The 107,761-nt window shown below is 38.6% G+C and overlaps 1 protein-coding gene across 1 annotated transcript; it reads right to left on the bottom strand.

The window, feature by feature from the left end:
* Nucleotides 1-24,833: 24,833 nt before the first annotated feature.
* Nucleotides 24,834-69,930, bottom strand: npy2rl (neuropeptide Y receptor Y2, like). The gene is made up of 6 exons (XM_067523153.1): nucleotides 69,360-69,930; nucleotides 46,925-47,147; nucleotides 46,536-46,668; nucleotides 36,167-36,332; nucleotides 31,480-31,633; nucleotides 24,834-29,516 (listed from the first exon to the last, which is right to left on the bottom strand). The coding sequence occupies exons 2-6, from the start codon at nucleotides 47,090-47,092 to the stop codon at nucleotides 28,923-28,925; spliced, it is 1,215 nt and encodes a 404-aa protein (XP_067379254.1). The 5' UTR covers nucleotides 47,093-47,147; nucleotides 69,360-69,930; the 3' UTR covers nucleotides 24,834-28,922.
* Between the last annotated feature and the right edge of the window lie 37,831 nt (nucleotides 69,931-107,761).

Raw genomic sequence — 107,761 nt, 5'->3', positions numbered from 1 at the left:
TATGCAATTCCCTGAAGTTCTGCACAAAAATAGGGAAAGTGTTTTACACCACAAATAATATTGTCATAAAACAAACAAAAGTCAGCGGTTGACAGCTTTCTACACAGCTATTTCTGCAATTCACAATTCTTTTCAAAATTTGCAGCAATTTTGTCCTGCAATAACCCCAAAAGAAAAAACCATAGAGGACATGGTTGTAGGTTATCTGTGTGCTGTGGTGAACTGAAACAAGTCGCACAGTTATGGAATATTCAGGCTTTTATCTGAGAACAACAAATGAAACTAGAGAAGCTCTTTCCAAGAAGCTTTTAAGATAAAAAAAATTAAATACTTTTATACATTAAAAGGACGCAATAATATCCATAAATTCAAGTTTGCACCGAATGTAATGAAATTACCTTCAGGCATTTCTGACATGTAGTGTTGACAAGAATAGGATGGATGTAAGTTCGCAGTGATTTAGACCATCAATCCTCGACCACCAGTCTGTTTATCCTTTATAACTGGTTGATGCTTGTGCTAAACTCAAAGAAACTTAATCAAGGTTCCTGTGATATTGCGTTCACAAGAAACTAAGTACATGAGGTCACAGTGACCTTGACCTTTGACCACAAAAGCCTGAGTAGGTCATCTTCAAGTCCAAGTAGATGCTTGTTGTTCATTGAATATCTTGTTCACAGGAATCTCCCGGAGTACTGTACAATCTATCATCCAAAAATGGAAAGAGTGTGGCACAACTGCAAACCTACCAAAACATGGCCGTCCACCCAAACTGATAAGCTGGGCAAGGAGAGGATTTACTCAGAGAAGCAGCCAAGAGGCCCATGGTCACTCTGTAAGTGCTGCAGAGATTTAGAGCTCAGGTGGGAGAATCTGTCCACAGCATAACTATTAGTCGTGCACTATACAAATCTGGCCTTTATGAAAGAGTTGCAAGAACAAAGCCATTGTTGAAAGAAAGCCATAGGAAGTCCCCACAAGCCATGTGGGGGAAACAGCAAACATGTGGAAGAAGGTGCTCTGGTCAAATGGACCAATATTAAACATTTTGGCCTAAATGGAAAATGCTTTCTGTGGCTAAAACCTAACATTGCACATCACCCTGAACACATCATCCCTATCTGGAAACGTGGTGGTGGTGGCAGCATCATTTTTGGGGGTTGCTTTCCTTCAGCAGACACAGGGAAGCTGGTCAGAGTTGATGCGAAGATGGATAGAGCCAAATACAGGGCAATCTTAGAAAAAAACCTGTTAGAGTCTGCAAAAGACTTGAGACTGGGGAGGATGTTCACGTTCCAAGCTAAAATGGAACGGTTTAGATCAAGGCCTATTCATGTGTTAGCATGGCCCAGTCAGAATGGCTCCAAAGTCCAGACCTAAATCCCATTGAGGATCTGTGGCAAGATTAGAAAATTGGTGTTCACAGATGATCTCCATCCAATCTGACTGAGCTTGAACTATTTTGCAAAGAAGAAAGGGCAAAAGTTTCATTCTTTAGATTTGCAAAGTTGGTAGAGACATACACCTCCTAAGACTTACAGTTATAATTGAAGCATTGTTTTTGCAAAGTACTGACTCAGGGGGGCTGAAGACAAATGCACTCCACACTTTTCAAATATTTATTTCTAAAAAAGACAACCATTTTGTGTTAGTCTATCACATAAAATCCGAAGGGTAAGAATACTTTTGCAATGCATTTTGCATACATTTTTATGTACAGAAAGACCACCCGAGGCCTCACAGCTAAGGCTGTCATGGGCACAAAGGCATTGTAAAAAAAAGAGTATGAGTCTGTTATTGCCACTCTTTTCTGAGCCACTTGGAGCTGCTTCTATATGATTAAAACAAAAACACTTTTCATTGCATAGCTTCAAGGCTCCAAGGTGATAAGCTGAGATGCAGAACACCAAGGCAACAGAGTTTTCTTTTTTTTTTTAAATCCTAAATGTCTGTTTGCTGCTTGTTAGAACGGCTGTCATCCGTAGAGGCCAACGGGCAAACTGTGAGCTTTCTAATTGGCTGGGGGAATGTGTGTGTCCAGTGATCTCTGTCTGGCCTTTGAAAGTCTAGAGCCTGTCTCTGCCACAGGGAGGTAATTAGTTTCACCATGAGAGCACAAGGTCAGTATCTGTATTATGATAAATTAACCAGGAAACACTGATAACGATGTGTGAGTGTGTGTGAGAATAACTGTGGTGTAGAATTGAGCTTACGCCGTGACATAAGGTCAATTTATTAAAGATTAACTGCTGCTGCGACACTTAAATTATGTTTTATACACCACACAAAAAATCATTACTGATGTAATTCTAGATTTTTATTTTATTAGTTACATTTTAACGTTGTGAAGTGGGAGGACAGGAAGTCAAATTCCTAATCATCCTTCCCATAGACACAATCATTGCCACAGCATGGACTGGTGAGAATCAGCAGAATAAAAAAAAAAGAAAGAGCTGCATTAGAAACTACCTGCTGCTGGCAGGAGAAAGTTAATTACAATTTGCCAGGTGCCAATCACAGAGTTTAATATCCTGTTATGTGTTCCGCAAACGGCAGGCGAAAAATAAGGATTACAGTGTTGAGAATACTAACAGAGTCATTTAAAGTTAAAATTGGCTAAACTCTGCATGGGGCCCTGGGAAGTGAATATCCAGCGAAAAGACCACAAGAGTCAAAATAACCCAAAAAATATTAAAATCACCACAACTGAACAAAATGATAGAAAAAGTTACTTAAATACACAAAACATTACTTCAACACACTACTGCAAACAACCATAAAATTAACAAAAATAGACAAAGAAACAGAAAGTAAAAAAAAAAATTAAACATAGACAAAACATTACTAAAGTGGCATAACATAACCAAAAAGAGACAAAACACAACTAAATGTAGACTCAAAATGATGCCAGGTATTGGGAGATAACTTGACGGCCTCATTTGCATTTTTTATTTTTTTATTTTTTTGTGTCCCTTTCGGACTAACGTATAAAATAAGATAAGACAAACCTTGATTCATCCCACTGTGGGGAAATATCTATGTTACAGCAGCAAAATGTGCAAATGTGAGGAAAAGTTATCGTGCAGTATGATAACAAAAACAGCTATATAAAGACATCTATAATAAGAAAATCACCAATGCAAAGAAGTACAATTATACAATACAAAAAAGTGTACAATCAAACAAACAATTGCATTGATTATTTTATATTAAGGAAAACACGGAAAACATAGAAAAACAGTTGTGTGTGTGTCTCATCACACTTTGATTCCCTCTTTTTATATAAAAAAGATTTATCTTTCTCATTGTCGAGCAGTGTGGGTGGGACTGTGACATCACCTGCTGTTGATTTTCTGTTGATACATTTTGAGATCTTGAACCTGGCGCCATCTTTGTTAATCTTTTTATCTATGACAGCTATCACTGATCATGCCCAGGAAACTTTTTTGTCCTGAACTAATCCCAATGTTGCAATTGGCCGTCCCTAAATCCAACTACAAAATCTATTATGTGATCACCGGAGGCGGAAGCTTGCATTCATGCTAAATCCTGCTTTGTGTATATGTCACAAACTTCTTCCTTGACAGAAATAAACCATGGAGGGCTTAGTGGGGCCCATCGTTAAACCATTGTTTGTGTACATACACCCTAAATCCAACCGTGGTATAAAACCTTAGTCAGCATCTTTGAATGCAAACAATCGATGATTGAACTTTCAACTTGTCCATAAGGGTCAGGAAATGTGTCCCGTAAACGGAATGAACTGAATACTTGCAATCCACTTCTCATGCCCACTCATACCACAACCCCCATGAAACTTGTTCCAGAGTGTCCACAAACACTGTCCCTGACCTCTACAGACCACTGACAAGGTAAATCAACACAACGATAGCCAGAGTTTTCAGCATCCAACTCATGTAACTGCTAGAGACATGGTCAAGAGTTAAAGGTTCCTTAAAATGCTTCTTCCACCTCCTGATGGTGTCTTCACTTGAAGTCAACCAATAAAGTTTGATCTAAACCAACTAAAATAAAATAAGTTGGATGACAGACAGTGCAGTGCAGGGTGTTTAATTCTAAATAGAAGGCTGATGAAAGTTGCTTTGGGAAGAGAGTCAGAAGTAAAAGATGAGAAAAGTTTGAATGTATTAACTTCAGGAGTGGAAACATCAGCGTCTGAAACGGAACAATTACTCACATCAGATGGGAGAGAGACCGACGGAGATAAATGTCAGATGGAAAAAAAGAATCGGAGAGAAATGACGACAGGGAGAGAAAAAGAAAATTACACATGGGTGATAGAAAGATGTAGAATAGAAAAACAGAAACGAGAGAAAGGGGTTTGGGGGAGTAGAAGTGAAAGATTAAGATGAATAGAGACCCTGAAGAACGGTGACTCAAGTGTGTTCAATTTAAACCAAGCTGTGGTTTCACTTTCTCTGTTGTGCGTCTGTGTGGGTATATTGTTTTTTTTTTTGATGGATGGTGGAAAGTTGTTTGTCTTTGAGAGTAAAAAAAAAAGAAAGTGTTTATTTAAAGCAGGCATCATAGATGTGCACATCACAAAAAACTTGTTCCTTCAAAATCATGATTCCTACACACGATTGTACCTGATTAGAAAACACTTTGAACCTTATTTGAACCCTTACAAGAAGAAATGAGAAGCTCACTCTGCTTTGCACAGACTCCAGGGAATAGTCATTAGTTACACTCAAAAGTCCGACATGGAGAAAACTTTTGACTTTCCTCCTCCTGTACTTGCCTTATATAAAATAACTAACGTCATACTACCTTAAATGGTTAGTTTTGTGACTAAGTTTAGTTTTAAGCAGAGCAGTAGGACGTAAAGTTTTACTGTGGCCATGTCTGATATCACCCCCTACTCACTATAGATCAACGGCTTTCGACTTGTCCCTTTAGTGGTGGTTTGATTGGGCATGAGCCCTCCCATTTTATCCAGGCTGCCCACCGGCACCAAGGTGGCCCTTGATGTCTGGGCAGGGCACTTTATACTGTGTTCGCCATTTTGTAGTAGCCTCAGTATGTTGAGTGTGTAAATCTATCCACTATACACTGTATTCAAAGTCTCCCACAATGCAACACTAAAAGTACTGGACATTGGTTTGTACACAACTTTCTGACAATACAATGCTCCTCATTTTAGAGGTGAGAAAAGGACCTTTGTGCGACTTCAACAGCTGTTAGTGATGATGCAACGTGTCAATGGTTAGTAACAATTGACTGCTGATGATGCCAGTACTCGCACCGACTCCCTCGACATCTCCCACACATGCTGAACTGCAGCGTACAGGCTGAGGCTTTGCAGCTCGATTTGTAAACTCAAAGCGCCTTTATCCTGCCAACCTACAGTATTTGCTCCTTGATTCCTGTTGGCAGCAGACTTTAGAAGGACCTGCTTTTTGGTGACATTTGGCACAACTTTATGTGCCTATTGGTGTTAATACAACATAAAAATCAACTTGCAGAGATGTAAACTTATTTGAGAAAACTTTTTTATATAATTTAATTTTATATATATTTTATGTATATTTTATTTTTATTTTTAAAGACAGTATTTGTCTTTAAAAAATGTATATATATATATATATATATATATATAGGACAAGGCAAACATAAATGTGGTGAGTAATGAGCAGCAACAACGAGGCGAAGCAGCCACACAGCTGATTAGCAAGTGTGAAATAAAGATTCATTGATTTCTTAATGCTGATTAAGCGCTGCTGGCATTGTCTCTGAAGGTCTCTGGGTTTATTTAAACTCATCTTCCAGTTCTGGTTTTTTTTTTTTTTTTGCTGTGAAATCTGAACTTTTCAACTCGTGCACGGAGCAAGTCAAAGTCCACAGAGATGACGGAGGGGGAGAGACAGCGGAGACAGAGAGGAATGAGATAACATGAAATAGGAGACAAAACATAAATGAAGGAAATGATGAAAGATGAGGGCTCGAAGAGGTTTGGGGTCATTTTTTGGGAAGAACAGAAAGAATGATTGATGCCAATCATTCTGTCCATTGTTCATTGTTCCATCCATTCATGTGTGTGTGTGTGGGACATGTGAGGGTTTTTTCATGTCTTTAATCATTTAAACTGTGAGTATGGCCCTTTTTTGCAATTGAGAGATTTTACTCTTTCCTATTTACTTTTCCTTCTTTTTTGACTCTTTTCTTGTTTGGATACAGTTTTTCTTTTTCTCGTGGGAAAAAAATCTCAGCCACTGAAACTACACTTTTCATCTGTTACCTGACAGTGTCTGATGTTGTCAGTCTGAGATTTCTTCATTATGTTAGAAAAACAAAACTGATTGGTGACTACTTTTGTTGTTTGACGCTCTTGTAACAAACCATGAATCTGAGCTGTCACACAGTATGTAGTCACTTACTTAAGTAACACACATTTCAACACCATGTACACATTAGGTTTGTCAGTGCAATTCGACTGAAATGCCAAAACCTTTACTGTTCTGAGTTAACTACCTTGAAAGCACAAACTGCGTTTATCCATTCGACTCAAAGTCAATAAATTCGGATCTAATTTGTTTTTACATCTACATTGTTGTTTCGGCTTTACACAGCTCGCCCACTGACATAAGCTCAATAACCAACAGGGGAAGGCAGCTCTTTAACTGTCATCTCTGCAACACTCGCTGACATTGACAAGCTATTAAGTTCAGGAAATTGATTTGGAATGTGAAATTGTATTTACAGTAGATTTATAAAAGCTTGCGGGTGAATTAAACGACCTTTAAAAGTAGTGAGTGCTGAGGTCGAAACTTTTTATTTAGTGCAAAATCAATGTGAACACTAAAAGTCAGCGACGTACTTCCTAGAACTCGAAGTGTTCAGATCCATATCATAAATAAAATCTCAGACTAGCCACTTTACTGTAATAATCATTAATCAGTTCCTTCAGGAATTCGCGATGCTGTGATCGCAACAATAAATGCAAATTCAGCCAATGCTTTGATTTTCTGCAAAATCTCCCAATTTTGTACAATGACAGCAACATTTTTGAAAAGATGGCCAACACCCTCCACAGACCCTGAGTGTATGTTGCATCGCAGCTGCTGATGACAGTTATCACACAATGTTTTTTCCTAAAGTGAAACCAGAACATGAACAGAGCAGAAAGAGAGATGTTTGAATTGCAGAAAGTTGAGGTCCCCGCCAATATTAAGGTCCACATCCTCGATTTAGTAATTCCTGACTCTATACCCATCTCTAACCTCCAAGTATATGACCTGGACGACCTGGGTGGGTCCTTGAGCATCGCTTTTGTTCAACCAACTTAACCATTCATAAAATAGCCTAACATCAAAAATACTACTCCAGAGCATTTGCCACTGCCAGATTACAATAATACTCAAATATAATCAATCAAACAGACCTGGCAACTCAAAACAACTTTTTTCCATAATAAATCATCTACTCAAACCTCAAACCCACACTGGCAGCAATCACACAGAGGAGCAGTGCAATAGTTTCATTGCACATTTCACCACCAAGGTGGACACCATCCGCTCATCACTGTCTGTCTCAAACACAGGATGAGACCCTCAACGTGCACCTTGGACCCTCTCCCCACACGCTTGGTAAAAGCTAATGTCTCAGACATAAGCCCCCTCATCACCAGCATCATTTATTACTCCCTCCAGAGTGGCACAGTCCCAACATCATTGAAAACCGCAATAATTACACAATCTAAAAAAAACCCTCCCTGGATCCTGAAGTTATGGCAAACTATCATCCAATCTTAAATCTTCCATTCCTATCGAAGGTCCTGGAAAAAGCTGTCTTAACCCAACTTCAGGATCACCTTAAAATTCCGAAGCGTCAATATCTGACACTGTGGGATATTGTTTTTAAAAGATATTACTAGTAGTTATTACAGTAGGCATTAATAAACACATTAAAAGTAAGTGGAATGTAATAATTTGGCAAAATATATGTTGTTTCTCACTTTAAGCCTGTGGCTGTTTGGAGAATCTCAAAACTGTGGGAGAAAGTGTTAATTGACTTGTGAAATGATTAAAAAAAACTATGATAGCTGTGTGTAGGTAAATTATAGGTAGAAGATGTTTTCCTAAACAAAGTTTGTCTCCTTAATTTGGCCTCAGGTGTTAATTTACAAGATGCGCTAAAACTAAAATGCCAAGTAAAATCAGCCTCCTGAGGGAAAGTTTGTCCTGTTTACACCAAAGATTCATCAAAAATTGCTCAACTCTCTGCCTTTTGTGTCTGTATGTGTGTGTGTGGAAAGTAATTAAAAAAGAAGCAGCGTTCAGTCTGAGGAATGATTCATCTTTTTGTCAGAGCCACACGAAAGCTCAGGGGTAATTCAGCCTTCACTTAGCAATTAAAGAAGAGAAAGCAGCACTTTTGCCTCAACGACTTTTCTCTTTGACAACAACGAGTGGATACAACAGGTGAACAGGTGAAATGGGGAGTCGTTCAGTCTTATTTGGAGAATATGGTTTAAGAGTTTAGACTTTCTGAAACAAAAGCAGAATTGTCCTAAACTAATTCCACGTGAAGGACATGTGAGAATATAAAGTTAAAAATCTGTCTGTGTTTCATGAACCTTTCCTTCATGGCCAGAACACACAAACATTTGTAACAAACATACAATTTTATCAATCTCCAACAGGGCACACATGTAGAAATATGTGATGAGGTTACATCTCTGAGTCGTCAGTGTATTTTTAAACCGGCTTCTTGGCAGCTCCAGCTGATGAACAAAGCCTTCACAGTGGGTCACTCCACAATGAACACTGAGCATTTTCTGTTTCTTCAAATCCCAAACACCCACTTCTGCATTGCCACTGTATGTTCTGCGCCAACATCCTGTTTCAGCTGGAACAAAGTCGAATCCCTTCCCGACACCACTGACATGCTCATTTGCCGTGTCTTAAAAACTAAATATTACTTTTCCCTCACTGGTTTCACTATGAAAACAATCTCATCCTAGAAATTGTTTTCAAAGTGAAATTCACACACACACACAGAAAAACCTTTGGGAAATGATCAGCAAAAAAGCACAAGTTGTTAATAAGGAGCTGAAAACACCAATGTTTATTATTTTGAAACAGTTGAAATATTCAAACTGTCGATGAGTGAAAGTGAGGCCTGAATGTGTCTCTGAAAACTGCAGAGGAGAGTGTGAATCACCCAGGAGTCACAGACAAGGTGGTTAAAAGTGAATCCAAGCGACAGCGGTGCCAAAGTCGCTTGGAGCTTGCGGGGAAAACCTCCCAATGCAACAGTGGCCAACAAAATCCTCTAATTAAGCAATCAGCTGAACAGCAGGGGACTGAGACTCAGGACAGAGCAGGAGCTGGCAGAGCTCACAGACAGACGGAGCCTAAAAGCAGCAATGCTTGGGATGCTGTCTCCTTTTGTTAGAATGAAAAACAAAACACCTCCAGTTCCAGTCGCTTTAACTGAGGATGATGGGCGTTTGTGCTTTGTCAAACGTACATTGTCTGTGGCTTAAACACATGAAACAACATAATTCAAGTCAGACAGGACTGAGTCATAATGCCATGTTCAGGTATCCCAAACCTGAGGGTCCACTGAGGACAGACACACTAAACTCCAAAGCAAAAAGCATGAAATCTCCTTAGTTCATAAGCGATTAGATACTGGTTATTATAATTCATTTGACTCCCTAATTTATTGATTTGCGAAACTTTCAAACTAATAATCTGACAAGAACTGTAATTTATGTGTTTGTAGCACAGGCCCAAGAATGTGTCATATTATTTCCATACGGCCTCCGAGACATGTGCAAGGCCCATCCATATTTTTAATGCCTGCAGCATGTACATTTTTTAACCTCTTGCAACAACAACGTATGCTGTTTGTCCATGCCCTCCTGAAAAATACCTATTTCATGATAATGGTTTGTGACAGTGTCTTCCCACACTGCTACAAACAACTGTAAAAAAAAAAAAAAATGTGTTTTTTGTCCTGAAAACAACACAGATTGTAGGTTTATGTCATGTTTGGTGTATGAGGCAACAGCAATAAAGATTTAAATGCAGACACCCAAGGCAAGTAGATTTAGTAGTTTTCTTGGAAATAATAAACCGTATATTTATAAGCTAATAGTGTGTTTATAGAGTGTTTGTTCAGTGTCAGAAATGTTAAATAAATTACTTATCTACCGTTTTTAATTCCATATACTCACAAATGAATGACATAAAACATTTCAGAAAAAAATCCTTTTCTATCTGGTTGCATTTTCTAGAAAAATTCTATTGTGACAAAGTATGTGAAGTCACATTTACACAGTAATAAAATTATAACTATTTATAACGATAGTAATTTAAGCCTCATATTTGGTCAGTTCTCTCTGAGCTAAACGTTCTACAGGTACCCACCACCTTGTTACTCTGGAAGGGGGTGGCCAGTCCAATTTTGTCACCCTCTGAACTAGGGTTGCATCAGTAGGGTTTACTTTAGAGATACTACAAAAAAGAATTCTTGGCAATGTTGGACAAGGGCCCTTTTACAGAATACAAATTATTCAGATGAACTGTAAGGTTCCCACCTGTAGTACTGTTTGCTGTACACTGAAGCCATTTAGGTTTAGGATCAAAAGAGGATTAAGAAACAAAGTCCAGAATTTCAGATTTTATTTCCTTGTATTTACTCATATACTGTATGTGAGACAACATGACGCATAGCACAGATTGTAGCATTGAAATTGTGCTGTCTTATTCCTTACTATTGTGACCATCTGTGTCTAACAATAAGCATTAAAGAGAACAATGTCCCACACTAGAGTCGAAACCCTGGTCTCCTGTGGAAAAGTCCTCTGTCTTATCTTAAGTCTCCCTATCCACTTCCCTATTAGGTTTCTCATTTACTTTCTCTTTCCCGAGGCCTTAAAAAATACCACACGTGGTTACTATGTTAAGGAAGTAAGTGTGTGCCATTGTCACTGATTCTAGCATTTCTTTTTATTGTTTTATGTATTTGTTGTTGTAATTTTTTATCAAATTTATCTTACGCAGAAGTTTTTGTTTCTGTCCTGAAGCATCAATATCTGATGGTGTGGGATGAGAATGTATTGTTTTATATATATAAAACAACTGACTGACATGTGTTCCTTGTTAACCAGGGGGGTCCTGTGAGATTAGCCTTAGGTTCTGCATGTTAAGATTGCATTTGTGTTTTAAAATGAGAAAATTATCATGGAATATGGAATATATATCAGAGACATTGCACAAACATTGGGCAAAGTCAATACAACAACATGGAAAAATCATGGAAAATTAAAGAAACCACTGGCGTACTGAGCCACATAAACGGAACAGGTCTGTGAAGCAAACCACTGATGATGAAAGCGTTGTGAGAGCTGTAAAGAAAAACACACCAATGAACACAGATCAGAGGTGAAGGTATCACAATCCACCATTTGAAGAAGGCTTCACAAGCAGAAATACAGGCTACACCACAAGGTGCAAACTCTATTAGTGGAGTGGATTAAGCATTAAAAGCAGCGACATGGCAGGCACAGCATAGCAGCCAGCAGCACCTCCTGGTGAGGATCATTTTATGGAGGAAGACTTGGTTTTCATTGGTTTTTTCTTAAAAATGGATTCAGCATCATTACAGAAAGTAACCACTCATTTACACTCGGTGTGATCATTGCCTGGGTAATTTGAATAATTTTCTGCACTCTGCTAAAGTGGTTGAATTTATTTACAGCTGCAATTAGCTGCCTCACACCCGCACTGCCCCTCAGACAGGACCTGGCACACACACTTAAGAAGTCATTAGACATCAATGGGATACACACACACACACACTTAAGGCTGAAATTGAGCTAAAATTATCACCATACTAGTCCACAAATTAAAACTTTTTTTGGTGTTAATGTTACTTAGAGGCAACACATAGAAATGTGTCTATCACACTATGTACATTATGTTGGCATGAAAATACAGGATATGTCAAGTAGATTTTGGTTTGTTCGTCTAGAGTTTATTTCCAAAAAAGAGAAATTGTAAGGCAACATATATTATGATGAAGTATTTAATGCAGCAATTTTCTTTAAATATTGTATAAACGATTTGTGCATTTCCTGTCCATGCACTAAGCTGTGATCTCAGTGCCACCCACTGCCTTTGGAAAAGAGCTTGAATGTTGACCGTGAGCCAGACGTTATTCACTAACAGGCTCCTGTAGCTAAATGGGAGTGAATCCCTGCAACCAGGGTCAACCTGAAACCAGTAGATTGGAAGATGATTCTTCAACTGCACAGTGAATTCTGATGGATGTTATATATGGTTGTAATTTTTCTCCATTTAATGCAAACGCTACGATGTTTACAGCAGTAAATGTCAGACAGGAAGTCAATTAGATTTTTACCATTGCGGGGGAATAAAATTGGGAGGCACCTGAGCCAGAATTTTCCGGTTTTCTTTAGTTGAACTTCCACAATACACCTGTAAAATATTTAAAGCTTTTCACCGAGTCAGCGAAAGAGAACGGCTGTCACCTTGAACTGTTCCGTATACTGTCATATATGGTTTGCACTTAAATAGCTTTTTCTACCTTCTCGGTACCCAGAGCACTTCACACTGTGTCCAGGAGCGTCACTTTACAATGTTTCTCCAAATTCACCCAGTCACATACCAATCAGCTGTCGTGCGTGGCGTCGAACCGATCAGTCAGGACAAACACATGAAAGACGGAGGCTAGTTTCACACTCGTTTCTTGCTCTAAATACTCAAAATCATGGGATTTAAAATGTGCAAATGCAGCGGTTTGGTTTGGATTAGAAATAAAATACCAAACTTTAATTTCCTGTATGAAAGTCCTGTGTTTTGTTACTCACTGCCCATCCGTATCATACCGCATCGTATCACATCATGGCGTATTGTATCATATGGAATCAAATCATATTTTATTCAGTGGGCACAAAGGTAATAAATTAATAACTAAGCAGCATGTATTTATATTCCAGCAGAATTCTGTCATCAGAGTGTTTGCTTTCTTCCTCCTCCCTTTCTTTATTAATCATTAGTTCTAGTGTCTCTTTGTAGTATCTCTCTATTCTGTAATATCTTTCTTTAGGCTTAATGCCACTATTTTTGGAAAGGCACTGTTCTGTTGTCCTGGACTCCCAAGCATTAGCATTTTATTACCAAATTTGCATACTTGTCTAAACTGATTACGGGAGTGCAGTAAAACTATGTGCATGTTTCAGAGCGGTGAGGGCTTTAATATTGTTTTAAAGAGTATAACATTTGCTCTAATCATATTTTATGCCAACAACAATCATTTTAATTTAACACCAAATTTCAGAATTCCAGCTCGAAACAAGCTGTTTCACACAGTAGTTTGTGATGCCCCTGGAACATTAAGCTCACATACATTGTGATTTCTATGGTCCAATAAGAGGCAAACACAGCTGCTCTAAAACGGAAGAGAATTCACAGTGATGGAAAACCGTCAGTAGAGGAGCAGATTTATTAGTAAAAGTCTTAATTTATGGTGAACCCCGCCGGTATGAGTTCTGTCCTCAAGAGAATGATTCATGAATAATAATATTAAACAACAAAGATTGTCTGTGTGTGTTCGACGGTGCTGAAGATGCAGTCATCTGTCTCTTTATCGGCATAAAGGATTAATTAAACAGTTGAGCTGATGCAGGTAAAACCACTTCTTTAAATGCCAGGGAATTGGAATTTCTTGACCCCCGTGGAGGTGTGGCGAAAGGACATAAACAATTATATTTGCTATGAAGTGCCAGCTTTAGCGCTATTCTTAGCACAGCAGGAATGTGTCCCTGGGCCGTCTTAACATGCTGAATTTACCAGCTGGTTATTAACTAAAGATGCTGGAAGCAGCCTCGGTGAATTCAGCATGGATTGGCCCCTGGGGCACATTCAGGGAATATTTCATATTTCTCTAAAGTAAATTATGAACACTGTCTCCATGCAGATTGAAAATAATTGTTGTATTTCTTTGGATCAGTGACAATGTGGAGGACAAAGACTAAAACTGAAAACTAGAAACTAAAACAATAATGTGAGAGACGAATGAATGGACAGAAAGAAACCATTGTGCAACAGCTTAGTCGAGGACCTGCAGCTTCTACGAGTTCAAAAGTTGGCGCTTCTCTGCTGCCCAAACCATCTTGTGCAAAATTGATTCAGCAGCTCAGAGCTTTTATATGAGAAATCTTACAATCAGCAAAGTTGTGTCTTTGTCAACTGATGTTACCAGGTTTATGAGCTAAATTGAATTTCTGAGAATTATTTAAAGATGTTGATGCAAAAAAAAAAAAAAAACCCACTGAGACCACCATAAAGATACAGCAGAACACTACTATCTCACTGTAATGATGTTTAGCATCATGGCTTATATTCTCAAGCTGAACACAGTAAACATTAATTTAAACAAAATGTGAGTGAATCAGCAGAAACTGTTCAGCAATGGCTGTCACAGAATGTTAGTATTACAAATATACTATAATAAATACATGTAAAAAATACAGGATGAACAAGGTATTAGTGATAACAACTAGACTAAAATGATTTTAGTATTTGTTGGTTGAAACTATGTTTTCCTTGTGTACTTGTATTCAGAAAACTTTGGTACCGCACCTGAAAAGGTGTTTCTGTGGGTAGCAGCTGTTCTGACAATTTAGTATGACAAAAGTAAAGCTGACTGCTAAAGTTTCAAAAGCCTCAAGTTTCTCCAGATAATATCAAACGTGTAATATTTGTGACTGACACCTGCGACAACGGAGGGAGTTCAGCAGTAACCACAGCTTAACTAAGGTTTGTTTTACAAGGTTACATGTTTAAGTTAAGGTTTCGTTTTTTAAAGAAATAGTTGCTTCCTTTAAGAAACACTGGTCGACGCCATTTTGTTTTTGTCACGCAAACACGCAAGAATTCCTGAAAACTTGCAGGATTTCTGGGTTGCTTACCTCAGAGCTTTCAGTTGTTAGGTGTGTGCTCCTTCTAAAATTTCAGAGACAAAAAAATAAGAACTGTCTAGTCTCTGTTTTAAAGTCTGTTGCCATTTCTATTTGGACCCGCAGTGTCTCTCATCAGCTTAACTGTGCAGTGTATTGAAAAAGATTTGACATTCCAGCAACTCATAGAACTTCAGAAGCATCACAGTTTAGTATTGGTACTTGGAATCAGCAAGTACTCAGATATAAGTACTTGTTCGGAGTCTGGGTAAAAGTGGCATCTGGAACATCGCTATTTGACTAAACCCAATTTACAATTTTGTGAAAAGCTGGTGCTGCTAAAAAGCTGCTAAATTAACACTGCCAACACCTGAAGGACTCTATTGTACGTCCAGTCTGTATGTTCTCTGACAGTTTAGCAAAAGAAAAATAATTTCCAGCTTAAGTTAGAAAACTCTGCTAAACACATATTTACAGCATATTCACTGAACTTGCTTCACTTCTACCCTGATGCACAGAAAGAAAAATCCCCTCTCCAGAACTCAATGTCTGTTCTTGAGGTTCCAATTTAATCTGCGAAGAATCATTTTCTCCATTGACCTAATTTAAAGCACATCTGGATGTGAAACTTGATCAGGTGAATCCTCCATATCACTACAATCTCAGGCTTTTGCTCCTACTGAGGAATGAAAACCAGATGAGTCAGTCGCTGCAAACTATTATCCATAGTTATGTACCAACAGACTACACATTACACATTACATACTGTGTAGTGTTAAAACACAACACCAGGGCAAAACCACATGAAGCAGACAAGCAACAAGTAAACAAGCAGCTCGAGCAGCTGTAACTGTGAGGAAATAAAAAGTGTGACGCGTTTTTGTGTGTGTGTGTGTGTGTGTGTGTGTGTGTGTGTGTGTGTGTGTGTGTGTGTGTGTGTGTGTGAGCTGCAGTTGTACAACATGCTACATTTCTCCACCGGTCTTTAAAAAGACAGTTACAACTTTGTGGGTGATTCTTTTTTACACATCTTAATTTAAAGGTCAGTCAGTGTCAGTGTCCAGCTCGTACTGACTGGTGTCTGTACAGAGCAAATGAACTGCGGCACAATGTGTTAGGTGCCCTGACAGAGTGTGTGGGTTTCTGTACATTTCTGTGTGAAATTGTGTGTATGTTTGTGTGTTTGGTGACAAACTATTGATGTCTTCTTGTCTGCTCCAGCCTGGGACTGACTTTTCCTACTGAGCTGAGCCTGAGGGGACAGTTGTTGGGCCTCAAATCAGACAGACACAAGCCAGCAGAGAAAAAAAACCCACAAGAAAACTGACAGGAGTCGGGTACAAACAGCAGCAGCAGAAATGAAGTGAAAGTTCAATCACAGAGACACTGTCCTTAAACAACCATCACTTATTCGCACCACCTGTCTCTTTCAGCTGGATGGGGGTGATTCACTGCTGAAGCTGAAGCTGATTGGTTATCAGCAATTTAGCTGATTGGTTATCAGCTTCAGCCACAGTCCTCGTGAGCCTATTCTCTTATAGCTGTCCGCTTTTAAACCTTTTCCTCTCCGTGCTGCTAACTGTCAGTTCAGCATAGTGTCAAAGTTACCCTCCTCCACCCCATTCACCGTCACATCAGCATTCCTTAATCCATCACCAGCTCTTCAGACTCCTGCTCCATCCACATCAGTGGTCCACAACAGTGTCTAGACACCATTGACAACGCTGTCTCCTAAAAATGACGTTTCTATACAACTAAACTGCTGAACGATTAGGTTTTTGTAGCAAACGTAATGAGTTAATCATTATGTTAGAGTAAGATCATGGATGTTTTTAAAAGTGACAAATCATTTTTGGGGTAAAATGACTGTTACATTTTATTCTATTACAGCAGCTCTTGATATTTCTCTGAACCAGCTCCTGTACCTGCCGAATCACAACCAGAAAATGCTTTAATAACGCCGTAGTCAAACAAAGTTCACAGGAAAAGTAATGTGGTTGAAATTCAGTTTCCCGGGAAAACGTGATCACGTTTGCAGTTTAGTTGTATAGGAATGTAACTTCTAGGACACAGAGTTTCCCTCGGGGGGATATTCTATGTTTTTTAATTTCCACCCCCAGAAACATTGCAGAAGTGACAAGTGTCATTGTTTCTAAGGGGACAAAAAAAAATTGACAGCATGTGCTTGTTGTTGCTATGGCAACACAATGGCGTTGGAAAATTAGTTAACATGATTTAGATACATAATGTTTAGTTGTTCTTTGGAAATATATGTAAAGCATTTTTTGTTGTGTCACCTCAGTTCCCTTGTCTCTTATCTATTTGCATGTTCCCGTAAGTGCATTTGTAAATATTAGACATGTCGTCATGAACTTATGTTGACACGTTTCTCTGAAGATGAGTCAACCAGTGCTCCTGAGAACATTCAGAGCTTTAAATTGGTTAATTCTCTCCTCCGGATCTTTTTCTCCCCTCAAAATATTATCACAAAGCTCTACAGAGAGTTCTTTGGACTTTATGGCTTAATTTTGTGTCACTTCTGGGCTTTTTATACGCAGCAAAGTGACACGCAAAGTGACATTTTAAACCATTTCCAGTTAAGCCACAGGTGGATTGAGGAAACACAAACCGGATGAAGCTCATTGTGGAGTGCCACATAAAAGCATGTCAATGATTTCAAACAGGACGGATTTAAGCTTTTGTTTTGTAAATATATTTTCACTTTGCTATCAAGTAAATCAACATCAGAGTAAAGTCATTATATATTGTTATAATTTTTACGTTTTTTGAACATTAGTCTGATTTGATGTCAAGGTCATCGACTACAATAACACACGTGTTTCCGCAACAGCGTCTGACAGAAATGGCATCCATCCATGTGGTGCCGAGGGAGACAGGCATTACGGGTTCCGTGGTGGTGATGGATAACAGGAAACAGATGGATGACAGCTGAAGGCTAAATCATGGAACACCAGCACGCAGCCTCGGATTCAAATCACAGCTGCAGGCCAAGGTTGTCACTGTGGCCGAGCTGCCGACATATATTCATCATGGACTTATACTGGATCGGAGCTGGGATGGAAAATGAGCTGGAAGTCCTCCGTCCTGCTCCATTTCCCCATTTATTCCACAGTGAAATATCGAATAGCGATTTGAAGTTTACATGATGGCCAGATAAGCCGTGATCGCACAGATCGTAGCAGATCAGTGGTTATCACGGCTATAGTTAGGGTTTAGTGAGCCACCTACAACCTGCCAGTGGCTGCTAGTTTTATTATCATTAACTCACGTGGTAGTTTAGGGAGATTTACCAGCCATTGTAATGGAAGCAGACTGACATTTAGTGACTTCGGATTACTTTGATCCAAGCCATGACCTGTTCCTGTGTAACAAATGTGTAGCTCCATTTTAATTATTCTAACCGATAAGTATTCAAATACAGTAACTACCTACTGTGCCGAACAGCAAGTACAGTAGTATAGTAGAAGTAGGTCTTTAAAGCTTTTGATAGCAATCATCCCTGTGTTAATCAATTATACTCTTTATGTTTTAACCTATTAACAACATTAGCTATATCATCCTGTAATATAATATAACTTATAATAGCTGGAAAAGCACTGGTGTAGTTTATTTTATTAATAAAATACTCTTAAAATAGCAGCTGTCATTAATTATGTCTATCTGAATACCTGCTGTTACGATGCCTGTGTGTGGCTTAATTGGATTTTAATGTCTTTTTAAGCTTATTTTATTTTGATGACTGATTCCTTTTAGTGGTGTTTTACTGGATCTGGTAAAAGGTGTATTTACTGCTGAAATAAATTACATTCCTTTGCTTCAGCTCACAGATTTTGTTCCTCCATTTTCTAGGTTGGCTGCTAATTGTCCGCCCTTCGATGAGTTGTGTTTGGACTGGCAGATTTCCTGATTGTTGTACAGTCAGAGAAAAAGGAAGTGACTGGACTTTTTAGTAGATTTCACACTGGCAGTCACATAATGACACACTTGTTCCAGATTGTACAGTGTATTTAGCAGCGCTGTGTGTCTGCATGTAGGAGCCAGCAGACACTGTGCCAATTAAGAAAAGAATGATTACAGATGGGCAGACACGCTTTGTTTTTTGCAGACACTTTCTGCTCAACACTCAATACCAAGATCTGCCACGTTACCTAACAAAGTACTTTTTGGTCCGTAATCGAAGCAATTCTTAACAATGCTGTCACATCATGAAACACATTCACTTTTAACAGTGCTTTATTATACAGGGCTTTGGCAATATTTACGCTGTGATGCATCCTTTTCAATCTTCTGTGTTTATCTCAGAAGACCATCTTATACAGACACTGGCAGTGATTTCTTTTGTTATAAAAGCGGAGAAAAAGAGGAGAACAGCAGTGAGCTATGTATGTCCTAAGAGAGTCGGTGGGCAAGACTATATACTGTGTATACTGTGGACATAGAAGTTTGTTTATGCGTTGATGATGCTCGTATGTAGGAGTGTCACGATAATTTTTGGAAGGTCCCAAGAAAGTTTCTGGGAGCATTGGAAATCCTCTGGAATGCCTCACAAAGGAGTCAACAGAGCAGACAGAGCCACAAGATTTAGTTTTTTTGTGAGATTTCTGTCACATCCACTCCGCTCATGTTAAAAGAGCTCTTTTAATATAGTCTTAATACAGGTTTTGACAAATTAAGCTTCTCATGACAACTGCAAGAGAACACGCAAAAAGACCAAACACAACACGGTGACATTTTAAAACCAAAGGAAACAGACATAAGTACCTTGTCAATTTTAGTTTTTATTCCATGTTGTTCTTTATTAGTCACGATGTTAATGTTAAATATTTTTTTTATCTGCATGTTATCTGACCTGCAAGAATTCACACTTTAAATCATTAGTAATTTAACCGTATTTCAACCATTACTTCAACCAAACCAATGTTCTGTGCTGATTCTTTTTCACATTCTTTGATATTTCTCAAGGTTTATCCTCTTTTAAACCAAATCATGAAAAGAGGAACAGAACAGATGCCTCAAGGAAGAAGCTAGCACTATACACAGGGAACTAAACCAATAAGAAGACAGAAGTGTTATTGTAGCACAAGTGTTAATAGATTTTTATCCTTCTGAACTGTACATCATTACCTTCAGCAACAGTGGGTTGGTATGAACAATAACAAACAAGGAAGAGATACAGGATTATGTGCACATTTTTTCTGATTTCTGCTTTTCTAAAAACAATATAACAAAACTGATGCATGTAGCAATGTCTTAAATTGTAAGGTCATGCAGAATTCAAAGGGGGAGGGGGGTGTGATTAAAGTCATTGTTGTGATTGCAACATCTGGAGAGACTGGAAAGGACATGCATCACAGCTTTTTTTAATGGTTTTTCCCCCTCATTGACTGGCTTAGACTGTGTTCTGTTTAAACAGAAGCACTGAAGAGTGTGAGTCCAGGAGCTGGAATGAGCACCAGGTGAGCCAACGGTCAATCATCGGCTACACTGCAGCCATCAAAAGCTTCTATTCAGTGTAAATCTAATAAACTGAGCTATAAAGTACATCACAAACCTCAAGTATAATTAATATATAACCTGAATAACTGATTGGAAAAAAAATTCAGACTTTTCCAGAGAAACACTGACACTTGAGATGTCTTTGCCTTCAGCCTTCTGCTGTGATAGTTGCCACCTTGAGCTGACTCAGCACAGGCTGGTGGTAGTATTTATAGAGTCTTACAAACACCTTTTATATCTCCATTAGCTCCTGGAACTTGTGCACCCACACTGGATTTTAACATGCCACTCAAAAGGCATTGGCTCTAGTCACCACCAAGCAAGATTATGTCCTGCAGTGTATTTTGATTTAGAAACAAACAAAAAAGCCCCCCCACACTTTAAGTGGAAATATCAGTAGGTTGAAGTTAGTGCTGTGCTTTGTCCTCCACCCATCTGCCCCGACCACCTCCCTACACAGATTGTGCCTGTTTTAAGTTACATCACTGACTGTGATAACTCTGTTGGGATAGGGGCTCTACAACAGACCCGTGGGCTGTCAGACGTGGTAAAAAAGAAACAGAAGATAAAGGGAACATAGACATAATGAACTACACTGCGTTATTCCAGTGTGAAAAGTGTCATCTGAAAAATCTTAATGCCAGCATCAGCCAGCGTGCATGAAACCAGAGTAAGATAAGAAACATACATTCTCTCTACGACACAATAAAATAAACTAGGTGGACGCACGCATGCTCATCCTTGCACAGAAAGAGGATGTGATGAAATATTCACTTTGCTAAAATGTAATGATTGGTTCTCTCAAGCCACAAGTCCTCTATTTCCTTCTTCACTTAATTAAGCATGGACTCGAGGGGGAATCGTGTGGCATTGCCATAATATCCACCTTAATACAGCCAAACCCAACCAGTCCAGTTCTGCAGCCTGTAATTGACTCCTGTTAGACACCGGACAGACTCATTATGCATCAGAATGAAATTGGAAACCAGGGTTGGGTTATAAGGGTCAAACTCACAGACTCTGTCCCCTAAAAACCCAATATTATCCCATCAATTCTAGACTGAAATAAGCTATCACTCTGTCTTCCCTGCCTCCCGTCCTTCTACTGTAGTCAAGGTTTCCACTGACCCTGCAAACACCTTTATTTCATGTACTGTACTGTTTGTAATTCAGTGACATTTTCAAACCATATGAAATCATATATCTAGTTACAAAGTTTGTTTGTTGCATGCAGCAGTTTTTTTTTTTTTTGTTTGTTTTTGTTTTTGTTCCTGCCTTATGAGTTCTGTCTGTTTTTAAGCTAATTCTGCCTTTCTGAAAAACCAAAGAGCATCTTGACAGTTAGAGAAGCTTTACACCAAAAAGCATCTACTCAGAATCTAGTCCTGACATGTTGGAGCTTGAACTAGAAGAAAAGAACTCATTCTCCATTAGCTTTGTTTGCAACTCGGGCCCGAGGCACTGAAGTGGAAATGCTGGATAAGTGTGCTGTATCAACAAGAAAAACACACTTAAAGGAATAGTTCAGAATATTTGCACCTACTCTTATTATAATATTATTGTGCTCTGTCTATGTTGCTGTAGGTTTTGGCCACTAAAACTGCCTCTTTTTGTTTGTGTCAAATTTCATCCTGAATGCGACTTCATAGTTCATCTTATTAGCTCTATCATATCCTCAGTTAATTCTTCGCTCTTATGTGCTGTGGAGATGCAGGGAAACATGTTGTGGGTGAGAGTGCATGACGAAAAACTGTTGCCGGATGAGTCATTGAGTGTGTGTGTGTTAGTCTGTGCACATATGGATGCAGTGAGTCATTCAGTGACTCAGCTTATTAAAGTGAAGAATGACTCCCCGCGTGTTGGAGTTTTTCTAAGTGGACATCAGATGTCGATCCCTGAATTCACAAATGAAGCTGCTTCGTCAGGAACCTGCAGACATGTCGATGAATTCCCACAGTTTAATGAACTCTTCTAGCTGCAGAGAGTTTTATAATGACCTTGATAATATTTAACTAAGCACCCACACACATCATTCTGCTTCTCATATATACATCAATCTACACATGGCACTGGTGAGGGTGACCACAATTTTGCTCCGTCAGCCTTTTGAGCAACTTGCCGAAGGGCAAAGGAGTTGCTATGCAGTTGCTCATTCACTTTCCCAGATCATTTTCCATGAATGTCAATTAATAACCGTCTGGTGTACGGAAGTCCCAAATTGATGATATTAGACTCTGGACTAATTCACTTTGTTAAAATGTAATTATATTTGGGGACGGGGCCACGGCTTTCAATGGTGGGTTGTACCCACTGAATCGGCTGAAAGGAAAATTTCCATTTAACAACACATTTCTGATAAAACCTCGAGGACAAACTGTTCAGAGCGTTCATAGATGCAAATTAGTGTCCTGCTAAACAGGATATTTGCCCAGTGTGCTCATTCAGACACACACATGAATCTAAGTTCATACCTGCAGATGGACATTTGCAATGCTGATAATAAACAACTGCTGAAATTTTGACAGAAATAAGGACGAATGTAATGTGGCAATTTCCTGTGTATAAAATTTCTGCTCACACTGGCCACTGCTCAAAATTTACATGGTCAAATTCAAAAGCCAAAGTTTAATTTTGGATTTATAATTTAAAGCAGCAAAGTGCATAAATATTAATTTATGCATAATTTGATAAAAGAGCAAACTTGGTCAGTTTAGAAACAGACAATATCAGATTTGAGACTAAAGCTCTTGTCAGATAGATTAAAACAATTAACATAACTACTTTTACTACTTTTATTTACTAAAGTAACATAATTGAGAATAATAAAAAAATATGCTGATCATATATAATCAGCATTTTTTATATACAGCTTAATATGCTGTTTTTACTCGTGACAAAATACAAGTTATATAATGACTATTAAATACTGTCACACTAGACTTTTATATCATATTCCACAAGAAGTTTTAATGACCTTTTATAACTAATTCTAATGATAAAATAATCTGTAGCAGCCTGTTTGTTTCCCCACTGTTTCCATTTATTTTAAATGTCTCATTAGTCTCCTTGTGGTAATGATTACTGTTAGAGCTGAACTTTCCCAAAGCTCATGTTTTGGGCTTTTAGTTCAAATTAAATAGGGCCTCACGGGACAATCTGGGAATGTATAACATAAATTAGAACTCCAAATGCCTACATTTATCTCATACTAAGACTCTCAAACAACACTGCTCATGTTTCTGCTTAACTGGATCGCATCCAGAGCAGCCAGATGGGATCCAGCACCAATGTTTTGTGCCGACTATTTATATTTGTGTCAGTTGTTCCTGACAGTATCATGTGTGAAGTTGTTAATGTTCAGTGAAGCCAGAGGTGCTTTATCATGTCTGTTAAAAACGCTAGAACGTGGAAAGAATGGTTTTGCAGCTGGGATCCTCCTCCCAGTTGACATGAGAGCTAAATGTGAAATTTGGAAACAAAGTTTCATCCTCATGGAATCTCATACCGTCAAAACATTAGATAAATGGATGTGAAATTTGTGAATGACTGAAAGAACAGAGGATTTCTGAAACTGCCATTATCAATAACTCTTACAGAAATTGTGTTTCACATTTGAGATTATCAAGTAATAAAATAATAATGAGATGTTTTGGAGTTAATAATGCAAACACAAAACAGCTGAATCTGTATTCAGCCCCTGCTTCACTTGGGAAACAAACAAAAGATTGGGTTTGTTTGATCCAAGATTCATATCAAGTTTGAAAATTCTCCAAAACTCCAGTCACTGCGGAGACCTATGTACTCTCACTGACAGCTAATTGGGGTCTGTGGAGAATAAACTAATTAGATGTGAAATGGAACAATGACCATGCAAATAAACCCCTGAAAACTCAGTCTCACACATAGAAAAACACACATACCCAGGCTTGCACAGACATTATTCTCGTTAGGAAGCTCATCCTTACCCGAAGCTTATCCAATGGAACCTTTCCTAAACCTAAAGCTACATAATTATGATATTGGTCCTGAACTTGGTCCAGAAAATAATATAAAGACATGAACAATCAACATTTACAGACAATGAAATTGCTATTGAGTTTTTCAGCAGTGATACATCTTTAGCTTTCAATTTTAAATTCATGTCAGAACAAAGGTTGTTTTTCTCATAAGTCAACAACTCTAAACAAGCTAATGCTACGCTGGCCCTCTAGAAAAGACACGCAAATAGACAAAACACAAGCCGAAAATGTCTCTGGGAGCAACTAGAATACATCTACAGATTTAAATGTAACTTGGTAAACTTTTTGTTATTCATGGTCTATTATCTACCACCATACACACACACACACAAACACACAATAGAAAAAAGGCCAGACGCATTTTTGTGCTTGAGAGTAATACATCTGTTGTTGGAGAAAGGCAAAGGCCAACAGTTTGTGCTTGGTTACAGTCTTTCACACAGTCAATATTTACACAGAATTATACAATATTACAACATTACAGCCATGATACAAATTAGTTTACATCCATGTTTAATAAAAGGTCGAGCAGCATCTTCGTCCCAGCAAACCTCATCTGAGTACATCACAACACAATCAGCTTGTTACTGAATGCAAACATGCTAAAAGGTTTAGCGCTGTCAACAGAAAGCTGGATGTCATCTAGTTTGCTTTCAGTTTCTCCTATAGAGCTCTTATTTCCGATAGAAAGAAAGCGCCGACAGGTAGATGTCGTGATCGCACAAGTGAGCTCACTTAGTTGTTGCTGGATAACATACAATGTAAAAGAACCAATTTGCAGCAAAGCGTGGATGTGTGAAATTCAAAATAATGGCAGGTTTTTCTGTTTTCTAGTGCGTGATGGGTTTGCAAAGGTAAAAAAAAAAAAGATACATGCAGCATTATATAGATGGAAAATTTAATTACTTCGAATTCAACCATAGTGTAAAAATGGGTAAAGTACATTATTACAGTCAAGTTAGTGATTTGATAATATTTTAAAAAATGCATCTTAGGAGTTGTAGTTGACATAAATCTTGTTTTCATCCCAACAGTTTATAGAACAATCAGATATTTTCTGACAGGTTGTTTTGTACTGATGGTTCAACCACGATAGTTTAATGTAAGTCAAAGCCTTGAAGTTTCAATGTATTACCCAAAATACACACTTTCCAACACTACTAGCAACATTGTGGCCTTACACTGCGTTATGGGAAAGCTTTTGTGAAGTAGAGCAAACCAGATGACATTAAACTGTCTCCCTGAACCCCCATCGGACCATTTTGTTCACCTGTAAAAAGTTAAATTCATGGATTTTAATTCAAACTACCGTAACTGAACTAAAGCACATTATGGTTTATTACTAAAAGTACTTTAAAATTATTTAAATCAATAATATTATATCTGAGGTGGATGATGTGAAGAAGTAACATTTCCAATGTTTTAAATTGTTTTTTGTTTTCCAGAGAGTTTTATGACCCTGCACACAGTCATGCCAAAATTAAACTGACACCTCTTACTGTTATATTTCATTGGTTCCATAGGGGAAGATACTGGAGGAACTGAAACAAGGGCAGGGTTAAAAAGCTACACAGGTTCAGTAAGAAGGAACAGAGGGATTGTGGGTCGGGGGCGATACAGTAACACGGCTCACAGAGAGAGAATCCCCTGATTGAACGATTGAAAGACTAAAGGAAACACAACTATACTGATGCTATATAGTCATTTGCACAAGCAGCCAAATGACAAAAATTTAATTTTGCGCCAAGTGTGAACGCTAATCCTAACCACGTTTATTTAGTGCCTAAACCCAAACAAACCGCTATGTTTGCACAGTTTTAATCTAGAACTTTTGACCCCTGCCTCCCTACATGGGGCTGTAGAAGTCCAGATTCAAAAATTAATCAAACTATCAAAAGGAGAAAAAAGGAAAAAAGTTGTGAGGTGAATTATTCATAATACTTCATAATTTATTTGTTTATTGGACGTAACTAAAGCTATAACATACACTTAAAGGAGTAAATGAAGTGAAGGTGTAATGGAGTAAATGTAAACATTGCCTAAAATGGAAATACTCCAGTAAAGTACAAGTACTGTAAAACTGTCTCTGAGTAAGTACAAGTAAGCAAGTACAGGACTTGAGTAAATATGCTCACTTACATACTACCTCTGCTCTTCAGTGTTGAGCAAGTTTGTACTTGTTAGTTCAAACTTCCCACTGATATCACACCCAAGTAAACTTAATTTCTCTAAAGGTACTTGTGTCACTGGACTGTCAGGCTAAATGATCCCTTCAGTTTCATGAATGGCGCTCGCTGATCGTGTTTACGCACAACACTCACACTCTTTTAACTAATGGTTTGTAGGAAGACGAATTAAGGAATTTATCTGCAGAGGTGTCGGATCCACTCTTGCAACGCAAGTCTGTCGGTTTGCTCAATAGTTCAACTAATAATTCCTGTCACACTGTGCTCGTGTACTCAGCTCAGTGTGTTTACACAAAACTGATATGCTGACACAGCTCCTGCCACAGGGAAACAGAGAGTTGTAATTACAATTAGGCAATTAAAGTTTAAACAAGTGAAGGAAATATTCTTTGGTAATCTTACTGTGAACAATTAATTTAATTTGCAAAAAAAAGGCGATGATCCGAGAGCAGTGGGGACTTTCCCCCACATGTTGATCTCTTATACTGTCAATCAGTTCAGACTGTTAAGATGGCAGGTGTCAGGGCAGAAACACACTATTCATTTCTACAAGGAGCTGTGAAGAAAAATGATCAGGGAGTGAAACTGGACAGATGGTCTTTGTAAAAGTTAAAATAAAGGGTGAAAATCATCACAATATTGCCTGACATCACTGTATCATTTGGAAATAAAGGTTATCTGGGTCTGTTTTTTTTTTTTTTTAATTAATATGGTTGAAATGAAGTTTATTTCACTCTGAACAATTAGTGAAGTTTAACTTTAAAGCATAACTCAAAATGTGTGCAGAAGAAGTTTCATATCACTCGTCTGCGATGACGACTCTGTCGTCCTGTGGTTTTGACAAGCTCGTCTCATGTCACGCCAAGATGTTTGGAGATGCGATCTGACTTGATCTTGTTGTGAGCCTGACAGCTGGAAAACGATGGGAGTGTCTAATGTGCCAAAACCAACAAAAAAAGGAAAAAAAACTGAAGAAAGAAATCAGTTGAGTTTTTTTTTTCATGAAACATTCATCTGTCTGCTTTTAAGTAAAGATCTTTTCTGTGGTGTTTCACACTTAATTGAAGCCTGTTCTATTTGAAATCTCTTGCATGGACAAGCTGTCTTTTTTTTCTCCCCTCATTATCGTACGTCACCCTTTTCCTTCCTCCCACTGATCTTCTTATCGCTTTTTCCCCAACTCCCCCGTTTCTCCGTTTCCTTCCCTATCTGTCTAAATAAATAAAAATCAGTCTGCTTTTTAATCTCAGTCATTTGTCTTACTGAATGTACTCCCCCACTCTTTAAGCCATTGTGTCTCACATCTTCAATTTGTCCACCTCTATCTTCCCTGTTACCCACTCCCACATCTGGCTTTCTTTGTTGGATAATCCAAATTAACCACACATTTTCATTATGCAACAGTGTCTGAGATTGCAACAAGCTTGCATCATGCATCCATGTCCTTTTTCTGCTTCATCTGAAATCAAGAATGTATTTGTTTGGTTTTTCTTTATCCGGACAAAATCTCTTTGCACAGTTCCTATGGGCTTCTGACGTACGATCAATGCATATCCCTTCTTCGTAAATCTTTGCTGAAAATAATGCTGCTGCTACAGAAAAGTTGCAATCACATCATTGTAAGCCACTCTGGGTTCAGTGTCCAGGCGAAATGCTTCACACGTAGAATGAAGCTGGAGTAAAGCCCTATTTTCACAAGATTTGCGTTAGAGTTTTTACCTCATTGTCGAGGATACAAAGCTTTTTGAAAAAGTACGTTTCTCGTTAAATGTCTGCCAAAAACCAAAGCTCTCTTAAATTTGGCTTCTCTTACAACTAATCTTTTTACTCGTCCAGTGTCACAAAGCAGAATTGCAGTTGAAGAACCCCCCATGAAAACCATAGACTAAACGCTAGCGACACGATGAGGTCACATCCTTCACAGCGGAGGTGCTCTGATTGGCCGAGAAAGCCTTGAGTCATTCGGCAGCTATTCTCTTGTCATTCTTCGTCTTCTAATCCCTTCCTGTCTATGCCTCCTCTATGTCAAGGATTCCAAAAAACCCTTTAATCCTCCCATCGGATTCCCATCACTCCACTGTTTCTATTTTCTCTCACTTGTTTATCTCCCCTTTTTCCATCTCCATGTGAATCTTATTTTCTTCTCGAGTCTATTGTCTTCTGGGGAACAGAAGCTTTCCTGATAATTATTTTCTTCTCTGCCCGGCCTCTCATCTCTTCCCCTCCCTCCCCACCTCCCCAAGGCTCTCAAACATCAGTGGCATTCAGGCGAGTGGACACTGTATTCTGGGTTTTAAGCACTATTTTCTTTGCTCTTCCCCCTTCTCCTCCTCCCCCTCCTCCTCCTCCCCCAACGGGGTGAATACTGTCCAGCCGGCCACCCCTCGCCCTCTCCCCTCCCCTGCGACACTTGAATACGGCAAGGAAGGCAGCACGGTAGTTACGGTTCATCCATCCGTATAGCAGCGGGTTGGCAAAGGTGGAGCACATGGCAACCACGTGGAAGAGGGTGTAAAGCAGGCGGAAGTCGCGCATGTCCAACACCGTGCTGTCAATGTCGGTGGCCAGTTGAAAGGCGTGAAATGGCAGCCAGCTGACAGCAAACACCACCACCATGGTCACCAGCATTTTGGTCGTTTTGCGACGCCGGCGGTGGCGCTCAGAGCCGGAGTTACTGTTGCCGCCGGTTTCTGCGGGGCTGACGTGGCCACGCAGTTTGGACCAGATCCGGGCGTAGGCGAAGGAAATTATGGACAATGGCAGAAAGTACTGCAGGATCAGCATGGAAATGCTGTAGATGGTGCCATCTGTGCTTTTACCAGGCCACTTCTCCGTGCAGACCTGGAACAAGAAGGAACGGATTATTTAAGAAGACTGTTGACTAGTTCAATTAGAATAAATTACTTTGGCCTAAAAGACCAGTGTGCAACTTACACTAGTGCTATTGTGAGACTCAGAATCAGTCCTCTCTGCTCTGCCCAACCCTCCCTCTCCCTGCTTTACTGAGCTCTTTAAACACTACACAGTGAACAGCCCTTCATTTAATCGTAGTTATAAAAATTACAATGATTAGAGATGTAAGAAAAATTACTAAACAAGCAGATATCGTTGCTTTTTTCTGATTGGTTAGTAGGGCGAGCGTCGCTAAAACACAAACACCTCTGTACCGCTACCAGAACTGTCTGGTATGTGAAATATGTAAAACAAAATGTTTCAAACTGTGACTTTAAAATAGTTTAATTTATTGTAGTTGATTGTTTATTTTAGTTTAGTTTATGAGATATATTTGTTTTAATCAGTATTTTGTATATAAACAATAAATCAAATTGGGCATCCTTGGCTCAGTTAGCAGTCGATCATAAACCTCAGGGTTGGTGTTTCAATTCCCCGTTCCTCTTGACCACCTGTTAAATTGTCTTTGGATCTTGACCGTTCCATGTATGTGATGCCATTTACATTAACTGTCAAAATATCCTCATATTGTGATGATCATCATGGGACGTCATGGAAAACTCAATGACAACAGCTAAATGGACCAAAAACTTGTTTGTCACCTACATTTGACTTACTTAGGTTAAATAATTAGATGAGTAAATACACACACACACACACACACACACACACACACACAGATCCCAGCTAAGGTAAAACAAAGGTAGACAATTCTTTCACTGTATCATTATACACAAATACAACTGTGAGTAAAAACCCAATGAAAGTACTTAATAAAACACCAGTCAAATCAAAGATGGCAAAGTCAGCTCTGTTCACAGTAATCTGTCTATTTGTTATGTAACCATTTTAGCCTTTTAGTTTCACTATGAATTCCTAGTAGCTTTTTTGAGGCTAATTTCATTTGGATTCATTACTTAAGTTTTGCATACTATGTGTCTATATCTTAAGTTAAGATTAATTTTGTCAATATTAGTTTAAATTAGATGTGTTCTATTCACTTGTTTTTATTGTAATAATTTAGTTTAGATAAAAATTGGTTGGTTTTAATTAAATGTAAATATTTTATATGCATTGATGGTCAAGGTCTCTGAAATCTCACTTCATATTTTGGAGTTTAGAAATTATAGAAACACAGTCAAAAGACACAAAATAACAATGAAGAGATGCACAGCAACCACAAAAAGGTAAAAAAAAATTATTCAAAAATGATAAACAATAAGGGCTACAAAATTACCAAAAACATACACAAGATCTCAAAAAACAAAAATGACCGCAAAGCGACAAATGGCCAGAAGAAAGGATGGAGGACCCTTCCTTTTTTGATTGTCCATGTAAATATGTGACAGTCTTTGCATTAGATCCAAGCGCAACATTTGATGTCCTTTATATTACACTATATTCAATAAGGAAAAGACAAATGATTATTAAATATTAAGAATCCAGATGTGAGCAAGATAATGGGTGAAAGAAATCTTTTAGAATTTAGATGGAAAAATGAAAGCAGGTATAGCTTAAGTTTAGGAAACATGATAAGGATTTTGAAATAGAAATTAGTAAAGACAGAGTACAATGTGTAACCATTGAGAAAAATTGTATTGTATTGAAATATTAACCAACAGGAAAGGAAAGAAAGAAAGAGGGAGTGATGAAAGCAGAGAAGAAAGGAAGAGAGAGGAGGGACAAAGGGCAAAGAGATGTGAGGCAGCGACGGAGAAGAAGCAGCTGGGAACAAGGGAACAAAGAGAAAAATCTAAAATGTATGAAAGCGGCTGGACTGGACTGGAGTGTATGGGGGTTTGGTTTTGAGAGATAGTGTTTTTTTTTTTTGTGTGTGTGTGTGTGTGTGTACCTGTATGGTGTTTCCAGGCTCCAGAGTGAAGGACCCGTACTCTCTGAAGATGGCCAGAGGACTCGCAAGCACAGCGCTCAGCACCCACGTTAACGCTATTACCCCAAAGCACACATCCTTACGCATCCTGGTTTCCAAGTGGTAAACAATACACCTGAAACACACAGCAGCGCACGTGTTACAGTTAAAATGTGTTCCTCAGAAATGTGGAGGAATAGAAGTAAAAACAGACATTGTGTTATTCAAGAAGGCAGCAGAAGACCCATGACGATTTATAGTATCTGTGCACATTTATTGTATTTTTCTGAAATCCACGTTTCTCAAGTAAACTATTAATGAAATGACTTTGGCTGTTTTTCTTTTTCAGCATGGTGCACGTAGACAATTTGGTGTGTTGAGCTACCAGCTAAGATCAGCATGGTAATGTTCACAATTATAACGTTGTTTCAATTCCTCTAATAGTTTGTGAGCATGTACAGGTTAAATGAAAGAGGTCCAAGAATGAAAACCTGAGAGATGGTGATGGGCGAGGGGGTGGGCGGGTTGGTTGCATGTATGCTATGACTACGGTAGTTAAACTGGTCGAGGACTGAGGGGACAGATTACTGACTCAGGAACTGGTAAGGTGGTTGGGAGAGAACAGGCCTGTGATTAGACAATGGAAAACATGTTAGGTAAGTGTGGGGCTCAGGTGACTGGGGACAGAGGGCAAGAAGAGTCTGGGCATATTTGTGGGGAAGGGGATTGAAAACACAATGGACAGAAGACAAGAATGAACTGTGACAGCCTCATCTAGTAGATGTCTGTGCTTAACCTCTGTCATTTCAATCTGGTTTTCTTGCTCTGAAAGGCTTTATTCATTTTACTAAGCAAGTACCTCGTCTGTGTCTCAAAGTAAAAGGTCTTGGCTGCAGCTGATTCAGCACAAGTGTCGACAAGCAGGAGAAAAATTGAACTCATTACACTGGATCAGTTTGTTGTAGATTCCTCCATTAAGCATTGAAATTAACTCTTAAAACTCAGCTTTAAAGCTGGAAATGGGCTGGCAGCACATTGTGCCTATGCTTGGGTCTCTAGATACAGGCCAATTTGGGTCTCTGTGGTCTTCCGACAGCCGTCTGTTCGTTGTTGTGCAGATTGGATCAAAAGCTGAGGAAGCTGCTTTTAGCTTTTACAGTCCCTAATGATCCTTAACCCTGAGAGAAAACCTGAGCTGCGACCAGAATCTAACCTCTTTAAAAGTTAGATGCTGAAGTTTCGATCCTCTAAAGTAATGGACATAGCTTGTGTTCGAATTCGTGGGAGCAGATTTTACTTTGTATATTGCTGCAGTGAAGGCAGCTTCCAGATTAATTATTCTTTCCATACATCATCTATTTGTTTTAACCATAGTTTTGCTTCATCTGGCATCATTCTACAGAACAGCTGGCACTGCAGCAAGGACACAACAAAACACTGATTAAACTCTGGAATACATGCAATAATGAAGTTGTACAGACAGTACATCAGTTTTAGTTCAGCTTGCTTCTTATGGTTGTAGTTTGAGTAGTGCATGTACTTCCCATTGATTTCTCTACATCAAAATCTCTCCTTTTACTTGAAATATGCCTCCGCACGACATCACTGGGAGGAACCTTCATTTCAGATTATGTCATCTTGTTTCTCACACTATGGACTTTGTAATCACGGTCAACCTGCTTTTTCAGAGCTTCCCGAGATGCCATTATCTGAACTCCTAATGGGGAAAAACTCCTGATGTCTAGTGGGGGAGATTTTCCTCTAGAAACAGATACATTTTTAATATAGAGAAGTCAGAGATGATTAAAAGCATTAATGTACATTTACACCCCAAAATAAACCCATAGAAAGCAAGATAAAATTTGGTGAAGTCACCCTTTATCAAGAGCTCAACTAATTTTGTTTCTCAAAGTGGTAAAAGTACAGAGAATTATCATCAAACTCGCCTGCTCTGCAAATCATTTTAGCTTCTTTGTTCTCTTATTATCTTAAGTCAATTGCTTTTGTCAAGCTAGTTCCTCAGTTTTTTTTTTTTTTTTGTCTTTAGAGATAATGTTCAAAGTTTATTTTTACATTATTACATGTTCTAATTGTGTTCATAAAAAAACGTAATGTGGGTGCAGTTAAGTTGTATTCTAAAGTAATTTAGGGCGACAGGGTTTAGGGTCCAGTGAGGTTATAACGTTTTGTGTCCAGTATTTTTTATCATTGGGTAAATTGGCATTTAAAACTATGCTGCAATATTAACTGTACATGGTTTCTATGCACGAACTGATTTACAGATTATCACAGGTTTAATTGGACACTGGAAACTAAAGAAAAAAAACAAAAAACAAAACACTTTTAAACTTGACGATTCTCTGCCAAATTCTGCAGTTGTGAGAAAATCGTTATAGCCAATTACGGACAATTTTTATAATGGACATTACAAAAAAGATAATGATGCAATTATTGTTCCACAGTATAATGAATAAACAACTAGACAAATTATAATTGTTGTGATTCGAGATGATTATGATCATTGTTATTTTATTATGATGATTATTACAAACACTGACATGTAAAAAGCAGCCAAATTTACTGATTACTCGTATTATAGCCTGGTCCTTCTATTTTAGCAGTTTTGTTCACCACTCTGGGTGTTTATTTTTCCTTTACATTGTTCACAGTAACACGTTTTTAACTTAGTGTTGTATTTATGTCAGAAAAGTAGTAATTAAAGTACACTCAGCATGTCTGTAGGTAGACTAAACTATCTGGATTTTTCTTGGGCACTATTCTCCCACAATACCTAAAAAACAAAAAACAAAGAGGAAGACAGATGCTCACACTGAAATAAAGAGTTTTTATGTATTTGTTAAGAACCATCTGCCAAAAACATCTATTCCAAACAGTGATAGAGATGCTTTGTACCTGATTACCATCTGCAGTCCCTGGGCAGGTGGTGGCGGCAACAAAGAACAGAAATAATCATAACAGATTGTAGACGCTTGTGAGAGCTCCAGGATCTTCTCAGAGGACCAAATATGTATTAAAACAAGTGTTAAAAGTTTGGTGTTTTGTCAGAAAGTGTGATCCCTTAATCATGCAAGTAAACTTTTAATGCATGAGAAGAACTTGGTGTAATTCATTGATGTCCTGTGTTGAAAAGTTTCTTCACACGAGTGAGACGAGTCCAATAACTTTAAATGAGCTCTGCAAGGTTCAAATTATGTAAATAAGCCATTGTCCATCAAGTCCTCACTGCACTACTTCTCTTAACACCCACACTCCAACTGCCAAAACAGGGACAGCAATAGCCTGACGGTGCTGAAAGAAGTGCAGCGAGGGTATCAAAGTGGGCTCCATTTGCATGTAAAACTCTATTGTAATCCTCCTTACCCGAGAAAACTATGGTTATGGTAAGTATTACTTTTAGATACAACCTTTTTTGGAATTTAGAGGATAATCGGCAGACGGTGAACGAGCAGGTACAGGTTCTGTTGGCGAACACAAACTGATTAAACTACTGATCTTGTGAAGCTTTACATCCACCATACATTTGCTCACACATTTTTCAATTATTGCCAAACTGTACGCTGGAAAAAGCCTGATTGAATACTCACATCTACACTAAACTGGCTGCTGCAGAAGAGTCAACTCCGCAATAAATTAACTCTTCTGAGCAATTTTCAGGCCAGTGTAAATTGATTTTAGCCACATACCAAAATAAAATAAAACACATCATAATAGAAACTAAACTTAAATTGTGCAATATTCTATGTTATGACCATGAGTAAGACACACTACTCAGTAAGACACAAAGATCTTTCTCCATGTGGAAAGACAAGATGAAAAACAACTCACCGTATTTTGCCCGTGTGTGCGACCACCATCAAACTGAGCAAATACTAAACCCAACCTCACAGCCTCTACGTCTGCAACCTTTTAGATTAGATTATTTGTATGTGTCATAGACCTCCGCCAATAAAAAAACAAGCTCAAATTGCAGACTCACAGACATTATGCAAAAGTAAAAGCAAGTCATCATTGGTTTTTCTGTAATTGTGGGGATTGTTTTAGATACAATTGATTCAGAGAAAGACTTTCGGCTTGTCCGCACATTGATTTTTGCATGTGTTTTTACACCGGATGCCCTTCCGGTCGCAGCCCTACCATTTTTCTATCCGGGCTCTGGCCATTGTTCCCATGACCTTCTGGTGACCTTAGGAAATGCCAGCAGAGGGAGTTCTAGTTATAGAAAAAACATCAATGACCAACTGCACCAGGACCCTATTAATACTTGAAATGTGTGAAATGTGTTTTTCTAGGCACCGTTTTCTGAAATACTGCCTCCCACTGGTTGGTAGTGGCAATGTTACCTGGCTTTTTAAAGGCAATTGGTTTGCATGGTTTGCAATGGGTTGCTGTTAGATTGCTGTTTAAGTAAAGTAAATGTCACACTAGTTGCTTTGACTTAAATAAGTGTAAATAAGGGCGTTTTACTTAAAATTATCATGTATTAATTAGTCCGTGTCTGAAATGAGGGATCTGTTGTTTAACATAAATCTGCTACAACCATTTGCAAACATGAGGTCTGCTGTAACAGCAATAAAAAAAAGGGGGGGGCAAGTCTTAGGGAACAGCCTATTAGCCATTTGACCACCACCCAGCTTTAAGCTACACTCACCTGTGGCGGTCCAGGGCGATGACATTGAGCGTCACCGTGGAGACATGCACAGCGAGCCCCTGGGCGTAGGGCAGCAGGAAGCAGAGGGTGCTGCCGAACTTCCACTCCCCCTGCAGCGTGTAGACGAGGGTGAAGGGGAGGCACAGCGTGTTCACCAGCAGGTCGGCTGGAGACGAAGAAGAGAGAGAGTTCAGTCGGAACTGGAAATATGACCGATATGAAAGTGGAAGTTATGTTTTTTGGGAAATCGATACTGAAGAAAGAGGAGGGAAGAAGCAGCTTTTAATAACATGATGTACTTTTCCATCTCAGCCATAAGAAGAGAAAAATCACATCAGATAACAGATGTCTGACAGCCTTATATCTGCCGGTCAACTGCTTCGCTCATCATTTAAAAACTCTTCAATTTTTCATTTATTTTGAAATGTGTGTAATTTCAGCCTCTTGTAGAGCTATTGTCTTTCTCCTTTCCAATATAGACAGAAAATCAGTGACAGTCCGTGAAACACAATTTTGAATTCATGTCGTCCACAGGTCAAAACCTTCAAACTGCAGCAGTCATTTTGCATCCACCTGTAGTTGTTTTGGGTTTCTTAGTGGTTGGTTTGTGTTCTTTTGAGTAACTTTGCAGATTAAGCTAAAAACCCATTTTGGCTGTTTTCTGTAATTGTGCAGTCATTTCTGACTGAAACATTGTTGTAAAAGACATTTATGTATTATTTTAAAGCATTAAGCTTCTTCACATATTACATGCATTTCCATGTCACAAGTGTTAACAGATGAAGCAACTGCACAAGTGAGCTGTTCAGCTGGGGTTGACTCATCTGAGAACACACTCCCAACTCACAACAACTGGTGAGGGCTGGAGCCACTCTCAGTCATCCCAGCAAGGGGCAGTAGTGCAGACTAGACAACTGAATAGCCCGATCGGTGCAATTAAATCTCTGTATGCGTGAGCGTCAACATCTGCTGCTGCTGACCATCAATCAACAGCTAAACGTCTGTCACAGTCAGGAAACACTGGCAGGACAGACTGATATTCTGTTATGTAAAGTTTCCTCTTTCAATGGGAACACAGAAATGTTTACGTATTAAAAGATACCTGCTAAATGTTCCAGTCATTGCTATAGACATGCATCTGTTACGAGTGACTTCAAATTATTTAATATTGCAGACATTTTTAAAACATAATAAAAATAACAATTTTATTTTAGGGAAAAGATGATCCTCATGTTCAAGCACAAAATTCAAACAGTAATTTTCTTTAAATAGAACTCACTGCACGACTTGTGCTCCATTTCAGTTTTGTTAGTTGGTGACAAGGTGACTGACCTCATTGGGTGTTGCCCATGTTCTTAAAATGTGTAGTTAAATGGGAAAAAAAAAAAAAAAAAGTTAAATAAAAAAAAATACATAAATGAAAATTAATGGTCATAACCAGTATGTTGAGTTCACATTATTCACATTTTCTGTCAGGATTATGTATAAAGAGAGTCCCAAGTGAGGAGAGAGCGAGGGGAGGCACAATGGTCATAATTGGCATGAACATGGGGCAAAAAAAAAAAAAAAACACTCCGAAGGGAGGACTGGAAAACGAAAGCTAAAGGAGGCAACAGACTAAGCCAGAAATGTAATACAAAAAGAAATATAACACATAAAAAATAATGTCAGGTTGCTAAATGGGATTAAAATGGAGTCTGCAAAAAGAAGTGAACTTTACAAGGACACAACAATTAACCAAAGGGGGCTGTGCATATATGATAAACAGTCAGGACCAGGGCTGAACAAACTAAAGAGGGCACACATACAGGGATCTACTGGGGGCAGATATAAAGAGTAGAACAAAGAGTGGGGAACCAGAGAAAAGTCATAATTTGGTGTAGTTAAATAACCAAAAGGTGTCCGCATACAAAGAGCAATCAGAGTCCAAAAAACTAAACAGGACAACAAGGGTGGGAATAAATAATCAACCAAAAAAATGAATCGAGCACTAAAACAAAGGCCAACAGAGAGAGACAAACAAAAACCAAACCTCCGAAAAAAATAAATAAATGGAAACGTAGTCGAAACTCAGAAGACAGGCAGGAAGTCATCCATCCAAACACCAGGAAACAAACTGGCAGTGGATTGTTGGGGAGAGCTGCATTTAAACAGACAAAAGAGCAGGAACAGGTGAAACTAATCAGAGTTGATGATGACTGGTGAAGCTGTCGAGACTATGAGAACCGGACACAGGGTAGAGTGGCTAGAAAATAAAAGTCAAAGACAGGAAATGAAACTGGTGAAACAAAAGACAATGAAATCCAAGGCTGGGACATTTTTAGGTCTATATTTTTTCTGTGAACTATTTAAGTTCTCAAAAAAACCTATAAATCATCTTATGCTGTGCATGTATTTATTCTTCTTCCCCTCTTTGCTAAACTGCTCATTAGGCGCCTGTCTCTTTAAGAACCTCACCTCTTTTTTGATTGGCCAGCTTGTAGATCACCAAACGTTTCTTGCTGTAATGTAAAAGTAAAAATCTAAAAATATAATGTGTGTAGTTGTTACTGCCTTTGCTGAGTCAATTCTTTTGCTTCGAAGCTTCTAGGGGCGTGTTTGCAGTTCAACCCTTTACCTGAGGAAGGACAAACAAGCGACAGATGCCGGACTGCGCTGCTAGACTTAGAGACTTAATCCTGCTCCGACTGAACCACCTGTTCTTCAGATCGATCAACTATTGTTCATCATATGTTGAACAAAAACTGCAGCTGTTTTAATCTAATCTTCCATTAGACGTCCAATTAGACGTGACTGTCTGTCACGTCTAATTGGACGTCTACAGGGCCCGGCAGGAGTTTGAACTGTTTTCCCTGGAGGAGGGCAGGGCCAGACTGTGACCCTCTGAACCATGTCAGTGTGTGATGATTACATTTCTGAAAACAGCACAATGCCACATTTTGTTAGACTACAATGGAAGTTGTGTAGGGTATTATTGAGCCTGGACTTCTGCATCCTGTGAAGCTAAAGGGCAGAGGGACGGAGGAAGAAAGGCAGACGAAGATCAGAAGCGAGAGACAAAAAGAGTAAAAGAGAAGGTGAAGGGAGAAGGAAACAGAGAAATGTGAATAAGCAAAGAACTGGGCTGTTCTCTTGGAGCTCATTGCTGATTAATGGCAAAAATAATAATAATAATAATAATAATTCCACTGCCAAAAATGGCACATCAAAGACATGAGTCATCTATGGCCTTGAGAATTTAACACTATTCGCAAGAAACATCTTCTTGTTTCCTGATTAAAACTGAAACTCAGTCTTATGCTAGAAATTTATTTCAGCATTCCCTAAATCTACCTAAGTATTTCTTGTGGCTAATGCTGCTATGCTCCAGAATTATTGTTTGACCTTGTCGACCCGGTATGGACAGTGGTAATGGCCTGTTGAACTGACCAGGAGGTTCAGGTAAATGGATTTAAAAAAAAAACAAAAAAACACTTAAGTCCTGTTGCCACTTTGACTTGAGGTTTGGTGAGTCTGGCTGATGGTTGTAATTGATTTTGGACAACAAATTTCACGGAACACAGACAAACAAGCTGAGGACAAACAAGTAAAGGAGGTGGTTTTATGTAATGGTTTTAATGGCTCATCGTTGAAAATACGATTAATTTCCAGCAAACAAAAAGTTAATATTTAATAACAATTTCAATTCAGGCATTTAATTTTTTATCATTTTAAGATGATGACACAATAAAGTAAAGACTATACAAATATGTAGAGAAAACCCAACAAATCCCCCTTGAGCAAGCTCTAGGCAACAGTGGAGTAGAATCCTCCAGCAGAACCAGGCTCAGGGTGGGCGGCCTGCTTTCCCTGACTGGTTGGGGTGAGCGCTGTTTGTTGTTTTCTTAAAAAACCCAAAAAGGTGGACGGTCATCATTGTTGGGTTGGCAAAAAAATTGCTGCATTTTAAATTACATTTTAGTTGACAAAATAAAAAAAAATCCCCCTGAAACAGTTGCTGTTAAAACCCAAGAATAAAAATTAAACACAACCCAAACCGGGAAAGAGCCATTGAGCTTCTGACCTAATCCACTTTTTCTTTTTGTTGCTTGCTTGTCTGCCCACTCATTTATTAGATTTGGGGATATGAACCGACGACTGCCAGGCTGCCGTCGTTCTAGCTTCCTGCACATTTCACATCACATCAATCATAATGCTCCTTCTCTGATCCTCCTGGTCTTGATGTTTCTCTCTGCTGCACCACTGGTTTGTATCACATCAGTAACACAACGAATATGATGGAAATCCTCATAATCCATATATTAATGTTCCCAACCAGCCAATTTTCTTCACTTACGCAAACAAATGTTACACTTTCAGCTCAATGCCTCGAACCAATATTTATCACTTTGGTTTGTTGTTTAAGTTTCACTTCGTAAAAAAAGCAGTGCAGCAATGTCACAGAAAACTAATTCATTTCTCTGTTTTTGGTTCAGACTCTTGCTTTAGTCTGATTTTTGTTTTCTCTTAAATGTATAAATGTTCAGCCTCTTTCCATTTTCTCTATCTCCACTATATTTCACTTAGGAATGCATGATCCATTTGTCTCAAAAGGAGCAGGTTATTTTCTGTTCCACTGCCAAACACTTTTCATTCCCTGTCTTCGCACTACAGCAACTGTTTGAACCTTTAATTTACCATGAAAAGCACTCAGATCCCCACTGTGCATTTCTTACACTTATATTCATGAATTAATATCTTATGGGTCCCCGCTCCTCTCCAGAATACATAATAGTTTCTCATGTTGTGTTTATTATAGAGATAGCTCTATCGGTTCCTTTAGTTAAGCCCTTGTAAACACAAACAATGAAGCGTTAAACCCGTGGATGGATTAGCAAACAGGGCTTAGCTGGCACAGGCCTGGGGGCCCGAGAGGTGCAGGGGAGGCTCAAAATCCAGTTTGTGTTAATATTTCTGGCTTGTAACTGACAGATCAGGTAAATATTTTGGCCCAAAAAAGAGGAAAATAACTACAAAGATTTAAATATTGAGATTAAAAAGGACAAATAGGTCACATAACATTATGCAACACGACCTCAACAAAAGTAAATATGGAAGCAACACACCGTCTGATGCAGACGAACCTAAAATTGCTAACAAAATTAATTGAACAAACTTTAACTGAGTTTCACAAATAAACCTCCACCACTTGCAAAAGTCAAAAAGAAGTTAATGCAATCACAGTGTGTGTTTTGAGTATGGGTTTGTGTTTTAATTAAAGATAGCTGGCGGGCAATTTTTACTTTGCATCCAATTTTCTTTACACTTCTCAGAAGATCCAACACTCAAGGCTAAATAAAGACATTTGTGCACATATACACACTTTGTACTCCATCTAATTACTCATTTCTTCCGATCTATTAACACATTTGTTTGTGTCTTTTCTTATGTTGCAATAGCTGGAGAGGAGATATAGAGAGGCAACAAATAAGGCAGAAGAAGGATTTTAATTTGAATCCCTCCTGCTCAGAGTGATTACTGCTCCTCAGACATCTCTGCTCACATTCAACCGGAGGCATTTTGGTCAGTGAATCATAGTTGAGGGGACTTTCTGCTTCTTTCTTTCTGCCAATAAACAATTTTCCAACAGCAGACTTGGTTAAAGTGGAAAGATAATGTACACAACGATCCTGGCCATTTTAAACTGTTGCAGATATTAACTAAATGGTAGTAAATAGATGAGGTTATTGGCCACTGAAGCAGAACATACTGTACAATTTAGACAGCAAATAGGATTAGTATTTTTTTAATTCAGAGGTGCTCAATCATACATCTCCATGGTAGTTAACGCTGCATGCACAGCCATTTTATTTAGCCTCTAGAAGAAAAATGTTCTGGTATTTCTTTGCAAAAGGGCAAATGATGTCATGCATGTCATGTTTGAGTTCATTACTTATGTTTTGTATTTTGACCCTAATCATCATTTTTTTCTGACCCTACTTGTACTTTTTGTCTCTTAACCAAATTGCAGCACATCATATTTTATAGCTAATGCACCTATCAGCATGTGGTGCAGGAAGCCATTGGTTCAAATCTGAAAGGTGTGAGAGCATCTCTTTGAGATTAAGTGGCATGGCTTTATGACATGAGGACTTAGAGAGGCACTTTCAAAAGAAAACTGGTTAATAGAAAGTGAATAAATAAAAATCAGTTTCTCATTCTGCATTCTTCTCTGTACTTATCTTCAGACGGACTTGAAGTACTGTTCCAATTCAAAGTTTGCACCTAACGCATCTAAATTATCAAAGTGTTTTATTAAAGATGCTTTGGGAGCTGACCTGTGTGGACTTGCAGTAGCCAGTTATTCCAGAATATATTGCGTGCCAACCAGTGGTCTTGGTAAAAATTTTAGTTAAGCTTAGAGCATCTGATAGTTCATCCTAGTACTACTTTAACGCCACTTTATGAAGTTTTGATATTTTTCATGAGGGAAGTTCCCTTTTGACTCATAACATGATCTAAATTAGAGTTTGTAAATTTGATTGGACGTTTTTGAATGTATATAATGTCCACCGTCATCCTGAGGGACAACAGACTTATCTCAAAAAGGCAATAGTCTTCCTATTAGCTTTGTTCTCTGTAGTACTGTTACATTTGATTTGGAAGATAAACACAGTTTAGAGTTGTAACATGTTGCCACACATTTTATTGGACTCAAATCAATATAGAAGAACATACATGTGTATAAATGCTGTATAAATGACAATTAACAGAAGTGTAAATTTGATATTTTATGATACGTAGGCCTACATACAGCCTGCAAGCTTAGACTTCATCACAATCACTTTAAGGTTGGTTTCGTCTTTCTGAAAAAGCCAGATGGTGTAACAGTTGAGTTTGTCCTTGTTCAACTACTGTACAGTAATGTTTGAATGTAATCATCAGCTGAGCTAAGCTGCCGCTGCCCCAATTGTAAATAATCCTTCCAGCCTCAGAATCCGGAGTCCAAATTCAGAGGTCCGAACTTGGTGTACTCTGTATTGAGAAATGTCTACTGAATGATTTATAAACCATCTGCAAAATAGTCAAGAAACCCAAAGGGAAATTTGCCCCATGGACTTGTGTAGCATCCACAACCAGCTAATACTTAGATTTTTTTTCCTTCCTTATTGCAAAAATGTTAAAATCGACTAAACAACAAACAAACCCACAGACTATGGCAGAGATTTACACACAAACAAATTTGGAACATATTAACTGATGATGTCTCTGTGGTGACTTTCCTGTTTTGTGTCTCTGTCCGTGGTCCTGCAGGCTCTTGAAGAGTCTGTCGCTCTCCATGGTTCTGACATCTCAACATGTAGAAAGATATTTCATATTTCTATCCATCCCTCCATGTTTCCTTAGTCGTACTTATTTACTATTCCATTTGCTTTGCCGTAGGTGTGTGTTTTTATTACCATGTATTATTCTGTGCCAGAATAATTCAGGCCGCAAAACCTCACACAGCAAAGGTTGTTGGTGCGTCTTTATATCTGATTGTGTGCTGATGTTAAGTAATTCCACTATGTGTTTATTTTGTTTTCATGTTAATTTGGTGTTAAGTTGTGTCTAATGTGTTTGCTCATTTATTTAGCATAGAATACTGAGTGCTTCACGCTTTAATGGATCTTTTTCACACTATGTATTTTCAATAGGCTGAATTATTAAATGCTGAATTAGAGTCTGTGTGTCGTTTTAAACACCTACGCTACCTCTGAAGCAAAGATGATCCAGGTGCTAAAAGTATGATTAACCACGCAGCAGCATGTTGAGTGTCACATTATAGGTAGGGGGTCTCGCCTCTTCACACTCATTAAAAATAAAGAGTCAAGGTGACATCATTTACTGTGAACTGTGCCCAAGCTGTTACAAAATATATATATATTCATGCCTCAGCTCTGAACAGATGGTGGTTAAGTGCTGGTTGTGACTCCTGTTATTCTTTACTTCATATTTAAATCTTGTGTGATGTTTTTTGGGGTCAAAGTCAAATTTTCTTTAGTTTATTAAAAAGAATGCAAGAGCTATCAGCATAAATCCTTTACACAGAAAGTGCTGAAAGCTCCCACCGATCAAACTTTATGTTTTTATAGCATGTTTCTTACAGGCTCATGCAATACAAAGCACTTTACAGGTGACTGAAAGAAAGAAGGAATGTGAAATATTAAAGCAATTTCAAAATATGGTTAGAATATAATAACTGCCTCACCTTTTGTTTTGCCTAATGCTATTGTCATCAAGAATGTTTTTTGTGCCATAAAATAACGACATAATATCACATGATAACGACCTACTGAAGCTACTAGCATGTGTAGCAGGGACCTACTGCCCCAAAGCTATGGTGATGATAACAACACATAATAGCCATCAGTTCCAATAATAATATCTGAAGGTGTCAGATTTTATGGAAAAAATGAAATTGAAATTTGGGAGGGGGAGGTTCTTACATATTTAACACATGATTGGATGTGTGCTATTAGAGTGGCCTGGTGGATTAGTGGTAGAGCTTTGGGTTGGGAGGCAGAAGGCCAAGGGTTCGAATCCCACCCCACCAGGTGTGGCCCCGCCCAGCCTCCCAGGGCAATCTTGGTGCTGGTACAGGGCCCAGATAAAATGTGAGGGTGGGGGCAGGGAGGTCATCCGGCGTAAAAACTCATGCCAAATCAACATGCGGCACATGTTCCGCTGTGGTGACCAATGAAGGGACAAGCCAAAAGCCTTTGATTGGATAAAACAATGTTTTTCAGAAAATGGTTGAATACATTTTGATATTTTATGATTATTTTTCAAATGAATGTATGAACAACATTCTGATCCTAACCATTTCAGCTATGACATTTGTTTTTTCAAAAGTAACTACACCTCCGCAGAGGCAACAGCAGTCTCCTGTTTGCCTTTCATCTCGCTCTTGTCGTCTCCTTTATTTTTAACATAAAATATGCATCTTCCTTCCAAAAATTGGAAATATGAACAACGGAAATAATTTCTCGGTGCCTATGGGAATTCCTGTAATCAGGTCCTGTTTCTCTGTTAACTGTAAGAAAACACAAACAGTATTTGTGCACAAATCACCTTCAATAACACTGATTTCTCCTTGTATGATGAGTGAATGTTAAATGCTAAGAATAAGTCTTTTTTCATCTTTCTGTCTCTCTCCAATGCGAAGCAGCGGACAAACCACAGACTTCAAACAGAAACACATATGATGTGACAGATGTTTGAGTCATCACCAGCAACTTGCAGTGGGCAACACACACACACACACACACACACACACACACACACACACACACACACACACACACACACACACACTTTGCCAACAGTGGATGTTTTTGTCAATTTGGAGAAAACACACAACACACCACAGCAGGTTTGCTTTGACATGAAAGGCACCAGAAATGGGCAGAAGGTGATGCAGACAGTGCACCACTGCAGCACAACAGTCATAAAGGAACCAGCCATGCTACTATTTCCACTGGGAGATTTGGTCTGAGCCATTCTCACTCTTCACTTTTAGTTTTGGACTTCAGATCCCTATAAAGATCAAATTTCACATTCTCAGAACTCCAGAAACACTCAGCCAACACAAACAGACAAGCTACAGTATTTGGCTAAAGTCCATTTCGTAGACATTTTAGTCTTTTATCTACGTAGGTGTTTGCCAAAGTGTGCAAGCACAACTTCAGAACTTCAGACCAGGCTTCTAACTGCAGGAGCTATTTTGTCAGATGCTTCTACAGCTTGTTTCTAAAGGCATGTGAGTCTTAGGGTATCAGAACTAACAGTTCTATAACACACTAAACTATTCATACAGGACTCTGTATCTAAAATAAATTTTGCAATATGGTTGGCAGGTGTAAAGGTAGTAAGACTAAGGAAAGACTCTGCAAAGTAAACATTGCTGGCTGACTAGCTCAGCCAGTTGCTGGACGGCTTGGATTTGATCCCTGTTCAGACTCTGTCCACAGAAAAAATTTAAAATCTTAAAATTTAAAAGAAATAAAGCAAAAAAAAGAAATCTTGAAGAGTAATAACACTACTCTGTAAATGTGATGTGTTGGTTTTGATCCTACAGGTCTGCAGTGCAATATAATGTCAGAGACAAGCTCCTAATGTGAAGCGATTTCAGTGGCCTGGTGAAGTAATATAATCGGGTTCTAATCCTATGACTACGAGACAACCAATCACCATCTTAAGCTTCGTGTTAAGTGAAGTACAATGATAAATAAAAAAAAGATTTATACCATTAGGTTGTTGTTAGTTTTTGCTTACTGAAAAACATCTGAAATACAAGGTCATGATAAACGTAGTGATAAACTGAGATTGAAAGTGTGCGTGAACTTACCAACAGCCAGGTTGGCGATAAAGAAGTTGGTTACAGTGCGGAGCGTCTTGAAGCGGTAAATGACATAGATAACCAGAGAATTACCCAGAACTCCCAGCACGATGATGGTGCTGTAGGCCAAAATCAACACCACCTACAAACAAACAACCACTGTAAGAAGCTGGTATTTAGTGCACTAGAAACTCTGCTTACATCATTGCAGTAATGGCACAGTTATTCTTTTCATATTGACTCATCTCTCTCAGATATTTTCAGTCAATTAAAAAAAAAGTTTTGAAGAATGTGTGTTCGATTGACTGACTGTAGCCTGTTAAGGTACCTGCTTGTTTTGGATGTGACTACAATCTAATCAAGAAAATATACATTAGGGTCATAAAAAAAACTTTTACCTGTACACTTAGGAGTTTTATCGGATCCTCTGGGAAATTCACTCCCATCTGCGTAGGTGCAGCTGGGGGAATGGCGCCAACATTTGAGACGTAGTCAAGGTCATTGTCAGGTAGGGGCAGAAGTCGGGGCTCGTCCTGCGTGGTGTTGTCTGCACCGATGGCCTCCATGTCCGATCATTCAGATAGTGACTTCATTTCAGACACAGACACTCACTCACACAACCTGTAGCATGACAAAGAATATGGTGGAAACACAAGTGAATAAGAGGTAAGAGAGAACAGAAGGATAGTGAAGCCAAAGCTGAGGTTACAGGTTTCTTCTAGCTATGTGTCGTTTACCTTAAAGCGGGTTTTGACCACTGGGGGCACAAATAGTGTTAAAACAAGAACAAATAGAATAAATAAAGCTGGTTTTGCAGCCAAATAAAACAGGTCATTCCATCAGAAATTTGTGTTACTGGGTTATTTTGAATCCCTTACCTGAAAAGCACCCTGCTTTTTTAAATACAAATGTGATGAGATTACTAAGCAGAGTAGATCACCAGATAATCTGTAATGCATCTAAACATATCAAATATCATTTCTTTGGCAAATCAGGGGCTGCTTGGTTTCACAGTAGATTATGGACATTTAAAGTTTGATTATTTCATTAACATTTAACTAGGGCACTGATTTGTCCCTAAACACTTGGTAAACACTTGGTTTGGTGAAACGTGAACATGAATTGACTGGTAAAGAGGTTCATTAAGGTTCTTTCTTTTTCTGTAGTAAATCAAATAAAGGTAATTTGCTATGTAAACACCTAATTTGTAAGTCAACATTATTTAAGTATATGCTCATTAATCAGACTTTGCAAAAGTGGCACAATACTTATTGGCATTGGTATTACTACTATTACTACTACATGTCAATCTTAAATATCAGGTTAAAAGCCCAGATAATAATAATCAGATTCCTGCAGTGAATTTAAAACAACAAATGTCTCCGACAAGAAGGAACAACCTAATTAATATTAAAATAAACTTCAACCCACTGGAACATTTTTTTTTTCTCTTTTAAAGACCAACAATTTTCAAGATGCCTTTAAGCTCCTCAGTGTGCCCTTTAGCTTGCTTGGTACAGAGTAGCAGATGGTTGTGATACTGGGCAGCTCTCTGTGGTGTCACACCCTCAGGCTGCAAATACTCCTGAAGATGAACATAATTTTATAGCTCGGTCTGATTCAGATTATGTGGGTAGAGTGAAAGTCTAAGATCCAGCAAAGTAATGTTGTATCAGCTGCCAAAACTATCCCTGAATATCTATGTGACAAAGAAATGATTAGAAGAAACAACTTTTACAGTTACAGATTCTTACAAAATAATTGAGCTCTACCAAAACACATAAAAATAAAAACATTACACATTTTCTTATGTGTTGTGATTATGAGGACCATCTGTTTCTTTGTTGAGTTGTGGGGACAAAGTTGGCAAGTGACAAGAAAACAACAACTAATAAATACTATCCGAAAGGTGCTCAATTATCAACTCACAGGACACAATGGCTGTAAACAAAAAGATAGATACATTTCATTATTCACATGATTATTTACAATTAAGCCTTTAAATGTACATTTAATAAAAATATATATTTCAATGTGAGAAAATCAGGAATATTAACAAAACACCCAAACATGTAACTGCCTTTTTTATGGCAGTCTCTAGAATTTGAACATAGAATATTATTTTGTATTATTTATATTATCCTTCTCTATTAAAAACAAGTAGCTTTTCTTTCTTCTTTCCATTGAACAGTGTTGCTCAAAAGACTGAAATGACTGAAATGCATTGGATTGTACAGTTATTGCTGTAGGTACACCAGGTGTACCTAATAAAGGGGCCAGTGAATGAATGTCCTATACAGTAGTTGCAAAACAATGTGGGAACTGTCGTCCATATGGGCATGTGGACAATGCATTGATACATGTGTAAATCATGTAAATCACTTTACACTAGGTGCATAGGAAGTTGTGGAGTCAAACAGGGGAAGTAAAACTGGCTAAAGTACTAAATAGAAGCCTCACTACACTTTCTATAGATGCCATGTTGGCAAACAGTTTCCAGCTTCATATACATAGTTATACATCCATGATTGGAACAACCAGCTGTATGTCACTGTGCAGAGATTCTCACCTAAAGTCTGCAGTTCACCGGTGGGAAAAATGTCAAAACAGCTGTTTCATAGCCTCACACACACACACACACACACACACAGTCAGTTAACTCTCTGTTATGTAGGCAGTTGGAACACAAACACAGCTGCAACCTCTCTGTCACACAAACACACGCACACTATCTAGTGAGCTGATTCACTGACAAAGTAGCCCGAGGCTGCCGTTCAGCTCCCTCCTGTGCTCGCTCGGGCTGATAGGATCAGTGACGGCATGACTTGCACTTGCCTAAAGAAACGTGATGGTGTTTTGCGAAATGGTCTAAGGATTTTACACCACGCAATCTTCTCCCTGTTAACATCTTTGTAAGCACAGAGACAGAGACAACTGCAAGGCGAGATAACATATTCTATTCACAGAGAACCGTCAAAACACAGTATGAATGTCAGGCTCAAGCTAAAGGTTTCTGTGTTTTTATGAATGGATAAATAAAACTTTTGAACATATGAGAACTTTCAGAGAAATAAAGTTACTGCCTTTCTGGAGTGAAGATGGTGGAGGAATGTGGGATTTATATATGAGAAGAATTCTGGAAGAATCTTTTCCCAGGTATCGAATGTTAAAGTTCTCAACTGTAGCTCAATTAAGAACAACAGTATCTGATCTATGGGCAACGTCAAACAGAGTCTCAGTGCAGTATTAAACACAAGCTTGAGAGGTTCCCCACTGCAGAAATTCTTGATCTTAAGCATATTTCTCCCTCAAACTCAGCAGAAAGTATATTAGCAAGTATGAAGAGTTAAGTTTTTAAAAAGGAAAAAGGAGACTGGGAGAGAGGAGAGGATCCACCTCTTATCCATCAGTGGCCAACCAACATCAACAGATAGTCTTTATCACAAATTCCTTACATCACCACAGTAATCACTTCAAATCAGAGGCTGTGGTTTATCTACACAGACTGGTACAGCTGAAAACCACTGATGTATGTTTAAAATTCGCAAAAGCATCAAGCATCAAAGTATAGTAAAGCTACAGATGAGGTGTAGCTTCAAACTGGCAGCCATCAAACTGCTGCCTGACCTCCAGCTTCTTTCAGTAAATGTGATGATATAAGGAGATTATTTCTAAAATTAGACATTCCACATGACTGCTGACCTAAAAATAAACATCACTGACAATGTGTCAAGGCACATTTCCCAATTAATGCCACTGAAGTGCGACAGTTTTAAAATGTTTTCTGTTGGACCCTCAAGAGAAAAGGTAATTTTGTCAAATCTCAGCCAACTGAAATCAATGTTTCTTCTCTGATTATTTAAGTGCAGAAAAAAGAGGCTACCTTCTTTTCACTTCCTGCCTCTGGAGCCACATGTTAAAGTGTCTCTAAAGGGTCTCTTCTCTCTCTTTTATTTAATTTTTTCTTTTTGTCTGGCTGCAGACATTAATCTTCTTTCCACATAAGTGAACAGTCGTCTAAGGGCTCTTTTGATGCAGTTTGAGTCAATGTCGGCTTTGAACTTTTTTTCTTCTTGTTACTTTTGCTTGTTTTGCCCTTTTGTCCTCTTAGATGTATAGTTAACAGTATAAGTACACACTACTCTGTGGCAACTAATTACTGTGTCATTATTCCAAGTTCTTGCAGACTAGTAATATTAACAACCATTTTCAGGAGTTGGGCTGAGTCACTTCATTTTCTTCTTTTAGAATCACTGTAGTGATAATTAGACTGAATTACTAAGGATAAAAATGCGAGACCACAGTCACAATAGCATCAAATAAAGCTTTTAGATGATCAGTGTGAGTAACAAAGAAAGCAGCACAGAGAATCCAATCAAGGTATTAATAAGTCCTAATTCTACTAGTGCACTGGAAAATACTAAGAATATGCAGTCAGACTCAAAACAGAATATTGTGCTCAAAATACACTGATAAGCTACAACAATAATACTGGTGGTCTTAATACTGTCAGTGAGGACCAGGGTCAGCCTGCTTTCCCTAAACAGTCTGCAAGGACACAACTCCAAACACAGCATTGTGTGTTGAGGTGGTGGAAGTACACAAACTCGATACTCAAGTAAAAGTGCAAGTAAAGTACCAGTTAACACATTTTACTAAAGCACTAAGCAGATTATCCATATTTTACTTAAATTACAGAAGTAAAAGTCCTCCACTAAATACAACATGTATTTTAAACAAGATCGATTGTGGTCATTTCTGGCAAAATGTGAACAGGGCTAAAGGTTACTGTTAGCAAATGTGGACCTTATTTTAACCACTTTATATGCTGACCGATATTTGTTGTCTTAATGATACATCAGCATTTACATGAGCAATGTTTTTATTAATATAACAGTTTATGTTAATGTTTTGCCTGATCACTGTATGTGAAGGTATTTTTTTTAATCACAAGATACAAATAGCACAAGAGGGGAAGAAATGGGAAGCAGATCAGATTTTAAAAAAGTAGGAAGACACCCTTTGTAGCATGGGCTCTGGAAACACATGTTTAAACAAAAATAAGATGATCGGTAAACCTCCAGGGCTGTATGAGCACTGGAGTTAACAGTAGCATGTGTAAGAACATAATATTCTCAGTATCAGCAGGAAAAACTAGTGCTTAAAGGGAAACTGGAAAAAGGCCAAATGAAGTGAAAACTTGAGAAAATTTTGCCACTGAATTCAGGACTCACAGGGTTTAGGGCTATAGTTGCATTTTTTGGAAGAAACATGATTTGGTAGGAGAAAGAAAGAAACCCTCTGATGAACACTTCAAATTAAAAGGTGGTGGTATTGCACATAATTCGTTTGCAAACTGAAAAACAGATACAGAGCAGGTCGCCGACAAAATGGCAGTTCACATAACTACTGTCAGGTATTTGTTGTCAAATGGCAACAGGAAATTAAATTTAGAAAGAACTAAGAACCATCCTGGGTGGTCAAAGTTAATGTCTCGGATGGTTTCCACTTCAGAAAAGGAGCAAACAATGCAGGCAAAGGCAACAGGACAATCCAAGTAGTACTCAAAGATTATCAAGAAGGCAACCAAACAATACCAATTGGTCCCAGGTCCATGATCCAGATCCTGGACAAGACTCAAACAGGACCACAAACGTGTAATGAAAATTACACATCTGGAATTTCTGCAAAGATCTGACAGAGTGTGTGGCTGCATGTACGGGGGCAGGGGGACTGAGCTGCAGGTGAGTGAGTGGGTGGGGCAGGTAGGAAGTGGGTGTGGCTAAGTGGCAGTAACAATGCATGCTAAAATGAGCAGACTTAGGAAGAACTCAACCAGACTGGGAGAAAAAAGGGAGCACAAAACAAATGGCAGGATGACAACGTTGGGTTCTGGTCTACAGAATTTTTGTTTCCTTGTTAAATTTGTGTAATATTTGTATTTCCAGAAATCTAGAAGTTTTTGTACAAAGAAGTTTTTAACAAATTATGCTTTTACCAAATAGTGGCAAAGTGGCATAGTCGAAAAATATAATATAAATACCACACAGTGAAATACACTATACTATACAAAACTCTTATCAATTACATGATCAACATATTTTTGACATTTCTACATAGATATTTAGTAAGAAGACAACATGTGTTACAATTTAGAAAAACTGACAAAAAGTTGACGTGGAAATCAGGAATTATGTCACCGACACACTCAAAAAAGTTGGCCCAGGGAATAATTAATAATGTAATGTGTTTGTACTGAACTGGAGGATTTATTATAAAATAATGTCGTGTTTGTTCCATCGGGCAGCTGCATTTTCTCACTGCATGTCCTCTCTTCAGTCTTTCCTAACAGAAACAGAGCAAATCATCTTCTCACACCTTGTTTCCGGAACCAATCTGATTTTGGTCAAGTGACTTTGTTGACATTGAGCGGACAACTGAAATCTTGCTGGATCTCTCTCTGAGGATTGTTTAGTTCCACAATTTGGCCCGAGTGATTAGCTGGGTCAAATCAAAGAGACACCATTACTAGAAAACATCAACAGTTCCACCACGGAAACACACACAAAGTGATGTTTTCACTCCTGAGCAAATCGATTGCTGTAGGCGCATTATTTAATTCAGTAGCGATTCTCAGCGGTGTTTCCATAAAATCAAGTGACCCTAAAAGAAGCTACGGGTAATAAAGCTCTTCTCATTCACCTGATATTGTTCTCAATCACCAAGTAGTAAAAACCCTCGTCTCTGGAGTCACAACCTGTGCTGCGCTTTAAATCGTTTCTAGAACAATGCTGCAAGGCAGAGCCAAGCATGAAGGTGATAAGAGCAGGTGAGACAAGTCAAGATGGAGCAGCAATGCTTTTCTAATCTACAGAACACTGCTGTTTTTTTTAATAAGAAACTTTCCACGGTCATTGTCTAACATAAGTGACCCTATTATATACACGTACATTGATTCTGTGGAGCCACCTGCTTTGAAAAGCCAAATTTCATGTTTACAAGAAGCCACGTACATACGACATTTATAATCTGACTCTCAGTGCAGAGTCTTGGCTTATTCATTTTGCCCTGGAAAGTCTCGCATCAATGTTGCTGTTTTTGCCTGCGTGGATCATCTTAATTTGCACTTTACACCTCTGTCGTAAATGTTTGGGAAAAGTTAAGGCATTTTTCTGGGTCTGACTGAAAGTGAACAGTACTAGAGCACAAAATGTACAGCATAGACCAAAGACAGCCTACATACTTAGTAACAGACCTTCCATCTTATAGGTCTTTATTTAGCAACATACTGTATCTGGCCTGGGTACATGAGATTTGATATCACAGGGGTTAAATCAACCACAGAGACCACAGACATCAGGATGAAGAATATAATACACCAACATCCTGCCATTAACAGACATGGGTGTTATCACCTGCTTCCCATCTACAGAGCCAGCTAATTTTGCTGAAACAAGGTCTGTGAGATGCAGCTGAAAGGTTTGATAAAAAGAGAAAGAAAACTCAACCCTGTGCTTAGATTATTTCCAGCTAATTTTCTCTCTGCAGTCATGACTTGGTTTTTAGAAAACTGACATCTCCTTCCTCACTCGCCCGGGAAGTTGCACCTCTTTGAAAACTTCTGCTGGTGATAAAAGGCTGAAGGGAAACATGACAACTCCTTGGTTTTCTGACTAATTGGTTGCCACAACTGGCTTTCTAATTCTGTGGTTAACCGATTATCTAATTTACTGGCTCATTGAGTGAAGCTGTTAAAGAGAAAACTACCCCCGTGCAGGCTTTATGTTCTCAGTGCCTATAATTGGAACTTGTATCACCTAATTTAAAGAACACTAATGATCTTTAGTGGCTTTAAACAGTCGTGGGTTCAGCGATGAGGACTCGGTTAGGTGGATCCATAAGCTGCCTTTCTATTGATCTGTAGAACATGATCATGATGATTTACTGCATGAGTATGAGAATAGTCACTATTTTTATATTCACTTCAATCACACTCTCCCTCCTCATTAGTTGGGTACAGTGCACATTTACAACACTGTACGTTTAAATATATGACTTATTTTTGTTCGTTTGTTTCTTTATTTCTGAGTTAGTGTGGCTGTTGGGGGACATCTGACAACATGTCTACAAATGGTGAAACCAGCTCCTTATTGGTTAAATCATCTGTTTGTAGTTATTTTGGTTTTGCAGGTAGTTGAAGTAGGGTTTGGCCAAAATAACCCCAACCGAAAACTTTTTAGAAGACTTTTCAAATGTACTTTGTCTTTGTATTGACCGTTGCATGTTATTTTCCTGTTTCCTTACTTGTTTCCTATTTGGCTGCGAGAACCCGAATGCAGACATAGATCAGTGTAATTAAGTTGTCTTTGCAGATGTGTCTATTGGCTCTCGATGATCTTAAGTGGATGAGGCAGAGAAAAACATTCCTGTGAACCAGTTAAGCAAGTCAAAATAGGATGACACTGTTGGGGCTGATTGATGATTTTCTTAAAAATAAAACGAGACAATAAAGAAAATGTTCACATTGTTAAAGAAATAATCTATTTTATAAGGTCATGCTCCCCCTCCCCTTGTGCTGTTTTGAGGCTCCTCAGGAATTAGAGCAAGGAGAAAAGAGTCATATGGAGACAACAACAGTTCTGTCACCCTGCAGCCCATTGTGATTTAATACACGGGGTCAGACCACGCCGGGAGATCCGCCATTTCCTTTTACTGCTGAGTGGGAAATAACACGGTCTGAGAGGAATCAAATATCCAGGCCAGCTTCACATATAGGTCCATTTTGTTTCTTAAAATGTTATGTATCCATGGAACGATACCGGCTAGGAACAGCTTTTTCAAGTGGATGCCTATGTGTAGAAATGTACTTCAGCCTTCTGATACCTGTTCGTCAAAAGTGGAATTTATGAAAACATTGTGGAGAAGAGCTATATTAAATTACCATGTTTACGTGCTATGAATTTAAACTAAAATCATCGCTGTCATCTGAAGTCACTGTTTTAACCTTCTATTGATTTTCTCATTTATTCAAAAACCTCAGTCACACAACAAACTGTACTGTAGAAAATGGCTGCACTCCAGGACTGGATGTTTTTGTTAGTGTCAGTGGGATTTTTACTTTGACATCAATATTAGCATATTATTAACATGCTGGTATAACATGCACGATTAATCTAACTCCATCCAGGTTGTTTGCTGCTTGGTGCAGTTTGTGCAATTTGTGCACTTGTTTCAATGGATGCAGCACAGAACAGGATTTTCTTCCTGTGTTTACTTTTGTGTTCTCACCACAAATCCATTTAATCGATGAGACAACAAGACCGTTGTCATGTTACTTTCAGCGAACCCAGGGAAAAGCAGATGAAGTTTACAAACTACTCTACTGATTTGGACTGATTAGTGTCCATGTTCTGATGATAATCTACATCTGTACCACACTTTTTGTAGCCTCTGTGAAATTCGAACTTTTGAGTTTTATTGATTTGTCTGACGTCTGTTGTGTAGTAAAATCATCCTTATACTTTTTAATACAAACAATCGTCAGATAAGTGCGATCATGTGATCATGTGATGAACTGCAAACAGTTATGATAACTGCATTACTTTCTGACGACCTCTGACGCCTCTGAAGAGTTGCACAAAAGAAAACAAAGCATGACAACTTGCACGGCATCAGCTCCAAATTAAATGTTGGTAAATTGAATTTTTCACTGAGATTTCGTGACCTACATGAGAAGAAAATTGCATCAAGGAGAGAGGTAAGCTGCAGCGGGCCTGAAGTGTTGTAAATTTAATCAGAGAGGAGAGCAGGGACCCTGAAGGCAGCATGCCAAGTCGCTGAATTACATTTCCACTGAAATAACTAATGGAGATTCTTATACTGAAGACAGAACTCAACTAAATCTGTCACTTGACCGGGTTGATTCTGCGATTGAGGTAAACAATCAAATAAATGGGAAAAAAACATTTTTATGTTGTTTGCCCATCATGACCACTTTCTGAAACCTTTTGCTAAGCAGCTCCCTCATCTTGAGTATTTTAACTATTAGGACAAATCAAAGAGTAAAGAGAATAAAACACAGTTTTGAATATTTTATCACAGATAAAATATTAACAACTGCGGAGTTTGTCCCCTCGGGCCAGATGAGTTGCCATGAAGTTAACCAACATGTTGATGCTGCGACTTCATCTAATCATGCTCCTGTCAGTTAAAATGCTGGAGTTAGCATCAGTCAAAATAAAGAATGAGCTTTGGACAGTGTCAAAAAGCACTGAGAAGTATAAACAAGTCCACATACCTAAACAACAAAAACACACCAATGTTACTTGGAATGAATCTTTTTTCTGCTGAGCCATACTTGAACTTGTACCCACTGTTCCGGGATGTGGTCAGCTACAGCAAACACAATTAACATAGCAGTAAACACTGTTAGTTTCTCATTTCTACTAATGTCTTTGACATGACTTTCTTTATGAAAAAAATCAAGGAAAAGCAAAATATGGTCAAATTATTACATTTGTCCTGTTGTACTGTCAACATGTCTGGATCATGTCATCTATAGCATACCTCTAAGCTGGTGGAAAAAACCCAGTCCATTCACATTTACGCGGCGTCAAAAAGTGCCGCTTTGTCAAGACCTTTTGTGTTACATGCTGATGCTGAAGGTGCCCGTTTGAATTGCTGATTGATGCTCAGAGCTTCCAGTGTTGTTAATTAGAAATCGAAGAGGACAGGGGTGGTGGATGGTACAAGACAAAAGTTTTCCTCTGGAGGCCAAGGTTTGACTGTAGAGCGAGATGTTGTTCGCTTAATTGATAATTGTTTCACAACATAGTGCACATGGTTACTATATTAAGGAAGCACGTGTGTGTCGTTGTCACTTTTTGTAGCATTTTGTCTTTATGTAATTTGTCTTCTAACTTATCCTTACCCTGCAGTTTTTTCCCTAACCTTAATGTCATTTTTTGTGCAGATCAAGCTATTCCTGTGGTGTCAAAAGGTGACCGTCCTGGAGCGTCCACAGTTGTTCCCAGGGCATCAAATAGTGTTTTTTAGAGTTAAGAAACCTTAATGTACTGGATGTAACTGTTATTTAGAGAACACTGAGGAATGCAACTGTTGTGATACATGTTGGTGTATTTTGTATTTGCTATTCTGTGTTAATTATAGTTTTTACTTCAAGTGTCCACTTAGACTGAGTCCGGTTAGAGTTTGGTTCTCAAAAGTCAATGTCAGTGTAACCTATAGGTCTGTCGTTTACATTAGTTTGACATTTTTAAGTTCAAGTCAGGCGAACTTCAGTCGCACCTATAGCTGGATTTTCTGTCTTAACAACATATCTGTTCTAGTCAAACAGAGCACAGCAGCAAAGAAAGCTTGAAAACAGAGGTGGCAAACGAGCAGAAGAAAGGACTGAGAGGAAGTGGCGAGCACGGGGCACAAAAAAACAAAATGGCAAAGAAAAGTGGAGCAGCTGCCATCAGCTTTACACCAAATCACAGCAGCTCATTAAACTTTCAGAAGTAACATTACTCTGCTGATTAAGAATTGATTGTGAATGAGACGTCATGTTGTTCATTAAATTGTCAGTAGGGCTAACATTGCCTCAGTAGAACTCCTCTGGTATAGCCAAGAGGCAAAGTTGTGGTTTAATTGCAATAATGCCGTGTGGTTCAAAAAACTAATTATTGGTTATATTAATTTTTGATAGGGAACTAAGAGATTTTTTTGCCTCAACATGATCGTAGGAATTGCAAAGAATGAACAGATTTCAACATTTACAATCACCTTCTCGGTATCATTGATTTTAAATGTCAGGATTGTTTAAATGTCAGAAAGCAGCTGCAGGTGGGCGAGAGAAGATCTAAACAGCTAGACGCAAAATTAAAGTAAATATCTGTGACATTTTGATTTAAGTAAGTAAAAACCTTGATTTCCAAACAAAAAGTTTTTTTCAACTGCTGTTAGGGATTTTGATGGGCTGCCAAAAAAGAAAGTTTAATTTTAGGGCATGCAGTGGTAAAAAGTAAGGTGGTGTAGATTTTGAATAAAATGATGTTGGGCATCAATGCAGTAATATACGGACTTTAACATTTATTGGTTTAATAAAAGACAGTTAAGCTTGTTGTCGGATTTGTGGAAATCTGAACGTTTTCTCAATTTCAAAAACATTCTTTTCTTTGCAGACGATGCATTTGTTTTTGTTTGAGGTGATTTACAGCAAAACAGCCATCAATCCATCTACTCCTCACCACTTATCCTGTTCAGGGTCATTGGGGGCTGGATCCTATCCAAAATGTCATTGGGTGAGAGGTGGGGTCCACCATGGACAGGTATCCTGTCTATCTCAGGGCCAACACAAAGAGACATACACGGACAGACAACCATTCACACCTGCAGGCGATTTAGAGTCACCAAATAACTTAACTTGCAAGTCTTTGGACTGTGGGAGTATGTACACCCTGTATCTTACAGCAAAAGTCCCACAATTTAGAATGTGATCATCCCTGTTACCAAATGTTTAAAGATTATGTTCAATGTATGTTGGAACTCAAACCATGATTTTTGCAGCTGAACCTAAAATTACCAAACCTTTAAAAAATATATGATGGTGACCAAGTAAACAAAACAACACTAATACAAAAATGAAAATCCAAGAAAGGGAAAACAGACACTAAGTCTTGTCCACATTGTTTGACTAAGAGTTGATTATGGAGAAATGTGGAGAAATATGCCTCCAACAAAGTCTGAGCTACGAACAAAGAAAATAAAATAAACTCCAAACTTCAGATTATTACGTTGAACTCATTTTCTGGCAGCAGTATCTTTACTTCAACAGTGTTGACCTTTCTCCAGGTATAAATGACTCCCTGTTTAGATTTAGAGAATAACAGCCAGCCGTTTGAGCTCTCCAGTTCAGCACTGTCAGGCTCTCAGTATGAGGATTAGTGTCAGACTGATGATTACAGATGGACTGACATGCTGCTGTCTGGCAGACCAGCCTCTTTTATTTGCTCTGTTTCACTCAAGCACTGAAATTCATTTCAACAATAATCGAATGTGAAAAATGAGTGTGGTGGTTAAAAATGAAAGACTCTCCCTGCATGGTGAATCCCGGTTGTTAGACATAATTACTCAAATTGCTGGTCATCTCTGTTCATCTCTCAGAAGAACAAAGGTAGGGTTTTTGGATTGACAGGTGGGTTCTGCAGTTTCAAACGCAATCTTGGTCTTAAACATGGTAATAATCAATTCTGGGTCCTATATATTGTAGACGATGAACCTTGACAGAAATACAGGGACCAGACTACATGCGGCCAAACAAAAAGCCAGCATGGAGATTCGGGATTGTCGGGCATCACAACTTAGGGTTTATATAAACCCACAAAAGACAAATTTATTGCAGCAAAATTAAATCTAGAATCATTTTACTCAGATTAAAATACATCAAAGTGTGTAGTGCTAAGAAGGATGTGGCAAACAAAAAGTCTTTCCGAACTTTCGTCTCACACAGTGTCGTTTGTAAAGTGCAAACACCAGCATGTAGCATTATGCTAATTCGTGGTTTCCTCTGGTTGTCACTTTAAAAGAGCTGCCATTGTTAGGTAAACTTTCTACAATTACACATTCCTTAAAGGAGTCTAAAGTCCATTAACATGATCAAAATAGCTAATGTTTTTCTTATTCTTGCCTCTTTTAATTCAAATCACCCTAAAAAGCACCTTTACACTTATTGCGAGTGTTTGGATCCATTTAAAAAACAAATAAACTCTGAGCAACTCTAACTCATATCGCTCCCTCATTTACATTTAGTCATTTGGGTTTTAATCCAAAGTGACTTACAAGTGAGAAACAAGGCAGCAAAAGTCTAAGTAAAGGAAAAACATCAATGCAAAGTGCTTTTGTTTCATGAGTTGCAAGAATGAACAGATTTGAACTTTTGTTGTAGTAGTTGTAGGAGACTTCTGTTTTCAGCAGTTTTTTTAATTTTTGGTAGTGAGGATGCTGAGCATGCAGAGTTTGGAAGCTCGTTTCACCATCACGGGACTGCTGAGCTCAAGAGTTTTGCTTGGGATGTTTTTTTTGGTGATGGGACTACCAGACAACGTTCGTTTGGCGGAGCACAGTGGACAGTAGAATAAGGGAGTTGAGGTATGTAGGTGCAAGTAGTGAGTTGACCACTCTGTGGGTATGAGTCAGAGCTTTGAACCTGATTTGGGCAGCTACAGGAAGCCAGTCCAGAAATCTGATTACTCGTGTCATGTGTCCTTTTAGGCTGTTGCTAAATGAGACGTGCTGTTGCAGTTTGGAACATCTGTAGGGGTTTGATTGTGCTGCGTGTAACACTGGTAACAGTGAATTACTCTAATCAAGATAAGATATGACCAGCACCTGCACAATAAGTTGGGCTGCATATTCAGAAAGGTTTTAGAGATAAAGCTTACGACTCTTGCATGGAGCCACAACTGTCTATGTGTGTATCGTTACTAGTTTTCTAAAGATCATTGCATGCTATTTCCCCAGGTGGGGTCCGTTTGTAGTTCTTGTCTTTTGTTCCCATCTCCATCAAAAACACCTTTTTAACCAAAAAAACCCCACATGCAGGTAACCACTTCAAATTACTGTAGCAAAAACAAACCACAGGACATCATTCTCTATTCAGACCTGCAATCTGCAACTTCAGCTGGATCCCACTAAATTTTACACACCCCACCTTTACCAGCCCCCCACCAAAACAAGAAAGTCGTACAGTTCAGTTAAATTGCAGGACAGGATATACTGATCACGGTACCTCGACTACAATTGATTCCCGTTGATATTTTAAAGGCTGAACACCTGGTGATTATTTAACTCGCCCATGAAGATGATTAATGCAATACGCCGAAAGAAAAATTGCTTTACTGTGTGTCTAATTTGTCATAAAGGGCTTCAAGTTTCAGCAACCGATGTGAATGGAATGAAATGTTTGAACAGATTAAATGTGACATCTGATGCCTCCAAACAGAGATACGTTCAGTTCGGCATGTTTCAGCTCAGCCTCTTTCTGCTCACGCTCTGTGGGATGAGGGCAAAAATAGATGTGCTGCAAGTGACAGGGATGTGAGAAAATGGAGTGATGAATAAATCAGTGCATGGTGATATGCAGCTAAATGGAAAGAGAGCAAGAGAATGCATTAGAGAGAAGAGTGAGTATCAGAGCGTGACTGTCTGTGTACGAGTGAATGGCTGTAAAAACAGGAGCAAGTCTAACGTTTAAGGAAGTGAGTCGACACCGAACTAAACTGAGAAAGGACTTTTGGGTTTTTTGTTAAATGTGGCCACGTACAGTGATCTGAAAGGCAAAAAACAAAGCAGACACAACTTCATTCTGCCTATTCAGCTTTGTACTATGAGTGTCACACACAAATTTGAACAGTTAAGTACAAGGATCTAAACTGTTCCAAAAAAACTAGAGAAAGCATCGCTTTTATTTGCGCCTACATTACCCACAAGGCAAAATTTGCAGACTTTGGAGGGTTTTGTTAGGAGACAGTTGCCTGGACTTATACACAAAGCGTTGTCACTGGTTGCTGTGGTGCCATGTGGAAGCCACATCCTGCTTTCTACGTCTACATGTTTGCTACGGTGCATTGACATAAATGTCATCAGCCAGCTAGTCAATGAGAATCTCAGTGGACTTCTGCATAGGTAGAAGGTGACTATCCTTGCATCTCATTAACAGAAGCATGTGCAGGTTTGCAATGCGAGTACTTGCCCAACGGAGGGCAACAGGTAAATATGAAATGGCTTTGAGAACTGCTTAAAGACACAAAGTCTAAAATTAGTGGACCTCCACTTCAAAACCTCCAGTTGCATATACGCTTTCTATGAACTTATTTACAAAGGCACATGTCAGTGAATAATAACGCATATAAAAGAGTGACACTGATTTTGTGAGCAACATTTATTTCAGTGTAATATAAATTACTGGACATTTAGAGGTAGTTTAAATGCTGGAAAGCAACACCCTAAAAATGTATGTTAGTTCGCTCAACAGCCTTTGCAGATCTTATTGGAATTATAGTCGGTGGAAAAGTTTGCATCCCCTTATTCTGAAATGTCAAAAAGAGTTTTTTTTTTTTTTGTGCTTTCGGTTTATCCCGTGAGTTCAGGTTCCCACAGCAGATCATAGTCCGCATGTTGATTTGGCACAGTTTTTACGCCGGATGCCCTTCCTGACAAAACCCTCCCCAATTTCTACCAGGCTTAGACTGGCACTGCACAGCTGGGGAGGGGAATGGGCTGTTAGGGGTTCAGTGTCTTGCCCAGAGACACTTTGAAATATAGCCAGGGCCGGGGATCGAACCTCTGACCCCGTAGTCCGTGGACGACTGCCTTTACCAACTGAGCCCCCGTCAAAAAGAGTTTATGTTCATTAACATATTAATGCACATATAGCTAGTACCTGAATCAGACAATCATTTCTGCGCGTTGCATCCACTTACATTAAATTGGCATGTAAGAGGCAAACTTAACCCAAACCCTAACATACTAATGCAGATACAAATCTTAGTTAATTATCAGAAGGAACAAAAATGGTCATGATCTGTTTAAAAATTATTATTATTATTGAAAATAATGAAAATTAAATCGGTGCAAACATTTACATGCCCCTTAATAAATGAACTAAAAAATAACTATGATTAATTTCCACAGAAGAAACATTTGAACTAAGTGAATTAAATATTATATTATTATATTATTAAATATAGGATGCAAACTTTTGCACCCTATTTTATTTTTTTGCAAAGTAAAAATGAGTTTGATTGTCCATACTGAGCTGTCTGCTCGAGGAATCCCTCCTCCGGTGGGATAGAGGGAGTGGGAGGTTGTTCACATTCTAAAGCCCGTTTATTGCCTTGTTTAAATTAAAATGGCTTTACTTGACTTAATATATGCAAAATAATCAAGCTGCTGAGACTGTGATGCCTTAAGTTCTAATGAAATTTTCATGAGTTTTTTTGGTCACCAGAAGTTTTACTATAAATATTTAAGGCATAAGTTATATGTTTATTCTGTGTACTACTTGGAAACTATCCAAACTCCCAGTGAAATATAGTTAAACATAAGAAAATATCATTGAAGCAGCAGGTTGAAGTGTGTCGTAGCATGAAGGAAGAACTAGGAAAAGTATTTTAAAGATAAAAGGTTGGGGCTTCTGACTCTAGTAAATGTCAACGCTATCTTTCAGGAAAAACCCTTCATTACACCAAGGATGGAAACAAATAAATACACTTCCGCACAAACTAATAACCACTGTGAAGAGAAATATGACATGTCTGAAAGAATTATCTTCAAGGCCAAAGTACACAGTGTGTGATGTACACTAGCAAGAAAAAGTTTGGAGACACCTAAACACTTCTGTATTTTTATTATCTTTTGTCTATTATCTTTTACGCCCACCTGACCTGAGTCTCCTATTCAAAGGGTCCGTGCACACTGGTTTTTCTCTTGTTTTATTCACCAATGCAGCCAATTAGGGAGCAGCAAGTCATCTGTTGTTCAAGGAGGACACTTGTCTTTTTAAACCGATGCACTAGGGCCTTCCACTGCATCTTCTGTCCTTGCAACATGTCTCTGGAGACTATAGTACACAACTTTAAAAGAAATCTTTAACTTCTCGGCTATATCTACTAGCATAATATTCTAGATGAGTACAGACTGACGTTTCTAAGGACAGCTGTTTCTGGTTGGCTGTTGTTAGTTCTGAAAATGACAGCTCACACTAACTATGGAGGAAAGGCCAAATGTAAACTCACATTATTGGTTTATGCTTGGTTTATTGTTATTAGATGTTTAAACACCTGGGGGGGACATGCAGGATCAATTTAAGAGCATCCACATATGCATTTCTAGAAAAACTGATAAGTAGAATGCCACTGATTTGTCAAGGGGTTATTGCTTAAAGTAAAGTTGGACATGCAAATTTGATTTCACCATTATTCTGCTCAAATATGTCTAAAAAGGATTTTTTTTGTGTGTGTATTCATTGCTGGTCTTGTGATCCATTTACAACCATTTCATTCAATAAAACCAACAAAAGATAAAAGAACAGAACTTTTCTTGGCAGTGTTTTTGTTTTTTCACCTTTGGTCAGGTGAGATCCATCAAGCTGTCAACTATGTGTGTTTAGGTTTTTGCTGTCTATGTTATCTGCTCATTACAATGGTGTTTTAGTGGCACATTACAATAAAAACAGGAGGTCTTAATTGGGTTTGGAGCAGAGACATCTTTGTGTGTGCATGTGTGTCTGTGTGTGTGTTTGTGAGAATCAATAATGAATCATTTGAATCAACTATTAGCCAGTGACCATATGGTGCTGATAGCCCTGGTAATGTCTTGTTGATAAGGGGTTACACATGCTATTTTCTGGCAACCTCACAATAATAACGTCAGCTTTAATTAATTCCCCTGAAAGAAAGAGCACATGAAATGGATGTAGAGAGCAAGAGAGGATTAATAGAAATCATCTATCATACGCATCACAACCAGTTTGCATCGTTTCTCAAGCTGAAGGTAGCAGCACTCACAAACAAAGGGCCCACGCACTTGCAAATCAGCATAAAGGGTAAAATATGAAATCAACATAAAGATCTGTCTATAAGAGAAAAGAAGCCATTTTGAATCAGAGAAAATAGGGGAAACTTTGTTCCAAATTAGAACCAAATGAAAACGAAAATTCTTCCAAAAATGATCAGTAAACCGCTTCACACTTTTGCTAAATCAAACCCTGAGTCATGTCAAAGTATTTCCACTAGTGAAAATATACCTTCATCATTTCAAATCCAGCATCTTCTTCTCTTTATTCTGGGGCAGATTTGCTCACTACTGTTACCTATGGTTCGGGTGTGTGGCTGAAACCAATTAGGTTGCAGTAATGAGGAAATCTTTACCAGATTACTGAACAGAAATAAAAGTATATGGAATCGGAATCAATTCAAATTCAAACAATTCCCAACACTACAACACAATCAAAGGCTTTGCAAAACACTGGGCATGGCCAATACAACAATTTGGAATGTTCTGCACATGAAAGAAACCGGGGGCCTGGTGGCTAAATGGGTAGAACATCAGGGTGGGATGCAGAAGGCCGTTTGATTGCATCAAGGGCCACCTTGGTGCAAGTCCTGATCCCGGATAAAATGTAAGGTTCTGGCAGGAAGGGTATCTGGCATAAAAACAATCAAATCAACATGCAGAACACGCTCCGCTGTGGCGACCCCTGAAGGGACAAGCTGAAAGTCGTTGATCTGCACATTAAAGAAGCCACTGGGGTACAGGGCAGGACAGAGTACACAGAACAGGATGTCACCAACAACCTCCACAGAGCAGGGGTGAAGCTTAACCCATACCACAACATGCAAGCATCTCATCCGCAAAACAATACTGACATGAGATGAGCTCAACCCTGTCTCCTAAAAAATACTCTCTTAAACTCTTTAAGCACAGTGGAGGTAGTCTCAGGCCTTGGGATGACCTGGTTGCTCCTGGAACGGACTCACAAATGATATAACTCACAAAAATAACGAATATAAAAGCTTTGGAGAAGATTGTACGGGATAGTACAACACCGACTGTTTGTTTGGTGTCTTAAATGCCTCAGAGAGCAAGTCCCTGCAGCTGGTTCGACATCCAGTAAAAAGACTAAAACCAGGAGAATGGAGGCTGTTGGAGCAGTACATTAAAGTCTATGTGAGTGGAATAACATTGAGACATTGCACAGCAGGGGGAAAAAAGAGGTAAGAAAGAAGGCAAACTAAAGATGAAGGACAGAAAAAGATAAATGTCCAAATAGGAACAATTAGATGAATAAATGAGAATAAGATGAGATGAAGCAGAACAGTGAGAGAGAATTGTTGCACAAGTTGAACATGTGCACTGTGATAACAAACCAATGTGCGCCACAACATAAACCTGACCTTTTAATCAATCTGCTGGCCTCGTTTCATTCCCTCTCCTCATTCAGACTGATGACTTCCTTCGTCCTGACGAGCAGAACGAACACATCCTCACATCGCGTCAAATGAACCACAGCTAATTAGTATGTGTGTAAAATGATACACGCAGCGTCATTTTCAACAGGATTCCTCTGATGAGTCTGTGACATCTTCCCCCCCTTATATTACAACATGTCTTATGTCTTTTCCTGAGAAACCTTTATCCCCAAACACTCAAAGCGGAAAGGAAATCGCTGTTAAACAAACCTGGCAGTGGAGACGACATGGGGAAGCTTGTGTTGTTGACAGCAGAAAGACAGTAAAACAGAGAGAAAAAGACAAGACATGTTGTGAGGTGGAGGATGGAGAGGGGACGAGAGACATTGCAACAGAGAGAAAGAGTTATGATGATGGACAGAGATAAAGCAATGAGAGAAAGGTTAATAAAAGTGAAGTTAAATGAAAGTTATTTCTCATAATGGGCAGCTCAAGAAAAATTGGGCCCCTGGGCACTGACTAATAATGGACCCCTCCCCCCCCCCCTCACCCCATTAAAATACAGGACCTCCAGACTGACAGAAAAAAACATTGGTGTCCCGTTTAAGACTTTTCAACCAAGAAACATCTTTAATGTTTCTTGCTTTTGTTAGTGTAGTACACACCTACTCATGATCGTAATGATGATTTCTGTTCGGATCAGTCAAGCATCCACTTTTTGACTGAAATGCAAAGAATTTGATTTGCGAACAGTTGCTCAAATCGAATTCTGAATTTGACGATCAAATTTTGAACATCAAAACAAATTCTCAAATTCAATCCCCATCTGTATTCACCTCTCATCTATTTGTAGTAATTTTTATGTCTCTTTGGTGGCCACATGCTGCATTGAGGTCATTTTGTATGATCATTTAAACTTTTGTATTAATTTTAATAATCTTTTTAGTCATTTGTCCATTTCATGTACTTTTCTCCGCTTGATTTCCCATTGAGACCGCTTTTTGGACATTGTTGTGGACAAATTTAGTTTTGACTTTCAAGAAAGACATTATTTGCAAAGCGAGGCTCTAGGCCAGAGGGCTCTTGACCTCTTGGGCCCCGCAGGTCAATTCAGTTAGTCATCACAATGATTTATTTCTTGCTAACTCAGAGGACGGAACAAGCAAAAAAGATCAACGGCTGTCGTCTTGTCCCCACAAGGGTCACAGTGGAACATGTTCCGCACGTTGATTTGACATGTGTTTTTATGCCAGATGTCCTTCCTGCTGCAACCCTCCCATTGGTTGCTGGGCAGGGCCACACCTGGTGGGGAGTGATTCATTGCCTTGTGCATTCCAATCTAATGCTGTACCACTGAGCCACCAGTCCGGAACAAGCAACATTGGATAAAAAGGCAGCATTTTTAAGGTTATCAGAGGGCAGGACCAGAAGATACTTTCTGTCTCGCCGTATCTGGTTTGTGTGTCGAAGCTACGCGGCCAGCAACCATTAGATTGCTCTCTTCTCTCAACGTGTGTGTGTTTGTGTGTATGTGAATGTGTATCTGTGTGTATGTGTGTGTGTGGAGATAAACAGCTCTCACTGCACCCTGTAATTGCCCAACGTCTGTAGCCAGGACACACTCATTAGGAGACAGAGTGGCAGTAGCTGACATCTCACTCGGCGTCCTGAATCCTGCTGTGTGTTGTTGTATCTGTGCAGATGTGTGTGCTGCACGCACACACCTGCAGCGGGGGGGGGGGGGGCATTAAACGGCGATTAGTGGTGAGGGCTCAGCACAGCAGGAGAGCTGCAGGCTCTTTGTGATTATGTGTAAGCATACATAGTTTCAATTTCAGGTGTCTGCTAAGAGAAAAGACAAAGGTCCATCACAATGGACACTCTGCTGTCTGCTGATTGGTCAAGTGATAAAGCATCTGGATTTGCCTCTGTGTTCAGACATGAAACCCACTGTTTGCTACCTGCTCTGCAGCAAAAAGCAGTTAGAAACAACAACCCATCTCAAATAGGTGAAGATATTAAACTTTGGTCAGAGCAATAAATGATACGAAGTGGGTCAGCAGCTGTCAGCTCGGAGGGAAACACCGCGCCTCATTAAGCATCTGATACCAGCGTTTTTAGATAAGACTTCCAAACTGAAATCAAATTAGACTTTTCTCTCCACAGGGATCCCATTTAAAAAGTTGATGCCTAGCTGGTGCTCCAGGACAGAAGACACACTTCCTTTGCACACTAGTCTTGAAGGCAGTGCTGCATTTGTTGATTGTGTGAGTGAATCGGTTATGGAACAGCAGAAACTGATGGTTTAATATTTAAACAGCGGCCTCTTCTTATCATAAAGAGGATAAGAGGAGCTGCTTAAGGCTTCGTGTTTGTGTGTGAGTGTGTGAACTGTGTGTCTCTGGCCCATGATGCTCATTAAACAGCGTATTAACATCTCCTGTAAATATGTCCAAAATATAAATTAGTTTAACAGTAGCTTATATTTGGAGCTTGAGAGGAGACTGTGGTTTGGTGACTGAGCAGCAGCAGCTCATCATTTTTAATTTTAATAAATTTAATTATACGAGCAAACTTCTTTTTAAAACTGTTTTAGAAAACTAAGTAGATAAAAACATTTACGCATTTTGGATGCGTTTTGCCCCATGCACGCACGTGAATATCCAGTCTTGTATGCGCGTGCGTCCAAGTGTGCTGTCAGGCGCGTATCGAATTGATCGCTGTGATTGACCTGCGCTCTTATGCCCAGATTTGCGCACGCACGCGTATCGGTGCACATTAATCTAACATCTGCGCGCGTGCCCTGGATGAGGTATCGCGTGTGCGCGTGCTTGTGCATGCAGTTGACTGATACACTGACCTCTCCTGTCCGCCTCTTGTTCGTCTCCGGCTCCGGTGGACAGGAGCTGGGGTCCCGGTAGCTCACAGATGCCGATGTCCCCGCTGTTCGGACGGAAACCGCAGAGACCGTCGCACGGCTCTCAGTTGCCATTAACACATAACTATCATTAAAACGGACATAAAACAAAGCGACTGTCTGGAAATGGATTTAAAGTTTAAATCCCTATCCTCTGGATCCCAGTGCGTCCGTCCCACCAGAGCCCCGTAATCTGAGCGCTCCTTTATGTTTCCAGTTTTTAAGGAAAGACACAATTTCGCCTCAGAGTATCGTTGACATCCACGTTGCTGTCACTTTGAATCAGAGCAACACGCTCCTAAAATGTGTCCCGACCAACGAAGCGCTCAGAGGAACCGAAAATCTCCCTAAGCCGCTAACGCGGATCCGCCGTCCGTAGCACAGGAGAAGGAGAAAGAAGACATTTAGTTTTGTATTTGAATCGTGAACGACCTCCTCGTCTGTTCTTGGTGTCTCCGTAGTTGCGCTCTGGACACGGCGCTTTACGCACAGCGCACAAGTGGAGGATCAGAGGAGGTGGGGATTTTTCTTTATGAGGGGGGGGGGGGGCAACACAGGGAGGAGAGAAGGAGGTGGGGAGGAAAGGGTGGAACATGGTGGTGGTTTTAGGAAGAGGACGACATGGTTCAAAAAAAGAAAAGTGGGAAGTTATTAGGTGATGGAGGAAGGGAAAGCTTTTGGAAAGGGGGAGACAAGTGACAAGTGCATGGAAAAATGATGGAAAAGACAAAATTATGAAAATTACAGGAGAAGACAGGAGAGAAAAAAAGGAAAAAAAGCAAGACAAACAGAAAATGAAGAGAAAGAGAGAGGAGGTGGGGAAAGAAGAGAAAATTCCAGAAGGAGAGTAGAGGTAGAGAGGTCAGGAAGTGAAGGGACCATGCATGGGACGACTATGGGATAGAAGGGAAGGACAGACGGAAGGGGGAGACAGATGAATTGATAGGAGCTGCAGAGACAGGAAGGAGGGAAAGTATTTATCAAAACGCTGTTAACGCCCTCAGACAGTAAAGCTGCTGTAAATCCTCAGAGAGACAGAAATCGCACACGTGTCTCCATCACTGCACATTACATGGACTCGTCTTCATTCAAGACCCCAACCTGAGTTTTCCTTCTAAACTTAGGGATTTTGGTTAAAGGGTTTTGATTTCTGCTTCCAATAGTAAGTCCAGTCCATGGACACAGACTGTCTCTCTGCCACATGATCTCACCTGCAAACAGGATTTTAGCACCAGCTCTATAATGTGTGTGTGTGTGTGTGTGAGAGAGAGAGAGAGAGAGAGAGAGAGAGAGAGAGGTCTAATTTAAATTTCAGATCATTGCAGCGAGGTCGTTGCTGCACTGTAGGGACATTTTATCTCGTCCCAACTGCTCCAAAGGACTTTGAGGGGTTTTTAAAGTTAAAGTCGCTTCAGGTTTTGCTGGGAAAATGCATTAAAGCTACAACCTCTTCTCTGACCTGTTCCTTTAGGTTTCTGCCCGAACTCACACACCAGCAGTTGTTTTGCAGGTCCACTCAACGTGTAAACATGCTGTTTTTTCCCGACTCGATTGCACACGCTTCATGAAAAGGGTTTTTGTGACGGTGAGTTAGGGGGCTGCGTCTGCAGCATTGGAGCAGTGCGGAGCAATATTTTGTCAGAAACGACAGGATTTTGCACTCACACTGGCTGCATGCTGCCATGTAAACAGGGCGAAAAGTTTACAGTTTGCTGTTTGATGCCGCTCTCTTATAAACCCCATTTGTGGAAAACATAACTAAAAGAAGAATGAAAAATATATGCTCATATTAAATTGGATCATGCAGCACACTAAAAAAAAAGGTGTTGGGTCAGGGGCAGCGAAAACAACGTGTAATGCCTAAAACGTCGGAGGTTCATTGGCTGCAGGTCAGTGTCATGATGAGTCTTTAAGAAGTAAGGCTGCACCGAAGGCTGTTATAGTAAATAGTTCAACAAACTAACAACAACAGAAAATTGCAAATAGTTTGGGGATTTCATCATCTGTAGTTTATAATTTTAAAAGATTTGGAGAATCCAGAGGAATCTCTGTGGACAAGGAAAGAAACCAAAAACCAATATTGAATGACCGTGATCTTCAGTGGCCACAGCATTAAGGACATAAACAATTCAAACTCTATGCAGACCACACCATAGAACCATAAGTGAACGGGATCCAGAAAGTCGGCCACCTCCACAATCTGAGCCTGTTCATCAAAATATAAACTTCATTTTTGGAGTCACACATGCTGCATCACCGTGTCGGAGAAGAGGGATCATCTGACGTGTTATCTGTGATGCACATCAATGCTCACAGCAAATCTGTGGCAGAAACATTAATGCAGAATAACATACAAGATCTGGAGCTGAAAACCAACATAATGTCGAGCAAGAGAGGGATTAAAGGACGTCCATTGCTTTCAAAATAAAGCAATGCTTTTGTTTTTATAAAAAATGTACATGAACTTTTCTGGAAATCATCTCTGCACAACCTTAATCAACCAGGGTTATTTGTGTGAGATTATTCTTTATCATTAAGTCCAAATTTGTGGAGACAAATATAGAAAACATGATGGAAATGGATCATTTGTGCGTGTTTAATGTATCAATTTGAGGGTTTTCGTGTAGGTTTGCACCACTATACCAAAAGTTTTGCAACAATTGGAGTCTGTTTTAGGCCCAAATCAAAGCTGCACATAAACTCAGATGGATGAAAATCTAGTAAAAAACGCTATAAATTGCACTTCTAACAGTGATTCTTTTTAGCTTTTAGAGTGACCATATTTAACAACACCAAGGTAAAGTGCTGCAGATGTCACATTTCAGCCATTTTTTTTTCAGCTTGTTCAACAGGTGTTTGATAAATTGCTCGTACTGTCAGTTCATCCTTCAGTCCAAGTGGATGTATGTGCCAATTTTTAAATTCCCTCAAATTATTCCTGAAATGTTTTTACTGTGAGAACATTGTACTTGACAGTTTATATTTAGTTCCACTTGATGTGCAAATAATTGTAGGATGTCATAAATAACTTGACGAACCTTTCAAATGGAGACGGTCCATATTTTCAGGCATTTTCAGTGTTGCCTACATAGTGCTGTGCTGTTTGCCTAAAAGTCACTGATGTAGCCGTGTGATGCATGAACAACGAGAAATTTCGATATTTAGCAACATTTAGCCAGTTTGCAGGGTCATATCAGCGTGATGGCCTAAAATGTTACCATTAACTGTAAAGTATAACTGAGGCTTCCAGGAAGTCAGGAAGTACATTTCAGAGACACGTGCTCATGGACATAACTGGACAAGTTGACCTGCTGGTAGTGGAGCTGCAGGAAAGTCAGTGGATGCTCTGAAGAATGAGAAGATTGTGGCTCAGAAGGTCCCGTCCACAGGTCAAAGTGAATTTGAAACCTAATTTGTTGCTCACCTGGACCGAAGCAACTGCCAAAAAATGGAAAGTAAATTAATTTCTGTACTATATATGCACAAAGTGTTACCTTTAGGGATGTGCGATACCACTTTTTCCTAGACTGAATACAAATACTTACATTTGAGTACTTGCCAATACCAAGTACCAATAACAGTACTAAACTGTTTTGCTTCTATCATGAGATGCTGGACAGTGAAAATCCTGGATGTATTGTTAAATGTAATGTACAGCTAAGCAATGCAAGCAAGTTTTTGCACGTTGTTCTGCCAAAAGTAACTAGATCTTAAGGCCGTAACACAGCTTAGAGTTTGTATTCAGCTTTACTGTTGCCCTCATCAGTTATCTTTAAACCCCAGACATTGTCCTGCCTCTGCCTACCTCCAGAGGTTAACGTGGTATCAGGTGTAGTATTGGAGATGTTTTACAAATACATAAGTACATATAGGCAAATGTGTTGGCACCAGGACATTTTAAGGCCACACACAGGCCTGACACTTTACTAAATTCTGTTGAGTAAAACAGAACTTTTCAGTTGTATCACACAGTCACCACTACAGTACAATACATTTTAGATTCGGACACACTTGTAGCTTCAGATCTGTGGTGCTTCCCATATTTTTAAGTTAGGTCACAGCAGCTGTCAGACTGAATAAGTGAGGCTTAATTCCACATCCAGCACTGTCAGCCACTGTGACTGCTCTCTGGTAAATACGCTGGACTTTAGGTGTCTCCCACTGATCTGCTCAGCTCTTATGCTTTGGGCCAGCTTGGGCATTTTCTTTAGTTGATTTAATTTAACTGAGATACACAACTAGAAATACAAAGTCTTTCACTGAAGGAAGATTAAAGAATCTTTCAAAAAGTCCATAGATCCCAAATTAAGCACAGGAGAGTCCTCTGTTATCTTAGAGCCTCTCTACCAGAACAGCACTCTTTCTCACGACCCCCCGGTCACATCCACCTGACGATGTTTTTAAACCTGGGCTTATGCTGTCATTAAAGCTCGAGCCTACATCAGGGTCTGACAGATGACAATCGTTCAAACAGTCGGGTCATAGTTGAAAGAGTGACATTGTTTATTTTGGGGCAATTCATTTAACGTCATTTTACACAAAAAAAGAGTCGGTTTCCAATTGCTGCTAAAATGGTTGGAAATCTAATGGTAAAAAAACAAAAAGCAGTGTATGAATAATAAAAAGGAAAGCAAAATAAAATTCTAATAAAATGCATTACAAAAACATATCAAGTGTCACGTTCAGGTACCTTTCCTCAGCAGGCACAGTACAGTCCAGCTCATGGAAACATCATTATTTTTCAGCCTGACTGATTCGACTGTTCAGAGCAGTAGAATAATACGTCTTCATTCACCACATCCAAACAGTGGGTAATGATATCGCACGGAAATAGGTTCTGACACAGCCTGAACTGGATTTCATTCGCATTTGAAAAGTCTGCTCCCACGTCTTGATCCACACTCAAACTAAAGACCATGAGGCTGATAATCTTAACCCCTGTGTCATCTGCATTATGTTTGTCCAGATCAACTCTGGGACCCTCTCAATGTGCTTTGTCATATCCTATGTTAGGGCGGTCACCCAGCAATACCAAGGCCAAAAGCACTAATACTGATCATAGTTACCTTTTTATTTTTAAAACCAGTAAGTAATGAGTGAGGAAGCAGTTTCCATAGGATGACTGCATCATTAATAATTGGGGTCCATTGTGTTCTGCTATTCTCGGTTGATTAATTGCACATAAAGTAATATACCTTTGAATCACGCTCCCCTTTTTATTTGTATATTATGGTGTTTGTCCTTTTCAGGGGCGGGGTTAAAGGGGTGGCCACCCCCCAACCCAGGTAGGTACCCAGTGTATTGTAAAACGTAAAGTACAATGAGAACTGACCAAATCGGAAGTTGAAATAATCACTCCCATTATAAATACATAGAATTCAAATATTTTGCATGTATTGTTGTTGTCGTTTCATATATTATATATTTCATATATTTAATTTTTCTGGAAGTTGCAACCAGATAGATTATATCTGCAAAGAATGGATTGTTCCCTCTCCCTAACTGTTAATGCCTGCGTGTTTGTGACTGGAGCTAAAACGGTAGATAAATTATGTATGTGACATTTCTGACACTGAACAAGTACTTTATAAACACACTATTAGCTCATTAAAAAACATTTTTAAATTTACAAAATTTAAAATAAATTTAAATTTTAAATTTTAATTTTTAAAATGTAAATTTAGAAATTTACATTTGAGTTCAAAACTTATGAGATCATTTTCCCCATAATAATGTCTAGCTCTGCCCCTGGTCCTTTCAGTGAATTACTATATGCAAAAACAAAAGCAGCAGGGAGTAAAAAGCCCAAAATGAGATCTAACATCATATTCTTGTTGGAAGATGAATTATGTTTTTCTTCCCCCTTAGTTTATCTTCTCTTTAACAAAGACAGATTAGACTTGTCACGAGCATGATTAGAGTGGGAATAACAGACATGATGCTTCATCCCCGGCCCAACGAGTTACATAACCTGGGCCGTGCAGTTTACATCAAACTGTGGGGTTTTTTTTGGACGCTTTAATATTCACCAGTCAGTCCGAGGGAATTTCATTTTTCACAGTTGTCATAAAGCTCAAACACATACACACTCCAACACCCTCTTCCTCTCACACACAATTTTTTCTCACATTTTAACAAGCACACACGGAGAACCTCCACAGTAGTGTTGTTGAAAACTTTGTATTGGTCCACGTTCTAAATTTGTCACTGTCTCGTTGCAGTTTTGTTTTTTTTCTTTGTCAGCGTTTGAAGCCTCACAGTAATGAGCCTGCCAGTCACCGCATCAGGGATTAAAACACAGAAATCTCCCTCAATAGATGAGTATGACATCTGTCTGAGAAAGGGAAGAGGAAAGAAAGAGACCAAGAGAAAGACTTTCTCTTTTCAAGTGCTATAATGTGCAAATTTTCTTTGCCTGCAGGTGCTGAGATGTTTCGTAAGTTGAGTCCTTCATCCCACTCAGCTGTAAAAGTGAGATGTCAAAGTTGAGTAAAGAAGGGAATGCATCCTCTCTGGTAGCAGACAAAAAAGAAAATGTAAAGTAACAATGATTTCTTACAGTTCTCTACCTAGAGCCCTGTTCAACTAAACTGCAAATGTTATTACCGTTTTGAAAGGAGTGTAATCTACTAGATGAATATTTTTCGGTTGAAAGTAGGATTTAAATGAAAAGTGCTAGTTACAAAGCACCGGACTGTCACATTACAGAACCACGTTAATCTGTTAGTTGGGTGTTTAAGTTTAGGCCACAAAAGCACTTTGGTCAAGGTTGGAGAATGATGCGGGTTTTTTGTGCTGTTTCTCTGACCAGTTAATTGGCTCAGATGATATTATATAGACAGCGGACAGAACATGGGCCCCAAAAACTTTCAAAATCACCTCCACGTTGTAACTCGAATACAAAAACGATTTACTTAGCGATTAACAACATCCGAGAAGGACGAAGTAGAACTATGAAAAGCCTGCACTTAAATATTCGACGCCAAATGCACCAGCATAGTTCAGAACGTGGTGTCAAATGATGGTGCTGCTGGACCGTCCTATGGTAACACCGAAACAGACACAAAGAGTGCAAGTTGATGCCATTGGCGGGTCATTATCTGGCGCTATGGGATGAGAACATGTTGGCATGTCAAAAAACAAAAAATGATTTTAAATTAAACAGTTCATTCAGGTTAGAGAATTTCAGTGTGAGTTGTAGACGGCCACATGAATCCTGGAATCATATTCAAGGTGTTGGAAAATCAACTTGTCATAACTGAAAATTCAGTGCAGCATCTTGTCAGGGTTGAACTGAGAATACAGACAACCCATAAGATATTTTGCTCAGCGTGTCATTTTCAATGTGCTTGTTTTTTTTTTTTAATGTGAGAACAAGCAGAGAATGATGTCCTAGAGCTGAGAAATATCAAACATTATGCTTGTCACAGCAGATCCATCATTAAAATAATGTGTGTGAAGCACACGGCCTACAGGCTGGTTTCTTTTCTTAAAGTTGAATATACTGTATGTGAAAGAGCTGCAAAGGTTCCACTGCTTCACAGTTTTTATTTCATCACAAGTCCTACGTTCTGCTTCTCAGAACAGTCCTCATGGGTGGAATTAAAAGCAATCAGGCATCATAACGTGGATATCTAGCGATATATGGGTCATGAAGAGGAATGAAAACCATTGGGAAAGATAATCAATGCCCGATTCAGCTGACTGCACTTCAGCTGGTTCACACTCAATCCTGGTCTTGTGAAGCCAATCAAAGCAAAACCCATTGTAAGGGGGTTCATACTGGTTTCTTTGAAAGAGGAACCCATTGGCAGCCATTTTTAACCCGGCTAGTGACTCAGTGGGCCAAATACAAGTGATTTGAGAGAAATCGTGGCATTCACTCATTTTCTTTTAGTTTTCTTTTAGTTTTAGTTTTAATTTTCTTTTAATCGATATACAGATTTTAGTATATCGATTGAAAATTACAAGGAACCGGAAAGTTCATCTAGTTTTCCCGTGGGTCTGTTCGGATTAAACTGAACCAGAGAATAAATGTTAATCGACCTAAACTGCAATTTCCAAAGCAATAAACAGATTCCAAAGATGACACATCTGCTATAAAATGAAAGACAGTCAATACACGAAGGGAAACATAAAAGCTGCATATTTCTGAATAATGGAGCTTTTTTTGTGAAAACACAAACCGTGCTGCTGTCGACACATCCCAAACATCCCAAACATTAAGAGGATCAGCCCGATGTTGGATGTGGCCTGTTTCACATTGTGACAGTTCATGATTGTCCGTATGACAGTAGAGGTGAGCAGAACTGCCTTCCGTACAGCTTCTGTCAGTCAGTGTTATTGTAAATGATTGGTGTTTTTTGCCCATTTTACTACAAATGTCAAGTCTAATATATTTTTCTGTGTCTCAAAAGAGTTCACAGTTTGGTAGTTTATGGGGACTTTGATTGCACACAGAATTATAAAGACTTCTATAATGAGACCATAGCTCTCAATTTTTTAATGTTTACGAGTGAACGCATTTTTAGCATTTTGAGCAAAAAAAAAAACCCTCATTTCACAGTGCTCACACTTTGGTGTTTGTAATCAAGGCCAACCTGCTTTTCCGGAACTCCTCCATCATCTGAACTCCTAATGATAAAAACCTCCAGGTGATGTCATCTGGAGGAGTTTTCAGGCGGAAGCGGAGAAATATTTTAGAAAAGGGAAGTCAGAGGCGCATTTCAAACCATTAATGTACATTCACACCCTAAAGTAAATCCATAAAAAGCAAATTGAAAATTAGTGAAGTTTCCCTTTAAGATCTTTATCAGTTTGTGATCTATTTGTTTGACACAGAGGTGGAGGGAGTTAGCCAATGCTTAGATTGGAAGCAGGAGGAACCTAGAGGTCTCCAAAGTTTTAAAATACACCTATCAGTTTCTCTAAAGCCTAGGAAAGCATACATAGACCAGTCTTTTCTTTTTTTTACTAAATGATGCTAATGTTGCTGCCACAGCTTGTTGTTATTGGCTGCCAGCCTCCACATACAATAGTTATAATTTTTACATTTATTGATTGACTCTTTGCAGTCAAAGGTGTTTTAAATCCCCATTTTGAAAGATTTGGAAACTTGTTAGAGTTTAAAACTAGATGCTGCAGCCCAGCTAGTTATTGAGATTCAAGAACAACATGACCTATTTCCTGTCTCATTTAAAAAGCAGATTTTAAAGCAGACACTTTCAAGCAAAAGTCTGCATTTGACTCTTTATCACTATACAGTTCATAATGTGAAACTGCGATTTTAATCTAACAATTACATTTTAGTAAGTCAATTTTGGAATATGTGAATACTATCTACAGCATATATACAGTAGTAGAGTGTTACACTGACTATATAATTATAAAACCAGCAAAAAATGCTTCAGGATGGGAATATTTACAGCAGGGATTCAGTTAAATTTATTTTAACTTGACAACTGAGTGTCTGTGCTGCTTCCAAGATAGATTATGATAAATTACCAAAACTTTAAATGAATACATTTTCCAATTACACGATACCTCAACAGACAAATATATCCTAACATTTTAATCAAAAAGTAAACAAAAAAAGAAATTGATGTAAATAATACACAGTTCCCCATTTGGATTAATAAAGTGGTTTGATTCTTGAATGAAAGTAAAGAAGAAGTTTAAATGTTGCCTACCAACAGATGAAATAAATTGGCAGCACTTTAAATGTCTTTTCTGATGAAATGTCACATTTAAAAAACAATGTGTTCCCAGCAGAGGTTTGTTTTTCTCATTTCCATTTGTCATTGAAGGAATAAGACAAAATACTGAAGGAAAGAAATAGAGGTAAAAAGTACAGGCCTGAAGTTGATAATAACACAGAAGACGGTTGTGACCCATTTGGTGACGAAAGTGAGGATGCAAAGGGGGCAGACTGTGTTATGGGCAGAGGGAAACAACATGAAATGACAGCAATGCATCACAGTATTTAAACGATGAGTCCAGACAAGTTAAAAAGTTGGATTTCAATTTACCAAGTTGTCACAATCCTGTTCCCTGAGGTCAGTTTGTCCCTGTTTCCCCCAGATTCACTTCTTGTACCAAGCGTTTTATTTTGTAGCCCCTCAGCCTAAATCCTGTCTTTTAGTTCTTTCTGCTTATCATCAGCCCTGATTATTTTCACCCGGACACCCGTCTACTTAACCCGGCTTTACCCACGGTTCGTCTTTGTTGTTATGTCGCCTGCTCCTCGACAGCAAGTCTCCGGGTCTTTTCCCTCTTTGGACTCCTGTTTCTCGGTTCTGCCTCTTCCCCGTATTTGGACTCTGTTTCTGCTGTTTTGATCTGAGCTTTGGTTATTTATTTGTCCCCGTCGGTGTTTGCTTCTTTCTTCCCTGTTGGTTTACCTTAGTTATATAGCCAGTTTCCTTGCTTCCCGGCCTGGTTATAATTTAGTTTATCTTCCATCTCACTCGTATTTAAGTTAATGTTCTACTTTACTGTGTTTATTTAGTTGCTACTTTACTGCGTGTTTTTTCCTGTTCTCCCAGTGGATTTTCATGTGTATTCATGTGTCCTTGCATCTCCAGTTGCATTGTCACCACTGTATGACATTAACTCTGTGTGTTTTCTCCCGTAGTTGTCTTTGTCCTTCTCTGTCCCCCTCTCTCTGTCCCTTTCTGCAGGTGTCCCCGGCTTTGAAGCTGTGTGTCTTCCAGCGTGCACCTACTGGTCCTACCAACCTGCCCGATGTTTTGTTGTTGCTTTTTGTTGCTCTTTTCTTTTCTCTCTTCACTTTCCACTGACCCCAACCATTCAAGTCAGATGGCCTCCCACCCTGAGTCTGGTTCTGCTGGAGGTTTCTTCCGTTAAAGGGAGTTTTTCCTCTCCACTGTTGCCTAGTGCTTGCTCGCAGGGGGATTTGTTGGGTTGCCTCTACATACTTGTGTAGTCTGGACTTTATTCTGTAAAGTGCCTTGAGATGACTTTGTAGTGAATTGGCGCTAGATCAATAAAGTTGAATTGTTGGCCAAAAACTGAGCACTGTGGGATTCCTTTTTTTTCTTCCTCTGAAGATTACATTGTTACTTTTAAACATTGTAGTTTACTTTTCGAAAGTTAAAACTAAATAATAAATTAGAGTGAGGATCTACTTGTTTTTGCAAATATGAATCTACTTTGTCCCATAACTTGAGTATAGCACTATTTAGATTGGTACACATATATTCAAGACAAAGGCAAAAAATACTTTTAGTACAATGTTAAAAATTAAGACTGTTTGCCAAGTGCAAAGATGACAATCTATGTCACAATTTAATGGGCAATTTCATTATATTGAGTTAGCAAGCTTCTGGCAATAAGTTTATATTTACCATAGGGACATATGAATATTCTCATCTGAACATGTAGCTTTCAAATTTTGAACAGGTCTTACAGCCTCATTAGTCCTGTCTTTTACTTAATCTTCATAATCTCTGACATGTAAGCAGAGAATCATCTTTATGGTAACAAATGTTTGATTTTTTTTTTATTTCTCTTGCAGCAGAAGTAAACATCTAACAAAAGAAGAAAAACATTAGTGCTTATCACAAGTTCATCATCAAAAGTTCAGCTGTGAAATGCCAACTCTGACCTTCAGAGAAACAGGAACAGATGGCATGAAAAGAATCCACAAAACTTACAGCACAACAACCACTTTTTGTGACACTGCAAGGTTGTTGTTTGTGTGTCTAGCACCCTCTCCCCTCACCACAGCAGGGTGCAACCACACTGCAAACACATTAAGGGTTTCAAAGATGTGACTGACATGAAAACATAAACACGAAAACACAGTACAACTTTTTATATTTTTAGATTCTTATCACCTCAGATGGTTTATGACTTAGGTTACACAAGGTTGTTTGTACTGATAATGTCAAGTGAGCAAATACACAGACGAGCCACAACTGGTGGTATTAATAGTGTCATGGAGGTCAAAGGTCAGCATGGGCACTCTGTAGCTGCACAGCACAAACTCAATACTCAAATAATGTTCAAGTTTTGGCCTTTAAAAAAAATCACCATTTTCCTTTGCTCAAGTAAAAGTACTAAGCAGATTATTTACATTTTACTTGGAAAAGGAAAAGTACTCCAGTAAGAAAAATGTGTATTTTAAACATTACTGATTATAGTAATTATAGCAAATTATTAATATAAAAAAAAGATCACTGTTGGTAAAGGTGTAGCCTATTTAAAGCAATTTATGTGCTGATAACCCACGATACATAAGCATTATTAGTTCATAATAATTTAAATAAACATAATCATTTTTATGTTACTTAGACACTGAATAAAATGTAGTTTGCAGTTGTAACATGAGAATTTATTAATCTGATCATAAATGGTTTCACCCACTCTTTGTTTAACAGTGCTTGATAAATATTTAATATCAGTGAGGCATTTTTTAAAAAGCTGTATTCGTGGCCATTGCTGTATTGCACCATTACAATTATGCCAAATAAAATGAAATTTTGAAAGGAATCTGCTGTTTGACGTCGTTTAAAAAACAGTTAGAAATTCAATATTTAATTTTTTATGAAATCCATTTCCACTGACCCTGTAACCTGAAGTGTTTTCCATGAGAGTGAAGGAATAAATTCAATGTAACGTCACACAGGGTCAGATGTGATACGTTTATTCCTGATCCGCTGTTTTCTTCACTTGTGCATTCGGTTATTTCGCGTGTGTTTGTGTGGAAAATACAGAAAAGCATAAGAATTGTGTTTTGTGTTTTGTGTTTTTTTGTTTCCTGTTCTGGGGATTATTTTCTTCCCAATTCTTTACGTCAAACTCCAAGCACTTCGACATTAATCAGAGTGACAGTATCAGACAGCCGTGTATCAGCTGCGAGACATTAAATGAAGATGGCAAAATGCAGCTGTCGAGTTTAAGAACGGATATACAACTGCTCTAAAAACTTAATCAAAAGACAAAACCAAAACAAAAGTATGAACCTTCCAGGGTGGGAGGGGGCCATTTTGTGTCTCATGCCACAAAATTGTTATAACCATTTTACTGAATAATAATATAATAATACTGAAAAAGCATCAGATCATAACCTAATTAGTTTCAACCAATTATTTATGTCAACTACCATTTGAGTCTCATTTGCCAGTAGATTGATCACTGACCAATAGTTACCTCCGTCACACACTTGTTTCTACCACTTCATCGCTGATCATTATCACGTACATTTCTCCGTTCTCTGACTGTTTTCACCAAGCCTATGATCAGTAAAACGAGATCAGGAAGATCTCATATTTGGATGAAATGCTCCATGTATTCTTCAGCTATTAAAGCAGACTGCCGATAATGTTAACAGATAATGACACTTGACAGGAAAACCAGTCATGTCCTCTGACACCTCAGACGAATCAAATATTTGCCTGGTTTGACTCGGGTTTAAATAGATTTGCATACATTAGGGAAAGCTCTGCGGAAGTCTTCAGTGTGCTATAAGACGGCAGAAGGACGTGGAGAAAATAATTCATTAGAGGCTGCGGAGCTGCAGAGTCATGGTCTTACCACGTGAGGTGAAGGCTTCCTAACATGGAGATTAACACATACATACGTGCACATACAGACCGGTTAGATGTTCTGCTCAGCATAAAAACAATATCAGCAATGATATTTACCTGTCATTCATGTTGTCGTTCAGGCCAGTGCTCGTGAATCTCTGCTTTATGAAGTCTATTATATTTAGGAGCAGAAATCTGGGGGTCATCTATGACGACTCTTTGCAACATCAGAAACATCAGACTCTGCCATTCTGAATATGCAACCGACTCATTGAGCTACTGCTGGTTATAATTTTTCTTGACTACTGCAATGCCCTGCTATGCAATGTTTGATCAAAAAAAAAGGAAACACTTTACACCCCTGGTCAGAGTTGCAAGAGGTTCAGCTCTGACAGCACCTTCCTACCAGAACTCTCTCATCCAGGTCTAAAATCCCCATCTGCCAGTAAATGGGGTCTGGTGGTCCCTACACCTCCCAGCAAAAGATCCCTCAGCTCAGTGGTCCCAACAACAAATCCTTTGTATAGAAAGGTCACAAGGAATAGAGTGGAGTGACCTACGCAGGAGACCTACTTCTGCATCTGATCTTTTTTCCAGTACAACCACAAACATTGAGTGGCATTTCTGTTTCCTTAAGCTCAAAGGGCAACTTTAAACAACTGTGTTCTATGGATTTAGTTTACTGTGTAAATGTACAATGTAATGTTTTAAAACTTCCCTCTGGGAAGTTAGATTATTTCTCTGCTTGTAGCTGGAAAAACTCCTTCAGATGACAACACCCGGAGGAATGTTTATCATTTGGAATTCAGATGATGTCATCTGGAGGAGCTCTGAAGAAGCAGCTTGACCATGATTACACCCTCCATAATGAGAGCATCAAGATGACACGATCTGAACTGAAGGTTCCTCCAAGTGATGTCATCTGGAGGCATTTTTCAGCTAGAAGAAGACAGATATTTTAGTTTAAAGAAGAGGGATGTTTAATGGCTTTCATTTACATTTACTACTCAAACTACATCCAAAAGAAGCAAGTTAAATATCAGTGAAGGCTTCCTTTGATATTTCATCCTTCTACTGTTAGGGCGAAGCCTGACCAAGAGGACAACCTGATTAAAAAAGATATTATAGGATAAACAGAGCAATCGTCACATACTATAAAACGTAAACAGGTTTTAACTGCATAGTGACACGAAGCACAGTTTTTTTTTTTTTTTGCTGTTCATGTTTTGACAGCACAGAGGGAGAGAAAAGACACAAAGGTTATCAATGGCACATGAGGAAATCAGGTTTCTCAGTTACATGGCTTAAGGCATCAGCTAACCTGGTTACTGAAGTCGATGTAAACGTGTTGACAGTAACTGCTCAGAGAAAATAAAATTAAAGAAATAAACTTTATACTTGTTTCAAAAGACTGTTGTGCCATTGAATTTTGCGCGGGAAGCCATTTCTTTTACTTCTGAGCAGTTTTTAGTCACTTAAATACCAGAGAGGTGCTGACAGACACATTGGTTGGCAGCTTATGTAAAAAAAGGAAAAAAATAAAAAATCAGGCACGATCTAAAGTAATGAAGACAACAGGTATAACTCAAGCACCGACTGAAGTCTGACTCAACTGTAGAGACAGCTGTACTGTTTATTAGTACTCGTGTGCGTGTCACTAAACAGTTGTGCAGTACATGCAGTGCTGCTAACGTCTATCTGTAGACATGTTGCTACCGTGTTTGTATGTGCAAAATATCATGTGTTGAGTTGTGTATAAACTGACACTTCAGCGGTGTGAGCTGCATTAAAAGGCAAAATATTTGAGGATTTCTGCAGCTGTGACCCAAGAGCGTCTGTGCAAGGTAGAGTGTCGCCGCTAAATTATTACGTCTCGTATATTTAACTGCACACCGCTGTTATCTAATAATTCACCTCATCCCCGACTGTTCCTTTAGTACGCTCCTATCCTTCATCCCCTCCTCCCTCAGAGGATCATTTTTGATTTATCCTCCTGATAAATCAATTTTTTCTTTCTTCCTCCCATCTTTACTTCACTGATTCCTGTCACTCCCTCCTCAGTTGTGTCTATTTTTTGCCATTTGTTCACCTTCTTCCCTATTATTACCTTGATGGGCAAATCCATCCATCTACTGTCTGTTAACATTTCCAATTATCCATCTTATATATTGTTTCATTTTAGAGGCCCATAGGTATTTGGACAGGTTACCATAAATTGCATTGTCAGCTTTGGTTAATGTTTGCAAACTCCTTGCAGTCAATACCCTCCTGATTTTTGGAACCCATGACCATCATGTAAGGTTTCCTGATGCTCTCCCAGGCCTTTACTGCGGCTGACCATGGTTACTGCTGGCTGTTGGGGTGTTCTGCCTTCAGGAAGTGAAATGCACCACAGTTACATTCAGGTCAAGTAACTGACTTGGCTCTTGCAGAATAATGCAGTTTATTTAAAGGTCTTGTTTTTGCTTCTTTATGTCTATGTATGTCTGAAATAGACAAATAGTCGTGTCCATTTGTGTTTGTATAATCAAAGAGCCACACTGAGGAATGACTCTCTTTTTGGTTTTAAAGAGAACAGAAGTAGATCTAAAACATTAAGTGAATATCAAAAATTAGTTATTTTTAGCTATGGTCATGGCATCTAAATACTACTGTAGCGATTGTTCTACAATTACCATTACAACATCAAAATATGGAGGATATTTCTGGTTCGCATTTATTTATGTTTCTTTTTATTTATTTTTGTGTAGATTCACTTTACAACAGATGGAAACAGTTGTTAGCTACTTGAAACAGTAATGAAGGATTTAATTTAGTTAGAATTATTGGTTATTTGGTACTTTTTGTTCACAGCAGATTGTTTTGGTTACAGTTCTGTTTTAGCATCAAGCTAATTGTGTTAGCTCAGCTGGGTAACTGAACATTAGGTTTTAGCCTGTTACTTGTTGAACCCCCCCCCCCCCCCACACCCACCAAAAAAACAAACAAACAAAAAAAAAAACAGATGGTGCTTTGTTCATTTAGAATTAACAGCTGTAGTGGAGAAGCAGGAAGTGAAGGGAAACCCAGAGGGATGATACATGTGGTCCGAATCAGATTATCTAGCAGATTCGTTGGCTACGGTTTGAAATTTGTGTTCAGTTCCTTAAATCTTTACAAGTAGATTGCCAAATGAAATTACTAATTGATTCACGATCGTTACTGACAAAATGAAATGCAGGAGCTATTCAATAGAGTCTGAGCAATGCTGTCAGCTTAGTGGTGATTAAAGCCAAAGAATCAATCATAATATTATTAACTAAATAACAATCTTCCAGTCTACTTACCTTTTTGTGCTGTCTCACCAGAACACAGATTGTTTTATAAGCATTGTAATTTAAAGCCCTCCAGTCTACTCAAAGGTAACACAGTAGGCCCCTGTTGAATTAAAAAAATAGGTTATCTAGTGTTGCATAAATTTGTGCAAAAAATATAATGTAGGTGATTTTTTTATGGAATGTCTGAAGATGTCTTTACCAGGGTCCTTGAGATTAACAGGTTTAGGCTGTATGTCACTTTAAATGTAAACGAGACAGTACTTTCCACGCCTGTGACGTACCATTGTGATGGCGAAGTAGCGAGATAACGGTGACACAAGAACGACTGATGCTTCAGCCGCAGGACTTCCAAAATTTTCAATCCGAAGTCTGATTTAGAAGCGGCAGGGGAACCTATCAAAGTCCTGATGGTCCAAGTGCAACAAGACATTTTGTTTACCATGTTTGATGTCTTTTTGCTCTGACGTAAATTAACTAGGTGGTAGTACAGCATCGAGGCACTTCCTTTGTTTCTTCCTTGGGAGTTGCAAATGCTGCTTTTATTTCTTCTTGAATTTACTTCTATTACATTAGACTACTAGAATAGAACAGTATTTAGTATGGTCTACGATTGTCAAGGGAATGTAGTTTTCTATCTTACTATTAAAAATATGTTGCATTGTGTTATTTCCAAGTTACCAAATTAACAGTCTTGTAAACAGCAGTGTACAGAATATAAGTACACTTGACCTCGAAGTTCACAAACAGACTATAAACGGACTATGAATTTAAACCACAGCAAACTAAATATAGGACTGAAAACTGCCTTTGTCCGTTTCTCAAAGTTGACAAATTTCTTCTCCACAGAAACAAATACGTCAAAAAAAAATTCTGTCATCGAGGTCCCTTTGATCTGCAGAACATAAGATAAATTTAAAATACTGCTTCCTACATTTAAAGATCTGAACGGTCAAGCTCCATCATATATAGAAGACCTCATAGCGTCATATCATCCCAGTGGACCACTTCGATCTCAGAATGCAGGCCTACTTTTTTCCAAAGGTAGAATGGGAGGCAGAGCCTTTAGCTATCAAGCTCCTCTCCTGTGGAACCAGCTCCCAGTTCATATTCGGGAAGCAGACACCCTCTCTACTTTTAAGTCTAGGCTTAAAACCTTCCTTTTTGATAAAGTTTATAGTTAGTTACAGTCATGCTGCTATAGGTTTAGACTATTGGGTCTCTATACCTCTGGACAGACTCTGCAAACTCACCCAGTATCCAGAAATAACTGTGCTCAGCATCAACTGTGAGTCCCTGAGTCAAAGCCTTCGGAGCCCAGTACTGAGAAGTTTGGCCATTTCTAAACCGTGTCTCAAGAAGAAAACAAGACAAAACAATATTTCACACCACGTTGCTAGACAAAAAAAAAACTTTTGATGAATTGCAGTTTGAGATTTCTGGCAGTAACAAAAGGATGTTTGTACGGACATGAACAGAAAAAACTGATACCACAGTGTATCAGCCTGACAATGAAACATGGTGGTGGGAATATTCATGTCAGGTTTTGCACAGACTCAGCTTCAAGTTCTGAAATCCATATAGATTCTTTGCGAGATTCACTGAAAGCGTTGCAGAGACAGACAGAAAGTCATCTGCATGGCTGAAAATTCATATCTTGGTGAAGATTAATAATCTCCATAGTCTGATTCTGTCTTCAGCAGTGCACAAGAGACAAATGATTGATTTTACTACTGAACACACAGCAGCTGGGATCCATGTGCAGCAGCTGCTGAGTTAACCTGTAGGTTAAAACTGCTTCACCAAGTCCAAGCTTGGCTCAGACATTGTTCATCAGCTGTTTTTCAGTGTTTAAAAAGATTAATAACATCCATAAATCATTTACAATAGAACACATTTTCCCTCTCCCTCCTACACAAATACAACCACGTGACAGAAAATGGTGCTGTTTTTTGTAATCGGATCTCCTTTCTAAATACACAGCATGTTGCTTAATAAAGCAGTGTGTGGATGAATGATGATATGGATGGATGACTCTGCAGCTTATGGCCTCCTCTTCAGAAGATTTAGTAAGCATGAACATCCATCTGAGGGAGGCACGATGGAAATACGTGATAAATTTATGACTTGCTGTTTGGGACAAATACCTGGCATGGTTGAGGGCGTTGTAGCTCATTTGATTTTTTTCTGTTTTATGGTGGCTGCGTTAATGATTTCACACACTTCTTACTGATGTTGCTGATGGTGCACAATGTGATGTGAGGTTGTCACCGCTGTAGAGTTTCTGCTTTTTGTGAACATGCTCTCTGTCAGCGCAGTGCAGCCACAAATGTAGACCGAATGTAAATTTATGGTTGAGTGCATGGATGGGTTTATGATCAGATGAGCTGAAGAAAATCAGCTTAGTCAGGAAGCAGTGATGGAAGATGGTTCGCTCCGCTTACGGGTTTCCTGTCAGATGCATGCAGGGTAAGATTTAAGATGGTTTTCAGTTAAGATGCTAAATGCAACATGAGGCAAAAGCATTTTGTCAATCTTTTTATACATTTTTTAACCACAAACGTCATGTTGAAAAACTGGTTCAAACATTTTGCATGATTCAAGCCGCAGAAAAGAAAAGCTATGTACTGGTGCTAAAATGTTAAAGTCACCATGCTAACATTCGTACTATTAACTTAAAGATGTTTAGCAGCAGGTCTAATGTTTTCACTATTCACCATCCTAAAGCTACAATAAGCTAATTGTGAAAATCCAAATATGGCGTCAAAGCGCGTTGCAGATATGCTCATGATGCACAGTTTGACAGTCAGATGCAGAGTTTGACATTGACATTTGACATTAAACGGCAAAATTCACTGAAAATGTTAAGACGTGTCTCCACTGTCCTGCATGAACAATTCAATGAGTCTTCACATAAAGATAAGTTATGAAGCGCATCTCTACTAAAAATTCAAAATAAGTTACATACTGTAGCTTTATGTATTAAACACATTAGAGATGAGGCCGATGGTAATACAGGGTTTGCAGTTTGTGGTTACGTTGAGTCAAGAAAAGCACTTTGGCAAGATTAAAGAAAAATTGTTGCTTCCTTTAAAGGCTAATTAACACATTTTTTGTAAAGTCACTTTTTTTCTTAAGCTAGAGTAGAATCTTTATCTAACCTTAGAGGGCCAGATCACAATCTTAACAAGTTGCATTTGTAATGGTAAATTTACTATGAGCATATCTGTGACTTGCCATTTACTAGTTATTAGATAAGTAATTAGATGCAATTATATTGCTTGCTAAATGTATTTGTGTTACATTTTTGACCTGAAAATTGCATTGGTGGAAAAGGAAAGAAACTATTAGCCTTCAGGATTTTGTTATTTAGGATGAATGTCTGAAACCAATTTCATAGCAGTTCTAATAGTTGCAATGTTTCAGTTTGGACTAAAGCAGAGTGACAGACCATAAAAGGAGGAAAAAGAGGTGGGACGTGAACCGTTTGGCTTTTGAGAGCCTCCGGGCTACTTCCATGACTAACAACACACAAAGTAAAATGTACTTGAAGACAGCACTTCATATCAAAGCCAACACAGAACAAACAAGGTCAAAAACCTGTCAAATCCAACATAACAAGTGACTGATATACATTTGACACTTTATGGAGAAAGAAATTAAAACTGATCAAATTATGTTTCAGATGAAGGACAAAAGGAAAAATCTGTCAAAGCTTGAAAAACCAAAGCCTTTCAAAAAATATAATTAAGACTTCTGGAAACACATGAAAATCAGTGGGACAGGACGTATTTTGTTATTCTTTCAGAACAATTTCTGGAGAAAGACTTGAAATGCTGTCCTGATCTCCTGTGTTGCGTTGCCAAATGAAAGATCACACATAAAACTGAGTTCTCTTTATTTTTCTCTTTTGATTAAGCTTCAAAAAGTATGCAAATGTTCTTGAAGTCTGTTTTATCTCTTATCTGTATGATGAGCTTGTGCAAATTGGGAAAATGTCTCCAGGAAAGGAAGGTAATGGGCAGGCATGTGACAGCTGTGGTGTAGCTGGATTTATTTAACAAAAATGAAGTAAAAAAGAAAAAAAAAACGTAGAATTTTGAACTACAAATTGTTTGGAAATGGTTTTAAAACCGTTTCCAGATTAATGTGGCGCAACAGTTGCTTTTCTAAAACCACTGCTCATGTCTTTTCCTCTCAGCATTGTAAGATTCTGTATTAATGCAGCCTTGAAAGTTCTACGGCAGCTGGGTGCTTGACCGTGTCAGTATCGATGGACCTTGCAGCGAGATTGTTGGCGACTACAAATACGAAGTGTGCTGCTGAAACTGTGCATTTGCCACCCAGAGCTTGGGTCCAATTGTACAAAGGGCAGCTTTACCTGGCTAGGGACCAAACTTCGATTCTTTAATGGCCCCGGACGAATTGATTTGATCCTATCGAGCACTGAGAACAGTTATCATTTGGTACCAAATTTCAGTACTAAGGAGTAAATCTCATTAGCAGCAGTAAACAAATCAGTGTGCAACATTAGACCTCGGGTTGCAACTTACTGTTTTGTTCACACTTTGTTGCCAACTTTTGTAGTTTTTTTTTAAATATATAGTATATTTTTTTATATGTGTTATGATATTATGTTAGCAAACAACTTCAGGTTGAACTATGACTTGATTAACAAGCCGAATAATCTGGGCCGTAATGAAGAATTGATTTGGTTCACATTCTCAAAAAGCATAAGAATTAAGTGATTTCAGTAGATTTGTACAACGTCAGCACCTTTCTCCACTTTGTTTGTCCACTGCACAAAAGAGGACAAAAGAGTACAAAAGAGTCATCAAGTGCTCAGGCTTGGACATGCTGACTTTACGGTGAATAAATGTGTTGATAGGGGAAATGGCTGCTGGTGGATTCTCTGTCTCCGAACCCAGCAACACAAGAGCAAATAGAACAAAGGAAGAGACAAAGACAAATGAGTAATTGTATTGTTCAGTGCAGTGTATGGATTGTTTATACGGGATTTAATTTCCATTTGAAAGCATTGTTGTGTCCTACTTGTGCACATTGGCACACTTGGTTCTCTTACATAACAGTCTTTGTGGCAATGAGGAAAAAACTACTTCCAATATGGCCTTGAGCTCCAGAGAAAATAAATAGTGAGAGGAATTATCTGTGAGAGGATGTTTTACAAGTGTGTTACTGTTGTTTCATGATGCAGTGCTGAGTAAGTCTTTTAATTAGAGCCCAATTCAAGTGCTCAGTTTATTACCCAACATTTTGAACTTTATACTGTTTTTGCAGTATTATAACTAAGATTTGAATGAGTCAACATTGTCTTTCACCGTCTAGGTGACATTTTACATTGTTGAATTTACATTGTTGCACATAAATATAGATGATGAATCAAGACACAAAGTGTTCTGAACGTCCAGGCAGTTAACAGTTATCATCTGTGCTAACAGGTTTTGGGTTTTGCAAATACATACAAACCTGAGTACATATGTGCAGAAACTTTACAGATTGAAGTAAACGTAAACCTGGTACCCTGAACAACTGTGTTAAAAAGATAATGAGCCTAACAGGAGCCAACACACCTGACATTACAATAACAGCTATGACATTAACGCTAAGTTTACACTAACCCGAACTAAACTGTCTGCAGTTCTTCTGTAAATCTCTGTATCCAGCAGCATCGATATTTGGTATAAGTAAGGTGCGGAAAAGATCTTGTTGTTTTTATTTGCTCAGAAAACACATCACATGTTTAAAACCCCAAACTTTTCTTCCAGTGTTACCAAGTCCTCAGTAAGGAAAGTGCCAAAAGTTGCTGGAAGTCACTAAATGATGTCATCACCTAATGTGCAAACAGTTTCCTTCTACAGAAATGTTTGGCCCTTTATCTTAACTTTAATAAAACTATTATTTGTTTCAAATATGGGGCTAATTAGTGATAGATTTATAATCTTTATAATAAGCCAAAATCTTTCCCAATCGTAACCTCCCTGTTTGTTCCCCCAAGCAACATAGCACATAAAATTGCATGATAATAACCAACTGTTCCTACCAGCATGTGTAGCAGGTAACATCAAACCCATACGTATGCTGCTGATAACAACAGATAATGGTGACTGATCCAAAGCAGGTGGTTTTCAACAGGTCAGGTGCTGTAGCTTCATCCTTTATCTTTTTAAAAATTACACCTTTTATACCATTTTTTTACAGAATCACAATTATAAACTACAAGTTTAGTAAATAAATAATTAATCTGCCCCACCACAGATTGGGCTTACAGTTTTACAAAACACCCAAGCTCTGGTCCTGTTCATGACATCTTGCTTTGGGCATGTATGAACATACTGCATGTGTGATGGGACAAGACGTGGCACATTCAAACTGAGTTAACAGGACGTCTTCCCTCTGTTAGTGAAGAGGAACAGAAGGTGCAGCCAAATGCTGCTGGCTCAAATTCAGCACTGATATGCAAAGCTCAAAGACGACCTCCGGGGTGCAGTGGCTTTCACTCCGACATGTTTACAGGCTGAAACCAACAGAGAACAAGATCTATCTTGTTTTCCTCAGTTCCTCAGCTGTGTCCATTGCAGCTATGCTGAAAAGGACCCCTGTGTGATACTGTATCATAGAATGCGCACGTTTGGTTGAAATATTGCTGCAATAGTCTGAACCACTTCTCTCTGAATTCCAATTTCAGCACAAACTCTGAAGAATCTTAACTAATTAAAAATTCGAATGACAGTCACGAGAACAAAATGTGTCTCTTTCCTTCTGTTCTTTTCGTCCCTGAGTTGGGTTTGTTAGTTAGTTGTAAGTAGCTTGAATGACTTTTTAAGATTAACTTCATTTTCTAAATATCATTTAGTTTTTGTTTGTGCTTGACTCTCTTTACTGACAGAAAATTATGGAAAACCAGACACATCACTCCATTGGTTGAAGTTGCTTCATGCCCTTAATGATCCCAATTACAATTCTACACATAAAGTAGGAGTCAGCTGTGAATGTGCAAGAGACCAATGGTGTTTCTCCTCTTTTTCAGCACAAACATGTCGACATTTTCACAAAGTTTCTCAAGCAAGTATTTTAGGTTATAGAGTCATGTCAACCAGTGGAGCGCGGTGTCCTGCTGATGTGTTTCTTAGGTATGTTTGGACAAAGAAGGTCTAAAGCACAGGTACATACTGATGGACAGAACAGCACCCCCCACTGGCAATAGTGTTAGCATTGAGCTAATTCTGACTATGTTAAAACATCAGCTGCTAAATTAAAAGTGGGAATGAAATTAGCTTTATAGTTATTTATTCAGAGCCCATATCGTGATCTTTTAGTCTGAAACAAGTTGCTGGACCAAGCAACCGATCCGCAGACTAACTTTGCCATTTATGCAGCAATGACACAGAATATTAGTAGAATATTACTAATACTGCTACATAGTTTTGGATTGTGTGTGTGTGTGTGTGTGTGGTTTAGCTGCTTCTCATTTTGTTGTTGTAATGAAGGAGTTTCTGTTTGGCAAACATCAATTCCACTTTATTGGTCACATTTCGAGGAAGCAGTATTCAAAATGAAAAACTCATCTGTACAAAAATAAACAAATAAACCTGCAATACATCGCTGCTTAATTTCCCCAAAAAGCCACTTTTCCACAAGAGCACACTCACACACTTTTTATTTTGGAAAAAGAAATCTCTTGGTCTCAGCTATAAACACTCTCCTCGGCTGATTTTCCAACGTCATAACAAAGCACATAGGCTCGGTTTTACCGCCAAGTGGGGCTTGTTTTGTCAGTCGGCCAAATTAAACTTTTACATCTGCACTTCTCGTTATCTCTTTTTTGTTCATATGTTCATTTGTAACTAATAGGCTTATTCATGTATTTTTCATAAACCAAATTCCCTTTTATATTACATTTGTCTTTACATTTGTCATATGTCTTCCTTAAACATTCCTGACAGTGTCCATCCTACTTTTTGTGTATTTCATTAATATTATCTTGCGTATTTATATTATTATTATTATTATTTGATGATGATTAGTCTGTGCTGAGTACTGAGAATGTAAAGTCCTCTCCATGTATTCAACACTCAATATCAAGTACATGGAGCCTGACGGGGGAAATCCCATCACAAGACATATAAATACAAAATAGCACATTTACCACTTTATATGTGTAAATAAATTATTCATATTCATATATTGCAGAATGCCTTTCAACATCTCAAGGTGCCTGAACTTGTCTGCAAGTTATAAGTGCATCATGCAGATAAGGATCAGAGGCAGAAATTAGTCTAAAGCTTGACCAAAGGACTTAACAGACTCCATTAACTGTCTGCAGTAAAAGTGGACTGTTATCCACGGCAATGAGGAACTAGTTTATAATGATGCTGGCTTTGCCACAGGATAAAAACCTTATTATCCTGTTAGATTCACTGTTCAGTGAATCCTGGTGTCATGGCAGGAAATAATCCATGGGTGTTTGGAACAGTCAGGATGTGTATTGTGGAGCTTACGTATATAATGTAGTTTTTTTTCTAAAACCAGTGTGTTTGACATTAAGCATGAAGCCCACAGGAGAGCGAGGTGTTTAAATCAGCAGACCCTCAGTCAGAGCCCATACAAATACAGCCTAAAGAGGCAGCTCCTCCTCAGTGGGAAGTGTACATCCTGTATACGCCTCTGGAACGTTTCCTGACCCACATTTACTTATCTGCTGCAAACAGGTTATCACACTAAAGCACCCTGACTCGACATCACTGCGTGTGTGTGCATTAAAAAATATACAGTGTAAAAAGGCAAACTGTGACTTTTTCCTAACATTAAATGGTAAATGCTCTGCACTTTTCTACCTATTGGCACTCAAAGGTCTTTACACTGCTTCTTATTCACCCATTCACAGTCACAATCACACACAGTCACACACACAAATGGGGGAGCTGCTATGAAGCTGACCAACGTTCACTGGGAGCAACTAAGTTGGGGTTCAGTGTCTTTCTCATGGACACTTTGACATGTGACAGGAGGAGCCAGTGTGCATCACTACCTCTGATCCCTTTATGTTTAAACTTAACCAAATCACTGTTTGCACTTAAGCGCTTTAGTGTTTAGAAAAAAAAACAAAAGTTGAAAATGAGCCGTCATTTTGGCAACAGTATAAATAATTGTTTCCACCAGTTGTACAATTGTTCATATGTGGTGGCGCTAATTCAGCAAACTGTTGTGTTGATTGTATGAAAGAAGAGTCCAGTACAAACAACATAATATATAAAATACTTATACTTTATCATAACATGTTGTTGCCATTTATAATTAGGATACTGCATGAAATATTCCATATTTAAAACAACATTCACTGTATAATTTGCTTGGATGGATGTGGACGGAGCTTAAAAAAGAAGGTGATGGGAATTAGTTATTCTTTCTTCTCTCACCTGTATTTGTCCTTCAGTCTTTACCGTTTACTACGACTTTCAGTTTGTTCATCCTTTATCTTGCTATCAAGCCTTCATTCTTCATTAAGTCATGCTTCTGTCTTCTTCCCTCATATTGCCAGATTCCTCTTCTACTCACTCCTCCTCTCCTTTTAACAAACTCAACACAAGACCACATCACTACTTTTTTAATTCGTTTTAACTAGAAGCCAAACTCTCATCATTAGCCGACCATGTCGACTCTTGTAGGATTTCACAACAAAAGCAAAGGCTCAATAATTAGTTGCTAGTAGAGGGTCCTCAACGAAGGCCATCAGCCGCAGGGTCCTGTATAAAAAAATCCCATTAATTAAATGATTAGACTGAGTTTAACCAGTGTCATTCTTGCAGGGAATTTCTAATTACTGTTTTGATTTACAGCATTAACTGCGAACTTCAGCATTTCCCGCAAATTGCAAACTGTATTTTCCAGCTAAATGTGGACTAATTAACACAGATTTTAAGGTGAAGTGAAGCCATGGGCTAAGATACCGAAAGTTATGTAGTTCATGTAGTAAACTGTAAATTGTTTGAATTTGTTCAACTTGGAAACAAGTTCCCCTGCTGCCTTAAAACACAATTTAACTTTGTTTTATGAGTTTTTGAAAATGAATAACTACTTCAGTAAAGTCAACTTGAGAAGGTAAGTTCAATAGATTCAAGATATGAATTTGAGTCAACTATTCAGTTACGCAGACAATTGGTACAGAATTACATTTCTCAGTTTAAACAGTCAGTCCGTACTGAATCATTGCAGTAGAACATGAAGCTGCCTCTAGACCTCTAGCTGCCTATAGTTCATATAATGCAGGATTTATAACAATTTATATAATGATTTATGTTTTCGGATCACTCCTGTACTCCCTTGGAGCATTTATTTCAAGGTTGAGGCTTATAAGCTCCTGCAAGCATGTGAGACTAAAGCAGTCGATAAAAAACAAGACGCTTGGTCAGCAAAAAGATAAAGACATAATTAACTTAGAAACCTCAAATTAATGAGTTGGTTTAGGAGTGACAGCTGCAGTAATGCTGAGCTTTTAAGTTAATTTGTAAGTTTTTATTCTTTTATTGATTACTTATTTCTTACTTACAGTACATTTGAAATCTCTCTATGATTCAGCCTCCTTTACTTTTTATTTTATTGTGTCATGTTAAAACATACAAAAATATGTTTCTATACAACTAAATGCAAACTCAAATGTCAAAGGGAAACATAGTTTTTCTGTTCACATGATGAGAACCTGACCTCAGGACAATATGCACAAGCCTTGGAAATCGGAATGTTTTGTAATCTGATGGAATATGACCGTGTCTTGCTCTGTTTCCTGATATTGCTCCTGATTTGAAATGTCTGCCCTTACCGACAGAAGTTCACAACATTTTCGTATCTCTCCATTTAGCTATTTAGCTAGATCGTTCTGATCTTCATACAAATGTGTGTTCTTTGTCATCAGATGTTTGTATTTGTCAGTTTTTGCAGCAGTTGCAGACAATAGGCATCATCACTGTTCACTCACAGTTACCTGCTCTGTACACACATGTTCTCGATTGAATATTATCCAGATTTTGTACTTGGGAGCGTTGTCCAGATAATATCTAGATAAAACATTCAAGTGCGTGCTTGAGAGGGGCTTCCATTAACACCAGTGACAAGTTGAAAATATCCACCTTGCTCTACAACATACTGTTTGTCTGACTACAGTGTTATGAAATGGTTTTTTAGGCGCCGACCTTAGTTAGGCTTAGAGGAAGAGTGTGGTCTGGCTTGGACAGGGTTGGAAAATAAATAAATGCATAACCTGATTATAACTATAACAAAGAAACACAGTGGGCCTGTCCAACCTTTGAGAAGACTGGTATTTGTCTTTTATCACTGTTCCTGGATTCTTTGACATGCAGTATTGTTTTCTGAGCCTTTCTTCTGCCTTTTTCTCTTTAGATCACTCCACAGTTATTTGCCTGTAATACTGTATTCACCACTAACTCCCTATCACTGGTTAATTGTATAAAAGTTTAGAAACATGGTTTTTAAATGTCTAAAGTGTCATGTCATTGTCAATTTCAAAAGACTGTTGTGTTTTTATTAATTTATTTTGTATAGAGAAAAAAAACAATATATCTTGTGCCTATTATAATAGTACATGCAGCAATGACAGGCCAATCAAGAATATTCAAGAAATGGTAGCAGCAGGCCCATCATTATAGGAAAACTGGCATTGTCTCTAGTTAATCTTTTTTTTCATTAATTTCCATTCCAATTTCAATCTAATCTGGTTCCCATCTAACATGAAAATTGGTTTCTGACATTCAAGTGGTTTTATGTTAAATTGAGCTATTTTACATTCTTTTCCCATTTTCTGGATTCACAAAAAAATGCCCCACTTGGATGAAAACCAAGCTAGTGTTGCTGCAGCTTGTGCGTTATCTCCTGTTTTCTGTTTGCATCCAGACGTGTGGCTCGTTTCCCACATGTCTTTAGCTCTATCGCCCCTCGATCTGCCTCTTATCACTACTTTATGTTGTTAACGGCTGACATGGAGCGATAAGGGAACATATGGGCACAAGCATAAGAAATCATTCCAATATCAACACACAAACACACGTGTAGATAATGTATGTCCAGTCAACCCTGACCTAAACGCCGTTTAATGGAGATTGACATAGATGGACAACCTCTCGGATGGCTGGTGACATGAGTCACACACATGAACACATTGTTCTCATACAAATCTGTGCATGAAACAGACCTGTTGGACATAAAGAACAAAAACATTTTGAAATATCATAAATGTTCCAATTATAAACATGATGTATAGCACACGTGGAGTCGAACTGATATAATGCATTTAAGTTAATCCTAAATCCTACAGTTAGTCTAACCTTAAACATTAGCCCATTCGAGAATAAAAGATCTGGACAAACATTTGAGATGCTCTCATTTTTTCACATTCCAAAATGACCTATACTGTCTTTTACTCTCACCAGACAGGGGAAGTTGTATCCGCATTGTAAAACTGCCCCCACTTGGAACAAATGCTCTGAATTTGTAAAAGTGTCCTCATGCTGCAGAAATATCCTCACTTTGCATAAACACTCTCCGAACATGCTGAGATTGATAAATACACGGACCACTGAAAATACACATCTTATGAATGTCTTATGATGTCAGAGATGATCAAAGACTAAACTGCTCTACTCCCTTGAACTCACTTGGCCTCGTCTTGCTTTTTGCTTCGCATCCTGATTTTCGTACGTTACCCAGAATGACTTCTGACTTTCTGCAGGACTGACTGCAAAGCTTGACATTTACAGTTTGATCTTTCTGATTCTTTCCCGCACATCATGAGACTTCACTGCAGCTGCTGGAAGTCACCTGACGGGTGAAGTCACCTACTGTCTGGTCGTTTTCTGCAGAAAGACGAAAAACAAATGCATTTTCTCAGAAATACACTGTAGATTTAAAAAAATACTTTTCAGTGGGTGAGATGGTTAAAAAAAGTTTAAAGAACTGGTACTAATTTGGGTGTTTACAGTATTGTAATCCTAACTTCAGTAGTATAGTTATAGAGAATAGACATAGTAGCCAGATTGTTTCAGTTGTGTTTACTTGATATATTTTTGTATTTTCTGTATATTGTTTTGTGGATTTCTGTGAAGCATTTCACAGTATACATGTAGATCTGACAATATTAACACATTTACGTGTAAGTAACACACCACCTAACAAGCCGGCAGTGCAGACATCAGTTGTGTGACATGTGCGTAACACATATTTGAAAATGATAGCTTCATGTGCAGACTGAGTGGATTTTGTTACTTTCAGGCAGCTTCAGTGTTTCCATGTTTTTAGTCTTTGTTGATTTTGCTTACTACTGATTATGCTCACAAGTCCCCTCATCTTCCTCTTTTACTCAAAAATATCCTATTGTAATTATAATTAGTTCAGGTTTTGTGACCACGCTGTTGCCCTTAAAAACATACAATTTTTTGGATTATTATGCTGCTGAAGACACTGAAAAATGTCTGTAATGGTTCATCTAATGTAACAGTAAGTGATGCATTTAGGGACCATAAATACGGACAGAAGTTACAGTTCTTAATTGTCTATACTGTAGCAATAACATGGGATCCAAATGAGAATTTCTGAGAGTTTTCTAACTTCTTATAAATATTGATGAATGTGAACTAGTTCATTTTAATTAGTGTGAATGTAACTTTGAGCTAGTTCTTATTAAGTGTGAACACTGCCCTTAAGGTTGAGTGCTTGACTAAGCAATTAGAGGCTAGTTTTATGATCAAACAAAAGTCCTGGAGGCAAATTCTTTTTAATGTTTGACCAGTAGTCTGCAACTCGAGGATATTAACAATGACTGACAGAGGGGGGGGAAAGCCATTATACTGTTGTCAGTTCACCCAATAACTAAGAGTTTTAGTGCAGACTGTGCTTTGAGAGAACTCTTTACCTTCTGGTTGCAAAGAGGAGCATGTGAAACGTGAGCATCGGTGTCCTGAAACTCTCCTCCTCCTCCTCCTCCTGTGCTGTAAATAGGAAAGCTCTCAAGTCGCCCAGTTAAATAAGGCTCTGAATACTGAGATTTGTCTCCATAATCTGCTTAGTGACTGGAAATGTCAGAGGGTTGATGGCCGAACATGAATAGAGCTGAGTCGGCTGTGAGCGGATCGCCTGCGGGGGGAAGTCATGGTCTCCGAGTGAGTTTAATGTCGGGATCATTGAGGGACACTCGGGCCTTATAACACTAAAAAAGGTTTCAGACCTTGATTCTCTGACGCATTCCTTTTGATTATGGTGGGGTACTCAACCCATTAGTGCTCTGCTCATTCCTTCGCTGCTTCGTCTGCCAACATACTGCTCAGCTGAAAGCTTCTATACCACTTTTTTCTACTCCTGCTGGTATATGTGCAACCCACGAAAAGCCCCAAGTGAATACCTGCATCCACATAATGGCTCGGAAACCATGTTTAACAATGAGGAGAGTTAGTATCATCACTAGGGGGACTGACAAAGCCAGCAGAAACCACAAATATTAACATTGGCTTTAGAAATGACATAATTTAACAACATTATTAGAAAGAACAATAACTAAACATATTGGAAAATTCAAAAATGTTTGCTTGGTTTCTGTTAATCGTATGGCAACTAATGCTTGTCTAACGTTTCCATGATTATGTTTAGGCACAGTTTTTCTATATTTAAGCAAAACCTAACCTGTGCACAACCAAAGTTCTGGCCTTAACACCCCCTTATGACCCGAGTGTCATCAGCAGCAGCCAGATGAGGTGACGTTGAGCATCTTGTGAAAATGGAAACTTCCTGCTGGAAACCTTTCAAAGGAAGTCTTCTAGGCCCGTCCAGCATTGGGAAACTCCAGGGTAGACAAAAAATGTTCCAAGGAAGAGGTTTGTGGGGATTATCTTGCAACCTGATATGGAGAAGATAATAGATTGGTGAACAGCAGTTACTGTATGTTTTCCCAAATGTGCTTGACATGAATCAATGTGATTTCTAAGAAAAACGGTTGACATCTTCTACATTCAACTAATTTATGTTGGCTCACAGAAATTCAGCAGTGATGGACATGAGTATCATGCAGATTCTAGGTACTTCGCGTGACAGCAGTAACTTCTGTAAACACTGATTACCATTTAAAGTGAATCCACTAGACAGACCGAACATACTGATGAATGTAAATGTGGCGTTTTCCCTCTTTTTAGGTCTGTTTTTGCTTTCCACCTGCTCCTGTGAGAAATGTCCAACTCTTGAGCAGCTTAATGTTCCTCTAGGTGGTCTCTAACAGCATCTGTCTGCTTTCTGGTCCTGGTCAGGTAGTGTACCGTGGTTTTATAGCGTTTTTTTTTTTTTTCCTGAAACAGATGCCTGCTCTTGCTAAGTTTGAACCAGTTAAGTTGTGGAGTCTAAACGGAACATTTCCTTCTTTTTGGTTATTAGAGCAGTTTAAGAGGTTTCTTCGCCTTTAATGTCTGGAGCCTTTTGCCATTAATTGCAAATTCGAAACCTCTGCTTGTGCTGTATGACCACAGAGAATCTCTTATTGGCATATGAATCTGCCATAGAGGGTTGTGAGCCACAGTGTCAAATGTGCAAGATGTAGAGTGCATAACATCAAATCAGGTCAAAATTACAGATGACGAGTATGTTACCCACAGCTTAATCGGAGGCTGGTTCATGGAGGCAGCCTGCAGCCTAATTGACCAATTTGTGAATGAAGTGCACTTTCCTGCCAATTAAAATATGCCTGAGTCAATTATCTCTAAGTTGCATGTATGTGTTTTTATTTGCATGGTGTTTCTCTTTGGTTTTGTGTTGCTTTGTACAGTATGTGTACACTAGAATACATCCAGGGTTGTGTTTGCGTCTCTGTAGTAGCCAACTCGAAATTGAATTGCTCCTTGCTTCACCGAACATAATGAATTTCTTTACTCCTGCCCTTCAAGGAACTTTTTTTTTTTGACAGAGTTTGAGAAACCCTTCAGAAAATCATACCTTTTGGAGAGAGGTTAAACTTTGCATAGATTCAGTGATTTTCAACAAAATATGCAGAAGAGAAGGAATTTCTTTTCTCGCCCGGAGTAATGAATGCAGGTCTTCCTCTCAGGCTGCATACAGCAACATTAAAATCCACCAAGGCCGTAGAACAGCCTGATTTTTGCCTTTAGAGGCATGACCCCAGTGTTAAAATGTCTGAAAAAGCATTTTCTCCTTCTTATAAATGTTGATGCTCTGATCCCACAGTAATTGAAGGCAGCACATATGAGAAAATCAACAAATCCTCTTCTTTAATGTGGATATTTGGCAGTTTGGCTGTTGAGATAAATATTACAGAGTACATCAAACTAAAATCTATGAATGTAAAGAAGTAGAGGTAATAATTAGTGTTTAGATCGTGTTCATTTATAAAACACAATGCTCTTTCAATTTTTCAGAAAATACTATTGTCAGCAAACAAAAACACAGTATAATAAGAATTATCATTTAAAAACAATCCCTATCGAAGTCCATATCTATTTTTCTGATCAGAATTTTATTTCTCCATTTCATTTTCTTCTTCTTCTGTTATTCCATCTTTTTCTACTAATGTAATCACCTGTGCAGGGTTCCAGGACATCTGCAGCTCTTACTAGATATATCATTGTTGACAGATAGATGGTTGAAACGGTAATGCTCATGTACTATCCAGGATGAGTTTTTTTTTTTTTTTTTTTTTATTGTTTAGCTTAAGTCTTATCTAGAGTTCATACCAGGATCCTTGTTGTTACTGTTTGTATTAAATTACAGTGAAACTGAAACTTCCTGGTTACATTCTAGAAGTAATTTTAAAAATCCTGGTGAGATTTCTAAAATTGCTAATAACAACAAATCCAGCCATTAAACTCACGAAGACATGTCATTTATGTGCTGTGCTAAGATAAGTACTGTGGGTTTTAAAAAAGTTCAAATTTATATAGTTTATTCCTAATGCTTAGTTTTGTAGTGGCCTTAAACCGTAACAGCCTTAACAGACAGCTAGTAAGTTTTTACACAACGGAGTATTTTAGTGGGATGGAAATTCGTCTTTAAATATGAATGAATAGTTTGAAAGTTTTTTTAAGAAAAGAGCAATGAAACAACGTTGATGGTGGATTGCATTTAGTTATCAATGCTAGTGGAATGGAGATTTGGCCGAGATGTGATGTATTAGCTTAAAGAGAAACTAGAATTAAGGCTTCACAAATTGAACGCCTTCAACAACTAGTCAAGTTGACCTTATGCTTGAATCAATTCATAGAAATGAGATAGGCTTGAGGCCACAGTGACTCTTGAGGTTTACCTCCTGGCCACCAAAATCTAATCAGTTCCTCCCTAAATTCAAGAAGACGTTCGTGCCAACATGGAGAAATTCCCTCATGTCATTCCTGAGGGATTGTCTTCACAAACACGACATGTATAGACCAACAACACATAACATAAAACAAGTTATTTGTGCTCAGGAAGAAAAAGAAGCTAAATGGAAAACAACCATTTTGTGGCTCATGTGTGCATGTGGGGGAGAAGGCACAAACGAAAAATGTAATTTAAATCAAATTAATTGAGTCCTTCCACGAAAATGCAATTCAGGTCAGAAGGCAACAAAAGAGCGACTTCAAGATGATAAATGAAAGTGAATCGGGATGGTGGCAGCAGGGGCAAGAGAAGAGGGAGAGGAGGTGATAGGCAAAAAGATGGAGAAATGAGAGTGGAAACAAATGCAGAGGTGAAAAAAAGGGGAGCGACAAAGTAAAGAGAAGAAAAATGGAGGGAAAGTGATCTGACAACAGTGAAGAAGAAAACTGAATGAGAGAAAAAGGGCAATGCTACAGAGAAAAGGAAAAGTGGAACTGATTAAAAATAAGCATTAAAGGATAAACAACAGAGAAAGGAAAAAGAATGAGGACTAGAAAGGACGGGACTGTGGTCAATGTTTATATCCTTAAACTTCTGCACAGCAGTAAAATCTAACTGCTTTTCTACATAGAACAAACGAAATGCAGAAAAAAAATATAACGTAGGAACATTGGAGCAGCTGTAGTTAGGCAGCACTGATCCCCGCTGACTTCCAGCGACTATTGACTGTTTTCTTGCCAAGAGAGACGGAAAATAAAAATTGACACAAATTTGCTTTCTGGTACCAGAGGATTTTCACTCGTTTCTACTTTCCATCTTCCTCCTTTTCACTCTCGCACTGTAGAGTTATGTATAAGCCTCAAGGCCTCATATACAGTGTCTCTGGTCCATAGACTTACTCTGTCTCCATCCCCCTGTTCGTCTCTGCTCTACCGTCATCTTCTGGTACAGGCCATCAAATCGCATGCCCAGAAAGACACAGAGGGAGGCAAAGTGCGAAGAAGACAGGCAGCATAACTGAAAAGAGGGAGACGTTAAAACAGGTGGAAATGCACAAACAAACAACTACAAGACAACGAGTGTTACGTGGCCTCAAGCAGCCGTTTTGCTCATCGCTGCTCCGTCTAAAAGATTGATTTTTTGTTTACACGTCAGGCTTTTAGTGATAATGAGCATCCTCAGTGCTGCAAATTTGCACGGAACATTTGGTCCTTGCTCTGGTCCTATGAGCCCACCTGTGGCCACTTTGAACTTAGCACTTCATACCTTCATTATAGGGTGAGTAGAAGAGTGTCGCTCTCAAAGCCAATATTTGACTAATGCTAAGCAAACTTCCATATAATATTATTGAATAAAAAGGTGTTTGAACAATATGTGAGTTTGGTTGAATAAAAGGTTTATCTTAGAAAATCTCTAAAACGCATCAGTTGCAGGGTTTTATCGTTGTTCCCACTGTACCAACTTTCCACATTAGTTCCTTATAACCACAGATGGCAGATGATTGGTTCTAAAAGATTGCAGAAGTGGCCTGTGTGATATTTGTGATAGGGATCCCTGGTAATTAGATGTGAATGATGATGTTTACTGACGTTGCAATTTTGATTTGTTTACTGCTTTGCACTAATCCGCATGTGGAAACCAATATATCTCAGTAGAATGTTACTGAAAAGATGTACTGCCACAAAAAGCAATTTCAGCTCGTCCTCCGTTAACAGCCTGGATGTTTGTTCAACCACAGCTAATTTTCCCTTGGATATCCATGATGGCGCCTGATGTGGTTGCTTGGTGACCTGTGGTGTGTCCACAATGCCTCAATAAGACAAAGCAAACGCTGCTAGAAAAGATGTTGGACGGAAATTCAGTGTGATGGATGAGATGCTGCAGGCAAAGATAGATCAATAGATAGGTGTTAAAAAATAAAAACGAAACTCATCAGCTAAGAGGCAAGGTAGGGTCGTCTAAGTCGTCTAGATAAATTAAGTATAATATAAGAAGTATGATGAGCTGCTTTAGGTTACATCTAAGATTCATATAGTCCCAAAAGACAGGACTAAATTCTTTGTGAAACCTGATAAACTCCAGAAAAGGTGACTACTTGCCTTTTGTTACATGTAACTGTAAAGTTGCATATTACAGATTCTGGTTGTAGACATCCAGGTGACTTTGACACAGAACATTTTCTCCACAAAGTTTCTGATGGTGAGAGATGGTTCCTCGTGAGATCCAAATGACTTCCCGAATAGAACTTGTTTTTGTTGATATCCAGATGAATACCCAATGATAGTCGTCCATGAGACCCAGGTGAGGGCACAAACTGGGTTAGCCAACTGGTAACTAACCTGCTCTTGCTCTCATTACAAGTCAGTTGACATCTGGACGAAGTCCAGACAAAATACATTCAGCATTCAGGTGACTGGAGTAATTTACGAAAATAGGACCCTTTTCCTGTTGGGATGAAGATAATTATTCAGTTTAATTATTCAGTTTCGCAATCACAGGTTGTCACCCATGTGGCTCTTTGCTCTCCGAGGATTAATTATCCAGTATTCTACATCGTGACCGAGATTTATTTTATTGATTTATTTATTATTCTTAATTAGTTTTTTTTTTTTTTTCATATTTAAAAAAATCATTGAAGACCAACAAATTTTATTCGATTTATTTTCTTGGAAGGTCAGAAAGTTGACAAGAAAAACAAATATTTAAACAGCATTTTCTAACAACAGTCTTATAGGGTACATAAATAAAAAAGGGCATTCACTGCCTTCACCCCAGTAGGGCTGAAAAGTACCGTGGTAGGCAAAGACATTTACAAATGCCCCGATAAATCTACTGGGACTTAACATTTCAATTTGGCACAGCAGAAAGGGATGAATTGGCAAAGTGAAGCAGCCTCAGATAAAGCTCAGCAAGATTTGGAAGATTTTCAGTTCTGCTTTTTAATGAATCACTGGGAACCAGTACAGGCACCTATGAAAAGCAAATTATTGATAGATTTTCCAACAGCACTACCCACGGTATAAATTGAGTCTTCATGCTTTTCATCACTTGCAGCAAATGTACAGAAATGCAATGGAAGCTCAAACATATTCAGCTACTACAAACCTTGTTTACAATTTTGTGTAAGTATGGTTTCTCATTTACTCCGAAATCTAATAAACCGAAGGTGATTTTCCAGGTCTGGAATGATAACAGTGCTTTGTTCTGCTTCTTTACAGTCATCCCAAACATAGCGAGCAGTGTTTTGAGAAAAAAAACACGATCTCTCCTTGTTAGAAAGAAAGATGTGGCAAAAGGAAAAAGGTGAGAGTGAAAAAGTAGGATCCAGATGGAAAAAATAAAGTTAAGGAATAAAGTTGTTTTCAAGAAGGCAGTGAAAAAGAAAAGAGATAAAATGGGAACAGGCAATGAATGACTGTGGAAATTAATTGGAAAAAGTAAAAAGATCATTATAAATAAGATGGTAAGAGTGTGGTGGGATGGTCAGACGAGGAGCAAGATTAATAGGAGTTTAAATGATGAAGAAAAAGGCCCACAGGGCAGAGAGGGAAGCAGTTAAACTGGGCAGATTTCAATTATAGAGAAAAAATTGAATTTATTCTTTCTAAAATGTGACATGAGGGCAGAGGGAGAAAGCTGCGTGGGCAGAGAATGGAAACGGGCAGAGGGATGGAGGAATGCATATATTAACACTGTCTATTTAACGTGTCTCTAGGCTCAAAAGTCAGTGTTTTATACAGTACAGTGACCAGAAATGTTTCCACACTTTGGAAAATGCTCTCTGAGCAGCTACTGTACAGCGTCACCCACCCAGAGATGTTGGTGGAGTATGATCTCAAAAAGGGCACAATTTTTCTCCCACCAAATCTTCGCCTGGGTGTTGGTCAGTGAGCATGGAAGAGGCAAAATCAAGCAACTAAACACAACGTACCTGTTTAACGTGGCTGTAAAAATTTAGAAGGAAAATCCGAGCAAAATATAAGCCAAACAAAACTGGCCAGGAAATTGGTTTGAGAGTGGCACTAACTCTTTTCTGGTGTGGAACCAAGAACAACTTACGTCTGGTGGCTGGTGGCAAGTTAACTGTGACCAACAAGACCAACTA

The sequence above is a fragment of the Channa argus genome, chromosome 12 (genome assembly GCF_033026475.1).
Source record: "Channa argus isolate prfri chromosome 12, Channa argus male v1.0, whole genome shotgun sequence".
Lineage (NCBI taxonomy): Eukaryota > Metazoa > Chordata > Actinopteri > Anabantiformes > Channidae > Channa > Channa argus.
The sequence above is the reverse complement of the archived record's forward strand: the minus strand, read 5'-3'. Positions and strand labels throughout refer to the sequence as shown.

Bases quoted from the DNA above. Each gene is read 5' to 3' on its own strand.
- npy2rl (XM_067523153.1), bottom strand. From the start codon at position 47,092: ATGGAGGCCATCGGTGCAGACAACACCACGCAGGACGAGCCCCGACTT. The intron at 46,669-46,924 runs GTAAAAGTTTTT...GTTTGTTTGTAG, and splicing joins TAAAACTCCTAAGTGTACAG to GTGGTGTTGATTTTGGCCTA. The intron at 36,333-46,535 runs GTAAGTTCACGC...CTTCGTCTCCAG, and splicing joins TATCGCCAACCTGGCTGTTG to CCGACCTGCTGGTGAACACG.